Here is a 143,760-nt window from a genome sequence, read left to right on the forward strand (position 1 = left end):
GTATAATTGAATTAATTATTATGAGTCAGACTTACTACAGTAGATAAGGATTAAATTCGATGAAACTAAGGTAATGCCCTTTCCTCTCTCGTGATAGATTTACCTGTTAACAATTGGAGTGACAAATTCTATCTTTTTGTTATAGTCATGGAGGTCAATCAAAAAAAAAAATATAGATATTTTATAATTTATAATTCGATATTAAAAATTAATTTGTTCTTTTTTTTTCTTGGTTCATTTTATTTTGGTACGTAATTCACTCCTTTTCCATGCAATGCCTACCCTACCTCTAATTCCTTGATCCATCACGAGAGAGGAGAAGAAAAAGAAAAAAAATGCATGAGATCATGGACGACTATGAGAGCGCATGTTATTAATAGATTAATATGGAAAAGGAAAAATTGATTATGTTTAAAAAAAATAAAACATATAATTAAAAATCAATAATAAATAAAATTAAAATAATCTAAAATCAAAAATAGATATATTTTTTAAATAATCTAAAATTAAAAATGAATATATATTTTTTAAAAATTAAATATATATAATATTAAAATACAAAAATTTGAGAACTCAAAAAATTAGAACTTTAGGCATAGCCATAATGACTTATGTCTTGAGTCCACATTGAAATTAAGACTACATATAATAGATATTTTTTCAAGATTCATATTCATGGAAGGGTTATGAATCATTTTTTATGAGCCATATCGATTACAATACACACCAAGTCAGATTCAATCAGAATTTGTCATGATCTTACATATAGTTGTAGAATTTATGTTTTAATAATCTCCATCTTTTAAAGATTAATATGTTTTAATTTTTCTCAGATAAATCGTGTTTAAATGGCAAAAATCAAAATAGCATTCTTTATTTTCATTATCAATAAATAAAAAGTTAACTTGAGGATCTCTTTCCTTACTCAACTCTCAAATTTATTTAGGTTTTTAAAATCATTTTTCATATTAAATGGTAACATAAGAATAATATCTGAAATTATTAAATTAAATATAGAATTACAAACATTGGTGTTTGAAATTTAATTAAATAGTAAATAAGAAAAACATTTTAAAAATACTAAAATTAGAGATTTGCTTGGTGGGTCCCTACGCTGCCGTTGATAAAAGAACTGTACCAGCCCTCTAGCCGTTGAATGCGATACGACTCCTGTGGCCCCAGTAATATAGCACCACATGCTCACGTTTGAGAAGCACAATCATTGCTCTTGGAACATAGCTGAGTTGATTATGACTTACGACATAACAGAGTTGTAGAAAAGGACAATCATTGTACCTTGACCTGTTCAATGGGCGCAGAATATGATGCGGTTGAACCAGTGCGCTTGGCTCGCTCCGCCGAACCATGCCTTTTTAAATAACGTGGCTCCTTCATGAATAAAGGATAAAAGTCAATAGAAGATCACTGGCTGATCTAACTAGAAGAAAAGAAAAAGTAAATATAATTTTATTGTAGAAGAAGATAATACAATGCCTAAACATTGGTACTTGATAAATATAGATTAGAAGAAAAAAATATAAAATAAATGGTATAAGTTAGAGTAGAGTAAAAGGGGCCTCAGCATATAAGTGAGTTGTCTATGATGAAATAAAATTATAAAAGAGAATAAAAGTTTAAATTTTGATGAAATTGAAATAATATCTTTTTTTTTAATTTACCTTTTCACATGATTATAGGACAGATCTTGTAAAATTACTGAGGTAATAGATTTTTTTTGTTTTAAATAGAGTAAAGTAAAAGGATACAAATCTCACTGTTATTATTGGGAGATAGAATTTGTGAGAAATACTACTGTGTGGTGGACAAGCAACTGACACATATCTTTTATACATTAATGAAATTAAACAGTTTATTTAAAAAATTAAATCGACTCATTTAAACTCTATATTATTATATTTTTCTACAACTTTTCACGTTGTTGTATTTTTTAAATATATTTATCTCTAAATATTTATATTATAGTAATTTTAATCAAAATTCTCCGCAATCAAATAAGAAAAAACAAATGGTGACCGTCCATTTCGAGCCCAGATGTCAGATCAAGCGGTTCAAACAGCGGCCCTAACAGAACAGAGTCCCGCTGACTGTGAATGACATGGCGCAACTCTATTGGCTAGACCGACGTGGTCTCTCGTGTCATTGGCGGAGACAACTCAGATCGTGCTCTTTTTAATCGTCCGCAACGAATCACGATCGCAAAGGGCAAGCAAGGCGAAGCGAGGGCGACTCGGTCTGTCCTCCCATCTCAGTCTTTGGAGATCACGGCCATCGCTCGCTCGTTCCCCTGTCGATCTGCGCTCTCTCTCCCCTCACAATGGGCGAGAGGAAGCTGACAGCGCCGCTCGTCTTGACGCTGATTGCGTCCCTTTTCTTCCAGATTTGGGCGTCGGATCCGGTAGGTTTTTTCCCCCACGCATTTTCCCTCTAGCTATTGGTGATTTCGGCATCTAGAGACTGATTTGGCCTTTTTGATCCAGCTGTTCTATGAGTCCTTTGACGAATCGTTCGAGGGTCGATGGACCGTCTCCGAGCAGGTGGATTACCAAGGTAAATTACTTTTGGATCTGTTCTTGGTTCTCCCGTGTGGTAAAATTTTCTGTTACCAGTGGTAAGATTTTACCTTTCAATTTCTGTTTCCTACTGTCATGATAGGTAGCCGATTCTATGATCACTTTCCATAGATCTAAAGAAGATAAAAACGAGATTTGTGGAAATTAATTATGATAATAAAAACCAGTGGAATTCAAACGCTTCTGCATTAGCTTTCTGTCACTTGAGGAAGCTAAATTGTTGTTTAGTTGCTCCACGAAAAGGAAACTAGATAGTTGAATATGTTGATTGAGTTGGACCGGCTGGAGGGGTTGAATAGACAGTTAAGTTGAATAGACAGTTAACGCTCAATCAGAACTCTTTTAGGTGGAGTGGTAGGTGCCGATTCGATTCACTTTTTGCGTACGTAAGACCGTTAGAAGGTGGAACACGGCCTTACCGTTGGCAACGGACACAGATTGCTCTTCATTCCATAGGCTTTCTTCTTTTTCATCCCCATTCGTATCTTTTGGAACACCAAAATCATATTTAATAGACAATAAAATATTGAAATCAATACGAAAAAATATTTTTATTTTCTTTTTTTAAGATGGTGAAATCTCCTTTGAATTTGGGTGGATGGATATGCACTTCGGTCATCATCCTGTTGCTTTATCGGGCGGTTAGTCTTTCAAAAGCGAACCTGCTCTGATACCACTTGTTGAATCGGATTGGACCGGCTAAAGAGGGGTGAATAGACGGTTAAGAAGAATAACACTCGTCTTTTAAAAGTGACAGTGGATCTGTTCTTGGTTCTCCCGTGTGGTAAAATTTTCTGTTACCAGTGGTAAGATTTTACCTTTCAATTTCTGTTTCCTACTATCATGATAGGTAGCCGATTCTATGATCACTTTCCATAGATCTAAAGAAGATAAAAACGAAATTTGTGGAAATTAATTATGATGATAAAAAACAGTGGAATTCAAACGCTTCTGCATTAGCTTTCTGTCACTTGAGGAAGCTAAATTGTTGTTTAGTTGCTCCACGAAAAGGAAAATAGATAGTTGAATATGTTGATCGAGTTGGACCGGCTGGAGGGGTTGAATAGGTTAAGAAAAATAACATTCGTCTTTTTAAAAAACTTAGTTGCAACTGGATCGTTGCTTCCAAGACGGTTAACGCTCAATCAGAACTCTTTTAGGTGGAGTGGTAGGTGCCGATTCGATTCACTTTTTGCGTACGTAAGACCGTTAGAAGGTGGAACACGGCCTTACCGTTGGCAACGGACACAGATTGCTCTTCATTCCATAGGCTTTCTTCTTTTTCATCCCCATTCGTATCTTTTGGAACACCAAAATCATATTTAATAGACAATAAAATATCGAAATCAATACGAAAAAATATTTTTATTTTCTTTTTTTAAGATGGTGAAATCTCCTTTGAATTTGGGTGGATGGATATGCACTTCGGTCATCATCCTGTTGCTTTATCGGGCGGTTAGTCTTTCAAAAGCGAACCTGCTCTGATACCACTTGTTGAATCGGATTGGACCGGCTAAAGAGGGGTGAATAGACGGTTAAGAAGAATAACACTCGTCTTTTAAAAGTGACCCGATAAGCGAGGTATGTTTTTTCCCTCACGATCAATTATACGTTGGAATAAAACTAATGTTTAAGGCTAACTGTAAATTAGAAAAAGAAAATTCACAATTAAGAAAGGAACTAGCCTTTGCATCTTCTTCTGATAACTCTAATGTTTTGAAGAATGAAAATGATAACTTGAAAAACTTAGTTCAAAAATTAGAACTTAATATTTCATGCTTACGTCAAAAGAAAAATAACTATCCTGATAATTTGAACTGGTATATTAAAAATCACAGGGACCGACTTAAAAAAGTGCTCAAAAATTATATTCCTCTAAGATTTTTAATAAATTTAGTAGATAGAAACTTATTTTGGGATCTTTACATCAAATGTTGACTTTGACAAAACTTTTTCAAAATTTTTTAAATCAATTTTGAATTTTAAAAAAAAGTGAATTTTGAATTCCTTAATCTGTAAGTTCTTGATTTTTTTTCAAAGACAGAAAAATCAATTAACTTTGAATTTTTTTTTGTTAATGAAATTATTTTTTAAAAAAATTTTTTAAGTAAAAATGCTATTTCTAAATTTGAAAAATCCTTGGCAAGATTTTTTCTAACTTTTTGAAAACTAAATTTTTTAGGATCTTTTATGCTTTAGTTAAATACTTAGAAAGATTTTTTTTCTAACTTTTTTGCACGATTTTTTCCTTTCTTCTCTACTTCTATTTACTCCATTTTTGTTGTGATCAAAGGGGGAGAGTATGCGAGGTTCAGGGGAGGTTATAGTTTTGAAATGTAAAATTATTTTCATACTTAACTGTTTAACTTAGTTTTATTATTTTTACTGTTTTTTGGTTTAACTCTAATTGAACTTGGGTTGATGCACATTAAAAAGGGGGAGATTGTTGGTGCCCCGATTAATTTTGATGTGAGCAACCAGATTAAGTTAGCTCCTGTGTTGTTCTGATCCCTCTGTTAGGTGTGCAGAAATTTAGGTACGGAGGAAGTCGAGCGTAAGAAGTAGCGGACGAGAAGGATTGCACGGGGAAGTGAGCCAACGGACTCGGTGCAATCCGAGGAACGCGGAAGTTGCAGAAGAATATGTCGGTGGAGCAAGAAGGACGTGCGCGATGTCCGAGGGACGAGAAGCCGGGATGAAGCACGTTCGAGAGGCAAAAGGCCGGAGTCGGGTTCGGGTGAGCCTAACTCCGGTTGGCTAGAAATCACCCAACTGACAATTCTACAAAAAGTCAACAAAAGTTAAATATATTGACTTTTGACCATTGACTTTTGGCCGTTGACTTTGACCAGAGTAGAAGACTTAGACTTGGACCTTTTGGATGTGGTTTTTTAAAAAAAAAGTCACGTCCAAAAGGTATAAGTCTAAGTCTTCTACTTTGGCCAAAGTCAATGGTCAAAAGTCAACGGTCAAAAATCAACATGTTTGACTTATGTTGACTTTTTGTAGAATCGTCGGTTGGGTGATTTCTGACTAATCAGAGTTAGGCTCACCCGAATTCGACTCCGACCTTTTGCCCTTCGAGCGTGCTTCCTCTCGGCTTCTCGTTCCTCGGATGTCGCGCACGTTCTTCTCGTTCCATCGGCGTACTCTTCTACAGCGCCCGCGTTCTTCGGATTGCACCGAGCTCGTTGGTTCACTTCCCCGCGCAATTCTTCTCGTTCGCTACGTCTTATACTCGACTTCCTCCGTATTTAAGTTTTTGCACACTTAACAGAGAGATCAGAACAACACAGGATTTAACTTAACCTGGTTGATCACATCAAAACTAATCGGGACACCAACAGAACAAGGGTTCACCTTGTTTTGTTATGGACATAATCTACTAATTTTGAATGATTACATTGAGACATTCTACATTTGTTCTCTCCTATCAGTGTTCATAGCTAAGGGACAACTAATCATTTGGCCTTGATAAATTTACTTGGATCTGATTCTGCGTTAGCACTTTTTTTACCTGCTCTAAATAGAGTATATTGTTTTATTGGCTCGGATCTATTGGTTCATATTAATGGTTTAAATTTCTTTGATTTGTTTACTTAGTAAAGCTTTTGGTATTAGATATTATGAAACTCAACTACAATTGTAACAGTATCTAATTTAGTTGTCTTGGGGAACCATCGTGTCTCTCTGGAAAATCTAATGATATATTGCGCTGATCAAGTGTCAGGAGCCTGATTATATTCTCATTATCCGGACTTGTATGGTTGTTAAATATTTATTTCCTATTTTGTTTTTTTGATAATAAGTTGTAGGCAAGCTAGACTGCAGAAAGAAATGCTTTCCTTTTGTTGATACGCAAACTTGATCACAGTACGTAATTTTGTCAATGCTTCATGAAAGAATGACTTTGAAACTACTAAAATATCTGTTTATCAGTGTACTTCCACTAAAGCTGACAACCAATATCTGTTTATCAGTGTGCTTCCACTAAAGCTGACAATCTTACTAATAGACTTTTTACAATTCTGGTACGATAGAAAATCTCTAAAATGAAAATAAATAACAAACTTAATTGCTTAAAAGTATGACATAGTAAAAATGGTTGTTATCCAATTATTCTCTTGTTTGTATATTATAAGGCATTATTTAATGATTCAAAAGTACTTCTTTTGAGATATAATACTTTGTCTCTTTTCTTTGTTTTAATGCTTCACGGTTGGTACCATAGAATGTCATTACTAGCAAGGAGGGCTTGGTGTTTTGTTAGTTGTATACAATGCCATTAGCATGCGTGGTGTGGTGTTTTGATTGTTGAAATTGTGTAAGATACGAGAAATTTTCAGAATGTAAATTGAAGTTGGGGTTAATTATAAATAATTTAGTTCTAATTGGTTAATAAGGATTAAGGGAGAATTAATCCATGTTTAATTTAACTATTATCTCTAATTAAGTATGATTAGGATTAAACAATTAAAGCCTAGGTTGTTATTGGGTTTGGGCTCAAACTTGGATTTACTGTTGAAGTCCAACTAACTCAGTCCAATAAGCCCAATTATTCAACCCATTTAGGTTAATGGATCAGATATGTTTAAATCCGATACTTGAAACTCGTTAAGAAGGTTATAACCACGATCGTCGTTTTCTTCACCCGAGCACGCGAGATCGTGATTCTCCTCTTCTTCTCTCGATCGCGCGATTACGCTCATCCAAGGACGTTGTGGTGGTCGCTGGTGATCAGGAGCTCCAGCCGACGATCCGAGTTCTCGTCGGGGTTAGTTGGAACTTGTCGAGTGGCAACGATAGGCACGACGCGAACAGGGGAGGAGCTCAGATCTAAAGGATCTCGATCGGTAAGCTTGCAATCCTTGTATGTGTGGTATTCGTTGGGTGGCTTTCGTTCGGATTTTTGAATTTGTTTGAGCTCACAGATCGGTGGCGGGTCTTGATCGAGAGGAATCGAAGCTGAGTTTCGGTAGCGAAAGAGGAGTCGGAGATTAGTTGATTTCTAGGGCATTAGATCAGGTGAGTTTGCTTTGATCTGATTAGGTTTTGTACCATGATCGGATTTTATGGATTGTGTTGAGATTTCAAATTTTGTTAGGGATTTGTTAGCTGTTGAGATTGATTCTATTGGGTTTATTTGTTTGTTGTTGTTGTTTCAATGGAATTAGGATTGTTGCTTGCTGTTGGGATCGGTGGAATCAGGGTTTCATAGGATTAATCGGTTCGGTTCTTGTGGATGGATTTTATGTAGGGATTGATTTGAGTGGATTATGGTTTTGTTAGGATTTGGTTTCAAGTTGTTGATAGATCTGTTTCTTCTGGATGAAGTGTTGTTGTTTTGTTTCTTCGTTTTGAATCTGGTTGGGGCTAGATGTGGTTAAGTATGAAATGAGTTTAATGAGATTTAGGTGATTAGTGTAGATGTTGAAATTAGATGGTGTTAATTGGATTTGGGTGAGACTAAGGGTGGAATGAAATTAACTTGAGTTTAATTGGCATGAATTTAATTGGATTTGATTAGGTTAGCTTTAGATTCGGTTGGGAGTTATTTTATTGCAAAATTAAATATATTATTACATTTAGTGGGTGCGTATATTGTAAATTGCAGGACCTTGATTTATGGATTCTGTCATATACGGGGATTTTATTGGGTTCTTATTTTGACATTCGTCATACTAGATGGGTACTCCTGTACTTGGTCGGTACAGTTCTTAATTGTAGTGCACGATTTATTATAAATCATTTGTTCGATATCTTAACCTTTTTCTTATTATTACACTCGATGTTTGATACCTTGTTAACCTGTGATATGATCTAGTTGTCATCATTACAGTCTCATTTATTTATTGTATTATATAGTCATAGATTTACTACTATATATGTATGATTGACGATTTGTTCTGATTGATGTTGATTATGCTTGAATAGGTGTAATGATTACTTGTTGAGCTGAGCATCATGATATAAATATGATAATAGTAGGTGTAGTTGATAGTTGTTGTTGTTGTTGGCATCTGACACTGTGTGATAGTGGTACAGGGGTGAGAGCATTTGTTGTATTATGTTGGGTGCAACCAGGACTAGCTAAATAGCTCTCCTGAGATATTCTGTCCGCTCCTTACATGATTAGTAGTGGTTTGTTATTGAAGCGTGTGCAGTTGTCTTATCGTGCGTCTCAGTTCATTGTGTAGGTGTTTGGGGATGACGAGTGCAGACAGTGACCATGTATATTGTCTGTAATGTGTGTTGCATGTGTGCTGTACATGTATTTGTTGGTAGTGTGTTTTGTTGGATCTGTGTGTGTGTATGTTGCACTTGTTTGATATATGGTTGTTGCATTGTCTAGCATTACATGCATTGGTTGAATTTGCATGAGTACCTATTACCTGTTATGTAGTATTATTAACTTTGTTCACTAAGTATCATTTTTGGAGACTGTATATCTTTTTGATTTTCATGTTAATATTTAGTTGTGCTCTATCTGTCTAGTATCCACTGAATATTTTATACTCACTAGTCAGATCCTGAGATTTCTTTTCTTCCTCTCTAGGTAGCAGATAGGGATATTTTCTTTAGAAGTTTGGAGTTCTGTCAGACTGCTCCCATCTCACATCAGGAGTATTCTTTGATTTATCTTGTGTAATTTTGGATTTATGTTCGTATCTGCGAACTTGTTGTTATAATTCTAATTATGGAGTTTTTGTGTCTATCTGTGGTTTGGATTTGTGTCTGTATATGTGGATTTTGTTGTTATTATAATTTCGCTTGCGCAGTTTATGTCGTGGACTTGTGGAGTTGATGTCTTGTTTTTTTATTGTAATTCATATCAGTATGTATTTGTGATTTTCGTTGATATATTGTTGGTATGTCATTTATGACTATATATGTGTGGTAGTTGTTTTATGGTTGGTATTTATATATATATATATATATATATATATGTTGAATTAGTGAACGGTCGTGTGGACCTATGTTAAAAGAGTAATGATAGGTAGTATGAAAAGCTAGCATGAAAGACACAAGCATGGAAGTGGGACCCCTGCATGCAGGTGGGACCCAGCCCCTTGTGTCTTTCATGCTTCCATGCTTGTGTCTTTCATGCTAGTTTTTCATGCTATCTATCATTACTTATGTTAAAAATAGGTTCACACGGCCGCTCACTAATCTAACACATGTATATAAAAATATCAACCACACAACAACTACCATACATATATAGTCACAAACGACATACTAACAATGTATAAATGAAAATCACAAATGTATACTGATATGAATCACAATAAGAAATAGACATCAATTCCACAAGCCTACGATAATAGAAACTGCACAAGCGGAATTATAACAACAATAAAATCCATATATACGGACACAAATCCAAACTACAGATACGCAAAAAAATTTTATAATCAGAATTATAACAAGTTCACAGATACGAATATAAATTCAAAACCACAAGAGGTAAATCAAAGAATACTCCTCCTGCTGTGAGATGTGGCAGTCTGACAGAACTTCAAGCTTCCAAAAGAACTATCACTATCTGCTATCTGGGGAGGAAGAATAGAAACTCCAGAGTCTGGGTGATGAGTATAAAATACTCAGTGGATACTAGGGTTTAGGATACAATTAAATATTAACATGAATGTCAAAAAGATATATAGTCCAAAAATGATACTTAGTGAATAAGACCAATAATACTTCATGCAAATTTAATCAATGTATGTAATATCACACAATGCAACAATCATATATCAAACAAGTACAACATACACACGCACAGATGCAGCAAAATAAACTACTAACAAACAACACACATGGAACATACATTGTAGGCAATATGCATGGTCACTATCTACACTCGTCATTCCCAGGCACTCACACAATGAACTGGGGCGCACGACAGGACAACTGCACATGCTTCAACTACTAATCAAGTGGGGAGCGGATAGAATATCTCAGGAGGACTATCTATTTAGTCCTGGTTGCACCCAATATAGTGAAACAAATACTCTCACTCCTGTACCACTATCATACAGTGTCAGGTGAGTGTCAGCAACAATAATAACTGTCAACTATATCTACTACTATCATGTATATGTCATGATGCTCAGCTCAACAAGTAATAATTACATCTACTCAGGCATAATCAACATCAATTAAAATAAGTTGTCAATCATACATATATAATAATAAATCCATGATTAGATAATACAACAAATAAATGAGACTGTAATGATTGCGACTAAATCATATCACAACAACAATGTATCAAGTATCGAGTTTAATAATAAGAATAAGTTATAATAAGTCGTGTACTATAATTAAGAATTGTACTGACTAAATACAAGAGTACCCATCTGGTATGACGAACGTCGAAATAAGAACCTCTAATAAAATTCTCGTGTATAATAGAATCCACAAATCAATGTCCTACAATTTACAATATACAACACCCACTAAATACAATAATATATTTAATTTTACAGTAAAATAACTCTCAGCCGAATCTAAAGCTAACCTAACTACATCCAATTAAATTCATATCAATTAAACTCAAGCTAATTTCATTACACACTTAGTCTCACCCAAATCCAATTAACACTATCTAATTTTAGCATCTACACTAATCACCTAAATCTCATTAAACTCATTTCATATTTAACCATATTCAAAACTACCGGTAGAAACAAAACAACAACACTTCATCCGGAAAAAACAAATCTATAATTTGCACAGATCAATCCCTACATAAAATCCATCCACAAGAACCGAACCGATCAATCCTATGAAACCCTAGTTCCACCGAATTTCAACAACAAGCAACAATCCCAATTCTATCGAAACCACAACAACAAACAAATGAACCCAAGAAAATCAATCTCAACAGCTAACAAATCCTTAACATAATTTGAAATCGCAACACAATCCATGAAATCCGATCATGGTACAAAACCTAATCAGATCAAAGCAAACTCACCTGATTTGATGCCTTAGAAATCAACTAATCTCCGATTCCTCCTTTGCTGCCGAAACCTAGCTCCGATTCCTCTCGGTCAAGACCCGCCACCGATCTGTGAGCTCAAACAAATTCAGAAATCCGAACGAAAGCCACCTAACGAATACCACACATATAAGGATTGCAAATTTACCGATTGAGATCCGAGATCTTTCAGAGGAATAGATACTTTCTTCAGAATATGAGTAGGATGAGGTACTTCCTTTAGATATTTCCGCAGCATGGAGATATGAAATACATTATGAACACCAGCAAGTGTCGGCGATGCGCCACGTCGCTAATCCGCTGCAATATCTCAAATGGTCCAATGTAGCGTAGAGCTAACTTCCCCCTTAATCCGAACCTCTTCATCTCTTTCGTGGGTGATATGTGTAAAAACACATGGTCCCCCATAGAAAATTCCAAAGGCCTACGTTTTTGATCCGTATAACTCTTCTGTCAGTCCTGAGCCTCTAACATACATCGTCTGATAATGCATACAAGCTCAGCATCCTGCTGAATACCCTGCGGACCCAACAGTTGTCTCTCGCCAATCTCCTCCCATAACACCGGAGATTGATAAGGTCTACCATACAAAGCCTCAAACGGAGCCATCTGAATAGTAGAATGATAGCTGTTATTATATGAAACTCAATCAGATGCAAGTGATCCTCCTAACTGCCATCGAAATCCATAACACAAGCCTTCAGTAAATCCTCAAGCGTTTGAATAGTATGCTCCGACTGATCGTCTGTCTATAGATGGAACACCAAACTAAAGCCACCCAACGAATACCACACATACAAGGATTGCAAGCTTATTGATCGAGATCCTTCAGATCCAAGCTCCTCCCTTGTTCGCGTCACGCCTATCGCTGCCACCCGACAGGTTCCAGCCAACCCCGGCGAGAACTCGGACTGTCAGCTGGAGCTCCTGATCACCCGCGATCACCGCGACGTCCTCGGATGAGCGCAATCGCGCGATCGGGAGAAGAAGAAGAGAATCACGATCTCGCATGCTCGGGTGAAGAAGACAATGATTGTGGCTTATAACCTTCTTAATGAGTTTCGAGTATCGGATTTAAACATATTTGATCCACTAACCTAAATGGGATGAGTAATTGAGCTTATTGGCCTGAGTTAATTGAGTTTCAACAGTAAACTTAAGTTTGAGCTCAAATCCAATAACAACCTAGATTTTAATTGGTTAATCTTAACAATACTTAATTAGATACAATAGTTAAATTAAACATGGATTAATTCCCCTTTAATCTTTGTTAACCAATTAAAACTAAATTATTTATAATTAATCTCAACTTCAATTTACATCCTGAAAAATTTCTCGAGGCATGACAAATTGAGTAGGCATAAATAATATAAACAAAGAACAACCGAACATGCTCTCTTATTTGATTTTAAAGAGCAATAAATCAGAATAAATTATGAATATGATATCCATTTGACTGGGAGGGTAGTTGTAGCATGCAAAGTGTGCTTTATGAATGATTTGAAAAATGTAAGTTCCTAAAGTTTCTTCACAAAATGAATCGAGCTAGTTCGCGAGCTTTTTTAGCCCGTTCGAATAATATTTGATTCGTATTCGAAATTATCGAATTTGAGCCGAACTTGAACATGTTCGATAATTTTTCGAGCCAAATTCGAATCTATAATATTATTCACGAGCCGCTCGAATTAAGGCATTTCGAACTAAAGTTTGATTTTATTTGAATTAAGGTTCGAATAATTCGAATCGAACTCGAATAATTTAAGGCATTTCGAATTAAAGTTTGATTCTGCTCGAATTAAGGTTCGAATAATTCGAATCGAAGTCGAGCTTGAATCATATTTCGAATCAAACTCGAGCCAAAATTATTAATATTTTCGAGCTTCGAATCGAATTCGAATATCATATATATGTTTCAAGCTCGAATTCGAATATCAATATTTTTATATTATTCGATTCGATTCGTTTGCACCCCTACAAGCACTCTGGGTTATTTACAACCTCAATTTGATCTAGTAGATTCATTTAATAACGGAAAACGTAAAAATATCTTAAATAAAAAATACTGATAACACAAATCAATATGATGAAATAAATTATAAAAGGATAAGTCAAATTACAGTAAACATATTTTTACGTAAAATAATACTAACTGTCATGCTTATTACGAGCACGAGGTAAGGATGTTTAGTTGAATAGATCGTATATTGACGTCATATATTGTCAAGCTCATTTTGATTGGCTTGTGTAGGAATCATTTTTACCTCAAGCGTGGGAATCATTATTCTATTTGCCTAAGTCAAAAATGGGTTTGACATCAGCTTTTCCAAGTGCTGCTATATTTTCTAGCAATCATAACGACTAACCACAGAAAATTTAAAGAAATTGACAGTTAATAATAAACATTGTGTGATAACTTAACATTGATATACTTTTTTTTCTTCCAATTCTTTAGACATTTTTAATTCTATGACCTTGCGTATATTTTATCTAGTTGGTTAACGTGAATTTCTTTAATTAAATAGTGTAACGTCATAGACAACTGTGGGAAAGACATTACTCTATTCCTTAATATTATTCCTTGTTAGATTTGAGGTTTTAATAATTATTCAGGAACAGATGATACTCATTGAAACTTTAAGATAATAGCTCTGATATTTTTTTTCAACTTAACATTGGGAATGTCTGCTCTTCCAAGATAGATTTGGAAAGCGTGGCCTACAACTTAGAAATTTTAAGCAATAAGTACACTGGGTTTTCAGGCCTGGGTCATGGTTCTCTCGTAGCAATTTAGTTGCTAACAGATTGCAGTGTATTGATGAGTTTGCTGTAATCAGTATCAGAAGTAAACATTTGCGCATAACATCTAGACAAAAATGGATAAGTGTTGCCCAACTCGGCACGACAAGAGTACTTGCATGGGGCAAAATACTCCTGACTGCTAGTTTCATGTAGACAGGAATATATCCTGGAATTGTGTGCTATTTGCTGAATTTTTGTTTTTTTAGTTATTTCCTTCCATAAATCTTTTGGTAGCCGATGCATCCTTTTTACAAAATTTTACTTTGTCGACTAGGTACATGGAAACACTCGAAGAGCGATGGTCATGAAGACTATGGGCTTCTCGTCAGTGAACAAGCACAAAAATATGCCATTGTCAAGGAACTTGAGGAGCCAATTGCCCTCAAGGATGGAACAATTGTTCTTCAGTTTGAAGTTCGGCTGCAAAATGGACTCGAATGTGGTGGTGCATATCTGAAGTACCTCCGTCCCCAGGAAGCTGGATGGACTCCCAAGGGATTTAACAATGAGTCTCCATATACCATCATGTTTGGACCTGATAAGTGTGGGTCGACAAATAAGGTGCACTTCATTCTTCAGCACCAGAATCCTAAAACTGGGAAGTTTGTGGAGCACCATCTAAAGTATCCTCCATCAGTACCAGCTGACAAAAACTCGCATGTGTATACTGCTATCTTGAAACCCGACAATGAGCTGAAAATTTTGATTGACGGCGAAGAGAAGAAAAAAGCAAATTTCTTGTCCTCTGATGATTTTGAGCCAGCTCTTATTCCACCCAAGACAATACCTGACCCTGATGACAAGAAACCTGAGGATTGGGATGAGAGAGCTAAAATTCCAGACCCTGATGCAGTAAAGCCTGATGACTGGGATGAAGATGCGCCAATGGAGATTGAAGATGAGGAAGCTGTCAAGCCAGAAGGATGGCTGGACTATGAACCTGAGGATGTTGATGACCCTGAAGCCACAAAGCCGGAGGACTGGGATGACGAAGAGGATGGAGAATGGGAAGCACCCAAGGTTGACAACCCAAAGTGTGAAGAAGCACCTGGATGTGGCGAGTGGAAAAGACCCATGAAGAGGAATCCAGCATACAAGGGGAAATGGTCTGCTCCTCGAATTGACAATCCAAATTACAAGGGTATCTGGAAGCCACAAGAGATAGACAATCCTGAGTACTATGAACTAGACAAGCCCAATTTCGAGCCCATAGCTGCCATTGGTATTGAAATATGGACTATGCAGGATGGTATTCTGTTTGACAACATTTTGATAGCTAGCGATGAGAAGGTTGCTGAACAATACCGGCTGGAGACATGGAAGCCTAAGTATGAGGTGGAGAAAGAGAAGCAGAAGGCTGAAGAAGCAGCTGCTGGGTTTAAAGATGGGCTTTCAGGTTTCCAGGTAACGTTTCCACCAACCAGTTTACTAAATCATGTTGCTCCTATGTTCCTATCAACCACGGTAGTCTCACTCTGTCTTTTTTATTGCAGAAGAAAATATTTGATGTCCTCTACAAGATTGCGGACGTTCCTTTCTTGGAACCATACAAGATCAAAATCATTGTATGTTACTATTATCTTTAGATTTCTTGAATTTGCATTCCTTGCATTGAACAAATTATTCCTTTTCGCATTTGATGGTTGTTTTTTTTTGGGGGCAGGATGCTATTGAGAAGGCAGAGAAACAACCTACCATCACCATTGGAGTCCTGGTGTCCACGGTAGTGGTATTTGCCACTGTTATAGTCAGGCTTCTCTTTGGTGGCAAAAAGCAACCTCAGGTGAGGGATTCAATCTGACTTAAATTTAGCTGCTGTGTTGTCTTTAGATAATTCCGACTTCATAAACCTTGGGGTTTACAGGCACCGGTGGCGCCAACTGCTTCCGCTGCTGAGAATGATGCTGCAGCAACCACTGCGGAGAAAGAAGAGAACGGGAAATCTGATGATGCATCTGCTCCTAGAGCTCGGAAGTCGAGAAGGGAGACATGAGGTAGCAAGTTTTGCCTGAGATGTTGGAGTTTAGATCCAGCCAGTGCCTTCGTTCCAATGGTAGTTAGCTTTACAAGCTTGATTGCACTCGAATTTATTGGCTAGAAATCTATGACTGCGTACGTTCTTGTAATTTCCTTCGTTGAACAATATTTTTGGAGCTTTTATTCTTAAAAAAAATTAGAGGACTGATTATCTTTTCAGAAACAATCGCCTAAAATTAGGAATGAGAAAGGTTGAATTTTTTTTTAAAAAAGAGAAATGCTGGGAATCGAATTCTTAATTATTGGGTTACTGATATTTCATAACTCTTGAATTAACACAACTAAGTGGTTACGCATCTAAATTCAATTGCCTGGTGATATCCCCACATGTGATGTTATTTTGACCTTCAACTAGCATGAATGATGAGTATTACAGGCAGGTCCGGCTTTAGGCATAGGCGGGTAAGGCCTATGCCTAGGGCCCAGGATTAAAAGGGGCCCAAAAAAATTTAAATTATTTAGGGATAATAAATAATAAATGGTTAAAATCCGATCAAATCTTGCCGCGTCCCGATACCGATATCCCCTTTATCTCCCCTCTCGATTCGACGCGTTCTCCTTCTCCTCGTTCGACGAGTTCTCCCGTTCTCTCAATGCCGATCTTGCGACAGCCGTTCGACTCTTCATCTCCTGCCGTCTGTCGACGCGATCTCCCCGTTTTCCTCGCCGACGCCGGCGAAACCTCTTCTTCGACGCGAGGGCCCCTAAGGCGCAAGACAGCACGGAGCACCTCCGTCCGGTCCGTTCGACGAGCCCTCTTCTAGTCTTCTTCGACGGTTTTCCTCGCCGACGCCGGCGAAACCTCGAGGCTCGCCGCTCGCCCCTCTGGCCGTCTTCCTCGCCGGCGAAACAGCGAGGCTCGCTGCCTCGCCCCTCTGGCCGTCTTCCTCCGTTCCTCGCCGGTGAAACCGCGACTCCGCGAGGCTTCAAGCTCGCCCCTCTGGCCGTCTTCCTCGCCGGCGAAACTGCGAGGCTCACCGGCCGCCGCTCGCCCTTCAGCCCTCTGTCCAGTGGCCCTCTTCTTCAATCTTCGACCGTCTTCCTCGCCGGCGAAACCGAGAGGGCCTCGCCCCTCTGGTCGAGTGGTCTGTGGTCGTCTTCTTCGGATTGCTGTTTACAGTTCGTCTGATTGCTGTTTACTCAAACAGTCAAGCCGATCCGGTAGTTTCTTTTACTTTTTTTAATATTATTGTTGTTGAGATTTAGCTTTAAGATAGTAATTTTTTGTGTTTGATCCAGCTGTTCTACGAATCTTTTGACGAATCGTTCGAGGGCAGTGGATCGTTTGACGGATTACCAAGGTAAATTATTTCTGTTTATTTTTAATTGTTAGTAGATAGTTCATTATTAAAGTAAATATTTATTTCTGTTCTATTATTAATTGTTAGTAGATTGTTAGTAGATAGTTCATTATTAGAGTAAATAAATATTTATTTCTGTTCTATTATTAATTGTTAGTAGATAGTTCATTATTAGAGTAAATAAATATTTATTTCTGTTCTATTAATAATTTTGCATCTAAAAAAGCAAGAAAATTTAATTTTATATAAAAAATTTATTTTTAAAATTAAAATTTTAATTTATTTTAAAAATTTTTTAAACTCACCATTGTCGGTCTCAAGTCCGAATAAAAAAGGGTGAGAGAAAATTTTTTAAAATAATAACAATCATTTTAAAAAAAATTTCGCCTAGAGCCCTCCGTGAGCTTGAGCCGCCCCTGATTACAGGCACCGGTGGCGCCGACTGCTTCCGTTGCTGAGAATGATGCTGCAGCAACCACTGCGGAGAAAGAAGAGAACGGGAAATCCGATGATGCATCTGCTCCTCGAGCTCGGAAGTCGAGAAGGGAGACATGAGGTAGCAAGTTTTGCCTGAGATGTTGGAGTTTAGATCCAGCCAATGCCTCTATAAAAATAATATGAAAAACTTGTCTTATTACAAGGGATAATCCCTTATTTATACATGAATATAACGACTTATTCTAGGAGAATTATTATAAAAGAATAAACAGATTATTATCCCTAAATATTATAACACTCCCCCTCAAGCTGGAGAATATAAATTATATTACTCAGCTTGTTACATATGTAGTCAATTCGAGGACCTCTTAGTGACTTGACGAATATATCTGCTAGTTGATCCTGTGAATTAACAAAACTAGTAGATATTTCACCAGATATGACTTTCTCTCTGACAAAGTGATAATCGACTTCAATATGTTTTGTCCTCTCATGAAAAATTGGATTCGAAGCAATATGCATAGCGGCTTGATTGTCACATATAAGTGACATTTGTGTAACCTCTTCAAATCTTAGCTCTTGAAGTAACTGTTTGAGCTATATAAGCTCTTGATTGGCTATGACCATAGCTCGATATTCTGCCTCTGCACTGGATCTTGCCATAACATTTTGCTTTTTGCTTTTCCAAGAAACAAGGTTATCTCCGACAAATATACAATAACCAGAAATAGATTTCCTATCAATGGGAGATTCTGTCCAATCTGCATCAGAATACCCTACGACTCGAGTATGTCCTTTGTCTTCGTACAGAAGACCCTTTCCTGGAGTGCTTTTGATATATCGAATAATGCGAGTCACAACATCCCAATGTTCATTGCATGGAGAGTTGAGAAACTGACTTACTACACTTGCTGCAAATGAGATATCCGGACGAGTAACAATAAGATAGCTTAGTCTCCCAACTAATCGCCTGTATCGTTCAAGGTTTGGAAGAGGCTCCCCTGATTTGGCATGAGCTTGATATTAGGATCCATTAGAGTGTCAACTGCCTTTGAGTTTAACATGTTTGTTTCTTCTAGAATATCAATTGCATACTTCTTTGGGATATGATAATCCCATCTTTAGACTGTGCTACTTCTATCCCCAAAAAATATTTGAGTTTGTCGAGATCTTTTGTCTGAAAATGTTTGAAAAGATGTTTTTTCATCTGTGAAATCCTGAGATGATCACTACCTGTGATAACAATATCATCAACATAAACTACCACTTCAAGAGCTAAGATAGGACACAAATTTTAAAATCCCTCCTCTTTTTTTTCGTCGACTCTTCTTCTCGCACCCAATAATCGCCCCTATTTCCTACCCGTCCTAATAAATAGTTCTACTCCTCTAGAATTGATCGAGAAAGACGAGTAGACGGACGGGTAATCGGTAGGTTGGTGGAGAAACTTATTTCGGGAAAGAGAGCTGCTTTTCGCACCCCCCTCGACACCGCACCCCTCCCACTTTCTCTCTCCTATTTTAATGATATTTCTATCCTCTTCTTTTTATTTATTTATTTTTTATTTTTTAAATTTTTATTTAGTTTTATTTTTTAATTAATTTTATTTAAAAATAGCTCTCATATATTTTCAATTTTATTTAGTTTTATTTTTTAATTAATTTAATTTATTATTTTTTTCATCAATACGATATTTTTTCAATTTTATTTAATTTTTATTTAGTTTTATTTTTTAATCAATTTTATTTATTATTTTTTATCAATACTTTATTTTTAGAATTTTATATAAAATTTATTTTTAATCAATTTTGTTTATTATATTTTTTTAATTTTATATTAATTTTATATTAATTTTATATATTATTTTTTTCATAATACTTGTAATTTTTTTCAATTAATTATTTTTTAAATTTTGTGTTTTTATTGATTTTATTTTTTTGTTAATCAGTTTTTTTTTCAATTTTTTTTTATTAATTTTATTTTTTTGAATAATTTTTTTTATATGTTTATAATCTTTTATTTATTTTTAGTTATAAATTTTAGAAGTTATTATTTATAAAAATTTTTAAAAGTATAAAAATATGGATCAAAATAAAAATTATATATAAGTATTAATGAAAAAATAATAAATAAAATTAATTTAAAAATAAAATTAAATAAAAATTAATTACAATTAAAAAATATATATAAGTATTAATGAAAAAATAAAAAAAAAATTAATTTAAAAAATAAAACTAAATAAAAATTAATTACAATATATATATATATAAAAGTAAAATAAAATAAAAATAAAGAAAAAAAAAGGGTTAAAAGTGTCATTTGAATGGGAGAGAGAGAGAGGAGGGAAGGGGGGGGGGGGGGGGGGGGGGGGGGGGGTGAAGAGGGGTGCGAAAAGCAATTTGCTTCGGTAAACGAAAGGAAGCCCGATAATCCAACCCTCCTCACCCACTCCTCGTGGATTCGCTGCAAATGTACTTTCAACCAAATCCGGTCTAGGCATAGGCCACTAAGGCCTATGTCTAGGGTTCAATTTTAATTGGGGTCCAATTTTTAATATATCAATGTATATATTTTAAAAAAATAAAAATTATTAAAATATTTTTAATAACCGATTTAGCTGATTAGGGCCCCAAATAAAAAAGAAAAACCCTTAAAATGCTACCAAACTCTTCCATCTATATGATTAGAATAACCGGTTTAGCTGATTAAGGTCCCAATTGAAACTGTAATGTCGTTTATATGATTATATCAACTAGAAGTAAACTCTTGTTTCTTCAATAAAACTTATCAAATCAAATTCTTTGACTTAAAACCATACATACTGGTTCAACTCTTTTTGATTTTTTGCCTTTGCGAGTTCGCCGTCGGTCGTTCGTTGTTTGCCCTTCGCCACCAAACCCTTCCCTTCACATTCGCAGTTCGCCAGACCTCGTCGGCTTATCGCGGTTGAAGAAGAGTAGGACCAAAGAAAAGTAGTAAGCACCGAGCACCTCCTCTGTGAATCTGTTCCTTTTTGCTACGCATAAATTATGTTTTATTATTATTTAATTTTAAAATAATTTTATTCTACACAATAATAGGGAATTATATTTTTATTATTATTATTTGAATATAAATATGTCTGAATAAAAAATTATATTTTTATTTTCATAAAATTAATATTTTAATTTATTTTAAAAAAATTTTACATCCAGATCTCAAGTTCGAATAAAAAAATGAATTTTTTTAAAAAATAATAATAATTATTTAAAAAATTTTTTGCCTAGGACATCTAGTAACTTGAGCCGCCCTTGAATCCGGTATATAAATTATCTATACTGTTTATTTTTAGGTTGGGAGGTTTAGATTAATTCTGTAACATCCGTTTAGCGAAAATATCTGGAGGAGATCATTCCGTTCTAATTAATCGCGCGCGAGGCACAATGTCATGGGCGCATAATAATAATCCCTTTAAATTTCCATTTATGGTCGCAAATTGCAATAAATGAAAAAAATAGCCCCCGTGTTAGTTCCCCTCTTAAAAGAGAATCAGTTTTAAGATAAAAATTTATTATTAAAATTAAAACTTTTTATTATAATATATCAATTAATAATTTATTTATTAATTTATTAATTAATCAAGTACTTTAATATTCTTATAAATTGTATCCCTCGTATGAAAATTATCTTGAGCAAATTTTATTTCTTTCCACTTCTCTTGTTCTCCGCTTCGGTTTTCCTTCTCTTAACACCTCTCTCTCGTTCTCTTTGTCTCGCCTTCTTCCTCTCAGTTCGATTCGATCTGATGGAGGCGGAGCAGCAGCGGCAGCGGAGGAAGGGGCAGAAGCGGAAGGAGGAGGAGGGCAGCAACGGCGCCGTCGCGGCCGACGCGTCTCCGTCCTCGATGGAGGTGGAGCCGGAGGAGATGGGCGAGGAGATCTGCTGCCATCGCTCGCATCAATCGCTCGCCTGCGAGGTCCAGACCCAGATTGAGGTCCTGGAGCGCTCCTTTTCATGGCGCGTTGTAGATCGAGCCGATGCCAACCGCGCTACCCACGTCCTCGCCGAGCTCGCTAAAAACGAGGATGATGTGAACACGATCGTTGAAGGAGGGGCCGTGTCGGCGCTGGTGAAGCATCTGCAAGAGCCTCCGGATGTCGGTTCGGGCGGAGGAGATGGCGTTTTTGAGCACGAGGTCGAGGAGGGGAGCGCGTTTGCTCTCGGCCTGCTCGCCGTCAAGCCTGAACATCAGCAACTTATAGTTGATGCTGGTGCCTTGCCTCTGCTTGTAAATCTCTTAAAAAGGCATAAGAAAGGTTCCAACTGCCAAGCAGTTAATGATCTTGTTAGGAGAGCAGCTGACGCAATTACTAATCTTGCTCATGAAAATAGCAATATCAAAACATATGTCAGGTATGAAGGTGGGATTCCACCCCTTGTGCAACTGTTGGAATCTACAGATCTGAAGGTACTGAGAGCTGCTGCAGGTGCTTTGAGGACTTTGGCATTTAAGAATGACAGTAACAAAAATCAGATTGTGGAATGTAAGGCTCTTCCCACATTGATTCTCATGCTTCGCTCAGATGATCCTGCCATCCATTATGAAGCGGTTGGCGTTATTGGAATTCTTGTTCATTCATCCCCTAACATAAAGAAAGAAGTTCTCACTGAAGGAGCATTGCAACCAGTGATTGACTTATTAAGTTCATGCTGCACCGAGAGCCAAAGGGAAGCAGCAATGTTGTTGGGGCAGTTTGCTTCAGCTGATTCAGATTGCAAGGTGCACATTGTGCAAAGGGGTGCACTACGACCTCTAATTGAGATGCTTCAGTCATTAGATTTTCAGCTAAAGGAGATGTCTGCATTTGCTCTTGTAAGATTGGCACAGGACTCGCACAACCAAGCTGGTATTGTTTTCAATGGTGGTTTGGTGCCTTTGCTAAAACTTCTTGACTCAAAAAATGGGTCTCTGCAGCAGAAGGCTGCATCTGCTCTTTATGGAATTGCAGAGAATGAGGATAATGTTGTTGATTTTGTCAAAGTAGGAGGCGTTCAGAGACTACAAGATGGTGAATTCATTGTCCAGGCAACAAAAGATTGCATTGCAAAAACATTGAAAAGATTGGAGGAGAAAATCAATGGCCGAGTATTGAGACATTTGCTATATTTGATGCGAGTTGGAGAGAAGGCTGTCCAAAGACGTGTAGCACTGGCTCTTGCTCACCTATGCCCGCCTGAAGAACAAAGAAGAATTTTCATTGATAACAATGGGATGGATATTCTTCTTGAGTTAGTAGTAGGGTCTTCTATTATTTTAAAACAGCAGCAGGATGGTTCACTTGCACTTTACAAAATGGCCAACAAAGCTAAGATGCTTTCTTCTGTGGATGCTGCTCCTCCTTCCCCTACCCCTACCCCTACCCCACAGGTATATCTCGGCGAGCAATATGTGAACAATTCCACACTGTCAGATGTTACTTTTCTTGTCCAAGGCAAATGCTTCTTTGCACACCGGATGGCTTTGCTTGCTTCATCAGATGTATTTCGAGCAATGCTTGATGGCGGATATACGGAGAAGGATGCAAGAGACATTGAGATTCCCAACATAAGATGGGAGATTTTTGAACTAATGATGAGGTTCATATACACCGGAGCAGTCGAGGTCACAAACATGGTGCTGGCACAAGACCTCCTAAGAGCTGCGGATCAGTATCTCCTGGAGGGCCTCAAACGCTCGTGCGAATATAGCATTGCACAGGATATCAACATCGACAACATCTCCAGCATGTACGAATTGTCGGAGGCATTCAATGCGATGTCGTTGAGGCAAACTTGCATCTTGTTTATTTTGGAGCAATTCGATAAGCTAAGCATCATACCTGGGTATTGTCATCTCATCCAGCGAATCATCCCGGACATACGCAGCTACTTCGACAAAGCTTTGCTTTGAAGCCTAATCCGAGCATCACTGAATCCTAACTAACTATTCTTTCTGGACGCTGTCAGTGTAGTAGGGTAACTTGTGCTGATAGGGACTGTACAGTTTGAGCCTATTTGCACCATTGTTTTTGTTCTTAGAGTGAGTGGGTTCGAGGGAAGAACATGCTCTCTGCTTCCTCTGTGTTTTTTGTTTAGTAGAAACGATTAAGATCGGGACCCCAGCTAATCATCTAATCTAATCTAATCTAAAGATGTGTTAAAAAAAAATAAAAAAATAAAAAAATAAAAGGTTTGTTTCTTTTTCTCATATATTTATTATTCACGAAATAAACGCAATATATTTTTTCTAATATATTAAATAAAAATAATAATTTAAAAAACGGAGAACTCCGCCGGCGCTTCTGCGGAGGAGGTAGGTCGCCGCCTCGGCCGCTTCTTCCCTTCCTTGGAAGCGGAAATTTCCTCCACCGTCCGCTCGACGTTCAGCCCCTCGACGCCATCGACACCTTCACCCAATTCCTCCCCCGTTTCCGCCAGCGAAGGGATGAACGGAGCGGAGGCCGCACCACCCGGAGGACCTCATCCCAGTTGGTTTGGTCCTTTCGAAGAATTCGTGCGCCTTGATGCCTTCGCACGAGATCCGCCGCACGGGGTCCTTCTCGAGGAGCCGACGGATGAGGCGTCGCAACGACGTGGGCTCGCCGGTGAGCTCGGGCTGCTTGGTCAGGATCCGGTAGAAGGTCTCCTTCCGATCCTGCCCCCTGAAGGGCGTCCGCCCGTAGAGCATCTCGTAGAGCACCACACCCAGCCCCCACCAGTCGACGGCGAGGTCGTGGCCTCGCCCCTCGATGATCTCCGGCGCCACGTAATCCTCTGTCCCCACGAACGAGTTCGACTTCCCGCTCGATGATGACTCGTTCGATGGCGGCGGAGGGTTCCTCGCGGAGGCAGGGGATTCGGTGGCTTCCGGCGAGACGCCGGAGTTGAAGGAGAAACAGCCCAGTAAGCGCCGCTCCTTCTTTTTCGTGTTTTTCTTTTTCGCTTCTTGCTTGTTGCCATTGCGCTCCGGCGCCAGTTCACGGCGGCGGAAAGAGGTAGAACCGAGCGGATTCGGCGGTGATCTGGGTGGGAGTTTGGTGGAGAGATCGAAATCGACTAGCATTAGGTGGCCGTTGTCTTGGATGAGGATGTTCTCCGGCTTCAGATCTCGATAAACGATTCCCAATCCGTGGAGGTATTCCAGCGCCAGCACCAACTCGGCGGCGTAGAATCTGATCGCGTCGTCGGAGAACATCTTCTCACTCTGGCGGCGGCGGAGGGAGGCGAGATCGCCGCCAGAGACATTTGTGTAAGCCCATGTAATCTCTCAGCCTTGTTATGAATATCTTGTAGTTTACAGTATAGTGCTCGATATTTTGTGGTCCTCATTAAGTCAAATAAATAAATAAAAATTATGCCACTTCTCTAATAGATAGCCGTCTGATTAAATGTAATATACTGATCGAACGGCTCATCTACATCAGGAAGCCCTAATCCGGCCACGACACGACAAATACAGGCGGCCCGCCCATCGCCGCCCTGCCCCGCTCTCGGTGTCTTCTTCCGTTCCGGCGGCGAGACTCCACGAATCGGGCCCAAGGAAGGCGTTTCCATGGCGAGCAACCCGTCGCAACTGCTCTCTTCAGAGCTCATCGATAGGTGCATCGGGTCGGAGATTTGGGTGATCATGAAAGGAGACAAGGACAAGGACATAATATAAGGATGAATTAAAGCATTAGAGTCCAGGTCACAAGCAGAGTTATCAAAATTCTCTCGGACCAAACAGGAGACCAAGCCACCAAGGCCCTCCTCCTAGAATCAAGAGACCGAGCCACCAAGGTCCTCCTCTTGAGGAATCCGGTTCAGAGCCACCAAGGTTCCCGGAGAAATCAGGTTTTGAGCCACCAAGGCTCCCTGAGATCGAGCTACCAAAGTTCACGGTGCTGAGCCGAGCTACCAAAGCTCTCCCGAACCAATCAGGTTCTGAGCCACCAAGGCTCCCTGAACACTCAGCTGAGCCACCAAGGCTCCCTGAGGAATCTGGTTCCCGGACAACTCGGTCCCGAGCCACCAAGGTTCCTCCTGGACCAATCCGGAGATAAATTACCAAAGCTTTCTCCATTCGCCCATGAGCACCAAGCTCTCGGCCATCTCGGTCCTGAGCCACCAAGGCTCCTCCTGGACCAATCCGAAGACAAGCTATCAAAGCTTTCTCCATTCGCCCATGAGCACCAAGCTCTCAGCCATCTCAGTCCTGAGCCACCAAAAGGCTCCTCCTGGACCAATCCTTAGACAAACTACCAAAGATTTCTCCACTCGCTCTTGAGCACCAAGTCATCATCAAAAACTAAGCCAAAACTAAGCCAGCCAGGAGTGGTCGACCAAATGGTCGACTACACTCGCCATGGTCGACCAAGAGAGCTTGGTCGACCACATGGTCGACCAAGAGGCCATGGTCGACCAAGAGAGCTTGGTCGACCACATGGTCGACCAAGAGGCCTTGGTCGACCATGTGGTCGACCAGGACTCCAGGTCCCTCTCTGCTCTCCCTTGACTCTCCCTCTCGGTTCTCCCTCTCGGCACTCTCGGCAGGATATCCTCTCGGCACTCGACACTCGGCAAATCCTCCATTCGGCTGTATTCCATCCGGCTACACTCCTTTCGACCATTTCTCCATTCGGCACGGCTCCACCAACTCCATTCGGCCATTACTTCATTCGGTCATTACTCCATTCGACCATGTCCCCATTTGGCTAAGTACCCATTTGGCCGTACTCCATTCGGCCGTACTCTCCATTCCATTCGGCCGGGTTTTGACCGGATTTCTATTAGGCCGAACTCCATTCGGTCAGGTCTCCATTCGGCCTTAGTCCATTCGGTCGGGTTTCCATTCGGTCAAGTTTTCATTCGGCTGAACTCCGTTTAATCTCGACAACTCCCATGGACCTGGTCGACCACGTGGTCGACCACTAAAGCTATGGTCGACCACGTGGTCGACCAAGGGGATTCATGGTCGACCATGTGGTCGACCACGTTTCATGCATGAAGCAAGATGTTTAGTCTTATGAATTGCATGAAACACGTCTTATGAATTTGCATGAAACACTTCATGCAACAAATTGTTTAATCTAATTGTTTAGTCACTTAATAGATTTGCATGAACCATTAATAAACAATTCATTAACATGTATTGTTTAGTCTAATGAATTGTTTCATGCAAATCTAATCGATTAACTTGGCGGATTGGGTAAACTTAAACTTACTTACCTAGCCCAACTAGTCCGGATAAGGCTAAACTTAAATCCTTTGTATTTGATCTGACTTTACTTGTCAAACAACAAAACAGACTCAAGTCTGGCCGGGTCAGACTGCATCAACAATCTCCCCCTTTTTGTTGTTTGACAACCCGATTTAAGTTTAGCCTACTAGGTCTTTTTCTAAACTTAGCCTACTCTCTCCCTTTGTCAAACATCAAAAAGAGTCTGTGGGGATCAGAAATTGGATTGCATTATGCTCCCCTTTATCTTAATAACAGAGAATGAGTAAGAGGATTCGGAAGTAACAATACTCCCCCTTAATTCATGATCATTCTCTTATCCCCTTAAAGATTCAATTTTAGCCCGGGTAGCAAGTTTAACCAACTATCCCCCTTACAGATTCAAGCTTTTCCCGGGTAGAACGTTTGAACAACTCTCCCCTTATCTAAACTTAAACAATTCTCTCTCTTAAAAATTCAAGTTTAGCCCGGGTAAAGCATTTTCTAAACTTAACCAACTAATAAACTTAGCCAGCTCTCCCCCTTAGTCGGACTCAATCTCTCTCCCTTGATTGCTCCCCCTAGATCTCTCTCCCAAGATTCCTGGGTCAGATAAATCGTTATCAGATGACACAATAAGTCGATATTGTATCTAGGTGCCATGTCTGAGTTACTACAGGCTACCATCACCAAGTAAGTCGGGAAAGAATTGCCGAGAAAAGAAACAACTCGGCTGATTGGAGAGTGATGGCTATGTGACTCGGCTGAGGAAGGGTTCTGGTCAACACTAAGCAAGCCGAGAAGGAATGGAGGTCGGATGAGAAGAGCAACAAAAGGTTTGGCTGGGAGGAGTGTGAAGAATTCAACCATACTCCCCCTTAAGTTGAGGTTCTCTCCCAGTTAACTCTCCCACATAAATGTTTGATTCCCTATATCTATTCCTCCCCCTAATTGAAATAAGAATTGGGGTCGAGGCAGTGATGTAGGCTGAGACAAAGAAAACTCCTTGTCAGACTGATCCATTTTCGTTATCAGAATAGGTCAATATGATATACAGATCAAGTCGGGCAGGAATTCTCAAATGACACATTAAGTAGATCAGTATAATTTCTAGGTGCCATAAGCTACAACCAATAAGCCGAGCAGAAGTTGCCGAGTAGAAAAATAACTCGGCTGAGAGGAGAATGACTCGGCTGTAGTAAGGGGTTGGCTGAGCCGAAAGATATGTCGGTAGAAATGTGGGTCAGGATTTTTAGAAGATGAGTCGGTGATAGATCACCAACCATACTTGTAGAATAAACCCAGTTATGAAAGTCCTTAATGATCAGGGAAATATATTCTAAGATCTTATTATGCAATACCTTTCCCTGATAATATACTCAGAGCATCCACACTCAACCATTCAAGTTGATAGGAGCTCCCCCTTGACCGATGCCGACTAGACACGGAAGATAGATGCCTTAGGTACCCACACTTTGGGTCATACTGCATCAACAATGCATGACTTCGGTACCCATGCCTTAGCCACACCCTTTTTAATTATCCGAGTCCTAGCAGTATGTGATTTATCATTAGTTCGTGCTAATACTGATTGGAAACTAGCTCCCTTGAGTTGAGATTGATATCCCAACCCAACCTTATTGTATACTCCCTTTTGGGAGTTCAAAATCATGTCAAAGGTCTTGGAGTTTGTTGAAAATTTTTCAAGCAACTGCTTGAGATCTCCTACTTGGTTCTTTAATGATTTGTTTTCATTCTCAAGAACCTCTACCCGAAAGTTATCAGTCTCATTCATCCTAACAGATCTTAAATTTTCTACTTCATGCTTTAAAGATTTAATATTATTTTTTGACTTCTTAAGCATGGTAGAAAGATATGAAATTGCTCTATAACATTTTTCTAATTTAAACAATGTTACCTCTTCATCATCCGAAGATGATGAAGTCGAGCTTGATTCCTCGCTGGAGCTTTCGGAGTCTGAATGTACTTGCGCCACGAAAGCGAAGTCGTGTGTGCTTTCCTCCGATGAGCTTGACGAGGACTCATCCCTCGCGGCTTTCAAAGCCATCTTCTTCTTCTTCTCCTTCTTTTTCCTTCCTCCTTTGCTCTTTTCACCTGCACACAGAGCTATACCTTTCTCTTTTTGATCTTTAGTAGCAAGCTCGTGCAGTTCCATCTCACAGAAAAATTCATCTATCTTTACTAGAGAAAGATCCTTGGACACCTTATACACATCCACCATGGATGACCATAAGGTGGTCCTCGGAAATGCTTTTAGTGCATACCTGACGAGATCACGGTTCTCAATGTGCTCGCCAACGGAGTGGAGACCGTTGATGATTTCCTTGAATCTTCTGTGGAGCTCGCTCACGGTCTCCCCTTCCTTCATCGTGAGATTTTGAAGCTGATTCTGGAATAAGTACCTCTTTGCTACACGAGAGTCCCGGTTACCCTCGTGCAGCTCGATGAGCTTGTTCCACAGATCCTTCGCGCTTGAGAATGGACTAACCTTGGTGAGTTGGTCTCTGTTAAGCCCGCACTGAAGGGTGACCACAGCTTGAGCATCAGCTTGACTCTTTCTTATTTGCTCAGTTGTTCATCTTGAAGAGCCGAGCTCCTTGCCTTCTTTATCCTTTGGAGGAGTGAATCCCTCCATTACTGAGAACCACATAGAGATATCGGTCTTCAAATAATACTTCATGCGGCTTCTCCAATTCTGAAAATCTGATCCATCGAAAAACGGGGGTCTGGTGGTGCTGAATCCCTCCTTCATATCCATTTGATGTTGCTCGTTGGGTGTTAATCCGGATGACAGAGCAGCCTTGATCTGATACCACTTGATGGATCTCTTGGATACCGACTAGAGAGGGGGGTGTGAATAGCCGCTCACACTTTTCACTTTTCTTCCTTGTCTTCGTTTGCGCGGCGGAAATGATAACTTGATCAGATACAAACGAAGATCAGCATGCTAACTCAAGGATTTACGAGGTTTGGAGATAACTTGCTCCTACTCCTCGGTGTGTCCGTAAGGTGGACGAATCCTTGATCCTTTGGCAGATCAGACCCCAGTAACATCGGCTATATCTTTTCTCCTTCTCGGTGGAGGAAACTCTCCACAGAATGTCTCAAAGATACAAAGATAAGCTCAAGACAGGAGAATACAATGAATCAAAGACTAGACAACAGAGACAACAAGAACCCCTTGCCGCTCAAGCATGTTCCTCCAAACATAGGACGTTGCTCTAGACAGAGACAACAAGAACAGCTTGCGACTCAAGCTGGTTCCTCCAAACACAAGACGTTGCTCTTGCTTCCTCTTCTTTGATTCACGATGAAGCTCTCGTAGGATTCGCAATATCGCTTGTGAGCTCCAAGGAACACAAGTTCAACCCCTCCTCAGCACTGCTTCCAGCTCTTGCTTCTTGTGCCCAACGGATCTCTGCGGCTTCCCTTCCCTGCCAGCTGCCAGTACTGCCACCAGCTGTCGTCCGTTGTCACTGAACTCCCCCTGCAGAAGAGACAACTCAAAAGCCTGCCTTGGAACTTTCATCATCCATTTGAATTTCCCTCCTTAACTTGTCCTGTATATCTGTACACTCAAAAGCTACATTAAAAATATTCAAGAACAAGGACATAATATGAGGATGGATTAAAACATTAGAGTCCAGGTCACGAGCAGAGCTACCAAAGCTCTCTCGGACCAAACAGAAGATCGAGCCACCAAGGCCCTCCTCCTAGAATCAAGAGACCGATCCACCAAGGCCCTCCTCTTGAGGAATACGGTTCAGAGCCACCAAGGCTCCAGGAAGAATCAGGTTCTGAGCCACCAAGGCTCCCTGAGATCGAGCTACCAAAGCTCACGGTCCTGAGCCGAGCTACCAAAGTCTCCCGAACCAATCAGGTTCTGAGCCACCAAGGCTCCTGAACACTCAGCTGAGCCACCAAGGCTCCCTGAGGAATCTGGTTCTGAGCCACCAAGGCTCACAGAGAAATTTTCGGCCATCCGCACCAAGCTCCCAGCCAACTCGGTCCTGAGCCACCAAGGCTCCTCCTGGACCAATCCGGAGACAAGCTACCAAAGCTTTCTCCATTCGCCCATGAGCACCAAGCTCTCGACCATCTTGGTCCTGAGCCACCAAGGCTCCTCCTGGACCAATCCGAAGACAAGCTATCAAAGCTTTCTCCATTCGCCCATGAGCACCAAGCTCTCGGTCATCTCGGTCCTGAGCCACCAAGGCTCCTCCTGGACCAATCCTGAGATAAGCTACCAAAGCTTTCTCCACTCGCTCATGAGCACCAAGCCATCATCAAAAACCAAGCCAGCCAGGAGTGGTCGACCATATGGTCGACTACACTCGCCATGGTTGACCATATGGTCGACCAAAGGGCCTTGGTATGGTCGACCAAGAGAGCTTGGTCGATCACATGGTCGACCAAGAGGCCTTGGTCGACCACGTGGTCGACCAAGGGAGCCTTGGTCGACCATGTGGTCCTTGGTCGACCATGTGGTCGACCAGGACTCCAGGTCCCTCTCTGCTCTCCCTTGACTCTCCCTCTCGATTCTCCCTCTCGGCAGGATATCCTCTCGGCACTCGGCAAATCCTCCATTCGATCGTATTCCATTCGACTACACTCCTTTCGGCCATTTCTTCATTCGGCACGGCTCCACCAACTCCATTCGGCCATTACTTCATTCGGTCATTACTCCATTCGGCCATGTCCCCATTTGGCTAAGTACCCATTTGGCCGTACTCCATTCGGTCGTACTCTCCATTCCATTCGGCCGGGTTTCGGCCGGATTTCTATTCGGTCGAACTCCATTCGGTCAGGTCTCCATTCGGCCTTAGTCCATTCGGTCGGATTTCTATTCGGCCGGGTTTTCATTCGGCTGAACTCCGTTTAATCTCGGCAACTCCCATGGACGTGGTCGACCACTAAAGCTATGGTCGACCACGTGGTCAACCAAGGGGATTCATGGTCGACCATGTGGTTGACCACGTTTCATGCATGAAGCGAGTTGGGAGAGTTTGAACCATGAAAAAAGGTAATTGCTAATAAATGTCGCTAATCCGAGACTAGGGGATATATAAGACTCGATCCACGACTATGTCCTGATGGACGCTGCTAGTCCGAGACCAAGGGGATATAAGGTTCAATCCACAACTATATCCGAGTGGGAAGAGTTTGATGCACATCAAGGCGATAAGGGGGTCAGACGCATTCAAGGATATTGACACTCTCGCCCTCAGTCACCTACTCAACCACTCAATGCTGAAGGTATGTCCCTTACTTTAATCCATATATAGTATGTAAGTAGGTCAGACATTGAAATATTTTCTTCCTTTGGCAGCTATGGTTAGAGCACCTGGAAATACACAATAGGTTGTCGCACCTACTCAAGCATTTTCAAGCAATGTAGGAGTGCCTAAATAAGCAAAAGGCTCAGGTGTCTCGGCCTCAGTTGGAGCTAGAGGTCTGGACCGAGCTGAATTGGAGTCGACAGGAGGCAGATCTATATAGGGCACCTTCGAGAGCTTCCAAGGAGAGCTAACAGCTACAAAGGAGAGAGTGACGACCTTGAAGCGAGGACTAGAGGAGGCCAAGGTCAAAGAACAAGACATTCTATGAACTCAGGTCGCACCTCTAGAGTAAGAGCAGGAGACACTGGTGTCCCAAGTCACCATGCAAGGGACTAAGTCAGAAGAACTTCGGAAACAGCTGGCCGAGAAGACCACCCAACTGCAGGAAGTTATGCTTGAGATTGACACCTTGAGGGGGCAGGTAGTCAAGGCCATTGAAAGCTAAGGAAGACTGTAGGCCAAGCTGGAGCTCACTAGAGCTGAGGGAGAGGCCTACAAAAATGGTGAGGAAGGACGTTGGGTGGCTTGAAAGGAGCTATGGTTGAAGTCAACAGACTTCACCGATATGCTGGGAGCCAAAACTGCCAGGATGCTGCAACATGAGTTCGAAAGAGATCTGAAGCAGATCTACTAGGCTGGTCTATTTCTGCTCGGCACCTCCTTGGATGTTCTAGACATAGATAGGGTCTGGATCGTTGCCTGAATCAGAGAGGAGGGGAGGGTGAGTGTACCTTATCTTCAAGTAATTTTGTACTGCTCTTCTATGACCTTTTTATCAATGAAAGCTGATTTTGTCCTTTTAATATTGTTGTTCCTGAACTTAGTAAAAATGATGAGATTTGATCTATAATTATACTTGAGTTGAGGGAGAAGGAACCTTGAGGGGGTGATTGGGCGTTGCTAGTCTGAGACCCGAGTGACTACTATACAGAACTCAATTCATGACTATGTCCGAGTTGGGAGAGTTTGAGCCCTGAAAAGTATAATTATTGATGGGCATCGTTGGTCCGAGACTAGGGGATATAAGGCTCGATCGGCGACTATATCCGAGTCAAGAGAGTTTGGATCCTAAAAAGAGCAATTGTTGATGGACGTTGCTGGGCCGAGACCAGGGGATATATAGGATTCGATCCACAATTATGTCCTAATGGACGCTGCTGGTCCTGAGACCAAGGGGATATAAGGCTTGATCCACGACTGTATATAAAGTTAGGAGAGCTTGAACCCTAAGAAAGGTAATTGCTGATGGATACCACTGGTCCAAAACCAGGAGATATAAGGCTCGATTCATGACTACGTCCAAGTCGAAAGAGTTTGGGCTCTGAAAAGGACAATTACTAATGGATGTCGCTGGTCCAAGACTAGGGGGATATATAAAAAGGTTTGAGGAAATGAACAACCTGCAAAAAGGATAAATTTATTGAAGTAAAAGAATACAAAAGAGTATATAGAGAGGGTCGATCTGGTGCACTGATAGAACTTGTTGCTTGCTGGTACCAATACATTAAACTCGGTAGGGCCTTAAGTAAGTAGCTTTCCATAGTCGAGTTAGTTCCTTGCCTTTAGGATCTGTTAAGTAGTAAGCGCTCGAGCTCGTCTTCCAACCGATTCTATAAGGACCTCTCTAGTGCGGCTCCAGCTTGCCCACGTCTCTGACGGGCATGACTTTTTTCCAAATGAGGTCCCCAGCCTAGAAATCTTGGGGGATAACTCTGTTATTGTAAGTATGACACATCCTCTATTGGTATGTCGCCAAGTGAGCAACCACTTTATCTTGGGTCTCGCTAACCAGGTCAAACTCCATGAGTTGCCTTCTACCATTATCTTGATCATACAGACTTCTCTGGTCGAACTCAATTCCTACTCCACGGGGACTACAACTTTCCCTCCGTAAACTTGGTGAAATGAAGTTATACTAGTGCTTTTACAGGGTGTGATGCGATAGACCCAAAGGATGCATGACAGTTTCTCGACCCAGTTGCCTCCCTCATGGTCGAGCCTAATCTTGAGCCCTCGGACTATCTCTTGGTTGACCACTTCAGCCTGCCCCATTACTCTGCAAGTAAGCCACGAGGTGAAGGCTTGTTGAATGTCGAAACCTTTATACTACTCTTTGAGCTTCTTCTCTTGAAATTGTTGATCATTATTTGAGACTAATCGATGAGGTATATTATACCGATATAAAATGTTCTTCTAGAGAAATTTAAGCATGACGTCCTCAGTGATCCAAACTAAAGCTTCGACTTCGATCCATTTGGAGAAGTAGTCCATGGCGACTAGGAGATATTTCTTTTGTTGGGGTCCAATTGGGAAGGGCCTCGACTATGTCCATCCCTCATTGATCGAAGGGGCAGGCAATAGTAGCTATCTTTAAGAATTTGAATAGATGCTTGGTGCTTTTGACAATGAATACAAGTGGCTACTAGCTAAGCCATGTCGGCTTGTAAGGCGGGCCAAAAGTACTCAACTAGGAGAACTTTTCGAGCTAGGGTTCGACCTCCGATATAGTTTTCACAACAGCCTTAGTGAATTTCTTGCATCATATACTCGACATCATCTGGGCTCAAACATTTGAGCAAGGGACGTGAGAAGGTGTGTTTATACAAGCTATCTTTAATCATTGTAAAATGTGTCACCCTCCTTCTGAGGAGGCGGATTTGCATCGAGTCGGGGGGCGTCTCCCCTCTCCGTAGGAAAGCTATGAAGGGAGCTCTCTAGTCTTCTTGCTCTTGCTATTCCAATGGCTGATTGATCTGAGCTATCAATGAGACCTGCACAATGGGCTCCGCTGTTGTCCAGCTGGCTAAAGAATTGGTCATCCTGGCTAACTCATCGACCTTGTGATTCTCAGTGTGGGAGATCTTTTACAGGTAGACCTCCTGGAACTCAACTTTTAACTTATTGAAGGCCTCGGTATACTTTCTTAATCGATCATTTCTGACTTCAAAATTTCTCTCAATTTGCTGGGTGACCAACTAAGAGTCGAAATGAATCAGGACTCGGGACATGCCTACCCATTTAGCAGCTTGCAGACTGACCAACAAGGCTTTGTATTCAGCTTTATTATTTGAGGCTCTGAAGCTTAGCCGAATGGAGAGTTGTATTATATCTTCTCGGGGCGAGATCAACAGGACTCCTACCTTGCTACCTTGCTTGGATGCTGATCCATCCACAAAGATTTTCCAGATGCCTTCAGAGTCAGGCCTTAAGATTTTCATCAAGAAATCAGCTAAGTCTTATGCTTTGATGGTCGTGCATGGCTGGTATTGAATGTCATACTCACTCAGCTCCACGGTTCACTTGATAAGCCTTCCTGAGGCCTCGAGGTTGGTCAGCACGTGCCCCAAGTTGTTGCTAGTTAATATGGTGACTAGATGAGAGAGGAAGTAGGATCGAAGTCAACGAGTCATCAAGAGCAAGCCCTAGGCTAGCTTCTCCAGCCCAGTGTATCTGCTTTCATCGTCTTTCAGTAAATGACTTGAGAAGTATATTGGGTGTTGAACTTGACCTTTCTGTCTAACTAGGGACTGAGCCGACAGTCCACTTGGTAGCCGACAGGTATACACACAATGGCTCGCTTGACAGTGATTTGAAGAACCGAGGCAAATGCAACAAGTATTCTTTGAGTTCCTCCAAGTCTAACTTGTTAACTCTAGTTTATTGCAACAAAGAGTTAGTCCAAAAATATATATTACAGTCATATGTCTAGTATCCAATCTACCTAATCTACTGAGCCTGCCTGATGTTTAGTTTACTTAATTTATCAAGACTTCTCACTTGCTCAGAGTTCACTCATTTATGACTTCCCTTTATCTAGAGTTTACTCTTTTAGGATTTTTTTCTTTGTTTAGAGTTTATTCCTTCAAAACTTCTTTTTATTTAGAATTTACTTTTTAGGATTTTTTCCTTGTGAAACATGTGATCCCTTTAAACTTTTTCTTTTTGTTAGACATTCGATCGCTCTTTACTTATTTGGACTTTACACCTATCTAGAGTTCACTATTCTAGGATTTCCAATCTTATCTGACATTCAGTTCTCTTCAACCTTTTAGAACTTCCCACTTGTCATACTTCAACTCCCCTTTTGCCTACCTAGACTTTCATCAATTATCAAGTGGTATTCGATCATCGTTAATTAATTAGAACTAAATTATTTATAATTAATCTCAACTTCAATTTACATCCTGAAAAATTTCTCGAGGTGTGACAAATTGAGTAGGCATAAATAATATAAACAAAGAACAACCGAACATGCTCTCTTATTTGATTTTAAAGAGCAATAAATCAGAATAAATTATGAATATGATATCCATTTGACTGGGAGGGTAGTTGTAGCATGCAAAGTGTGCTTTATGAATGATTTGAAAAATGTAAGTTCCTAAATTTTCTTCACAAAATGGCAAGCACTCGGTTATTTACAACCTCAATTTGATCTAGTAGATTCATTTAATAACGAAAAACGTAAAAATATCTTAAATAAAAAATACTGACCACACAAATCAATATGATGAAATAAATTATAAAAGGATAAGTCAAATTACAGTAAACATATTTTTACGTAAAATAATACTAACTGTCATGCTCATTACGAGCACGAGGTAAGGATGTTTAGTTGAATAGATCGTATATTGACGTCATATATTGTCAAGCTCATTTTGATTGGCTTGTGTAGGAATCATTTTTACCTCAAGCGTGGGAATCATTATTCTATTTAGCCTAAGTCAAGAATAGGTTTGACATCAGCTTTTCCAAGTGCTGCTATATTTTCTAGCAATCATAACGACTAACCACAGAAAATTTAAAGAAATTGACAGTTAATAATAAACATTGTGTGATAACTTAACATTGATATACTTTTTTTTCTTCCAATTCTTTAGACATTTTTAATTCTATGACCTTGCGTATATTTTATCTAGTTGGTTAACGTGAATTTCTTTAATTAAATAGTGTAACGTCATAGACAACTGTGGGAAAGACATTACTCTATTCCTTAATATTATTCCTTGTTAGATTTGAGGTTTTAATAATTTTTCAGGAACAGATGATACTCATTGAATTGTGTGCTATTTGCTGATTTTTTTTAAAAGTTTTTTCCTTCCATAAATCTTTTGGTAGCCGATGCATCCTTTTTACAAAATTTTACTTTGTCGACTAGGTACATGGAAACACTCGAAGAGCGATGGTCATGAAGACTATGGGCTTCTCGTCAGTGAACAAGCACAAAAATATGCCATTGTCAAGGAACTTGAGGAGCCAATTGCCCTCAAGGATGGAACAATTGTTCTTCAGTTTGAAGTTCGGTTACAAAATGGACTTGAATGTGGAGGTGCATATCTGAAGTACCTCCGTCCCCAGGAAGCTGGATGGACTCCCAAGGGATTCAACAATGAGTCTCCATATACCATCATGTTTGGACCTGATAAGTGTGGGTCGACAAATAAGGTGCACTTCATTCTTCAGCACCAGAATCCTAAAACTGGGAAGTTTGTGGAGCACCATCTAAAGTATCCTCCATCAGTACCAGCTGACAAAAACTCGCATGTTTATACTGCTATCTTGAAACCTGACAATGAGCTGAAAATTTTGATTGACGGCGAAGAGAAGAAGAAGGCAAATTTCTTGTCTTCTGACGATTTTGAGCCAGCTCTTATTCCACCCAAGACAATACCTGACCCTGATGACAAGAAACCTGAGGATTGGGATGAGAGAGCTAAAATTCCAGACCCTGATGCAGTAAAGCCTGATGACTGGGATGAAGATGCGCCAATGGAGATTGAAGATGAGGAAGCTGTCAAGCCAGAAGGATGGCTGGACGATGAACCTGAGGATGTCGATGACCCTGAAGCCACAAAGCCGGAGGACTGGGATGATGAAGAGGATGGAGAATGGGAAGCACCCAAGGTTGACAACCCAAAGTGTGAAGAAGCACCTGGATGCGGCGAGTGGAAAAGACCCATGAAGAGGAATCCAGCATACAAGGGGAAATGGTCTGCTCCTCGAATTGACAATCCAAATTACAAGGGTATCTGGAAGCCACAAGAGATAGACAATCCTGAGTACTATGAACTAGACAAGCCCAATTTCGAGCCCATAGCTGCCATTGGTATTGAAATATGGACTATGCAGGATGGTATTCTGTTTGACAACATTTTGATAGCTAGCGATGAGAAGGTTGCTGAACAATACCGGCTGGAGACATGGAAGCCTAAGTATGAGGTGGAGAAAGAGAAGCAGAAGGCTGAAGAAGCAGCTGCTGGGTTTAAAGATGGGCTTTCAGGTTTCCAGGTAACGTTTCCATTACTAAATCATGTTGCTCCTATTTTCCTATCAACCACGGTAGTCTCACTCTGTCTTTTTTATTGCAGAAGAAAATATTTGATGTCCTCTACAAGATTGCGGACGTTCCTTTCTTGGAACCATACAAGATCAAAATCATTGTATGTTACTATTTATCTTTAGATTTCTTGAATTTGCATTCCTCGCATTGAACAAATTATTCCTTTTCACATTTGATGGTTGTTTTTTTTTTCGGGCAGGATGTTATTGAGAAGGCAGAGAAACAACCTACCATCACCATTGGAGTCCTGGTGTCCACAGTAGTGGTATTTGTCACTGTTATAGTCAGGCTTCTCTTTGGTGGCAAAAAGCAACCTCAGGTGAGGGATTCAATCTGACTTAAATTTAGCTGCTGTGTTGTCTTTACATAATTCCGACTTCATAAACCTTGGGGTTTACAGGCACCGGTGGCGCCGACTGCTTCCGCTGCTGAGAATGATGCTGCAGCAACCACTGCGGAGAAAGAAGAGAACGGGAAATCCGATGATGCATCTGCTCCTCGAGCTCGGAAGTCGAGAAGGGAGACATGAGGTAGCAAGTTTTGCCTGAGATGTTGAAGTTTAGATTTGGCGTTACATTGTTAGGCTTTGCAATGTGACATATCGAAGATTACTGGGCTGTATTCAGATCCAGCCAACGCCTCCGTTCCAATGGTAGTTAGCTTTACAAGCTTGATTGCACTCGAATTTATCGGCTAGAAATCTATGACTGCGTACGTTCTTGTAATTTCCTTGGTTGAACAATATTTTTGGAGCTTTTATTCTTAAAAAAAATTAGAGGACTGATTTATCTTTTCAGAAACAATCGCCTAAAATTAGGAATGAGAACTGGGAATCGAATTCTTAGTTATTTGGTTACTGATATTTTAACTCTTGAATTTAACACAACTAGGTGGTTACGCATCTAAATTAAATTGTCTGGTGATATCCCTACATGTGATGTTATTTTGACCTTCAACTCGTATGAATGATGAGTATTACTCTGAAAGAAAAACAATTTCTGTTCTACAAAACGATACAAAGTCGCGGCAACCGAACCATGAGAGATGCGAGTTTCTGATAGGAAGAAAGTAACAATACCAAAAACAAACAAGCTTAAGCACCGAGTGTGTGTGTATAGTAGTCAGGTATGTAAACGAGCCAAGCTGCTCGCGAGTTATTTGAGTCTCAATTCAAAAAAAAAATTAATTTGAAATTGTTCAATTAAGTTAACGAGCCGAGTTCGAGTCTGATTTCGAATTCGAAAATATTATCGAGTCGAGCTTGAACTTAACAGTATTTAGTTTGTGAACTCGCGAACATATTCGTTTAAAGGTTCACAAACGTGTTCGTTAAGAGGCTCGTGAACACGCATGTATATATATATATATATATATATATATTTATATTACATGAATTATAAATATTATATATTAATCAGTCAATCGAGCTAAGTTCATTTAACTTTTAAACGAGCTATTTTCGAACCGAGCTTGAATTAAACTCGTTTAACTTTAAAATGAGCTATTTTTGAATCGAACTCGAGTCATTCGCGAACTATTTAATTTCATTACGAGTCGAACTTGAGCTTAAGAATTAAAATTCGAATCAAACTCGAGCTAACTCGAGTTTAGAGAAAACAAACCGAGCTCGAGTTCGAGCTTCTTATTGTTCGGCTAAGTTCGATTTGATTACACCCCTACAAGTAGCAAACTGAAGAAGCAGCTAGTGGGACATAGAATTCTCCCTAGTCTTCTCACGAGATGAGATGAAAGTCAAAACACACACAAAGAAGGCAAGCAGAACCTGCAAAATGTGAGTTTCTAACAGGAAGAAAGTGATGATTTAGATAGCTAAGAAACCTAAACACCTACTCATTAGTAAAGTGAAAATGGCAAACCGAAGAACATGCCAGTTTAGGACCCAGAACAATTCCTCTGCCTACTCTTTCGATGCTACGAACAGCAGGGAAATTATGCCAGGAAATAATGGGAAAACCCAGTGAAATAGGAAAATGATAAGATGACACTGAATATGAAATTAATGAGAGCACAGTTCATTTAGCTTACCAGCTCAGTGGATAGAGCCAAATGGTGTGCAATAGTGCTCTGCTACATTTCATCCAAGGCAATATTTTTACTGCTCTAAACTCTCAGGATCTGAAGCTTAGTGGAGAAGGCAATGGCTACCCAGTCTGGCTGGGAGGAAGACCACTGCAGCTGCTCGATCTCTGCTCCGGCAGTGTAGGCAAGTATGGGGTCGAGGCCACCCTCAGCAGCAGCAGCTGCTGCCATAGACTTCTGGACGTTGCCCTGGTCGCCTCCCATGGACGAGAGGTCCCAGATCAGGGCCTGTGAGTCATCGCCCGCTGTGCAGATATGGCAGGAGGAGTGCGGCGCCCAGGCGATGGCATTGACGCTGGCCTGGTGGCGGTGGAGCTCGACGACGGGGAAGGTAGGGAAGCGAATGTCGAGGACGACGACCTTGGCGCTGTCCATTATGATGGTGGCCATGTAACGAGGGTCCTGCTTGTTCCACCCGAGGCGGACGAGCGGCGTGCCGGGGGGGTCGGCGGACTCGTATATGATGGTGGAGTGCTCCTTGTCGCGAAGGTCGAAGACGCGGACGGATCCGTCGGCGGAGACGGAGGCGAAGACGCCGACGCCTCCCCACGCGATGTCGTACACCTCCTTGTCGTGGGCGATGAGCTGGGTGTCCACTGCCTCCCGGTCGATGTCCCAGACAGTGCACGTCGTGTCGATGGAGGAGGTTCCGATGCGGCGGGGCTCCGCGTCGTTCCAGTCGAAGGACGTGATGGGGCCGCAAAACTCGGAGTTGCGGTTGCCGTTGAGGAGCGAGCCGAGCTCGATGCGGGAGGAGTCCTCGGCGATGCGCCAGATGCGGAGGAAGTCGGCGGAGGTAGCGAGGAGGTCCGGGCGGAGGCATTCGCGATCGGGGACGAACATGGTTTTGGTGGGAGGGAAAGGATGGTCGAAGGAAAGCACGGGGTCGGAGCGGATCTCTCCGGAGGCCTCGTCCAGCTGCACGATTTCCATCCGGTTGCCGTAGCCCTCGAGCAGGCTGCCGACGGCGAGGCGGTACCGCTTGTCGGAGCGGACGCTCCAATTCATCGAGTAGATATGCCAAGGCGCATCGTAGGTGTAGATCTCCGAGCGCTGCTGCTTCTGCAGGTCCTCTTCTCCGTCGCCCTCCGAGGATCCGAGGTCAGGCGTAGGCCGCCGATCCGGGAGCTTCGTATCTCCGCTTGCACCCATCAAAATATCGTATCTCCTCCTCTCTCTCGTCTCGGTTACTGGCGAGATCGCCGGATGCTGGAGAGAAATCGCCGGAGAAGTGGAGAAGGACAGTGGATCGATGCGTTCGGATGGGGATTTTGGTCGTGCTGTTTGTTTACCCTAAAGTACGGATCAGGGAAATATTTTTGTTTCTTCACGAAATTAGAAAATACGGACGGATTCAAAATCCGATTAATTTTTAGTCCATTCGAAAAATCAAACTTGTTAAATTTAGAAAATGGAAGAATTTAAAATCCGATTATTTGAATTAATTTTGAAAGAAAATAAAAAAAAGCGCCCTTCTTTTTTATTATCAATCGAAAGGTCCTCATTTAATATATATATATATATATAAATTTGATATCCTGCGTGATTTATCCTGCGTGATCCGTGCGCCACACTTCCGATCCATCGCCGCTGTCGCCGCCCCGTCCGGCCACCGTTGTTCGCCGCCTCAGACGCGATCGACTCGTCACTCGTCGATGCTCCATCCGACGGCGGATTTCGACCACGATTTGGTTAGAATCCGACGAATTTGGCCGGAAATGCGATCGACGCCGGTCCTTCCTTGGTTGATCTTCGATCGCGATTTGGCCGGAATCCGACCGCGATTTGATCGAAATTCGATCGCGATTTAGCTAGAATCCGATGTCCGACACTATCGGGCGCGTTTCTGGATTCCGACCACTATCCGGTCGGAATCTGCCGTCGGATCGAGCGCCGACGAGCGGTGCGTCGATCAGGCTCGAGGCGGCGACCGACGGTGGCCGGTGAGGGCGGCGGTGAGGGTGGCGGTGGTGGTGGATCGGAGGTGTCGCACACAGGTCGCGCGGGATAAGTCGCGCAGGATATCAATTCTTTTATATATATATATATATATATATAGAAATGATCTGCTGGGCGCTTATTTCGTGACCGTCGACGGCCAGCGGTCCTTCCTCAGGTGGTCTCCGATCATCGAAATCCAACGTGATTCGATCGGAACACTGGGAACTACATCGATCAGCTGATGATTAAGCCTCCATATAATGCATGGTTGTAGGATCCACGAGTCGCCCACGAAGCTGTCACCCAACAGATCAATCTTATATATATATATATATAAAGAGAAATGATATGCAACATGAAAAAATGCAACATGAAACCAACATGACACACTTGCATGGGTATGGGTTACATGGTGTGGGGCTCATATATTAAAAATTCCATATATACAAATATGAAAGTTTAAATTATTTTATATTATATTAGTTTTAGTCCAAACTGTTTCAATTATAATAATTTATTTTTAATTAAATCAAAATAATTTTGATAATAAATTGAACCTGTTTGATAAATATTAAAATAATTTTAATTATAAATAATCTGTATGTACAAGTATTAACCCAAGAAAACAGTAATGTTGTCCGAAATCATTTAACAACTCGTCATTAGTGCTCATGACAGTGTACTTAGACACAAAACATGACTTAGCTGGTGGTAGAGGATACCAACCAACTCTTTGAAAGTTATTATTAAGGTCTTGATTTCTAAAATGAGAGTTCTTAAAAAATCTCAAGTATCTTTTGGAAGAACAAAAGTAGTTAAGAATCATAATTGTCTTGGCATCCTAACTAAAATAGAGATGCATAGTAATTAAGAATCATAATTGTCATGATATCCTAACAAAACCTGCAAGATTCTTTATTAGATCAAAATCACTAGAAGTCTCTAATTGAATTAAATTATTCTTAGAATAATATTCGCCCGTCATACATAATCTTTCTTTATTCAATGAATCTACAGATTATTAGGAGTTGAATCAGTTCAATATATAGAAATATAGTGTCAATTTAATAATCAAGGCCGCCACTAGTATATTTCTTTAGTTATACTTACAAAAAAGTAAGTTTTCCAATTATCTAGTAGAGGCCCAAAAGTTATTGGATTTTGGGGTGGCGGTGCAATTTGAAGCGCAGACAAAATGATAGTATAATACTGTTTAGGCAAAGTCGAGGTTAGAATTAGACTTTATCTTTTTAAGATGAATTTGCCCTAGACACGATGCTCAGGGAATCTGATGATTGTCTCGCAAGATACAATGACTTTATCTTACGATAGCAATATTGCAAATCGCAAGACCTGCAAACTGAAGAAGCTTCTCGAATTCTCCAAATGCAAGTATAGAATGAAATACTTGCTTTATTTTGAATTGAATGAATAAAATGAGAATGTGAGAGGTCTTATTTATACTTTGTGAAGGGGTAAAAGAACTTCTTGGTTTAATTAAATCTCATCTATCCAACTTGAATTGGATGATCTAGATCACATCCCTTCCTAAGGAACACAATGTCCTATTCATGAAAGAACTCCAACGTCCCTTCACTTGGATTCCATTTGAAAGAGTACTTTATCTCTTCATTTGGATACATCTAAATCTTTCATTTTACAATTCAATGACTGAGATTGAGTCATTCGAAAAGCCACTTATGCCATCTCATTTGAGGGAAAGGGAGAGAAGGATGAATCTGATTTTTCCATCTTAATACGATAATCCAGATTAACTCATCATGTCACCAATCCATGTGATTTCTCATTCACACACTAATTGATTTATCCTTTGTTCTAAAAAATTTCTTAACAATCCACATGAATAAAAATTAATGCATGCATGCATGTTAACACTAAAGGAAAGTTCAATCGAAAAATTATTGCATTAGGAAGAGATAGCTTGTGACATTGAACCTTTTGTAGTAGAGTACCATTGAATTTACTAAGCTGCTTAGTGAATACAATGTCTTGAACTACTTAGTTGTTTGTATTAACCAAAACAATAGTCCTTACACAATAATTTTTTTCACATCTTTTATAGTTCTTATTGTTATGCCCATTTTGGCTATGGACAACATCTTGGATTCATAAGTGTTTCATTAAAGCGGTCCGTCTTTACACTTATATAGGTGATCTTCTAGCAAAAATATCTTACTATACTCTACTTTTTTAAGTAGAGGAGTCGTTAAAAGTTTATAACTTCACCTCACCACAAGTGGTAGACAATATGCTTTCCATCCTAGGAATGAGAGGGGAACTAGTCCAAGTGCTCATACGAACTTTTATAATTTTGTTATCCTATTGAACCAATATCTTAGGATCTCTAATCAACAAGATTGAGTTACCACTATGAATATTCTTGCTTGTAGATTTTTAATCTCATTCTTCTTGATGTGCATAATATTTTATCTTTACTCAAACTTTTTGTAAGTGAATCTGCTAAGTTATCTTTCAATTTAACATAATCGACAGAAATAACTCCATTTGAGATCAACTATCTAATGGTATTGTGTCTTTGACAAATATGTCATGATTTACCATTGTTGATTGATTATCACAATGTATTATTACGGTAGACACTAATATTTCCCAACATGGGATATCCTCTAAGAAGTTACAAAGTCATTCGGCTTCGTCTATGACTTTATCTAAGGCTATAAACTTGGATTCCATAGTTAAACGAGTTATAGAAGTTTGTTTCATGGATTTCTATGACACTGCTCTACCACCAACAATATATATATATATCTATTAGTGGACTTGAAGTCTTTTGTGTCAGATATCCAATTTACATCACAATAGGCTTCTAGTACCGCTGGACATCTCATATAATGTAATCCATACTTTAAGGTGTATCTTAAATATTTAAGAACCCTTATTAATGCCTTCCAATCGTCATCATTTGAATTACTTGTAAATCTACTTAATTTGTTGACCACATATACAATATCTAAACATGTGCAATTAGTGATATACATCAAACTACCAATTATTCTTGAATATTTCAATTGGGATATAGGTTCACCATGGTTCTTAACTAAATGCAAGCTTAAGTCCATTGGTGTTTTTACAAGGGAAAGATTATGTGCATTAAATTTTTTTAGCACTATCTCAATATAATGAGACTTGAAAGGACAATTCCTTTTAATATCTCAGTGATCTTAATCCCAACTATAATGTCCGCTATATCCATATGTTTCATATCAAAGTTCTTAGTTAACGTATTTTTAGTAGTCATAATTATCATAATTACTACCCATGATGAGTAAATCGTCTACATATAAACAAACGATGACAAATGAGTCAGGTGCGCCTTTGATATATATGCATTTGGCGTACTCGTTGATTTTAAATCCATTTGACATCATAGTTTTGTCAAATTTCTCGTGCTGCTATTTTGGTACTTGTTTTAGCCCATACAGTGACTTCACGAGTCTACACTCCTTATTTTTTTATCCTAGAGCCACAAACCTTTTAGGTTCCTCCCTCTAATTCCCCATATGAAAAGGTTGTTTTCACATTCATTTGATGTATCTCAAGATTATGTATTATAGCAATAGCAATGAGAACTTGAATACATGTGATCTTTATCATTGGTAAATATATATCAAAGACGTCAAGACCTTCCTTTTGTTTGAATTTCTTTGTCACAAGTCTTGTCTTGTACTTGTCAATAGTTCCATCAGCCTTATATATCTTCGTTATGATCCATTTACATCCTAAAAGCTTGATTCTAGGTGGAATTGTAGAGAATCCTATGGGACAAACAACAAAATTCGCAGCCCAATGAGCAATCCATGCGAAAGAAAACTCATACAAAGTTCGATTTATTTATCTAATAGGTCTATACCTTTGAAACGTGCTCTTCTCTTATCTTGCTCGTCCCCGGTTCATCGGATTTCTTGTACGTTCATTAAGCGTCCATGCCTCTATGCGTATCCACACAAACACGATCTCAAACTTTGAAGAAGAATCGCCTTTATGGTGCTAGTCACACAAGGAGATTTGGCGAAAATAAGGAGGAGGAAGAAAAGGGGTGCTCGGCCAAGAGGGAGAAGATAACTCAAAATACCTTGTGCACCTTTGAAAAATGCAAGAAAATTTTTTTATATTCATCTCATGAATATGAAGGCTTTTTGCTTCTTTAGCTTCCTCATATTAAAGTCAATTAAAATCCAAATAGACCACATGTTTCTCATGTTGATTCTTCATCTTTTATTTATCCAATGAAGAAAAAAACCCTTGATCTTGCTCTATTATTAATTTATTAAATATTTTAATGAATTAATATCTCATTCAAATTTGGTTGAGTCTAATCTAAATGAGTCTAACTCAAATTAGACTCAATCGCATAATCTAATTGGATTCACTTAAGTCTAACTCAATTAATCCAATTCGGATCATATTTTAGTCAAACTAAAATCAATCAATCTTTGAAGCATCATGTCCTTTGTGTATGACCCAATAGGTTCTCGTAACGTTGGTACTTGGTAATGTCTAAACTGCTTTAGACACATAAGCAATGAGCGGCATCTAGCAATGCATCACTACTACCCAAGTGACGAGAAAGTCGAGATCCGACCTAACCTTTCCATGACTACTATAATGTATGATAATGTCTTTCTATCCTTAATATCTAGATTGATAAATGAGGCATAGATCGTGTCATCCTCGATATCAATCTTTGTGTTTCTTGATCCCGAATAGACTCACTCAAGCAAATGAGCTCAATATCTCATATTGACTCATTTGAACATGATCATGCATTTAGTAGTCCTACTTGATTAAGGGGCCCACAGATATCACTCCCGTCATATGGGAGGGATATATCTAATCTACATCACTCACATTCCTCCGCATAATTCGTTGCATACCCAGTGATCACATTTATAGTCCACCTTGTTACAGGTGATGTTTGACGATACCAAAGTACATAATTCCTTATGTAGGGAACCATAGTGACTTTAGGTATAAAAATTATTCATACCAATAATCATATGAGAAAGTTTATGACATTCATATAATGATCCATGAAACTTTCTCATGGCGGATCAATTTAGTATATATTTTCTAATATATACCCATGTGTCAACGTAATATCACATATCCATGACTTGTGAGATCAAGTAATCAATTGACCTACATGCTAGTCTCAATGCATTAATATTGTCTTTGAATATTAATACTTGACTAGGAATAGTTAAGAATAGTATTCTCTATATCATCTTACTATCAATTTAACTATTGATATAATATAGATTAGAACCTATTACTTAAGAACATTATTATATTTAATCATTTAGCACAAAAACTAAACATAATAATTAAATTTTATCTTTATTAATAATAAAATATAATATAAAAGTCTAATTAATCATGATTACATAATTGTTCTAGGGCTATTACTAATAAGAATATTCATCAATTTTTAAGTATGATTTTATATGATAAAATCTATTTTATTATTGATGACTTCTTTTCAAAAGGAGCCTAACTACCTGGATAAGGTTTCACTTTATGAGCCATGCTATACAATTGTGTAAAATTTTCTATTCATGTAGCCATTAATGCGTCACCAGAATGAAATTATATGTGCAACAGTTAATACAAGTAAAATCATGTCTAAGAAAAAATTTTATCGATAGAATAAATTTGAGAAATTCGAGAAAATCCAATTGTGTAAAATTTTCTATTCGTGTAACTGTTTAACTTAAGCAAAAAAAAAAAAAAAATTATCATCCAACAGTCCCATTCTATTCGTATAGCTGTTTAACTTCAGCAAAAAAATAACATTCGACTCTATAATTATTTATAAAAAGATAAATCAAAAAATTATAATTTAACCACTACAAAAAAGATATTACTTTAACTTCATCGAAATTCGATTTTTATCTATTTTAACAAATCAATTTTGTAATAATCAACTCAATCATATAGTTATGTAGCAGTTTAATGAGTCCAAGTAAAAGAAAAATAGATAGATTTGATCCCATACTTCTAATGTCACAAATGACTCAAATAATATGGACGTATGAAATATGAAAATTGAAGCTTCTCATAGAAATCCATCCTATCATTTATCATGGCACCAAGCCCAGGGCACATAAAATAAAGAAAACTCTGAACTGTCAAAAGGAGCCCAAGTAACTAGAGCGTTCCCGAACGATCAAAGGGAAATCAAGCACGTAAAATAAATAAAACAAAACATACTCATCCGTGAAAAGAGAATTCTGCAATAAGATTCTCAAATATTATCAGCCTTAAATCATCAGAATGGTGCATTGGCATGCTCATGATCGAGGCTGAAACAAATGTCACTAACCTTGAAGAATGTATTGCCAAACGACATGTACTGAACAAAATCTGGTTGATGAAACTAATCCCAAAACACATCTCTCTAAATTCAAACAGCCATTTATACCGATCAAATTGCATGAACTCAAGTGAAACCGAGTTAAGTTTCATAGTAACACTCACAAACAAAATATATCTGTTTTACTCATCCTCCTGGCTGCGCAACCTAGCAAGCCTGTTAGTGACAACAATGTCAAGTTGTGCAGCTCGTTCAACGATGAGCTTGCGCTTCTTCGTAGAAACACAATGGGCGATCTCAGCACAATAAGTCCTGGCATTTCAATTTCAGGAATTACATGTTAAACCACAAAAGGCAATAAAGATGAGATTCAGATGTTGCCTTGAGAGTCAGTATGTTCATCATATAGCGTACCGGTTGTGCATCATCAGCAACTCCAAATCTGAAACGTTGTTAACCACAAACTTCTTAAATCGATTTGGCAGGTAGTGTCGTGTCTTCTTGTCGGAACCATAGCCAATATTTGGCATCAAGGTGCATCCCTTGAACTTCCTTCTCACCCGAGAATCAATACCTTTTGGTCTGCGCCAGTTTGGCTGTAGAAACAACAGATTAACCATGAGTCTCAACTATTTGACATCAAAAATACATTTTATCAAACTAATTGCATAGGCATGCATCCTCTTCATCACATTAATATAATTAATAGATATATCATTCTTCTCTGAAATTCTCCATAATGCAGGTTTCCACGAGAGGGGGGGCCACATTTTAAATATTTAACAATAAATTATTAATTTTAAAATAAATATATTAAAATATTAGTAATTTATTTCAAAAAAATATTTTGAACAAATAATAATAATAAACAAAAATATTCATACTAAACATGATTACATTTAACGCAATCGAAACTCTGCTCTTCGTTTTTCATCTCCTGAAATTCATCTATGAGAGAATCAACATCAAAACTACGAGCAATATTTCTCTCAATATACATCATCAAAGAACTAGATAAAAAATCATCTTTTATTTTATTCCGAAGCCTATTTTTCACGATCTTCATGGTTGAAAATGCATGTTCAGATGTTGCGGTTGAAACTGGAAGAGTCAAAATAAGTCGAATCAACCTATCAAGAAGATAATAAGTTACTGACTTTCCGATCTTTGACAGAATCTGACACACTTCAGAGATAGTTGAAATATCCTTGAAATCCACATTTTTCTTAACCTCACTTTCAAAAAGCTCCAAATGATATTTGAAATGTAGCTTCTGTTGACTTGTAAAATCTGCTGGATAGAATTTGTCAACTAATCGACAAATTTCTAGAATATCAAATGATTTTGGATGTAGAGCTGAACTGAGCTTGAGCAATTCCATCATCTGTTCATTAAATCTAGACTTCATCTCATCCAATATGCAATCTATTGTATATGTAAATATCTCAAACCGATAATAATATTCTGAGGTAACTGGATTAGATTTACGGGGACGTCCTTTACTTGATTGTCGAAGGGCATTCATATCAGGAATATGTATTTCACGATTCTCACAAAACTGCTTCATCTTTTCTAGCAACTCATCCCAATCATTTTCCTGAAATTTTTCAATGATCTCTTTGGTGTTTGCTACTAAATCAATAGCATGTAAGATATCTTGAGATCTGTACTGTAGCAATTTGCAGAGATCATCTGCTCTTCCCAATAAGTCTATCATCAAATGCAAGATAAACACAAACTCAAAAGACAACATTATCTCACAGGCTCCTTTAGCTGATGCTCTTGAAGAAACTGAACCTTTATCATCCACAATATCTTCCAATACTTATAGAACTGGATCAAACATTTCAAGTAGACTGAGAAGAGATTTTAGATGGGAATCCCAACGTGTGTCACCCAGACATTGAATACAGCCAATCTGATTCTGCCCCCTTCCTGTTTCAAGCTCACCCGTGGCAGCCAATTCTTCAATCTGAAGTGCTCTGGCATTTTGCAATTGATCATGACGTTTAGAAGAAGCAACTAAGTTAATAATCAAAGCCACGTAGGAGAAGAAATTTTCAATAGGGATGAGACTCTGAACCGTTGCCACCAAAACCAATTGTAGCCTATGAGCAAAACAATGGATGTAATATGCATATGGGCATTCATCTAAGAACAAAGCTTGTAAACCATTCCACTCTCTACGCATATTACTAGCACCATCATATCTTTGTCCTCGAATATCTTGTATGCTGAGATCATGACGAGATAGAACACTGGATATTTCTTTCTTCAATGTCAAAGCTTTAGTGTTCTCTACATGTACGATGTCAAAGAACATTTCTTGAACAAAACCTTCCTTATCAACAAATCTCAAAACGATAGTCATTTGCTCTCTAGCAGATTCATCCACAATAATACAAAATTTTCCATCACCAATTTCAGAACGAATGAATCTCTGAATTTTACTTGCATAGAGCGATAATATCTCTTTCTGGATTTAAGGAGAAACATATGATGCATTCCGAGGAGCTTTTTCTAGAGTTAGAGAAGCAACTTCGTCATTAAATACACCTGAGTGCTTTACAATCTCTAAGAAGTTGTCTCTATTATGCGAATCAGATGTCTCATCATGACCTCTAAAAGCAATACCTTGAAATGCACAGAATTTGGCAGCTTCAATTGAAACTTTTAGCCTCAATCTGTTCTTCACAACTAACTCTTTAGATTGTTTATCCACAATGATGTCAATATGCTGTAGTGAATTCATCATATCAAAACATTTTTCCATAGCTATCCTGTGCGAAGAACTAAGACTCTTCCCTTCATGTGTCAAAAAAGCACAATTTACTCCATCATTCACCTTTTTCCAAGACTGAAATCCATCAATAACAAATGCATTTGCTCCAAACACTGAAGATGGCTTAGCAAATAAGAAGCATGGAAGACAAAATGCTGCATTCTTAAAAGGAGAATACTCCAACCAATCTGGAAATAATTTATACCAAGAAGTCAGAAATTTTCTACCACGACCCTGAGATATAGGCAGATCAACTTGATAAGGTCCAGCTTTCCAATAAAGTCGTCGAATTTCATCTCTTTTTTCCACTGGATATTCCCATATCATCTTGTGCTTACCAGGATCCCTTTCAATTTGATTATCACCCAAAGACGCTTTGTCCACTTTATGAATCTTGTTTGGAGGAGAATTAGAATGATTGTCTTGATTATCTTGACAGGGCATTCTTTCACTACTATCTTCAATAGCCACGAAATTATCACCAACATGTTTCGAAGACTCGAGATTTCTCTCTTCATCAGAGCCCTTTTTTTTGAAGTAAGAATTAATTCTTCTCTTACTCATAATGAATAAAAATCCTATAAATTCAAAAATAATTAAATTAGATCTAAAATAAAATGAAACAAATAAAATAATTAATTAAAAAACTAACAATACAATAAATATTTAATCAAAAATACATAAATAATAAAATTATACAATCACGCAGCTAAACACGCTATATTTCTTGAAGCATCCTTTTTTTCCAGAGAACTGATTTCCTGCAAAATATATCTGCATGATTAGAAGACCCTAATTTTAATTCTAGTTACTACAAAAATTAAATTTCCAAAAAACTTAAAAGTTAAACTTGGAATTGAGAATATCAAATGTCCATATTATGTATCAGTTCATACCTAAAGGCACAAAATCACGCATAAACTGGATCTCTTGCTACAAACTGTGAATGTGACACCAGAAATTCACCCAAAAAACCCCTAAATCTGAGAAAAGCAAAGGAGAAATTTTTTAAAGAAAATTACCAGATCACAGCTATCAATTGGGTACAAACGAACAGGGTATCAGACAAAAAGACAGAAACCCACCTCTTGTAGTGGTTTTGCGATCAAACTGCCAATCTCATGCCCTCCTACTCTTTTTAATATATTGTATTATTTAGCTGCTGAGCTGAGGCCCAAAGGAAAAAAAAGCCCACAAACACAATATATTGGGCTGGAGTCTGGACAAAGGGGGGTGGGTGTTCGATGGGGGGGGCCAGTTCCAATTAAAAAATTTTTTTTGTAACGCCCGCCCTTACCAGAGCCTTGACGGACGCTACAGTTTATCTTTACATTCATTCATACTAATATCACATACGCAAATCCCAAAATTTCGCAGCGGAAAAAAAACATAAAGTATCGAACATGGTAGGGATCTCATATATGATAAACAAAGTATCTTAAGCATGCATTGTCTAGATTGTTGAGTTCTAACACAAAAACAACCATAATAGAATATCAAGTCTTTAACCACACAGTTAATAATCTAAACTTCTAACATGCAATACTAAAGTTTCATATTCAGTCCGTTATGGCACCACCACACACATCTTGATCTCAGCCTTGTCCTGCTGCCTCCCATTGCCTAATGACCTCGGTTTGGCTCTGCAACATAAGAAAGAAGAAAACTATAAGCACAAGGCTTAGTAAGCTCCTTTCCTACTCACCAAAAACCAATCGTCAATCCGAGCATAACATTTATATCATGTTAAAAACAAACATAATCATAGAAGCATATTAATACATTGGCATTAAGCACATGAATATTCCTTAAGTTTAACATTGAAATCATATGCATAACAATGATGAACATGCCTTTGAAAACTTATTATCATAATAGATAAAAATAACCATTCTTATCATTCTTTGGGATCCCCGGCTTGTACCCATTTATTTCTTGCGCGCCATTCCAAGTAAGTACGAGGTAGCAATTCTCGACTACTCAGTTACTAGGTCTTCTGCCTTTCGACCTAGGGCCGTTCTCTAGGTGGCCATCCCTTGGACCCCTTTCGGGTTCCGGTACAAGCCATTCATTAAAATAAATTAATGCACATGCTTTCATTTTCTTTTATCATTATAGGAGAACCTCCAATGACATTTAAACCTATCAACTAGATTTACAATATCACTTGAGCACCCTACATGGTTTAGCCGAGACCTTGTAGGTTTGAAAACCCTAGGTTAGGCTTAACCACTTAATACTCTATGTCCTATTAATGTTTCTCCACTCTTTGAAACCATTTACTAGGGTCAGGACATTACTCAAGCCTCTTGTTTAACAAGGTTGGCCGAACCCCTAGTGTTAGCATGAGTCCATTTATTTGTTTTAGATCTAACCATATGAGACCCTAAACCCTAATGAGAGTTTATTACATAACATTTTCAAACCTTAGCTAGGTTGGAACACAACCTAATCCCTTTGTATCCAATCTGGCCGAAACTTTAAAAAGGCCAAAATCATGAAATAAATTCAACCAAATGAACCCTAAAGCATGCTACAACATCACCTATCCTTTCAAGCCTTGGTAGGTTAAAAAACATAACTTAAAGCCTTAGATCTCCATGTTGGCCGAACCCCCTATAGCATGAAATCCTAGGGTTTTTTTTCCCACATAAAACTTTGAATCTTCATAAGAAATCATACATATCCTTTGCAAGTATAGCTAGGTTAAAAACACCATCTTAGCCCTAACTACAAGCTTTGACCGAAACTTTAAAATATGTAAGCATAAGTTTGATTTAATCCACATGCAACCCTACATCATCATAGGAAATCATCTAATAATACTTGCCAACATAGTTAGATTAAAAGCATAAGGAACCCTAGATCATGATAGAAGAACATCAAGTATCCTATGAAACCTTTAGTTAAGTTTGAAACCATCTCCTAAGACCTTAATCAAACCTTGGCCGAAACCTTAACATGTTACAACATAAAGCCCTAAACTTTAATCACATGAAAAACAAACAAATTTTATTTAAACATCTTCATAAAACATATGGCACAAAACTTATTCAAGCATACTTTTGGAACCCTACCTTAAACTTCATGGCCGAAACATCTAAACAAGATTTCTTCATGTATTTGCCACATAAACTTTAAAACATAAAGAAACCATGGAAAACCATCAAGAAGCCATTATGTTGTAGGGTGAGGGAACTTACTTAGCCTTTAGAAAAGTTTACCCTAAAGAAGAAGAAGAGAACTCCTTGTCTTGTTGTCTTCTTGAGATTCTTCCTTCTTCCTTCAAAACCTCCCTAGCCCTTGGTTTAACCTCCTTGTTTTGACAAAAATGGTGATGAGAACCCCCATCAAACCTCTCGGCCAGAGAAGTAGAATAGAAAAGAAAACAAGAAAAGAAGAGAAGAACCAAAACCGAGGTCATTAGGCAATGGGAGGCAGCAGGACAAGGCTGAGATCAAGATGTGTGTGGTGGTGCCATAACGGACTGAATATGAAACTTTAGTATTGCATGTTAGAAGTTTAGATTATTAACTGTGTGGTTAAAGACTTGATATTCTATTATGGTTGTTTTTGTGTTAGAACTCAACAATCTAGACAATGCATGCTTAAGATACTTTGTTTATCATATATGAGATCCCTATCATGTTCGATACTTTATGTTTTTTTTTCCGCTGCGAAATTTTGGGATTTGCGTATGTGATATTAGTATGAATGAATGTAAAGATAAACTGTAGCGTCCGTCAAGGCTCTGGTAAGGGCGGGCGTTACAGAATGGTATCAGAGCAAAGTTATGTCACTACACACACACATCAAGCCTGAATCCTGCCGCTTCCAAGTAAGATATTTATGTATACCTTACTTACCTTACTTACTTTTATGTGATTGATGTGATTGGAATATAATGATATGAGTATGTTTATGATAACTCATTTGACTTGATATACTGTCTCACAGCATGGCTCATTATAATGAACGATTGGAGGAGTTGTTCGATGAGCTAGATGCAATTGAGTACAGTCCGGTCCTAGGAATCCAAGGAGTTATTGGAAGAGTGGATCGAACCTTCTGGAAGCTAGAACAAGAGAGGTTCCCTATGCTGAACGACCACCGGATCGGGGCACTGATGCGTGCTTTACCCAGGCGCGCGAGGACGGTAGCTCAGGAGATTTGGGGTCAGCATGGTTGTCGCCTGGCTTACCCAGCGTTGTGCAGGCTATTGCTACAGCATGAGTTTCCGGAAGATCTAGGAGAGTCAGGATCAGAGTCCGAAGACGAAGAGGAAGATCCAGAAATTCTGGAGTATTATGAGTCTGAGGAGGACCCTGAGCCTGAAGAGGGTTTTGAGGACGCTCCTGAGGAGAATGAAGAAATAGAGATGGTGATCCTGGAGGAGGATGAAGCAGAAGGGGATCTTGAGATAGAGGATCCAGACGAGGACATGGAGGAGACTGTAGAGGACCCTGACGAGATACCGGAGAACCCTGCTCCGATAGCTCCTGTTCCACCACAGGACGATCTTGTCATGACTATCATGACAAGATCTTCCTGTGGTGGAACAGGAGCTATCGGAGCAGGGTTCTCCGGTATCTCGTCAGGGTCCTCTACAGTCTCCTCCATGTCCTCATCTGGATCCTCTATCTCAAGATCCCCATCTGCTTCATCCTCCTCCAGGATCACCATCTCTATTTCTTCATTCTCCTCAGGAGCGTCCTCAAAACCCTCCTCAGGCTCAGGGTCCTCCTCAGACTCATAATACTCCAGAATTTCTGGATCTTCCTCTTCGTCTTCGGACTCTGATCCTGACTCCCCTAGATCTTCTGGAAACTCATGCTGTAGCAATAGCCTGCACAACGCTGGGTAAGCCAGGCGACAACCATGCTGACCCCAAATCTCCTGAGCTACCGTCCTCGCGCGCCTGGGTAAAGCACGCATCAGTGCCCCGATCCGGTGGTCGTTCAGCATAGGGAACCTCTCTTGTTCTAGCTTCCAGAAGGTTCGATCCACTCTTCCAATAACTCCTTGGATTCCTAGGACCGGACTGTACTCAATTGCATCTAGCTCATCGAACAACTCCTCAAATCGTTCATTATAATGAGCCATGCTGTGAGACAGTATATCAAGTCAAGTGAGTTATCATAAACATACTCATATCATTATATTCCTTATCATATCATCACATCAATCATAAACAAAAACAGGTAAGTAAGGTATACATAAATATCTTACTTGGAAGCGGCAGGATGAAGGCTTGATGTGTGTGTGTAGTGACATAACTTTGCTCTGATACCATTCTGTAACGCCCGCCCTTACCAGAGCCTTGACGGACGCTACAGTTTATCTTTACATTCATTCATACTAATATCACATACGAAAATCCCAAAATTTCGCAGCGGAAAAAAAACATATAACATGAACATGATAGGGATTTCATATATGATAAATAAAACATCTTAAGCATGCATTGTCTAGATTGTTGAGTTCTAAAAAAAACAAACATAATAGTATATCAAGTCTTTAACCACACAGTTAATAATCTAAACTTCCAACATGCAATACTAAAGTTTCATATTCAGTCTGTTATGGCACCACCACACACATCTTTATCTCAGCCTTGTCCTGCTGCCTCCCATTGCCTAATGACCTCGGTTTAGAGGTTTGATGGGGGTTCTCATCACCATTTTTGTCAAAACAAGGAGGTTAAACTAAGGGCTAGGGAGGTTTTGAAGGAAGAAGGAAGAATCTCAAGAAGACAACAAGACAAGGAGTTCTCTTCTTCTTCTTTAGGGTAAACTTTTCTAAAGGCTAAGTAAGTTCCCTCACCCTACAACATAATGGCTTCTTGATGGTTTTCCATGGTTTCTTTATGTTTTAAAGTTTATGTGGCAAATACATGAAGAAATCTTGTTTAGATGTTTCGGCCATGAAGTTTAAGGTAGGGTTCCAAAAGTATGCTTGAATAAGTTTTGTGCCATATGTTTTATGAAGATGTTTAAATAAAATTTGTTTGTTTTTCATGTGATTAAAGTTTAGGGCTTTATGTTGTAACATGTTAAGGTTTCGGCCAAGGTTTGATTAAGGTCTTAGGAGATGGTTTCAAACTTAACTAAAGGTTTCATAGGATACTTGATGTTCTTCTATCATGATCTAGGGTTCCTTATGCTTTTAATCTAACTATGTTGGCAAGTATTATTAGATGATTTCCTATGATGATGTAGGGTTGCATGTGGATTAAATCAAACTTATGCTTACATATTTTAAAGTTTCGGTCAAAGCTTGTAGTTAGGGCTAAGATGGTGTTTTAACCTAGCTATACTTGCAAAGGATATGTATGATTTCTTATGAAGATTCAAAGTTTTATGTGGGCTAGGATTTCATGCTATAGGGGGTTCGGCCAACATGGAGATCTAAGGCTTTAAGTTATGTTTTTTTAACCTACCAAGGCTTGAAAGGATAGGTGATGTTGTAGCATGCTTTAGGGTTCATTTGGTTGAATTTATTTCATGATTTTGGCTTTTTTAAAGTTTCGGCCAGATTGGATACAAAGGGATTAGGTTGTGTTCCAACCTAGCTAAGGTTTGAAAATGTTATGTAATAAACTCTCATTAGGGTTTAGGGTCTCATAGGGTTAGATCTAAAACAAATAAATGGACTCATGCTAACACTAGGGGTTCGGCCAACCTTGTTAAACAAGAGGCTTGAGTAATGTCCTGACCCTAGTAAATGGTTTCAAAGAGTGGAGAAACATTAATAGGACATAGAGTATTAAGTGGTTAAGCCTAACCTAGGGTTTTCAAACCTACAAGGTCTCGGCTAAACCATGTAGGGTGCTCAAGTGATATGGTAAATCTAGTTGATAGGTTTAAATGTCATTGGAGGTTCTCCTATAATGATAAAAGAAAATGAAAGCATGTGCATTAATTTATTTTAATGAATGGCTTGTACCGGAACCCGAAAGGGGTCCAAGGGATGGCCACCTAGAGAACGGCCCTAGGTCGAAAGGCAGAAGACCTAGTAACTGAGTAGTCGAGAATTGCTACCTCGTACTTACTTGGAATGGCGCGCAAGAAATAAATGGGTACAAGCCGGGGATCCCAAAGAATGATAGGAATGGTTATTTTTATCTATTATGATAATAAGTTTTCAAAGGCATGTTCATCATTGTTATGCATATGATTTCAATGTTAAACTTAAGGAATATTCATGTGCTTAATGCCAATGTATTAATATGCTTCTATGATTATGTTTGTTTTTAACATGATATAAATGTTATGCTCGGATTGACGATTGGTTTTTGGTGAGTAGGAAAGGAGCTTACTAAGCCTTGTGCTTATAGTTTTCTTCTTTCTTATGTTGCAGAGCCAAACCGAGGTCATTAGGCAATGGGAGGCAGCAGGACAAGGCTGAGATCAAGATGTGTGTGGTGGTGCCATAACGGACTGAATATGAAACTTTAGTATTGCATGTTAGAAGTTTAGATTATTAACTGTGTGGTTAAAGACTTGATATTCTATTATGGTTGTTTTTGTGTTAGAACTCAACAATCTAGACAATGCATGCTTAAGATACTTTGTTTATCATATATGAGATCCCTACCATGTTCGATACTTTATGTTTTTTTTCCGCTGTGAAATTTTGGGATTTGCGTATGTGATATTAGTATGAATGAATGATAAACTGATAAACTGTAGCGTCCGTCAAGGCTCTGGTATTTAGGGCGGTGTCACATTCACGTTACAGTTTATGCGTGATTTTGTGTCTTTAGGTATGAACTGATACATAATATGGACATTTGATATTCTCAATTCCAAGTTTAACTTTTAAGTTTTTTGGAAATTTAATTTTTGTAGTAACTAGAATTAAAATTAGGGTCTTCTAATCATGCAGATATATTTTGCAGGAAATCAGTTCTCTGGAAAAAAAGGATGCTTCAAGAAATATAGCGTGTTTAGCTGCGTGATTGTATAATTTTATTATTTATGTATTTTTGATTAAATATTTATTGTATTGTTAGTTTTTTAATTAATTATTTTATTTGTTTCATTTTATTTTTGATCTAATTTAATTATTTTTGAATTTATAGGATTTTTATTCATTATGAGTAAGAGAAGAATTAATTCTTACTTCAAAAAAAAGGGCTCTGATGAAGAGAGAAATCTCGAGTCTTCGAAACATGTTGGTGATAATTTCGTGGCTATTGAAGATAGTAGTGAAAGAATGCCCTGTCAAGATAATCAAGACAATCATTCTAATTCTCCTTCAAACAAGATTCATAAAGTGGACAAAGCGTCTTTGGGTGATAATCAAATTGAAAGGGATCCTGGTAAGCACAAGATGATATGGGAATATCCAGTGGAAAAAAGAGATGAAATTCGATGACTTTATTGGAAAGCTGGACCTTATCAAGTTGATCCGCCTATATCTCAGGGTCGTGGTAGAAAATTTCTGACTTCTTGGTATAAATTATTTCCAGATTGGTTGGAGTATTCTCCTTTTAAGAATGCAGCATTTTGTCTTCCATGCTTCTTATTTGCTAAGCCATCTTCAGTGTTTGGAGCAAATGCATTTGTTATTGATGGATTTCAGTCTTGGAAAAAGGTGAATGATGGAGTAAATTGTGCTTTTTTGACACATGAAGGGAAGAGTCCTAGTTCTTCGCACAGGATAGCTATGGAAAAATGTCTTGATATGATGAATTCACTACAGCATATTGACATCATTGTGGATAAACAATCTAAAGAGTTAGTTGTGAAGAACAGATTGAGGCTGAAAGTTTCAATTGAAGCTGCCAAATTCTGTGCATTTCAAGGTATTGCTTTTAGAGGTCATGATGAGACATCTGATTCGCATAATAGAGGCAACTTCTTAGAGATTGTAAAGCACTCAGGTGTATTTAATGACGAAGTTGCTTCTCTAACTCTAGAAAAAGCTCCTCGGAATGCATCATATGTTTCTCCTCAAATCCAGAAAGAGATATTATCGCTCTATGCAAGTAAAATTCAGAGATTCATTCGTTCTGAAATTGGTGATGGAAAATTTTGTATTATTGTGGATGAATCTCGAGATGAATCTGCTAGAGAGCAAATGACTATCGTTTTGAGATTTGTTGATAAGGAAGGTTTTGTTCAAGAAATGTTCTTTGACATCGTACATGTAGAGAACACTAAAGCTTTGACATTGAAGAAAGAAATATCCAGTGTTCTATCTCGTCATGATCTTAGCATACAAGATATTCGAGGACAAAGATATGATGGTGCTAGTAATATGCGTAGAGAGTGGAATGGTTTACAAGCTTTGTTCTTAAATGAATGCCCATATGCATATTACATCCATTGTTTTGCTCATAGGCTACAATTGGTTTTGGTGGCAACGGTTCAGAGTCTCATCCCTATTGAAAATTTCTTCTCCTACGTGGCTTTGATTATTAACTTAGTTGTTTCTTCTAAACGTCATGATCAATTGCAAAATGCCAGAGCACTTCAGATTGAAGAATTGGCTGCCACTGGTGAGCTTGAAACAGGAAGGGGGCAGAATCAAATTGGCTGTATTCAACGTCTGGGTGACACACGTTGGGGTTCCCATCTAAAATCTCTTCTCAGTCTACTTGAAATGTTTGATCCAGTTCTACAAGTATTGGAAGATATTGTAGATGATAAAGGTTCAGTTTCTTCAAGAGCATCAGCTAAAGGAGCCTGTGAGGTAATGTTGTCTTTTGAGTTTGTGTTTATCTTGCATTTGATGATAGACTTATTGGGAAGAGCAGATGATCTCTGCAAATTGCTACAGTACAGATCTCAAGATATCTTACATGCTATTGATTTAGTAGCAAACACCAAAGAGATCATTGAAAAATTTCAGGAAAATGGTTGGGATGAGTTGCTAGAAAAGGTGAAGCAGTTTTGTGAGAATCGTGAAATACATATTCCTGATATGAATGCCCTTCGACAATCAAGTAAAGGACGTCCCCGTAAATCTAATCCAGTTACCTCAGAATATTATTATCGGTTTGAGATATTTACATATACAATAGATTGCATATTGGATGAGATGAAGTCCAGATTTAATGAACAGATGATGGAATTGCTCAAGCTCAGTTCAGCTCTACATCCAAAATCATTTGATATTCCAGAAATCTGTCGATTAGTTGACAAATTCTATCCAGCAGATTTTACAAGTCAAGAGAAGCTACATTTCAGATATCATTTGGAGCTTTTTGAAAGTGAGGTTAAGAAAAATGTGGATTTCAAGGATATTTCAACTATCTCTGAAGTGTGTCAGATTCTGTCAAAGATCGGAAAGTCAGTAACTTATTATCTTCTTGATAGGTTGATTCGACTTATTTTGACTCTTCCAGTTTCAACCGCAACATCTGAACGTGCATTTTCAGCCATGAAGATCGTGAAAAATAGACTTCGGAATAAAATAAAAGATGATTTTTTATCTAGTTCTTTGATGATGTATATTGAGAGAGATATTGCTCGTAGTTTTGATGTTGATTCTCTCATAGATGAATTTCAGGAGATGAAAAAACGAAGAGCAGAGTTTCGATTGCGTTAAATGTAATCATGTTTAGTATGAATATTTTTGTTTATTATTATTATTATTTGTTCAAAATATTTTTTTGAAATAAATTACTAATATTTTAATATATTTATTTTAAAATTAATAATTTATTGTTAAATATTTAAAATGTGGCCCCCCCCCTCTCGTGGAAACCTGCCTCCGCCCCTGTGCCCCCCTCATGGCTCCACCCCTGATGCGAACTCTTCTTTTACCCAATAAATTAAATAGACTCCACAGTTAACCTTCCAGCATAAAATCAAATTGATCTTTTGACTTTCAGGCACAAAACCAACTTGATTATAATCAAAACATTGCAATATAATATAGGCAATCAACTCAAATCTTGAAATTAGCAACAAGCAAAAGCAACAATGCATGAGATATAAGAGAATAGGGTTCTTATATGAGAATACATCTACATAAACTACACGGAGCAAAAAAAGTAGAAAAACAAATACTGCATATCGTTAAATATGTTTACCAAACTCCATAGAAGATTAATTCAGAAATAGTGCATGATTTTCTTCATCAACAAAATGGCAATATGATATTTTTTCAGACATTAAAGTATGCAATCCATGACATTCTAGCAATTTAAATGCCTTAGTGTATAGATTGAGATCTAGAGTATGTTAGATCCATTGAATTTTATTAGCTGGTTATTTAGAAAAGATGTTCTCATGTTATAATCTTAGTCTCCGAATTTCTTATGAGATCCATACAAGTAAATGAGAAAAGAACACCTTCCACAAAAAAAAAATACAAAAGAGAAGAGACTTGATGACAGACAAGTCTATGAAATAATCTAATGGAGAAAAAACATATTAGCCTTTAGTACAGAGCAAAAGCAGAGCAGAGCAGAGAATGAAAAGTCAATCTATAATAGGTTCATTTGCAGTAATTAACTGTAAAGTTCTGCCAAACATAGGTGACGATAATTGTACCCTAATGAAATTGTCTAATTTATTACAAGGATATGATTTGTTTGGACAATTTACCAACCTTACATTCTGATTCAACATAACAGGCCTTACTAGAATTTGGCATGTAACAAGGATTTCACATCTACATCCTACGATTATCACCCACCAAAAGTTCATCAAGCTTAAATTCCCCAATGCTTTTTAAATAATAGTATATACATTTAACGAAAAAATTATGTGCATAGTTTGGGAGAAACAGAAGAAAAAAGATTGGTCTCACCTTCACGCAGATCTTGCGGTCGCTCTGGGGCCTCTTGAACTTCTTGACACGCTTCTTGACAATCTTCTTCGTCAGCAACGGAACCGCCATTTCTACTCCGAAGCATCAAATATACAAAAACAAAAGAGGGGGAAAAGCATTTACCACACAGAATAGGAGCAATTTAACAAACCGCCCGAATGATCAAAACGAGGACAAAAAAACATCGAATTCAGAAATGTGAGAAAGATACCCCAGAAGGATCGCAGACGCCGGCGTAGGTCTCCAAGCTGCGCGCAGAAAGTTGGATGAGGTCAAATTACATAGCATGGAGATCAAAAAGAAAACTTGGGACGTGATTAGCGGCTGCTTACTTGTGGAGCAGCTCTCGCGTGCTCTGAAACCCTAATCCTCCCATGTTCGCGGCTCTTTTATAGCGTAGAGAATCTGTATTCCATCGTGGCCGCCGGTTTTTCGGTTATATCAAACCGTTGGTGGATCAAGCGGCGTGTAAACGGGGCGGAGAAGACCACACAATTGAAAACCAATATTAATTCAACGACGGTTTTTTTTTTAACTCAGGTATTGACTTTTGCATTGACTTTGTTATTAATTCTTGGGAATCAAATATCAAGGAATCGCACGTCGGTCCTTTCTCGATCGATCTTCGGACACGATTTGATCGAAAACCAATGTGTGCCACTATCGATCACGTTTCCGGTCAAATTGCGTCGGATTTCGACCACAATCCGACGGAATCCGACGTCGGCCAACACGTCGACGAGCGGTGCATCGATCACGCTCCGGGGCGACGGCCAGTGGTTGTCGGACGGTGCGACAAGGGCGACGGCAGCAGCAGAGGGTCAGGGCAAAATACTGTGTATTCCCATATTTGAACGATCAGATCTGGCTCGTGATCGCGTGATAGACGATGGATCCTTGTATCGCTCACGGACGTGCAGGAAATCATGTACAGTATATCAAATCTATATCTACCCAATAGAACAAAAATTTTAAAAAAAAAATGAGTTGATTTTGATTAATTGAACTAGGCAATAAATTATATGGTCTATTAAGCTTTTCAGGGATATAATATTCATCTTTTTATTTATAATTGATAATTGGAAGAAAAAAAATTATATCACGTTTGATGTATTTATCTTGTATATTAATAAATATATTTATAAATTTTATAATATGCGAGTATATCAAATTAGACAGTGTATAAAACTATGTCGTATAATTTAAATGGAACGGAACGATAGTGTTATGTAATCCAGCCGTTTCCCGTTTCCCGTTTCCCGTTACCGATTCCCGTTTCCCACGGCTTCGCCATCCTTTATATCCCGTCGACGATCGGACTGCCCGTGGCCTCCCCGACGCCAGATCAACACAATCGCCAGGCTCGTTCGCGACGAGGGGCTTTGTTCAGATCTAGGTTGACGGTCGGACTTCGATCACGGAACACCTCGGCCTGGCCCCTGCCGGCGATGCTCTCATGGAAGGAAAAGGTGACAGCAAAGCTGTCCCGGATCCTCGCCGATCTCCCCTCTTCCCTTCCTACTCGGCCCGGAGATTACTCCCCCGTCGCTACGGAGGACAAGGTAGTGTTTATCGGTCCTTTTCTCCCCCTCTCTTTATGAGTTTTTCAGATCCGTTCGTATTAGGGGCCTATGGTACATTGCGTTGGTTTTATTGTAGTTGAAGAGACGAACACTTATAACCCTAGCTTTTATCTGTTACTAGGCTTCAAATTCTATGATGAATTGGCAACTGCGACTTGGCTTTGATTGGCTCGAGTATATTTTGTTTCTTGAAATGTTGGGGGGAAATGGATTGTGATCGAGATATGAATCCTTCGCGGTGCATCCTTATCTGAACTAACACGGATTTTGATATTCTTCTTTAGAAGGTTTACATGTGTAGAAAACCGCATTTGCTTTTTAGGTGTTCCTTAGGTCATTTGATGAATAGATTTGTACTAGTACTTGAGAACTAAGAGAAATTTCCATCGATAACTGACCTCCATGATTGCCACAAGTCCAAGGAACCATAGAAGCCATGAGAAGTACTTTTGCTTGGAACACATAGAGTCATGATTGCCATACACGAGGATAAATATTGAATGTTTTTAGAGAGACACAGAACATCAATTCTCATAGGAGAGGGAATAAAAGGGGTGGTGATAGAAGAGAGGAAAATTCTTTTGAGACAAAACTTGCTTGATTGACATTTATGTAAACATTATATATTGTCAACTCTTTAGATCTGTTTGCCCGTTATACAAAGACTTTTTAATTTGATGAATCTACTTAAATAGATCCATTACAGAATACACTGTTTCTAATGTCAGAATTTATAATTGGATGAATCTAATTATATAGTTCCATTGTAAAATAAATTTATCCTAATATCTTGGTCCATGGTGGATGAACTCTGTTTTACATTAATACAATTATTGTTGATTAAAACTCAAAATATGATTAAGGCATGCTATTTGCTAACTTAGGATAAAGATTGATAAGTGGCATGGTAGAGAACCACATGCCATTACTTCCCTATCGGAAAAATATGTTTGCAATTTATGCTCAAATTCAAAATAATTTTTTTACTTCCCTCTTAGAAAATATGTTTGCAATTCATGCACAAATTCAAAATATTATATTTTGGGTCAAGACTCTTTTTGTTTACTTGTTAACCAAGTGTGTGAGGGAACATAACTTATTTTGATGAGGGGATAAACCTACCTTTGTTAGAGCAAATCTTATCATTCCCATTGTTGAGGTCAATCTACTTAAGGATAGATATCATGGCGTAGTCAAGAATAATTTTCTTAAAAGTTGTTTATGTCATTAATTTTTATAATTTATTAGAATTTTTAAAAAATAGCCAGTCAAGTTTTATTAAGATAACTAGGGTTTTATTAAAAGTTATCTAAGTTAATTTTTAAATTTTGTTGGAATTTTTTAAAAGAGTTAGTCAAGTTATATTAGGATGATTAGGATTTTATTAAAAGTTATCCAAGTCATTAATTTTTATAATTTATTGGAACTTTTAAAAAGTTATTTTATTTCTTTTTGAAAGTGTCAGTCAAGTTTTATTAGAAAAATTAGGATTTTGTTAAAAAGGCTGTTATTTTATAAAGAATAAGTCGTGTTGTTAAATTATAAAAAGGGATTAGGATCCTATGTAATAGATAAGTTTTGGAGTTAATATAATTTGCAATTTCCTTTTTTATGGGTGAGAATCGACAACTTTCCTCTAGGTGAGAGTGTTGTGTCATATAAACTCTACCATCTATAGTATCGTGTTGCCAATGAAAAGTTGGAGGGAGAAGGAAAGAGATGAAAAAGAGAAAACAACTACATATCTAAGTTCAGAATTTGTGTCCTACTTAGAATGATATAATTTTGACATTGAATTGTGAGGACACAAGTTAAGACAATAACATATACTATTTCAATTCATCTTGACGTAAATTTGTAGCATGTCAATAGATGTTGAATGTCAATATCACATGATAAATTATCTACATCAATAGTATTGAATTTTAGTAATTTACCATAACAATATGTTTTGACTGTCTCACTCGCATTGTACGAGATTTCAAATCATAATTAATTCATGTCACTGAAAAATACTTAGTACAAATACATTAATGCAAACACTATTAGCATGATATATCACTTTCTTCAACATCAATTTTGTTTGGGTGTTGAAGCAACACAAGCGGTAAACATAACATGCAACATGATGAATGTCAAATGCTTCCAACCATTCTTTTACCACCAAAACATATATTCTATGCATCAATGTAATTTTATGTCATCTTAGCAAGTAAATTGGAACATAGGACCCTTTTAGTTTGCCCTTGCACATTGACACTATAGAAAGGTAGATCATGCCCACTCAAGCATCAGTACCATTGTCAATGGACAATAGCTCAAATGTATTGCATTCAATGCTATACATTCATCAGCAATCAATCAAGAGTGCTATTGGTATTATGTCCAAATCGCATTGAGGAACTAAGCTCTAGGGTTTATATAAGCACAACATTCAGAGACTCAACAATATATAGCCTCTCAACCTAATTACGTGGCTAGAAACCAGTAAAGCATGACAATAGAGGTTACAACTTGAGATGTAGGACACAGCATGCTGATATTAAGCCCACTACATACAATTAAGAATTATGACATAATGTAATAGCACATAAGTGTTATGTGTATGACATGATATTCTAACTAATAACTAACTCAAGATATACAACTAACATGCTTGAATAATTATAACTCATCATCATCTCTACCCTAGCATGTATCATATTATATAACAATTATAGTAAACAAAATGAGCACGCACTATTTCTATATAAGTATCCAAAGGAATTGTATAATATCTATAACATAATTTTTAGCTTGAAAAACAACAGAGTATATCAGCATCTTTCGGTACAACAGATGAATATTTGAGCATCAATAGTCACAACATTATTATGATATAAATGAGCACAAGTAAAGAATAACCAAACACAAAATGATATGATAAACAACATGTACTTGTATAACATATCATGCTTCAACTAGCAATCAACAAAGAGTAGCTTAACTAGATAGCAAAAACTATGAACATAGCATGTCATGCATCAACTGATACACAAATATATCAAACCAGTTAGGACCCGTGACATCTATTTTTGCAAGCATGTGTAATCTCTACAGGAATAATCTCTTGATCTCATATGTACATCTTTATCCCTATCACTTAAACATGCATACATCAAAGTATACAACCATAGAAGCTAATAATCAACACACGTAAAAAGACACAGAACTTAATGATACCAAATGAAACAAATTTCTCAAACACCATTGTGCCAAAGGAGTAAGGACTTTTGCATTTCAAAGGAGATCATGGTAGGTAGAAGCTTGTATCAGAAAAGGGTACCATCCCTCCAACCCTATCATAATCCACTCAGAAAACATTCCATCAATCATTATTCAACAAAGGAGTGGTTTAGGTTTACCAGAATGGAGGAGCCAGGTTGAAGGGAGGTATACTAATTGTTGATCCATAAGCTAACCACAAGAATCATCTCTTATAAAGATCATCAAGTCCCATCACCTACCACAATACAAAAACTGAACTCAAATGACGCGTCAAACCATACAGCAAAGAGAGAGAAAGGGTTTACAGATTGCCTCCGCTCGAATGAACACAATTAATGTCAGATCCACCTTGTGGCCCAACTTGCTACATATCACCAACAATCTATAATCTATATAATATCAATCGAGCTGATGAGATCTACCCCAATCAAAAACAACTACATTCCTACCAAGCACTAATTGAAAGGAAAATTAGGTGCCTAGGTGTGTACCTACTTGCTGGATCAAACACTAAAGAAACAATTATTGCACACATCCTCCAAAGAAGGTTGCTTCCATTGTCACTGCAACCGCTCAAGAAGAGACTGAAAGTGTTGCGACTCCCCACAGAAGCTTACATAATGCTACCGCTTCATCGTAGAAGAATCCCCAAAGGAGATCAACCATCACTACTACATTATTGCTCAGATTTAACAAAGTAAAACTAAAAAATATTATTGAAATAATCATCGAAGTGGGACTCATCATTCAAATTTGTAGTGGTGGAGCACAATTGCTCCTTTATATGGCATCCTAGAAAAGAACCATCCTTTTCTATTGCTTCAGAATGTAGGTGGCCAGCCCACATCTGTGCTGAGGGGAAGATGTTGTCCAAGCACAAGGGAGCAGAGGAAATTATTTTTTTGGTGTTGCTTCACAAGAGGAGCACATGATTTAAGAGAATGGGGAGGGGTGCAAATGGGATGAGGACACTGGGATTATTTGGGAATAAGGGAAGAGGGAATGGTGGAAGTCAATTGAGTAGAAGTCTGTTGTAAGAGTTGCTTTGGATGGTAGAGCATGTCGGCGTCAATATGAGCGGAGAGTATGTTGTTGGAGTCTATTGGATTCAAGAAGAATGAGCAAAGAGAAATTTAGACGAGGTAAGGAAGAAGGGATTCTATGAGAGAGAGCCTTCATCATGAGGATTATGTTGGATTGACAAAAAGGGGAGAAGGGTCTAGGTGGGATGAAGACTACATTGACAATGAGAGGATAGTAAAGTAGTTAGTCCGACTCAACATGCTGAGAGAGGGAATTTCTGATGAAGGTGGAAGAGGAGGAGGAGGCGTTGCACAAGGAGTATTGTTATATATCTACAATGGGAGGGGGAAGGTGGAGGAGCCAAGATCTACGGTTGTGTGTATTTCTCAAAACAATGGCATTGGGTGAGATATGGTTTGTTTCATATCTCTTTCGTTATGACCTCATCCTAAGGTGGATGCTGGAGAGAAGAGATAAGGTCAGGATTTTTCTTGTTTTGTTTCTCTTTTATGGTTATGAGAATAGTAGAATAGGTGCAATTTTAGAGAAGGAACTAATATATTTTTAGGTACTAGGAGATGGAGGAAATAAATTATACCTTTTTTTGTAATTGACTGAATGGTGGCAATGGGTGACTGGAGATAGTGTTTTGTTGGATAGGATGATTGGGGGACAGCAACAATATGTGAATCTTAAAGGGGTGACAACAGTTAGGCACTTATAGCAAGGAAGGAGTAGACACCTAAGGAGATGGGGGATATCAATAATAGTAGTTTCCTCTTCTTGATATCTTGTGTTTTGCATTCTAATGTGTTACATGGTTTCTATATAGCTCTTTGAAGAATTTCCACAAGTCACTGCAAGGATCTTAAGAGCATTAAGATGAGTTACCAATCAATGACTTCGATACCAATGTTGTTCGGAACACATAAATTTGGACCCATGAATGACAATAGGCAAGTGTTCTTTGAGAGAAGAAACAAACATGGATCTCCTTAAAAGCAGAGATAAATAAGAGGAAAATGTAAATCTTACCTGGTTAATATTGATTTAAATATTATTATATATAATGAACTTTCTAGTTGGTTTCTTATAAACTTGGTATACCACTCTTTAATTGAACCAATCTGATCAAATTAGGCTATATGAAATAAACTGTATCCAATACTTTGGTCTATGTTGGATCCATCTTTTATCAAGGTTAATTATTTAATTACATAACAATAAATTATGAATTATTGGCTTGCATGAAGTCCCAATTGATCACTGACATCACGAAGAAGCACAAATAATTTGCAGGTTGATCTTTTCACTAGTGAGTTCTCAAGATGATTGGTTTCAATACTTGGAGGCTTGGAGCAAACCTAGAATTTCAAGAAAGAGTTTATATGGATAGTAGCTCATGAATTCTTTTCTATTGAAGTGTGCTTCACAAGTCAAGCCTCCAGCTACAAGGACTACCATGTGAATTCATTGTTGCAGGGCAATCCAACCTTAGTTTCTGAATTGAATAGTATGTGGGGTTATGCTAGGTTTTTCATTTGGATTGTGAATTTTAAAGGAAAATGATGGCTGAGTTTTGGGAAGTTCACTATAAAAGAGAGAATGAAATGGAGGGGTAATGCTTCCCTCCCTCCCTCCCTCATTATATTCAATTTCCCCAATTTAGGTTCCTCTACTGCATCTCCAATTCCTAAGAAGCTCCAAGCAGATCCAAATTTTGCTAGTGGTTTCCTTGTTGTTAATCATTCTGTCCAAGTTTGGTTAATTTCTTGTTAATTTTGGCAGATTGCAGATATGCAGTTGATCACTTATACATTGTAGCTTCCAATTAAATTATTACCAATCCATGTAGTCATTGACAATTTTGGATGTTCTCCAGTGACTTCCCTTGCTAAGGTTGTCTCTATGAATCTTCTGGAATTTACTTGGATTTACATATATCAAAAAATTTCTGAACATAATGGTCATTTCTTAACTTTCACAGTGGGCAACAAGATTTTTTTTTTTGTACTTTAATTGTTTATATGAAACTACTTCCATTGGGTTTTTATTTGATTATTCTTGTTGTGATCATTCCATATGGTTAGTTATATTGTTATATATTGGCCGATCATAGGTCAATGTACAGGTGATTTTAAACATGTTAGGATTTATTCCTATGTTTTCCATCGTTTAGAAATTTTACATGGAAGTTCATTCCATTGTTTTTAATTTTCACTTGAAAAATAACGTGAAGCGCTGAAAAACACAAGACAATAGAAATGCATTCTATTATTTACAATAGTTGTTATATGACAATAGTTTCCTCTTATACGTCATTTAGAAAGTTCAGGTATGGTTTCTCTTATTAGTGGGCCTTGACCTCCCTTATGAAATTCCATCTAAGGTGTAAGTAATGGGGCAAAAGTAATGGGTGGGATCTATATTCTGTAATGAAATTCTTTATTTACTATATTCTGTTATTATGTGCTCAATAGATGAGCTTATGGAGTTTAGTAGCCAGAAATGCTTGTTGAAGTTGCATATCATTAATTGCTCTCTCTTTCTTGCAGGCAATGTCTTCCCGAGAGTATTCATCTCAAGTTAATCTGTCTTTCTCTTCAAATTTTTTGTCTTCTTTGAACTCAACGAGTGGTGATGCAGATGCAAATGAGCCAAAATCACCTGCTCATTCTTATAGTGAAGGTTCATTACCGCAGAAATCACTATCTAGAAAATGGAGTGCAAAATCATTGCCATGGAAAAAAAGACCCTCTAATTTTGGTGAGGAAAATGGAACAACTGAGTGCAGAGAAATTCCTGAAAGTTCAAAGGAGGGCATGAACCAGTTCCCCAATAGACCTATTGATCATTGTTCCATTGTTGAAGCCTCAGCTCGACCAGACCCTAATGAATATCTTTCTTATCTTACCGAAAAGTCTACATTTATGTCTGCTGACCTTTTTGATTTTTTTGGGTCATGTTTGCCCAATATTGTGAAAGGGTGTCAATGGATACTTTTGTATAGGTAAGATTTTAGATCTATGCTTGACTGGATGGCTTGTGCTAGTTTCATTGGTGGTGACATATTATTGTTCTCTCCAACTGAAGGGCAGCACATGGAAACATGGGATATCACTTCAAACTCTTCTTCGTAAGAGTGCTGACCCTCCGGGTCCATGCCTATTAGTGAGTTTATCACTTAGCTATTGGCCTCTTCTGCTTTTATCCCCTTTATTGTTATCCAATTTGTTAACATAACTATTATTTGTGTCCCTTTGTGTTTATGCTTGTCTTTTACATGCTAGATTGTTGGCGATATGCAAGGTGCTATTTTTGGTGGTCTTCTGAATAGTCCTTTGAAGCCTACATCTAAAAGGAAGTATCAAGTAATATTCTTATTCACTTAGCATTTTACTTTGCAGAATGCTGGCACTTAATTTTCTTTTTGACTTAGCATTTCACTATGCACTATACTGGCACTTGTGTTCTTATGTTGCTTTAGTTTGATTATCATGATGTTGGTGAGCAGGGCACAAGCGAAACCTTTGTGTTCACTACAATTTATGGGGAGCCAAGACTCTTCAGAGCAACTGGTAATTGTTTTACAATTAAGCATACTTTTTGGCATTTGTATAGTGCATGAAGGTACATATTAAAGCAACTATCATTTTAGGATTCACTCATAGTGAAATATTAGTTTATCTAGAAGGATCTTAAGACTGCCTTTGCAATTCTCTTAGGATATTGCAGTCTATAATCATTTGTATGTTATCACCCAGTACCATTGGAAAACTATAAGTGTAGGGAATCCGGAATATATTTTCGCCGATAAACATCCTCCCTTGCCTTAGCTTTAATCGGGCAGTTTGTTGTGAGTTAATACCGCTAAATTGGATCACAAAGGTATTGTCTTCAAGAGCTTCTTTAGGAACTGACTTCTAATCCACACAAGTGGTTGCTCCCGTGTCAAAAATGGCTCGGAGCGCAAATTTTGGAATTCCTAAAACCATAATCCATACCAACAAGAATCTTATGTAGGTCAATTGCAAGCTTCATCTTGTCTATCAATTGACAATTATTACCTGAACGTTTGAGGTTGAGTACTATCAATGTCAGAGTTTTCGATTTTTATGGGGCCTAATTATATATTTAAATTGGGCATCAAGGTTTTAGATTTAGTTCCTATATTGGGCAAGACAAATTATTTGGCTTGTGTTGGCATTGAAACCTCATCAAAGCATGGGGATTTAATCCAAACCACTTTAGAGGGCGGAAGCCTTTGCCTAGTTTGTAAAGAATTTTGTATGACCAAATAAGTCTTCTTCATCTTCATCTTCTGTCTTGTATGGCCCTTGTCCCATTTGTCCCCAAATTTTCTTACAATCCTTCTGGCACTTCACAGTAGGTTGCTTGATGTCAATTATATTGCTAGCAAAATACCAAAAATTATGGACAGAGGGGCCTTGCTCAAAAAGAAAATGATTCGCAAAGACAGGGAGGGGAAAGCAAATCCTGACCTTGAGCATATGCTCATAGCTATGTAGTTTTGGAAAAATATAGGTCAACTCTTCAGAGGCACACAATAAATATTCTTCAGAATGCAATATCTTTGCTGAAAAAAGGAAAAATCTTTCCTGAGTCATCACCAAAGATATGGGAAGACTTCATGCACTCTAACCTAGAGCACTAGTTCAATATTGTTTCCTTGAACTTCTAATCTGATATGCTCAGGAGAATAAGGTCTTAGTATGGAATGACTGGATGCGCACCAAATAAGAAAGATAATCCAATTTTGATTCTAAAACCTCTAATCTGATAGACTTAACGAAAATCAAAGGTGGCCCCAACAAGAGAACTTCAAGGGGAATATCATGCAAAAGAAGATGATGAACTGAACATTATACCTAATGAAAGTTGAGATAAAATTGGGGCTCAAAGAAGACCACGATGTTCAACAGAGAAGGCATGGATGCTAGGGATGGTGTCCTGTTCTCCCCTTAAACCTTGCATTGAGTGAGTGACAAAGGAACTGGTGGATTAGACAACCTAGACTTTACTACCTCATCAATGCCTTAGTTCTCTAGGGCAAGGAATACGTCAATGAATTTTCCCTGGAAACTCTAATGTGATCCAAGTCGGGCCTGTTGTGCCTCTTCTTTAAAGACTTTTAAATTGCTTAGCCATTATCATGTAGATTCATGACTATTTGACAAGTCACCTAAACCTAGGTGATAGCTTTTCATGTCCCTTATGCAAGTATAAACATCTCTCCAAATCAAATCTGCTTGATGAAGTTTTCGGGAGTTTCTATGATGATAACAATCATGACAGGTCAGCAGCTTAGATCAGTTATACTTGAAGATTTGTGGCTCTAATCATTTGTAACAGATGGAGGTTACCTTCGAGCAAGCTCGTCTGGAAGGATATACAAATTAATAAATATAAATACAACACTATTAGTTTAGAATGCAAACAAACAAATTCAACTCATAAATCAAGGTGGAGGAGAGGGAGAAAGGAATGCTTATTTGTTGTAAAAAGAATTGTGAGGGTGGCGAGGGAGGGTAACAATGAAAGGTTGGAGGAAGAAGGGTATGATCATTGCTTTTGCTCCTAGGATGAAGACAAAGGTGTTATGCAGTATAAGAAGAGCGGGGTAGGGAGGGAAAAACTTCATGTAGTGCAGGGTGAGGGACAAATGCAAGTTGCTAGTGCAAGGGGAAGAACATAGGGTGGGGAAGGGGAAGCTTCAACTGGGGAATGTCAGCTTAAAGATAGGGAAGGGAAAACTTCAGCTATTACAAGAGACATACACGAGTTGCTAGTGAAGATAGGGCAGGGAGGGGGAAGCTTCAGATGGGAATTCGAGTTTCATTTCTATGTGGAACATTGGAGTGGAATTTATGAAGTGGCAGATCAGTGGCTCCTCAAAGAATGGGACTGAGCAAATATGCGCTAGAGGGATTATTAGTATGTGACAGGCAGGTTAGGGTGGCAGTGGGCAGGAGATGAGAGAGGATACATAGGCTTTGATACCAAGGTAGAACTTGGGTATCTCGATGTTATTTCGCATAGGTTTACAATTCATGTAATATAGCCTTTAGACATAAGTAATACTATAAAAGATAAAATCTTGAGACAAATATTATATCTAGCATTTTTTTTCTAACATCATTCTCATCAATTTTGGTCTGAGGAATTTCTTTATACCTGTTATTATTTAGATGGACTACTATCATGGGCCTTGATAAAGGTTTGGGTCATGTATAGGATTTAGTGAAAATGAAGTGAAGCAATTATCTCAGGCATTGTTTAATATTTCATTATCGTCACTCTGAAACACTGTCTATAGGTGCAAATAGGTTTTACTACTTGTGCTTGAATGATCAACTGGCATTTGGTGGGGGTCAAAACTTTGCTTTATCCATTGAGGAGGATCTGTAAGTAATTTGTTTTTAGTTTCTTTCTTGTAAATGATTATTCTGGCTTTATGCCATCTTATTACTGAAAGCTGAACATTGTTTTGGAAACAATGCGTTGTTTGTTATTGAGAAGGTTACGAGGAAGCAGTGGCCCTTGTGAAACATTTGGAAACTCCTGCTTAGCTCATAATTCAGAATTTGAGCTGAAGAATGTTGAGGTAATATTAAATCCCATGATTCAATTTCAAATTCCAACATTCTTGTGCATAAATTTGTTTGCTTTGATTTCATCTTCTGGCTTTGAAAGCATCTAGCCATGTACTTAATATGTAAATTTGATGCTAATAGTCTACTTGCACACAAATGATTAGAACATATACTTAAATTCCTTATTCCAACAAACAGTCGTACTCTAAAGAATAAAATGACTGCTGAACCAAATAATAAACTGATAGAGTGGGAAATATGAAAAATGATAGAAAAGAAATGGTAAATCCCAGAGCAATATTACTTGACAGTCTTAATCTAATATTATTCGACCATGGATATTCGGTTTTGTATTTCTAGCTACACTTGATATTCAAATTCGAAGGTGTTTTAAAAAGTTTTGATTATGATTGTATGCTTCTTTACTAGTTACCATGTCAAATTCCTTAATGCTTTGAGCTATGATAATTGAGGCGATGATATCGACCTTATTCCCATCTTTAAAAATCATTGTTGCTATGTTTGTTTTGCTCCATCGTATGGGCAAACAAGATGGTATAAACAGTTTGGAGGTCGAAAATGTTTTGCCACGTGAACTAGCGAGAGTTTTCTAGCTCAAGTAGTGATCAAATTTACTGCCTTAGCTTTGATGGATGTCCAAGTTAATTTCAGCATGTACTAAGTTTTATAGTTTGATATTTAAGTTCTTCATTTGATGGGGTTTTTGCATTTTGAGATTTCTATCTTTTCATAAAATCTTGCGCCTCTAACGTTAGAACATTGCTGTTGCAGTTGTGGGGATTTGCTCATTCATCTCGTTACCTCACGTAACATTCTTCCGAAGATCGAGCCATTTGGGAGGGTTTTGATGCATTTTTTATTCTTTTTAGAAAACCTTGTTATAATTTCTTCACTGTCGTGTTTCTTCTCTCAAGCTCTGTTATTGATTATTATTGTATTAATCGTCAGAGGCATAACTGAAATAGCATTAGCCCATCAGATTATCGCATCCGCTTCCTGCACTTTTATTTTTGGTTTGACATTGAGCTGCGCATGACTTGGATTAGAAACAAACACTGTCCTTTCAACGCTCGTTGCTGGAAGCTAAATTCTACCATTAGCATTTCATAAACCAAAGCACGATCATAATGTGCTTGCTTAAGCATTACTCATCAATAAATTATGGCTCACCATAACATTATCATTAAAACAAATCATACAAGTTTGAACCGTCCAAACCCATCCGTATTCCAAATTTCACTTGCTTACAATGTCACATTGGGAATAAACAAAAAATAATGATAAGAGGATGATGAGAGGCCCAAGTGATTTTGAAACTGCTCCATTAAATTAGTTGTAGCTAAAGCTGGGCTTCAGAGTAAGATATATGAAGCAAATCTAAGCTGGGCTTGATCAACGAGCTGGAGATTTTGACTCCTCTGGTTCATTCCCCGGGATTCCAAATATCCGAAGATTACGGTCCATGGAACCGACTGCCATGTATCTTGCATCAGCTCCAAACTTCACGGACGTGATTTTACCTGCATCCAAAGTAGAATAATCCATTAAGAACAAAAACATCACACATAATTTCCTAATGGAATGGGTATTATCAAGTCACTTGCCCATTACAGAGGTATTAAGTATGAGTACTGTTATTCGTACAGCTATGATTTAAACACTAAGGATATTCAAAAAAAAACTAATGTGACTTGTAATAACAACATACACATTTAAATTTTATGGCCTTTTTGTTCTCCATTGTATAGTGAGATAACTGATCAAATTTTAACAGGCATTATAGCAGATACCCGACATGTTAGTTGAGCATGAATACCAATCTTGATATTCTATAAGATGGGTTTGAATAGCGTATATATCTAAAATAGGCATAGCATCATTGCATGTTAGGTGTATCTATACATGTACATATAATGGTAGCTAAAAATTCATTAACTCTCATGTTATTCTGGGGAGAAATGATACCGGTTCCAGATAAATCAGGGAATGTCTTGATAAGATTCCATTCCTGCTTCACATTGGCGACTTGGTACACTCTGCAAATTTTGCATAAAGGGAATGATACTATAATCTCTAATAATTGGCTCCTGATGAATTTTTAGTCTTTTTTATAATGCATAATGAATAATATCAAATCCAAAGTGGCATACAAACCTTGTATCAGAACCAGCAATAGCAAGATAGGACCCACTGAAATCAAAATCAACTGCAACAAGGATAATATTCCTCAGTTAGTACATTGATAAGTCAAAACATATAAAATAAAATTCCTATTTCTCCATCTTAAACAACTAAGTCTCGCGCTAAGTCTCGCGCTGAAAGATACTTATTCGATACAGAAGTTTGTTTCAAACATTTATATGTATGGTGGAATTTTGAGTTTAAAAAAGCATTTGCATATGAGCACAAAATTGCTGATCATGTGCATTAAATCATGCCAGACCATGTGCACTGTATGTAGCTACTAAACTAGAAATGTTTCAGGCAACACTAACGGCATACCAGAGTTTGTTGGAGTATTCGAATCATATGGAGTGAAGGATCTGAAGTTCTTTAGCTTCCTAAGGTCCCAAAGCTTAACACCATCCATAGCAGCAGTCTGACCAATGTCAAGTGCATACACATTGTCAGGCAATATGAACATCTGACTGTTTAAAGCATCTCCAAAAAGAGACATACCGCTAGGAAATAGCCATTCTCAGAAAATGACATAGCAGTCACTGAACCAACATGTCCATCGAACTTTGCAACATTTGACTGCACAAAAATCATTAGGCAAATGGTAATTATAAGAAGTCAAGCTATCTTCATGTCTAATAAGTTATCACCCTTAAAACTGTCTGTACCTGAGATTTTATATCCCAAATATTGACAAGGGCTCCAGTAGTGCCAGTTCCTAGAATAAGACCATCAGGATGAAAGGAAGCTGAAGTATAGCCCTCCTCTGAACTAGCTTCACCAACCTGCATATGTATATTTCTGTTATCTATAATCAAGTGGTATAAATATCTGCAAGCATTTAGGACATGCATATAAGTGAATTGACCGAAGATAGAGGAAGAAAATTAGTGGAAACTACAAGGATAATGTGAGGAAAAATAACACAAATAAGTCTATGGGAAAGAAATACCTGAGCGAGGCAAGATCCTGTGGAGAGGTCATAGAAACACCAAGTGTTATCCATAGAAGCAGTAACAAAGTACTTATTTGTAGCATGTAGTGTGACAGCTTGTACCTATGGCAGCATGAACATATTAACTACAAAGTTGAGATGAAGTATGAAAATGGCAACAAAGTTCCAAAAGATAAAGAGGTCTAGGACAGATTAGCTTCATGTTATGGAAGTTTCCAACTCATAGATTCATTCATAAAATTTAACTAAGGAAGCTTCCAAAAAATGACTGTCATATGACAAGTCTGATATCCATATTAGAGTCACTAACTCCGAGTCCTCATTATTGTTAAAGAAACTTACTAGTCACTAGTGATATTAGAGATGTGTATGGTTTATATCCTTTGCAAATCATATTGTGTTTGTTGAAGAAAATTTAGCTAAAATAAATTTAGAATATCTACAATGGCGACAACAAAGAAAAACTTTAGAAACTAAATCATGAGGCAAGTAAACTTGAATGAAATGCACTGTAACTTTTTCAATACTAAAATAAAATTTGAAGGAATAGTTATCCCAGATCAACAATAAAAAAAGAGAAATTGAATATATATCATTCAACAGAAAATTTGATGAAAATATTATGCAACAATGAGAAATGATAGGTGCTTAAGATAATAAGCCAGCAAAATTGTGTGATCCTCATGCACCATTAGTAATACAAAAAGAGAATATGAAGGAATAGTTGAAACTAGATTGACAAACAAAATCTACAAGGATTCTGAAATATTAAATCCAATTACTCAACAAGAAGATGATGAAGTTTTGTGTGATTGTTCTGTAGCAGTCAGGTCAAAAGAGATTTGTTATATGCTAGATGTATGACCAACAAAGCTGCGTTAAAAGTATTGGGTGATTAAGAAACAAAAAGAACTATCAAATGATAGACAGAAGTACTTCTCATTTTAACTGCCTAGCTGGAAGGCAATACAAGAATATTTCTCCACGATGGACCCCTCACCTCACTGTTAGCAACAACCAATCTAGGAGCTACAAAGATGGATGAACAGACAGATCGTTGAGCTATTCTCAAACCAAAAGCATATGAGCATGGCACATTGCATGCCATTGGAAAATTTTAATAAATTTTTTTTTAAATCCACAAGCTATTTTCTGATATTATACTCATGACCCAAACATTTTGTACTTAAAAGTATCAGGGGGCAGGGACAAGAAAGTTGTTAGATTTCTGGTAGTAGACACATGACCTGTACATTCTCTACTAAAGTGTAAGATGCCAGAAAACAAGGGACATTCTTGAGCTAATCAAAGTATGGAGAACATGGAAGATACAAACTAATTAAGTAAACTAATTATGGTTTTTATTTGTAGAACTAATGTCAACACAAGAATGTTGTAGCTAATCCTATATAGTAGCAACATAAGTTAGATGGAAACAACTTTCAGCCATTTTATGTAAAGCAAACAACATGTCACACAACATCAGAAAGCAAACCACCATGTAGAATATCATAAATTATAATTCCTTAGTAAAAGAACTAGCTCAATACTGAGCAAATGAGGAATGTGCAAAAAGAACTTTAAATTTCCACAAGTATCAAACTAACACAACTAGATCTCAACAATAACGTGATTGATATCTCCATGAGCCTTGAAACATAGCATAGAACTGCTCTAAAGAATTAGAAATATCTCAAACTAGATATCCAAGATTCTAGACACGGAAATTGAACTTAGTAATTATGTGACTTTAACTGGAAAGATCAAATAATCTAAACAAACAAATCAGACACAGTACAACTGACCAACATATTCTTTAATCCGCCTGAATAATACCAAGGAAATCAAATTGTGAACAAAAAAGTAGTAAATAAAAGTTAATTGCCAAACCACAGAAAATTGACAAAACTAACATTTACCAATTAAACCACTACATGCAGAAGGATACAGAATAGACAATCTTAAATACCTAAATAGTGATGAGTTATTGGATTAGTGGAAAAAATGTCACACTGATATCTAAAATCATCAAAGATAGATGGAATTTAATCATAAGCTACCTCAGCAGTGTGGTCCCTTAACACATGACGACAATCATAATTTTCATCATCAGTCACTTGCCAAATGCGTACTGTCTGCAGAATCATAATCAATGCAATAAGAATGACAGCAAAGTATCGCTGTGAACCAATGAAAAAATCACAATAGGGCTGCTATGTTTTTTTTCAATGTTTCATTTGAATCCCAAAACAATGTATTGAAACAAAATGATACACTCTACAAACACATCTAAAAAATATAATAGATTCATGGTTTTCCATCTAATCTCATGATATAATATATTTGTTTGTATTAGCAAAAATAATAATGAATAGAATTTGTGGTTGCAACCTTGTAGCAGCCTAGGCCACAGTCATCAAGGCATTTTAGACAAGGGAACAAATCGCATGTATGAGATGCAATACTTTTGGGCATTATGGATGTCTAGGAAGGAGCCTATGCAAATAGGAAGCCAAATATATAAATAAATAAAACTTATTTAGTTTATTTGATGATATTAAAACATAAAAACTTGTTGGTGATTTTACTGCACTAAAGAATATTTATTGTGATTGGTGTCGTCCATTCTAAAAAAGTCAGCTGCTACGCAGTCTAAGCAACCCAAGTGATCCAGGTGGATCTAATGAAATATTTACTTTATAAGTTGCACTTGACATTATGTTATCTATATTTTGATATTGTCCTATGACACTAATTATAAAGTAACTGTGTTTTTCTGTAATTTGAATTAATGACTATCAATCATTGAATTTTATATTTTTGTTTTTCTAGGTCCAAATGTGAAATATGAAATATTTCATCATTGTTATGTGTTTAGTGTTTACTCCTATTTATTTATGATTTTATATTTTTCACATGGCAGCACGTAACTTGTGCCAAGTCAAAAATTTATTTGTAAGTGCTAAACACTTTACAATATGCATGTTACTAATAAATATGGCCTATTCAACATTGTTATACAGTATGACGTTTACATTGTATGACTGACATGCTTTTTTTTCATGTGGAATTTTGAATTGGATATATGGATTAATATACTTTATTGGATAAATAGCAATCATTTTTACCAATATTACTATTTAAGAAAATAATAATAATATGAATGCATATTGCCCCTTCATATCACATTTGTGCTATGCAGTATGCATGGAAACACCTTTTAAAACCTTGGTTGTAATACCACTGGTATACATTTTGAATACAAGTATCAAACTTCAATCATAAAAAGTTTGTGTTTATTTTTTTTCTAAATCAAGGAATAAGATTATCCGAATATCTAATATAAATCAAATAGAATAATCTAAAAATTTAATGTTCATTAAGTTTCATGCAAGATCCAATCATAAATAGGTTTTGCTTTACTAAACTTGTTATAAATTCTCCATTGACCACAAAAGCACAAGTTAAAAATGATTATGGTGGTCAAGGTAAATAGAGCAATTATAAAGCGAAGAAAACACACATGGATTTACAGAGTACAGAAGGTATAGTATTTAATGCTAATTTTGCAGAAAAAAGAATTGATATATACAAAACAAGGATCACAATAATGAATGGACACTTCAAACTAAACCTAAGAATGAAAACGAAACATTGATCCCACTAACCTTGTCACCTGACCCAGTTATAACGAGTTCTTCACCAGGAACAAATTTGACACTGGTGACCTAAATTAAGGAATGAAGTACCCAACAAAAAGGAAAAAAAATAAGATAACATATGCAACAGAATGATAGAAAGTTATCAAGGGCATAGGCAAGTACCTTCTTTGAGTGACCAGTGAGTGTCGATAAGATTTGACCTGATGTCCTGTTGAAAAGAACTCCAGTTGAATCGACACCACCAGTAGCAATTACGTCCTGTTAGTTAGTACTACCATTGGATTAACAGTATATAATTAAGAAGCTTATCTTGAACATGCATCAGTTTCGCAGAAGGTTTAGTTAGAATTATTTAGTATTGATAGATCTAAGTGACTAACACGAGAACACCAGCAAATGATGCACAGATATGTTCTCAAATGCTTCTTAAGGTTAGATCAGGAAAATGAAACAGATATAAATAGCGATTGAAAAAAAAATTAATTGCAGAGGTGGTCAACCATTAAGGCATCAAACTTTTAATAATTAAAAAGAGTTTAATGAGAATTATTCTAAAGTATTGCACAAATTACAGCTAAATGGACATTTTAGATTAATGTAAAAACCATTATATAAACATCCTTGAATAAACAATCATTAAAATATCCTACCTTGGAAGCATCAATATCAATACAAAGAATCCCTGGCTTGTTCGACTTGTGAAGTGGATGACTAGCAACCTGAGTGTATCCATCCAGTGCATCAACAGGAGCCAGCGTAGCTGGGATCTAACACAAGAAAAACATAAGATGCAGCTTCAAGATGCCATAAATGTAATGTGTTGTTGTTACATTTTCATAAACAAACCAAATTGAAAACCCCAAGATTCTGCATATACACTCCTCTTAATAAGTTTCTCTTTCCAAATATTTGATCCATATAAATCAATGTTGTAAATGATGATAGGCAGCGGCAAAGCAGTCAATGACCGCCTACCGCCTCATCAACCTAAACGGTTGAATTTTTTTTACTATATATATATATATATATATATATAAATAAATAAAAATAAAAATAGTATATATATATATATAATTAATAGGATACTTTTATTAGACTTTAATTAAGTCTATTTAAATTATTCCAATCATAGCTAGGAGTTAATTAAAATTATTAATTTAAAATTTTGATTAAATCCTAAGTTCAAAATAAAAAACAACGTTTTGGCTTTGGACGCGTTGCTTGGGCCTGGCGAAGAGTTTGGACCCGTCATGGGCCCGGACGCGTCACTTGAGCCCGACGATGCATCAGGAAGTGTCGCCCAAGCCCAACAGCGAGCCCGAAAGGGTCGCTCAGGTCCGGTGTCGCATCTTGATGCGTCGCACAATGCGTCCGACGCCAAAACGCTGAAAATGTTAGATTTTTTTTCTTGGCGACAGCAGCAACGGCAAGCGGCAACGTGCGAGGTGAAATGATGCACTGCAAAGGTAACCTATATTGACTTTGACTGTCATCTAAACCAATGTCTTTCACAAATGCGGTGCGGTTGAGGTTCGCCTCCCACCTAGGCGACTGCCTAGCCTCAACCACCATTTAAAACATTGATATAAATGTTTGCCTTTCAACACAAAATCTGACCAAAAAATATTTGGGAGGTTTATAGTTTGTTGGTGATGGTACTGTTGCTTCTTTTCACCAACAAATACTACATGGAGGGCCATAACCTAAAGCATTGAGAAATTACCTGCCGCTTTTTCCTCTGTCCAGAAAGCAAAGCATTGCATTCAGTAAGTTCTGCAATAATAGAAGGATTTATACCAGGACGAGCTTTCTTCGCAACAGGACCCAACTCGTTTTCTGTGGCTGCAAATATAATCAAAGGCAATGAAATAAATTTCTGTTATAAATACATAATCAGATCTTGTGTTTAGGGTTTTCAGAACCTCTTTTCCCATTGCTGACAACAGCTGCATTAGCAGATTCAGCTTGTATTTGTCTCTCACTCAGAGACAAAAGCATTCTTGCATCATCTCTTTCCTTCTTCAGTCTAGCTATAACCCGGCATGCAGCATCATGCTGGAGCATAATGCAGTTAGTATAGAACAAGTTATCTGCCCTACAGCGATAAAACAATATAAACTGGAGAAAGGCATAGGTAAGGTGGAAAAGAACAATTAACTAGTTACAAAAGTGAAAATGATATATATATATATATATATATATATATATATATATATATATATATATATTGATGCAGGGAAAAGACAGGGAGGTTTCTGAAGAAAACATGGACTATTAAGCTATTTAGATAATTTGGAATTTAAACAAATGGATTTCCCCAACAAAACAGATAAATCAGTTGGGAAATTTTAAAAAAAAAAAAATAGATGGACGAAATATACGATAATAAGATGGAGAATTTGATGTATGTAGTTATTCTCCTGAGAATACAACATAACTATATGATGGAACATTCAAGCATGTACATCCAACAAATAATGGTCAAACATCACATAAGAACCAATTAAGCAGGAAAAAATGTAAAGTAACATCTTTGATATGTTAAATAGAAAATGACTCCTCCGATCATCTCCAGATAACATACAAAACCATTAGTTTAGAAAAAAAACAAAAGTAGATAATCAAAGGGCCAATAACAGTATCAACAATGACAATAGGAATTACAGCAAGGAGTTTAAAGTGACCCCACAGCACCATCTACCACATGAATTAGACATTCACACGTAAATGAACAATTTCACTTTAAAAAACTACATCGTGGACCTAAACCTAGAAAGTCCACTGTATCAAACATGAAAAGCTAAATGACTGGTGCAATCAATCCAAAATTCAGCAATTTAGACTAAGTTTCATGTGAAAAATAACTGTTAATTCATCGACAATGGAGAGGCATTGAAAGATTGAAGAGGAATTTCATTACTTGATGTCTGGCAAAATGACAAGACAATTGAAAATAGACTAATTTGAATAATTCAATCAAAAAACAACATACACACAGGTTTAACTGTATCGAGTAATTGAGTCTGATCATAGAAAAATTATAAACAGTTGAGAGATACTATTAATAGGGTTATTGGTGTAGCAGATTTAGTTTCGTATTAGTATCTTTATATTAGTACTTTAGGTTTAAGGTTATCTCCAAACTCCTATATATATTGTGTGATTACTCATAAACATATACAATATACCTTATTCTATTTGCCCTAATTTCTACATGGTATTTGAGCATCCTTACTAGAGTTTTCTAAAGAGCTATTCCCTTGAGAGGGAGGCTGCCAACCTCCTTGATCCTCTCTCCTCCTCTCTCTATCTCCTCATTCCTAGTCCGATGAGCCATCTCTTCACTCATTTTTAGCAGCAAGAACTCCTGCTCAACCGGTTGCACACAATTACGGGATCTCTTGACAGCAACTCTGTTTGCTGACCGAGAACAGTGTCTTCCCAAGCGGGATCAGTCACGCATCTGCGATCTTATGCACAATGTCTTTTGTTTTCAAAGAAGGCAGGTGACATGACGAGTGATCTCCTCCACTGCTGGGAGCCCTTCCACATGCAGTGCACAATCTCTCCAATAGTCAGTGACTCCATCCACTGCCTCCGGCAATGTAAAGATATCCCATGAGCACCCACTATATCAACATCTTCTCTTGCATGCAATCCTTCCACCTCAAGCCACCGTCTTCCTTAGGCAACACCAGAACTCCCATGACCAGACAATCACACCTCTCTCCTCTTGCGAGAGCATGGCAGCAGCATCCTTTGCTGTTGCTTCTTCTTAATACATTACCCAATCTATCCCTCCCATGATTTGCAGCTAACTGTGATGCTCGTGAGAACAGTTGTCTGTTACAACAACTGAGTTATTGCCTGTTAGCCAAAGCAGTTCCCTTCTGCTACAAGGAAAATCTCCAATCCATATAACTAGGCTTCACGATCAATGGCATTTTTTCTCTCCACCTCGAATACTGTTTCCTCAAGCAGCAATTCTGCTTCTTATGTAATAGATTTTTGGAACGTTGAAATATCTTCTATTGAGAGCTTATTCACTCTGCAAATAGTGGGGAGTACAATTTCGGTGAACCAACCAATGGACAACTGGCTGAAGATACACTAGAACCAAGCAGCAGAAGCACACCTCTTTCTCATAAGCCAACTGATGTAATTACTACAACATAATGCCAGAACCAGACAGAGAGGACACCTCTTCTCATAGCCCAACTGCAATTCTGACATGACACCAAAACCAAGCGGAAGGCAGCAAGACTTTCATCCGACCATCAAAACTACTGTGATATAATGTCAGAATTAGGCAAAGGGGACCACCCCTCTGCTCAACCCAGCCACTGAGAGGCAATGCAAGAACCAAGCAAATGAGACTACAACTTTGCTCACAACCCAACTGTCAAAAGTATTATGAGAATTGCCAGCTGATAATTGTGTCTCACACGAACACAAGCACCACATTTGTAGCCTCTACTTGTGATCCTACTACCTGAGTACTCCACCATCTCGATGGTGGTTTTACTGATCAAGGTCAAAAGCATCATTGATTATAAGCAACTTTAACTACAGAAGTTTGGTTTTGCTTACATGCAAATATCATGTTCTTATTTCATTATTGTTGTGTTTAATTTATAATCTACCTATGAGAGTTTCTTTAGCTCATATAAGCAGCTAGACATGGATATTCTATGCTTGAGCTTGACGAGAAGCGTTGGAGGTATTAGTGTTATCAGAGCAGAAGGTTTAGTTCTGAATAGTACTTTAGGTTTAGTGTTTTGTCCAAAATCCTATATATACTCATGTAATGGTTATCCTTAGAACATAAGCAATGTGATTATTCTATTTGCCATATTTCCTACAAAACTAATCAAAACTAGCAACGATAGCATGATTATCCTTGTTAACAAAATCAAATAAGATTCAAATCCTTTCTCAAACATCTGGCTACAAATCCATGGTATATATACCCAGGTCTTTTAGCCAAATATTAAAAGTTGTTTGATACAAAGTAAACTTGCAAGGTGATCCAAACCAACATGATTATTTTTAGGGAACTGGACATGTTATATAATCAATACGTGATCAAGGAATACTGCTGCTTACTGAAGCTAGAATGATTGGACAATGAGGTCTACTTACATATTGATACATGTAAACTAATCAAGAATGGAAATTCTTCCAAGTAAAGCTTACAGGCAAAACGCTACATGAGGATAGAAAATTTTGAACTTCATCCAACTTTGGAGTGTACTTAATTGCAGACATCTTTCACAACTTATTGCCTATAATTATGGGGTAAAACAATATATTCATTTCCAAGCGAACTAAGCATATTTTCTTCAGTTTAATCTGAAATTTAGGAAACTGCATAGACAATTAAAACTTCTATATCCTCAAGCTTTAATCCAAACAACAGACTTTAATGAGAAAAGTAAATGACCAAATTAAAGATAAAAAATCTGATAGCTACATGTGCAAAAGGAAAAAAACAAAACATTCTGATGCATAAGCAACTGGTCAACAACCAAAACATGCACTTGTCTAAGAGTTTTCATACCTGATACAAAGCATGACTCAACTCTTGCCTAGCTGTGTGTAACTGATTCTCAAGTGCAAAATTAGATAGCATCAGAGCATCCCATTCCTGCTTCAGCAGAAGAAAAATAACATTAAATTCTTTAAGGATCGGTACATTGGCTGTAAAGTATAAAGAAGGATTATTCTAGAAAATTAGGTAAGGACAAGCCATGGCAACTAACTGACACAAGCACAAGATCAGGCCACACATTCAAATCTATACTAATTGAAGCATAATATGCAGGATTAAGTTCCAAACTGACACTAATGATGAGGTGAGATTACTCGAAAGATCTTTTTTATATTATCCACCATTGACATCTATCTTACAATTAGTGCAAAGATTGCATCATAGAAAGAAGAAACTCATCCCCCACCCATTTACTAGAAAGAACATAAAAGCAGCTCAGATTATTTAAAAATTCATGCAATACAAAGAATTCAAAGAAAAAATCATTTATTGCATTCAGATGATAAAACAACTAGACGGTTAAAGTAACTAAAAGAATATCCTGCAACCCATATTCAAAATAAAGAGTTCAGAATACACACATTCTGGAACATTCCAAGCAGCCCAGGAATGCTAGCAGCTTGCAACGGTCTTGGCTTCGCCACCTACCAGAAGAATAATTTTTAAAAAAAAATAGAACATGGAAGATAATAAAATGTAAAAAAAATGGTATTATTCAGTACCATGTGTTAATTTGTTAGCCTGCAATGATTGTAACATTTTGTATATCTTATTTGTATAATGCCTGGCTTTTTCATGCACAGTACCTCATTAATTTCTTTAAGGATTAGACATACAGTAGGATGTTCAATTGCTAGCATATTTATCAAGAATTTTTAACTGAAAAGACAATGGTACATCATATTTATCATGATAAACACTTTTAGCTTCAAAAATGAATACAATAAATAATAGGAAGAACATTGTAGAGCAAGATACAAGATGGTTCACCTGTCTATTTGTGTCAATAAAGGCTTAAAGAAAACAAAGTGGTTTAAGGAAGAAAACATCATGCAAATCTTAGCAAGTTAAACAGTCTATACTGTACTCATGCTGTTAATGCAATGGCCAGTTAGAAAACTTGTGTTATATGCATAATTATGTTGTCCAATAAGGACAACGATTATGTCATGAAAGGCAGGAAAAACAACAAAAGTAGAAAGAAGGGGAAGTGTGGTAAGACAACATAGTACATCAGATATCCTCTCAGCATAGTTAAGGAATCAACATCGCATGGGGTTGTGAAAAGTCTCAACCAAAGAAAATGGAATTAATTGTAGTTTATGCACATGGTATTTTGAAACTAGAGTTGATCATACAATGAACAATCAAACAAGACAAATTACTGAGTAGAACAGGGATGGACACTATTAATGCCGTGATATTAATATTGTATCTTTCCTAAGCTAACTGAATCAGTGCAAGGATCATCAGACTACATGAAAAGTTATTGTCACTACAAATTCAAAATTTTGTTTCAGATACGTGGCATCTATTCGTTGACAATCTATTGGAATTGAAAAATACTCAGGATATTAACATTGGAACAATCTCATGCCTGTCAAACTAATTTTGGCAGACGTAATCCCGTACCTACCACAATTATTATGGACCTTCTTGTAGTAGCAGGTACACTGGTGTAAATTTAGTCATTCGACAAATCAAACTGAGTGAGCATCTGAAGTGTGTTCAGACTGGCATTTGATTATACAGAGGAAAGATTCAAGTATGGTACCATAACATTCTAACATTCTAAGGACAATGAAGCATTCATGTACGATAGACAGTGCAAATTGAATTGCTAAATGAGCTTCAAAATAGAAAGTAGAGGGAAATGGAACAGTAAGATCCCCTTCTTATAATTAGCTCTTCTCCCTGAAAATTGTCTAGTACACTGCCTTCCAACCCTAAACTAGACGAGCAAATGGTATGTCTAATTCTTTGTCAACAATGTTGTTTCTAGTGTCCGACACACTAATTCTAAAATGAAACCCACAAATTAGCAAACAAGTTCTCAATGTTTTTTTCACTTATGTTTCTTAAAATTATATAGTCTTTGCCACTAAGTATTCAACTCTATGACACTTTCTACCATAAAAAGTTAAAAACCACAGTACCCAACGGCAATATTGAACTGGGATAATGCACCTTATTTGTCTTCACGGGAACGAGATCGTCCATGCTGAGCTCCTCGTTGGTAACGGGGCATTTTCCATGATTCTTAAGAAAGAAACAGCAGGAGAAAAAAAAAAGTCAAATGTAAGATGACTAACTGAAGTATACCAGCGAGCTAATAGCCATTCGACCTTCATAAACGAAAGATAAGAACTAGGAAATCAAGGGAGGAAGAGGCGGAGGAAAGCATACTGCAACATGGTGCTCGATCAACCGCCGCTCGAAGAGAAGCCCGGATCTCTTAGCAACAACCGGCTCCTCCGGCACTTCGCCGGAGACTAGAAGGAAAAGAGGGAAAAAGCGCGGTCATAACCCTAAATTGCACCGGAGGAGCAAGAACAGAAACCATACAGACTGCAGATGGACAGAGGAAAGAGGATCTTACTCGCGCAGATCATTTCTGATTCAAGCGAGGGTTTCGCCGGTGAATTCGGCGGCAAAGCGGGAGCTCGGCGGTAGGGTTCCGCGAGGCTTCAGAGCGATGGCAGACAAGAGGAAGAGCGCGAGAAATTGGGCGTAGGGTTTTATAAAATGCCTCTCGAGTCTCCAGCGATGATCAACTCGAGTCCGGGCGAGCGCATCGAGTTGCGCTTGGGTTCAGGCTCGAGCTCGTCAGGCTAATTTTTTTAATAAAATATTTCTAAAAAAAAAAAATACTAAATTAAAAAAGAAATATAAAAAAAAGTATGCAATCATTGCAATGGTGACTTAGCTATTTCTTCGATTAAAAATAATATAATTTATCACCTTAATTTTGAAAAACCCTTAAATACAACATTTGTTGTTGAATTTTTTTTGTTTGTTGTTATCACATATCAAAATTTTTAGATCCGTAATCCATACAGTTGACCACTAAAAATGTAATTTTTTAAAATAACCATCTATGAAAAAATAAATCAAAAAATTATAATTGTGTAAATTTATTTTTATATAGATAAATATATCTATTTATAGAAATGGTATTTAGGTGAAAAACTAGATAGATAACTTTTAATAATTAAATTAAATATAATGATTAAGAGAATTAATTAAATAAATCAACACTAATTAATTAAACCTATATGTAATTGCCATTTGCAAGAGCATTGCATAGTGATCTAACCAACCGTGTAGTATTTGAAATTCTTGTTGTGCTAAGTTTTTCAACAATTAAAAATCAAACAAAATTTGAGGTTGTTGATCGTCGGAACTGGGGAAATTTATTCGGCGCGCGCCTGATACAAGAGGAAGAAATTTACTGCTTCTTCCGGCGCCTGAGGTTGTCGATCGCCTGATTAGTCATGGAGAGGAAGGAGAAGATCTGCAGAGATACGGGAAAGAGGAAGAAATCTAAGAAACTTCAGCAAAAAGATATATCAAGGTAGTAGCTTGCACAGAAATTAATTCATGAAGATGAGGCTTGCCATGTTAAAAATTTAAATCCATTTAAACATACTTAGTATCATTAATAACGGTTGGATTTCTACAGGTAATTTAAATTTTTAAATTTATAAATTAGGATAATGAAAGCATAATAAATAATTTTATTACTAATTACATTAAAAACTCATTCAAGAAAATAGATGTATGCAAATATAATCATAAATAAGACAAACAATTTTATACCTTTTGAATAACACGGAATGGAAATGTCATCAACTAGTAACCTTGAGCAAGATTACTTCTACTCTATCCACTTCGAGATCTCCTCGAGACGACAAATATCAAAATATTAGGACAATATGATAATGGGAAGATAAAACATAGTGAAGGTCACCTCCTCCTAAATCATGGCACATAATAGACAAGATGAAGAAATGCCCACATAGAACATACATGTAAAACAAGACACCGAAGATGGAACTCTCACCCATAGGCTATATAGACGTTTATATGATAAATAAGCACACAAGACAACACAAACAAATATCAGAGAAAAGAGTTGAGATATACATCATAAATCAAAAATATCACATTCATGTCAAAAGAGTAGCATAAAAAATGTGAGCACTCAGAAGGTGTTAAGTCAAACCATAAGGTGTGAATGTGCATATAACACAGAATAAAAAAGTCTAATCTAGATCCATATCTGGAGGAGCGTTGTTGTCAGTCGCCCCACCGAGGATAGAAGGCGGTGGAGGATGATGACCTTACATCCATGACTGGGTCAGAAAGGCCACAAACCCGTCAATGGAGTCAAAATGACCACTGAGCTCAAGGCGTAGCTCCTTGACCTGAGTATCAAGCGACTCAATGGCGGCCTCCAAATAATCGTCTCGATCCGTCGAGGATTTGTCATCGTCAGGGGCCTCTTATGCCGGCAACGCTGGTGCTCCCTCAACCTCCTCACCACCAAGTTCGTTGGCATGATCATCATGGTGTTCGTCCCACTCCATGATGTGGAGGCCCTCTCTCATCCCGGCTAGGGAGAAGTTGCATAGCCTAATCTGATCATAGTCAGTTAAAGGTTTAATGTTGACTCTGTCCCTAATCACATCAATGTCTAATGATGTAAATCATGCAGTAATAATATGAGGGAAAGACATGTGGATCTTTTTCTGAATAAGTTTTGTATAATGCACAATGCAATGAAACATATTAAAACTAACATCTACATCTAATCTATAACGAAATGTGTATAATAAAAATAGATGACTTAACCTCACCGAAGCTAGAATCTAGCACGAGTAACAATAGGTAAGATGCATCTGATAGTGACCTTATAGAAGACATTATTGGGAGTCGAGAGACCCTGAGTAGAGAAAATTCTTTTATTCAGTGGCCTAGCCCAGTAAAACAAAATGCTCAAACATGTGATATACGGTCTACAAAAGGCTCTAGAAGGGACTCTCTAATATTTGGATAAAATACAAAATCATTATCAGTCGGACGACAACCCGAAAAGGAATGCAAGATGGTCAAAGTGAAATCAGAATCACGTTTGCCACACGAGTCTATACACGGGAGGACCATCACAAACACAATGAAGATTGTTATAGAACTCGGCTACTAAGTCTAAATGTATGGAGTTGTTACAAAATATTGTGGTTTTTAAATAATAATGTGTAACAATGTCTAAAACATCTGGACTCTACTCATGAAAAAATTTATCATGCAAGTACCGAGCAGGAATGATTTTGAATGAGCTAGGTTGCTCACTAGGGTCCTTGTCCTTAGATGAGTTCTTAGAAGGGACCTTGACTTACTTCAACATACCTATTTTTATTCCTATATGTATGCATGAATGCATCAACAATAACAAATTAGAGATAATTAATATGACATTTTTGAATTTTAGACAAGGATTTGGATTTTACTTAGGGGCCATTTTCATGTATAATTGGAGCTGGAAGCTACGATTTACCAATGGGGAGAATGCTGCCACGAGGAGAATGTAAATGCAACCCTAAAAGAAGACAAATTAGGGTTAAATCTTATGACAACTGAATCCATTTGAGAAGAAATCAAGCAACTGATGGGTTTAGGGTTTAACAAGATTAATGTGTTTAAGCAACTTACGAGATTGTCGGTGTGCAGATGGTGGGAGGACTAGTCAGAGGAGAAAAAAATGGAAAATCGGTATTGAAGAGGCCGGAAGGAGCACAGTGGCGAGGTGAGAATAGCCGACTCGACTTCGTGGGGAGAGTCGCGAGGTTAGAGTTTGGGATGAATCGTGTGTTGGAATCGGTCTGGTGCGTTACACTGAGATCTTCATTAATATATGTATCAAACTATATGAAGTCTCATGGCAGGTCACTCCTATAAACTAGTTGCCTTAAACCATGTTGTTAATCATGATGGTAACAATAAAAAAATCATCGCACAAGCTAAGGAACCACAATCTAATCAACAATCTAAGCCTGCATTCTGGTGATTCCAACTTGATGTGAGGCCATGAGAGTTTATCAAGTATAAAGACAATCGAATTATAAAAAGAAAATATTATAGAATGTAATTGCATACTATATGAATGAAATTATGCTTTTATTAACAATGCTATTGAATTTGTGTGATTGGCATGTTGTAACTTCTAACTACTTATGATGATTAGAATTTAATTAGAATCAATTAAAAAACTTACCTGCTAATGGATAATTTATCTGGTCCATTCAATTCTATTCGAACTCAAATTCAGTTTAATTGTTTAAATCTCAATTCGAACATAATAAAATTATAATTTAAAATAACTTAAATTTGAATTTGATCCGAGCCAATGCCCTATTTAGGATCACAAACTTAGTAACTCCACTTCCATATCTTAATTCTCATAAATATGATTCTGAGAGCCTTCTCCATCAATATCTTTCCTCCCTAATGAGATATGTGATGGGCCATGTTAAAAAAATATTGATACATTTAGTTAAATAAATAATTATAAAAACTAAATAGATGTCTACCTAAATTATCCGCGTCGCGTGAGAGACAGGCGAAGATAAGTAAAAGGTAAAGGAAAAAAACAGCCTTTGCTCTCTCTCTGTCAATCTCTGCTGCTGTCACTGCTCGAAATCATTTCTTCGGCTTTGTTCAATGCATTTCTTTCCCTAATCTTTGACTCTTTTGATTTTGGTTCAGCGCCGCTTCGATTCTTGCGCTTCAAGGTGAGATCTTTGGTTCTTCGTCTTCTTTTCCGCATTATCCCCAATTCCAATATTTGAAGTCTTTTTGCTTCACTTGTTTTGTGGATAAGCTTTGTCGCTAGATTAGGAGTTAAAGCGGCTTCTTTCGAAGATTTGACTATCTGAAAAATAAGTGGCCGAGCGAATGAACAGAGCACCGGATGCGATTGACCAATATTCAAGGTTTGATGCCCTCTCCTTTTTTCCATTCCATTTATTTGATGTCATCGATGCTTGCCGTATGCTTTGATAGAAGAAGCTGAACTTGGGAAGCCTTTGGTCAAAGGAAGATTCACTGTTTTCTTGTTCTGATGACTCTATTTTAAGTTCTAGAGGAAGTTTAAGAAGATTTCATTGTCTTCTTGAAAGCCTTAATTGGTCAAAGGAACTCAATCCTTCTTTTACTGCCTAAGATAATAAAGTTTCATTATCCAACATCCCTAAGATAGCCTAGGAGGAGGATCTATATAACTGACCTCACTTAATAGTACAAAAGCTCGGTTGTTGTAGCTGTTGTATCCAACATCTCTAAGATTCCACCAATATGTAGCATGATAACTTTTATTGCTCCTATAACAATAGATAAATTGCTTGTTGGGGATGGGATGTTGAGGGTTAAGACTTGACCTCTGCCTTTGGAGGTGGTGGGATTTGGATCATAAAGTTGGTGTGGTAGGTGGTTTGGTTGAGTCTCTTTTGGTTTGACACTTGACGCAAAAGATCAATGAGACCAAGAATTCTTATGGCAAGGTTCGTGTTTGTATCGAAGTCAGGGGTATTAATAAAATTAAAAGAACTCAAATGCATATGCATATGCCCTATCAATATGGTATTTATAGAATCGAGAAGATGGAAGCTTATTGTTTCACTAAAGATAGGATTAGACACACGTTTTAGTCAGTGTGAATCTTACATATTAGTTAGTTAACTTGTTGTACTTCTTAAAACCATGCATTGAATGTCGACGAGAATTTCCAACAATGATTGGACAAGCCAACTAATGATTGACACCAAAACAGAGCTAAAATGATTAACCTTTTCGGCATTCTGATTGTTCAAACATGTCAATGGAAATTGGTTGGACCCGTCTCCTTGCCACTAGCTCTCATCCTTCAAGGCGGGACAAGAATTATGGAGGATCTAATTATATAAAGTCGTGATCAATTGGTGCTTGCTGTGACCACACTTTTGAAGCATCACATTTATTATGTCTTTTAGAACAACACCTATTATACCTTTTTTTTCTCACTTACTCTGATTGTACGTAGCCAATACCTTATGTTTTAGACCTTCCTGCAATACTAAATCACGGTGGCAATCCATCCAATATTTAGATCTTGACAAACTAAGAAAGCTGGATCAAACCTGGTGACATTTTCGGACATATAAATAGTGACCACTCAGACTTGGACACAATATTCCTTTACCATTTACCTATCAATTCTTTATTTTCACTTGTATACCTTTGAAAATTCAAACTATGTTACAATTTTTAACTCATATAAAAAAATATCAGGGATTGCTTTTTAAAAGATGACTATCACATATAAATTCACTTTTGTCATGCAGTGAAATCAAGTTGTTCTGAAATGCTTGAGCAGAATCACATAGCTTAAAGAAGATGGAAGATATTTTCTTAGTTGGGCAAGAATCATCAGATGAGAAGCTTACTTCATCTCATAGTCAAAAGAATAGTTTAACAAATGAAGATGACAACTGCTTCACTCTTTCCGATGGTCAAGTGGAGTGTGATAGCGAGAACCTTTCCAGCAAGGTACCATTGATTTTGGATATCAAGGATCTGAAAAGTGGAAGATGTTTGATACATAAATCTTGTCCTTGTACCAGCCAACCCATTTTTGCAAATTCTTCATATCTGACGAGTACCAGTAATGGCAATGCACCACTTTGCATTCATTCAGCAAAACTAAGTTTCGACTCTTTTCACATCCTCTGCAGAAAGAGTTCATTGTCAAGTATCCCTTCCAGACACACACTTTATGGTTACAGCCCAAACTTTAAGCAGCGAGTGAAATCTCGAAGTGTATGCAGCCTGACTGATCTCATTGTTGAATGTTCACCTACAGTGCAAACAGGGAATTTACTTCTGCACCCCTCAACCGGATTGCTTGTTGGTTCACTAAATGAAACTTTGAAAAGAAAAGTCCTAATGAAGAGCGCAGTGGATTTTCAGTCAGTTCTTCGAGATGGCATGAAACAGATTATGACAAAGACAATCAGCGTAAGTGACGATAAAACAGCGGAGGAGTTAATTTCCCACGAGAAGCATTTTTGTTGTTCAAGTTCAAACTCCAAGTCATTGTGCCAGTCTAATTCATCCAACTCTGCTCTTCTTCAGTGTGTTTGGGAGAGCAGGTATCCCTTCTTCCTGTTCTCTGTGGGCAAGGATCATGGGAAGCGCATATACATGGCCAGTCCACATGATGCCAATTCTTCAATTGACAAGGCCCTTGACTTGATCTATCTGTTTCATGCACACACAGAAAAAATAAAGGAATCAAATCATAGTGTTTCTAGCTTGGTTGCAAAGATGAAGGTAAGAAGTTTTCTGCTTCTTGGTTCTGGCAGACCCAATTCAACTGAAACTGAATTTATTATGTCAGCTGCCAATGAGGACCTTTCCAGTGGGCTGCAAACATTCACATCTAGTCTTGTTAAAAACAAGGAACTACCCTGTAGATTGTCTGAAATATTTAGGTTAAATCGTCACTCAAGATCTCATTCAATACAAAAGGTTAATGGTTTGAGCTCTCAGCTTGAGGAACTGCAAGAACTTCATACAAGTAAGCTAGGGATGATTGATGAAGCAGGTTGCCGGAAGGTTCCTTTTGCCGATTTCCCTCGTCACCTTGAGTTGGCTGCAATAGTTGTAAAAACTTTTAGGTTTGCTAGGAACGATGGGGCATCATCTGGTGGTTGGGGTCTCAAATTTCTCGAGAATGGTGAAGATAATGATGCCAGTGCTTCTCAAGCGTCTCTATGTTCTTCTGGATCCAAGCTAAATTGTATAGAGCATTGGAGATCAGATATAAATGTGAATGTTCTTATCCCTGCTGGAATTCATGGTGGCCCGATTTCTGGAATTGCTGGCCCTTCTAGTCTCATTGACAGATGGATGTCCAATGGGCAATGTGATTGTGGCGGCTGGGATGTCGGGTGTCCACTAACGGTACTTAACAACAATTCCGAGGAGGATTCAAAATCTCTCAACCTGACTATCGAGGTTTGTAGTATGAATTCATTACTAGTTAAAATAATTCCCAGTAGAGCTTCCTCTCTAGTGTTTATTGTTTTTGTAGAGAACTGTTTGCTTGTGTTTTGTGAATAAATAACAAAATATTTTGAAAACCACAAAATTGTTAGGTAATTATTTACATGCCCGGGCTGTCTGTTAGTGCTTCAACCTTAAACCTTTAGTTAGGTTGAAACATGATAGACATGATTTATGTTTGGTTTGCTCATCAATATGAACCAACCAAACCTAAACCATTGTTGTCTTTTTGTGTGTTATTACGGCGAGTTTAAGAATAGTAATTAAATAATAAGATCTATATTTGATCTTGAAGCAAATAAAAGCAAAAAAAAAAAGTTCTTATTTGTGGTTTAGTTCGGTGAAAAATTTGGAATGTGACCACCGTTTGGAATCACATTCAAAGTGCCAGGCTTTTGGCCCCTTGCAAAAATGAGAGATATCAGTTGTACCAAATGTTAGTGTTAGTGCCTATGCCAAGCACAAACCCTAGGTGTTAGTACCTCATGGAAGCCTCCGAGTCATTGCACAAGCCTATCTCTATCGCCTCGTGTGAAGCTCTCAACCATTGTGGAAGCCTATTGTTGTCACCTAGCATGAAGCCTTCGAGGAGTCATTTGCAGACTTCCATGTCTCAATTGGTTGGACTTATGAAATGTTTTGCCCGTGCTGACCAATTCAGAATGATTTTTTTTTTCATCCATGAATGAAACAATTCAATCCATCTTGATCATCCCTATGAGTTTGTAACTATTCCCTATTCGTTGTAGCAACTATTCCCTATTCGTGAAACACCTAGAGCTTGTTGTGTTCTACATTAGTCATGCTCAGGTACTGATATATGATCTATGCTATTTCCAGGGCGCCAAGGGCGAGCCGGTTTTCAAGATGTGCTGCTTAAACAAAGACCTATACAACATCTACTTCCAACCAAGTCTTTCAGCTCTTCAGTCATTCTCCATAGCTGTGGCAATCATCCATTCACAAATCCCCAGCCTTTATCCAAAATGGTAAGCCACTATCTTAATACTCTGTAATTGCTTTTCCATTTTTCCTTCCTGTTTTTTGAGGGATTACAAACTTTAAATGTTATAGTTTTTAAACTAGTTTTCGCCATTCTTTACTCTACTGTAATGTAATGTAATGTAGTTTACCTTGACATTGTAAAAATACAAAGAGCTGATTTTTCTCAATCTAGTTTTCCTTCATCTCAAAGCCACTGCAAGTTTCATAGTTTTGAAATGGACGTTAGCTTATTGTATATATTGCAAAGTTTAAGGACTTACTTACACTGTGATAAGTATATTCTGTTATACAATCACAGAATAGAGCAATAGTATAATTACTTAAAAGGAATCACAAATCCTATTTTTAGACTTGGCACTTAGCTTCTTCCAGTGAGGACGGGTGACAAAAAGGATAGACTGATATATGAAATTTCCATCAATTTAGGATCCTAAAGAAAAGTCATATCATATTGAATCTGTTGTATGTAGTCTTATCCTGCATTGTATGATGCGACATCAAAATCAAATTAAAACTCAAATGAAAAATGAGGAAGAAATTAACATAGTGCAGATGATTATAGATAGCGATCGATTGAAAGATCGAGTTGCACCTCTTTTATAGATCTTAACAAATAAACTAGGGGAAAACCTAAATGTCTTAGCAAAACTTATCAAAAGTATTTGAGATGTCAAAACTAAACAATTATCATCGTAAAACAATTTCTTAAAAACTTAAAAGGAGATCTTACAAAAGATGATTATTTAAAAATCTAAACCTTTTAGTTTGGCTATTTTAAAATTTGTGATAAATACGTGACATCATTTATTTGGAATTGGAATCTTATACACCATTATTCAGTGAAGTGAGATAATGGTTGAAGGTGAAATGATATGAATATATATATATAAAACGCAAAGTATTTTGACTATTTTAAAATTTGGAAAGGGTATTTTGAAGAGAGAAAATTTTAAACATTTGATTTTTTTTCCTTTTTTAAATATACAATTTCTAGCAGTCACTGAATAAGAAATATGTCTTAAAAGTACATGTGATCATTCTTAGAAGATAATAGAGGCTCCTGGAGACGCGAGCACCAGTGGTCTAGTGGTAGAATAGTACCCTGCCACGGTACAGACCCGGGTTCGATTCCCGGCTGGTGCACATTTTTTTTTAAATAATATCTCATAAAATTTTCATTTAATTCTGAAATAATTATTAAATTAAAGTTTACAAACTCTGAAAAATCTTATACCGCGTCAAATAATGTATTTTTAAAATAATTAAATATATAAAGCACGAACTCTTTTCCAACTTTTGTCCTTTTCTTTAATAAAATGACAAACTCAGAAAACTATATATTAGCGGAATAGATTACATGAATCTTGACGCTATTTCTATATAAATTCTGATTGAAACTTCGCAATGGATCCAGTGGAAAGTGCAGTGACCACGATTTTGAATTCATTACCTCCATTTTTTTCATGCTTGGAAAGAAGATAGACATCAAGCTGCCGCTGCACGAGATCCTGGGTCTCTTCTTCGGCCTCCGAGGCCGATCGAGAGGAGGCTTCGTGGCTTTGAAGAGCAGGAAATCAATCCTATTCCAGCACCTCCGCCCGAGACAGCAAGATCCAACCGTTCCGCCGCTCGTCCACACCCGCTCCATCTGATCCCCCTTTCACAGCCTCCGCGGAGGGGAAGAAGATCTTCATCGGCCAAACAAAGGGGAGGGAGAGACCATTGGGCAACGGTCATTGGCCGGAACATTAAACGCGCGGCCCTCCGAGTCCGAAGGGAATGACTGGTGGCTCCTCGTCACTGATCCGATCCGATCGAAGGGATGTGGGGAAGACCGATCCGGAGGCATCTTGGATTCCAGCTCAGGTTAAGTTGAAGCAGGGGAGGATCCGCCGGGAGTCCCAGCTTCTGGTCGACGGCGCCAGAGCGGAAGCGGAGGAGTGCGGTGGCGGTGGAGAAGCGACGACGAAGGATGAGGGAAGGAGGAAAAAGGGGATTTTCCAACGTTCCGCCCTCTCTCTCCCTCTGTCACTCTCTTGGCTTTTATGATTTTAAACTTCAGTTTTACCACATAAAGTTTATCAAAATATTTTCATGTTTAAAAATATCATTATACCCCCTCATTACTTTTGGATTTCATATGAAACTTTGGAAGGATGTACATCGACATAGTTCTTTACCGTATGGTTACTTTTATTTAGAGCTATAAATGATTCCAGCTTTAAACCTGTAGTTTATTTATTTATTTTTTACCGATAATCATGAAATCGATGTGAGACCGTTAGAAGGATAGATTACACTTTTTATTAAAAATGATAAATTAAGTCATATTTAAAATAAATCAAGCGGTTGAAAGAGTTATTCCAGCTTGGCTTAGTTTTTTTAGGGTCGTTAATGAACCAACTTCGCTTCAAAGAGTTATTCCAGCTGGGCTCATTTAAAATTTTATATTTTTAAACTTATTTAATTGGTGTATTCACTATATTTATAAAAACTTTATTGATGGATATAATCCATCTCTGTTCATAAATATTAATGAATTGAACACATATATATTTAAGATCTTCAATCTATCCCTGAGGCAATGGTGTAACGGTAGGACATCCGAATTGTAATTCAGGGACCTGCGGTTCAATCCCTAGCTACATCCCTAGCTACGATGTATTTGTAGGAATTTTCCTCCAAAATGGGAAACACAATCAAAGGATGCTGGGCATCTGGATTGACCATCGTATGCGCTTCCTGATTTACTATGGTGGTCGGTGGGAAACTTCCGTGGGACCGTACCGACCACCCCAGAGATGTGGCTACTGAGATTATTATTATTTTTTTAAGATTGTTAATTTAATTTAATAAATTATTTAATATTATTTATTTAATTGATCTCATATATATTAAACGAATATAAATAAATTATTACTAAGTCGAATATCAAATTTATTGATGAATGTTTGATTCAATTAAAATTTTAATTTATTTTATATGATCTTAACTAAATTTAAACTTCTCTAGTGTTTTATTCATATTTGACTTGCACTTGATTTGTTTAGATATTATTAATTTTTTAATTTAAATTCATTTAATTATTTAAAATTTTTATATTTCTAAATTTATTTAATTGAATAGTGAGTTTGATTTTGAAAGTTTATTTATTCATTTATTATATTAATAAAATTTTTATTGATAATTCATAAATTTTATTCGGTAACATTGTTTATAAATAATTCCTAATTTTTATTTATGAATATTAATAAATTTATTTATTTAATTTAATAAATTATCTAAGTTTATTTTTTAATTAATTTTATGTAAATTGAATGAATATAAATAAATTCTTATTAAATAAAATATTAAATTTAGTCATTAATATTTTATTCATTTACAGCTCTATTTTTACTTATCACGTGTTAAAATTCCGGCTTTTATAAATGTTTATCTAAGATCACTCGGATACTACTAGACATAGGAATAATTGATATATTAAAACAATACATTATAATTCATAACATTGCTTGGAATTTGACTTTTACAAGAGGATTGTTTAATTCTAATTTAAAATTATAGCATCATAAATATTATAAAAATATTCATTGTACTCCTCATAGCTTTCATGGTTAAAATAAATTATCATACCTGTAAGTTCCTTAGAAGGATGAACATCAACATATTTCTTAATAATATAATAATAAACTAACCTTTTGGGGAAAATGAAGCAGCCCATCGCCTTTTGGACGTCGTAGTTTATATTGTTTAACTTTACGCGTCGGCGGTGATCTGATGTTTCGGGGGCATAGCCATGAGATTGGTTACGATGGAGCAAGATTTTATCATGTTGAAGAAAAGTGGAGAAATTGTTGTTCGATTGAGAAGAGGCAAAAATTCGTGGAAAATTATGCGGAAAGGCTTTTTTGGGGGACACGAGGGCGAACAAAATCATCGGAACGGTGGAAATGGAGAACGGAGAGCGGCGAAGAAGCTTACCTCCAGCTGCTTTTGGACGACCCTCGGCCGTTTTCTTGGCCGGCGGCGAGCCCTGCATCCAGTCACAGCGTAGATGTGCTTCTCGATTTACCTCCTTAGCGAGATCGAGAATCTGGCCCGCTCCTTCCTCTTAGGGTTCTCCGACCTCAGCCAGATCGTATTCTTCTCCTTCGTCGTAGGAGGCGACGGTGACCCCTTCCGGTGCCGCTCGATCTCCATGGAGGTTCGGCTCCTCGTTCTCTTTTCCACGGGAAACCTCGGGATGCAGCGTATTCTCGTTCACCGGCGTCGGCACGGCGTCGCCGCATCCCTTTGGTAGCACCAGTTTCATCCGGTCGGCCGCCTCGCTCGCGGAGGTGCACCAGAAGCCTTTCCCTGATTTCCTCTGACCCCCAGGTCACCGACTCCTCCCGAAGGAAGACGGATCCGCCGGCCGGAAGTCTCAGAAGGGACCCACAATCGTGGTCCCCTGCCGGCGACGATCTCCTCCTAGCTCATGCGGCGGATGGGTACGCGCCCACCCCACGTCTTCAATATCGGGAAGGATAGGTCGAGAAGGCGATCTCTTTCGCGTTCCTCCGAGTGAGAGCGGCACTTCGGCAGCTACGGTCGCCGCCGCCGCCGCCGCCGCCGCCGCATCGGGATCCGGACTAATGGCAGGGCGTCTCATGGCATGCCGGTGGTGAGGACCATGGAAGATGATAAATTTTACCTTTTGTTCAGAAAAAGTTTAAATATATTTGATAAAGTAACTCTTAGTTAAATTTTATTTAAAAAAATAAAATTAATTTGCACTCCTATTTTAAAATAAATTAATGCACGTTGAGTTGCCTTAGGTCAAAATTAGTCTTGGAGTTACTTTGAAAGCTATTCTAAGATGACGAAACTGAGGAATTTGTAAATCATTAGATCTAGCATTATGAAATATTTAATAAAAATGTAGATAAAGTAATTGAGTTGAACTATATATATATTTAAAATGAGATACTCTTTTGTTATAATGATAGTTGAATAAAAGCTAATATTGGCTAATTAGGCATAGGCAAAAGATTTATGCTTAGGGCCCAAATTAATTAGGATCCTAATTTATGATATTTTAATATTAATTATATTATTTTTAATATAAAGTTCACTTTTAAATGTGTTGGATATTGGGGCCTTAATGGACCAATACAATTTTATGGAAAAAATTAGAATGCCATCAATTGATGGAAGTCGTAATTGACTTCAAAATCAAAATCTATATTTCGTGTAGATAGATTTAGACTATTAATTTGCTTAAAATCGATTAAGGGTGAATGAGAAATTAATTGTTTAAAGTCGGCCTAGAATAACATTAATTGTTAATTAATGTTATATAAGGAAATGCATGGGGAATAATCCCATATCGAAAATTTTTGATGGGCTTCCTTTTCTTATTAATGATGTTGTGTTAATGGAGTTAACACAAAAAGCTCACGTGCTTTATTCTCACGAGCGGGCAGGTGCTTGCACCTGTGAGCCCGTGGCCCGCAACACACGTACACACGTAATGGGTGCTTTGTCGGCGCACTTTTGTACTTCGCACGAACGGGCTAGATCGATCCTGCCCAAAGGTCACATCCACTCACCAACGGTATTCAACCTCTTCACCTAGGGGGCCGGGGACCATGGTTAAGCGAGAAATCTAACAAGTCTTGGCAAAACTTCTCCCAACAAGCAAGAGGGAGTTTTGTTTAGGTTGTTTTGTTTGCTTGTATGCTTGTCTTATAGGAACCAGGAGCTGGAAGCAAGTGAGAGAAAGCAGAGGTAAAGCAAAGAAAGACAACTGAACCAAGCCCGGGATCAATTCAGATCAAAACTGAGTAAACTGGTTCCAGCCGACCTGAGTTTTGCTCCAGTTGACCTGAGTGGTTGAAGCCAAATCCAGACCCGCAGAGAAAGAGGATCGTGGCCTACGTAAAGTCGATCTGAGATGGAGTCAAGTCGACCTGAGCACACTATAAAAAAAGGGCGGACGTGCACAACCAAAATATCAAGCTTGAAGCCATCCTTCCTTGCTAGTGGTGATTTGGAACCAAGATTTTGCAACCGGGGAAGATCCAGAAGGACTGTGAGGCGCTCAGGACTTCCAGAACGATGTCAAGGATTTTGGTTTAGTTTTTTTACTTGTCCTTTATTCTTATTTATTGTATTTTTTTATACGGACTGTAAGACGAGTTTCTTCGCCTCCGAACAAAGTTCGGAAAGGAGATCACTAGTGGACGGACGCCACCTGTACATAGACCTTGGATGTACTAACCCTGGGGGTTAGAAACTAAGTAAATCTGCGAGTCCCCTGTATTATTTTCTAATCCGCTTCTTAATTTTCTCTGATAAAATTAACAAATGAAAAGCAATAACACGTTATTCACCCTCATCTAGCGTGTTACAACGATTCTACACTAAACACCGAGCGCGAGCAGCCCGAAAAGGCAAACAATGAAGGTGGCTTCATGGAATATTAGGGGCTTCCACAAGCCTCTAAAGCATGGGGGAGTGCAGCATCTTTTCCGACAAAAAGACATTCAGGTTTTGGCGTTATTGGAGACAAAGTTAAAGGTTAACTCTTTAAGCCCAATTTTACAATGAAGGTTTTCAAGTATGACACATGCACATAACTTTGATTTTTCTAGTCATGGGCGAATATTACTTCTATGGGATTTTCAGAGGGTGGATTTGGACATTGTAGTAACTACGGAGCAATATATGCATTGCCATGTTCATTGTTGTATTTCTGGCAGGAGCTTTCTGGTCACTTTTATATATGACCTTCATTTTATTGTCACACGGCGACCATTATGGGAGGCGCTTACGGATTTGGGGGACTCTATTTCTGCTCCGTAGATGGTTATAAGGGATTTCAACACTTTTCTATCCATCGATGAAAAGCAAGGGAGGCACCGGTCACCAATCATGAAATGAGGGATGTGTAGATTTTTTCCAAAGCATGCGGATTTGTGGACCTTCGATCAATTGGAACTCGCTTCACATGGTCAAATGGTACAGTATCTTGTAAGCTTAATCGAGTTTTGGTTAATCCATTTTGGTTGATGGTAGATTTTGATGCATACGCGGAGTTTATGGCACCGATTGTCTCTCCGATCATTCTTGTGCCATAGTGCATACATTGGGAAAGAGCTGGCTGCCAAATCGGTCTTTCAAATTTCTCAATATGTGAACATTACACAAGGATTTTGAGGCGGTTGTAAGCAACTCATGGACAGCTCCGGCAACGGTGAATGCTCAATTTGTACTCAAGACAAAGTTGCTTCGCTTGAAAGGTTGTTTGAGGACGCTCAATAAGGATAATTTTTGTCACATTTCGGAGCGTGCATGGAGAGCAAAGGAGGAGTTGGTGGCAGTTCAGAGGGGTATTCTTGATGGCGGTCCAACACCTTTGGAGTATAGTAGTATTCGGAAACAAGCCAATCTCTTAGCCAAGGCGGAAAGACAATTTTATCAACAATGGGCCAAGAATATGTATCTAAGGAGTGCGGACAAGTGTACCAAGTTCTTTCATGATGTGGTGAAGCGAAACAATAAGCGTAATGCTATTATTACACTCCTAAAGCGAAACGGTGATCAAACAAGAGAGTATAGAGGAGGTTGCGGAGGAGTTCGTGGATTATTTTCATGGTTTGCTTGGACATGTTAGAGAGGGCAGCAGCTTGGGTGGCATGGACAGCATGGGTCGGACACTGTTGAGGAGTCAAATTGAGGATCTTTGCAAGCCGGTGGAGGTGGAAGAAATACGGGCTACCTTGCACGACATTGGGAGTGGAAAAGCCTCGAGTCCGGATGGATATGGTTCAAAATTCTTTCTCTCTGCTTGGGATATTGTTGGTAACGATTTAGTTGCAGCTGTGCAGGAATTTTTTCAGGGTGGCAAACTGCTCAAGTAATGGAATCACTCCTTGATTTTGCTTGTGCCGAAGGATGATCATGCGGTAAGTGTTACGGATTTTAGACCAATCTCATGCTGTAATGTGGTTTATAAAATCATCTCAAAGATACTTGCTGGGCGATTAGCGGTTGTCTTGGAATTCTTATTAGACCCGGCACAAGTGACTTTCATTAAGGGAAGGTCTATTGGTGACAACATCTACTTGACTCAAGAGTTACTTCGTAAGTATGCAAGGAAGCGGGTTTCTCCTCGGTGCATGATTAAATTGGATTTAAAGAAAGCATTTGATATGGTTAATTGGGAATTCCTTCTTTCGGCACTTGTTGGTTTTGGTTTTCCCCAATAATTTTGTAATTGGATTAAGGAATGCATTACTATAGTTTCCTACTCTATATCTTTGAATGGTGGGGTGTATGGTTTCTTTAGTGGAAGGCGTGGCCTTCGGCAAGGGGATCCACTTTCTCCTTTATTATTTGGCCTATGCATTGAGGTATTGTCCAAAAAACTTCGTGGCATTTCCACTTTGACTACTTTCCATTTTCATCCGATGTGCAAGGAGGTTGGTCTTACACACCTTGTATATACGGATGATCTCATGCTATTTTATCGTGCGGATGGGTCTTCTATGCAACATTTGAAGGATTGCTTGGATTTCTTTGGGGAGGTATCGGGTTTACGAGCTAATCCGCAAAAATCATAGATTTTCATGGCCGATGTAGAGGCTACTATCAAGAATCAATTACTTCAAATCATGGGCTTTCATGAAGGCTCCTTTCCCTTTAGGTACTTGGGCATTCCCTTAGCGGCGGAGAAGCTTCGTATTGCCAATTATGGGCCACTTTTGGATGCTATCACTCGAAGGATTAATGCGTGGCCCAAGCACACGTTATCTTATGCCGGTAGATTGGAATTGGTGGGCACGGTTCTTCAAGGTATGGTATGTTTTTGGCTATCTATGCTACCAATTCCAAGTGGGGTAATTGAAAAGATCAAGGCTATTTGTCGAAGTTTTGTGTGGTCTTCTAAGTGGTCTCCTATCTCTTGGTCTAAAATTTATCTATCAAAGAAGGATGGAAGTTATGGTCTTCGGGATCTCCACGCATGGAATGAAGCTTTGCTAAGTAAGATACTTTGGGACATACAATCTCGGAAGAATTCTCTATGGGTGAATTGGGTGCATCATCATTATGTTAAGAATGCAGATTTTTGGGCATGGAATGCAAAGCTTTCGGATTCTCCTCTAATTAAAAGACTTATTGAAATCCGAGACAAGATTGTCCACAGCTCGAATGGTGTGGAGAGGGCTAATATGACTATGATAGATTGGTTTGTTGGTGGAAAAAAGGGGTTTCTAATGCTTATCATTTTTTCATGCCACGGGGTTTGGAGGTAGCTTGGAGTCCGGTGGTGTGGAGGCCAGAAGTTATGCCTAAACATCGGTTTATCTTGTGGATGTTAGCAAATGGGCACTTGAGGACCAAGGATCGCGTGGAGTATGAGCCTAACAAGTTGTGTGAGTTATGCCAACTTCATGAAGAAACCAACCACCACTTGTTTTTTGAATGTCCCAAGGTTTGTGAGGTATGAGGCAAGGTCAAACATTGGCTCGGTATTGGGCAAAATTTTACTTCTTTTGAGGAGATGCAGCAGGTTCTTGGGTGACATTACAAGAATGGAGCGACGGAAAATCAAGGCGTGCTACCTCAGCATCTCTAGCTTGATATACTATATATGGGAGGCACGAAATCGAAGGCGTTATCAAGGTATTATCCCGAATTTTGATTGAATTTTTCGCAAGGTGCAGGTCCATGTGTATCAGTTTGTAGATCTCAAGCTACGATAGCATCCAAGCTGTCGGTGGCTCTATTCCTGAGATGAGATTGATTTTGTGGTCTGTGGTGCTTTGTATGACCCGTAGATGAGCATGCAAGTATTGTGATGTGTGGACATGTGGGGCTATGGTGTCTTGGTGTTGGTGGTGTCATGAGTTTGATGTAGTTTCTTGTGTGATGGGTCATATGTGTGTGCTCAACAGCTAGTGCTGTCTGGGCTATAATGCTGGTCTTTTGATTGTACATTTGAGGGGTCTAACCTCTCTTATTTTATCTATATATGAATCATTTTAAAAAAAGTCATTTTTTCAATAATATATATTTGTTATATTTGACAATCTATTTATAATAAGCATAAATGATTTCAACGACGCTATCAAAAAATAATAATAAAAACTTCCTTCCAATTAAATTGAGTGATATTTAAGGTCATATTCGTCAGGATCGATTATAATTTTTCGATTTATCTCTTTATAAATGATCATGAAATTGACCGTGTAAGACCATTGGGGTGATGGATTCCATCGCTGAAGAGTTATATTTAAAATGACTTTTGTTTTTTATTTTATTTTATTTTTAATTTTTAATTTAAGGAAATTTATTAACTTAAATTTATAAATTTTATTTATTCTCTTGTCATAAATTAAAATAATAGCAATTATATAATAATAAAAAAATACAGGGCTATTTTAGCAATTCTCCTATTTTTATTCCTCGCATGGTTCGCTAGAACCGCAGCCGCAGTCCTCACTCTCCTCCGCTGACTCTTCCCTCTTCCGATCTCTGAACCGCAGCCGCGCAGCTGCCGGCGGCGGTCGCCGACTCCGTCTGCCTTCCAGGCACCTCTCCCACACTCAGTCCTCCCCTTTACCCCCCAGTCCAGTCCCTTTCGACGGCCGCCCTCCGTGGGCCATCGTATTCTCTCCCGCAGATCAGTCTTCCTCTCCGATATCGCAGGCCGTTCCTCCTCCTTGATCTCGCAGAAGGATCGGTCTCACTTGCGGGGCAGTCTCTGTCACACAACATCCAGTTTCCTCCAGCCGCTACAGCCTCAGTCCTATTCTCTCCGACGACGTAGTTCTCCTTCTTCGACTCCGTCGAAGCAGGATCAGGTGAAAACAAATATTTTTTGTTTTATATTTAATTTCTGTTTTAGGAGTATGTATATTCTTTAAAACTTTTTAATCAAACATTTTATGATTTTTTAGAAGAAGGATCTTTTTTGGCTCAGATGCTTGGATTTCTAGATAAAAAATTCTTATGTTGATTAGATTTTTTACAGTGAAAAATGAATCGTTAGATTAGTTAGGTTTCTTATATTTGCGAGTCATTATGATTCTTGAGCTAAGTTTACCCTCTGTGTTTTGGTCTGTTCCACTTTTTTTTTTTTTTTTGCTCCATTTAATTAGGTACCAGTTTGTTCCGGTATCTGGAACTATCCAACTTGACATTTGATAGGATTGAATACCTGGCAGGTGCCCTATTTAAATAAACAGGAGGGTTCGGGTAATCTTTTACCAAATTTAGCTAGGTATTTTGCGTGGATACCCTTTTAATTAAAAGGGGTTGAGTTCTGGTATTTTGGGAAGTTGTGTATACCCAACCCATTGTCTTTAGTGGCAACCCTCATCATGTGTCGGACGCTTTTGTAGTTCTTTTCCCTTCTTGTAGCTCTCTCCTTTCCATGCTCAATGTCTCCAATTTTCAATCTTGCTCTTGTAACTCTTTACATGTTCGTCAAATTCATGCAATCCTTGATCCCAAGCGAGATTGAGATCCACATCTTTCTAGAGTTCTTGGCAACAAGTCTTTTGATTCCATCCACTATTGCATCATTTCGCCATTAGATTATCTCCTCTTCACACTATTCTACGGCATGGGGCTGTCAATGTTGGAGAGTCACAAATTTAAACTCCCTCTTCCAGTAGATCAATTCTTGTTGCCACTTGGTTGAAGCTAGAGCTTATCCATTGTCTCTTGGTCCTCCCATCCTCCGTTCTTATCTTGATGTCCTACAACCCATGGAAGGTCTTAATTCTTACTCCATTTTAATTAGTGTCTTATTGATTAGACCTTTTTTTGACTCAGTCATTGAAGACAAGTGTGTGGATATGAGCTTATTCTTATTCAAGTGCCAACTTCTAAGGAGTGCATCCATTAATCCCAAATATAAATTTACATTAGATTTTTTATTGGTTTCTTCTTGCTACAAACAAGCTTATTTGTTATCCTCTTTCATTTGTTGCTAGCGCCTCCATTTCTATCCATACCCCCCTTTGAGCCGACTGTGAAAATGAACTATAGTTGTTAGGATACTTAATGAATTCAAGTATAGGCTGTATTGAACTAGTGGGATAATGAAATATTTGTGAAAAATAAAAAATTGAAGCAGGTATAATAATATTATTTCACATGAAATTATAATTGGTGTTTTAAAATCTTAAACATAGTGTTTATATGTCATTTCACATTTAATTTTTAATAATTCAACATACAAATAATGTCATATTCTTTAATATAAATTATAAATAATAAAAATATATTATAAATATTATTAAAATTATTAGTATAGATAGCTCAATAATGTTAGACTGTTATTCTTTTTAAATAAGTGTTATTATTTCATATATGATTGCATAGGATTTAATTGGGTTACATACTTTATTCAAAACAAATTTTAGTTGAAGAATCGACAAATTTAGGATTATTGTTGATCAAGTGAATTTATTGCATTCACTCTTGATCCACAATATCCCATCTGCTATTTAAAAACATTTTGGGATACCAAAGACATTATGGGACAAATTTTAGTTAAAAACATTACAATGCAAATATTCTTTCTAGAATGCCCTATTTTGGGATATCAAGGTCATTTTTGAGGTTTTAACTCAAAATTACTTGCTTGGATTACCTAACATTCTTACGAAGTCGTTGGTACGATATTCTGTTTATAATAATCATGTTTTCACCCTCAATATGTTTTTGAAAATCACCTTGATAGCTTAAAGCATGTTGGTTTTGGAAGAAAAAATATGGCAAAAATGCTTTTGAGTGCATTAAATAGAGTTTTGGTAATTTGATTTGAACCTTTGTCCTTTCAAGTATTACATGGGGTTAATCCCGTTTTCTTTCACCTACCTTTGCTCTTGCTCATAGTGTTCAAACTTGTTTATTTATTTGCCAAGTTAAAAATATGTTTCACTTTGTTATTTTTTTAATACTGAATCAAAGTAAATGAACTCTTGTTGAGTAATATTTAGCTCGTTTACAAACTTCAGTTCATTTATAACCTTGATTGCATGATTAATTTAATTTGTTTACCTCAAGCTGGCTTTCTTTCTTCATAAGGGGCCTAAAAATATAGATCATCAATAAAAATCTTGTTCAAAGCCATAAATAAATAGATCACATTTTGTCGTTTGCTTTTGGAAGACTAAGTGATGGATGGGTTAATCATTATAGCTTGCAGATATGCAACGATTCAAAGCCCTTGCCCAAGTCCGGAGGTCCATCTCCACCATCTACCGTCCTCTCTTTACTACAACACGACCCATTTCTACCCATGACAATCAACCCCATAAGGAGGTCAGTCTCCATCATTAAGTTTGTTTTTACTCTCATTTTGACATCTTCTCTAGGTTCTTATTGCTGGATTTCAGGTGCTTGTGGAGGGTAAGGCAAGTGCTCGTGCTGCCATCCTCAACCGGCCTTCTAATCTGAATGCCCTCACGACCAATATGGTAATTTTCTAGTGTGATTATGTTCATTCTATTGCTGGAGTGAGGTTAATTTAGTTGTTCTATTCTATTCCGCAGGCAAATCGGTTGAAGAAACTATATGAATCTTGGGAGGATAACCCAGATATTGGGTTTGTTATCATGAAAGTGAGTTCTTGCTTACATAGGACCATCTTTCTGGAAAACTTTTTGTTATTATTATTGAGGACTTTCTTGCCTAAGAAATTTAAGTATTTATTGTCAGAACTGAAACTTACGTGTCCTTTTGATTTCTGAAGGGCAGTGGCAGAGCATTTTGTGCTGGTGGTGATGTTGTTGCTCTTTATCACTTAATTAATGAAGGTATGCTCTTGGTTTGGATCATCCTCAAATGATTTATAGTAGGCACTGAACTTTGAAAGCATCTACACTGGTGAGGTGTTGGTATGATTTGACAATAAAATAACAGGGAAGAGAGAATTTGTCATAATGCAAAATCTAGTGTTTTGATTTCTTTAATTGTTATGCCCTATATATTCATGGCTGCAAATATATGACAAATGGTAGAAATAGATGATTAGTGGTAGTTTTTTAAAGTGTCCTTTTTATGATTTTTTGTGAGAGAATCAGAGTGAATAGTCAGTCTTCCAGGTTGGGAGCCTGTATATCAGTAGCTAAATAAGATAAACACCTTACATTAAAAGCTTCATATTTGTTTTTTCTCCTTCTGCCAAGCATGTAGGGACGGCAAGAGAAAAACAAAATAATGGAAAAAATTAGTGGTTATGACTGGGAAGTAAAAGTAGGATACTGATACTGCAAGACATTCAAAGAGAGCAGAAAGAAGGAAACAAGACAATAACATGTCATAGTTTTGCTTCCCTTTTGAAACTTCAGTAGCACCTCAGCAAGATATCAACAACTGTTCCATTTGCATAGGTATAATATTAAAATTCAGTAATATTAATAGTTGTTCAGAAATTTTTAACATTGGTTGTCAATGCCTAATGTGACTTTCAACATGGTTTCTAGTGCCAAGCTGTGCCGGTTAGCACAGGTGGACTTTATCGTTCCGATTGCTGAACGACATCGAGATGACTCCGATACAATGACACTACGGAAATAGAGGGAGGGAAGAGAAGAGAAATCAATGGAATGAAAGTAGGAGAGGAGAGAAAGGGAGGAGTGTGATGGAAATTAGAGAGGGAGAGGGAGAGGGAGAGGGAAAGAAGAGAGGAGTACCAGGCGGTAGGCTGGCGTTGGTGGTACCAAGCGCTGACATTGGTGTTGGAGGGAAGAGTGGAGGAGAAGCTTAAAACTTGTTTGGTTTTAAGTTGACCAAAACCAAAATAAATTCAAATATCGTTTGAACCCACTTATCTCTACTCGATACAATTCACCAAATCTTAAATTGACTTTTCACTCGATCTCTAATACTTAAAATATTAATTTGATTTAGTTGAATAAGTCACTATTTTTTTTAAAAAATAATTTAAAATGCAAAATCTTTAAATAGGATAACGTTTAGTGTCTATGTTCAACAAAGATTTGTTTATGTTCTATTATTGATGTTTAAAGATTGTGTGAGTGAGCGATGAAAAAATAAGGATTTGATGATGCTTTGATTAAATAAAAAATTATTAATTAAAAATAATATATTTATTTACTTTCACTATTTTTAATTTGTTTTACATGATAAGTACAATGGATAAAATTGATAAAATTATTTTTTAAAAATTCCATCCAATTCAAATTGAAGTATAAAAAATTTTCAAATTTAAAATTGATTTTACACTAAAATTTGCAAATTTGATTGAGTCAAATTCAAGTTATTTTTTTTAGAAATTCTATATTTATAAAATTAAATAAATTTAGTTATAAAATTTTAAATTTAATTTAAGTCTAAAGTATAATATTTTAAAATTTGAAAAATCTTGTATCTCTTTATTTTCATCCACTCTAATAATTATAATTAATAGAAAAAATAAAACCAAATTAAAATCTATTTATAGGCCAATTTTAAATTATTTCATTTCATCCCAAAATAATGAATCAAATTGATAAGTAGTGCATAATTTATTTTATTAAATGCTAATAAAATAAATTTTATACACAATTTCATAAAGTGTATACATTCATTTAAACAAAATTACATACTGAATAATCAAAGTTTCTTGGGCTTTAAATTTAAAATTGCTCCAATGCTATAAAATTTAAAGGCAAAATATGCCCTAGTTTATAGAGTACTAAGTTCTCATTTTTTTGTTGCTTATTCTACTGATTTGCCTGCAAAAGTTGGATAAATTATAAGTGTAAATTATTATGAAACAAATGAAGAATATAATTTACAATTGACTAAAGTTAAAAATTAAAGCTTAATTGATCGTAAGCATATTTAATATAAAGAGTGAGGTGATTAAATTAATCAACAAATATAAATGTAAGGACATGAATATATTATATAATTTGCAAATGACTAACGTTAAAAATTAAAACTTAATTGGTTGTAAGCATATTTAATATAAAGAGTGAGGTGATTAAATTAATCAACAAATATAAATATAAGGACATGAATATAATAATTTAATTAATTATTAAGCAACCTATTAATTATAAAAAGTTGATTATTATTATTATTAATGATTCAATCAGTAAGTACCAAAAAAATACCGACATAGCATGAGATGGTACCGAAACTATAACTTTTTCATTGATGGTTTTAGTTTAAGAGTAATAATAATTAACCTATATTTAAGTTATAAGTGAGAGTTTAAAACTATCAAGCTATGAAACTAGAACTATTCATCTACTCTTTCTGTGCACGTATTGGATATTGACACCGAATATTTCCACTAGTCATATGAAAAGTTTTAAATGAGACAGTTTTGGACACTTGGATCCACACTCATGATTCCAACACAAGAAACATAACTATTAAGATAAATAAGTTACTTACGTATTATATTAATATGTTTAAATAAATATAATATCATTTAATTTATTAATTATAAATATGTATTGCTATTATAATGAATGAATTATATTGTGTAGTGAATTTGAATTCTATAGTATTATAGATAATTTCATAGTTAGTACTTATTGTTTAAAATAATATCTGCTATACATAAATATTAATGGCCAACTTAAATTTACTTATTTAATTAATTCACAATTGATTTATTATAATTGTTAAGCCATGTTTTACTCAGCTATTTTTGAATCAGCAAATTTATAAAATATGCATATCATTTCCCATTTTCCTCTTGGTCTGTCCATTCCCTAGCACTTTTAAGGAGCAAAATACCTTAGCACTTTAAGGTGCATGTGGCTTTCAACACTTGTAATATACAAACTAAAATATAACCTGTTTAGTGGTTCTATCCACTCTACCCATTCCTTCTATTGGTGGAAACATTGGCTGTTGGATTTGCTTTAATTCTGTGTCTGACCAAATCCATCAATTTTTAAGTTGTTATCTTGACAATTTATTTTGCTAGTTACTGTGGTTTTCCTGTGACATTTTAGTTTTCTCATGCAGGCAAGGTGGAAGACTGCAAGGACTTCTTCAGGAATCTATACATGTTTATTTACATTTTAGGGACTTATTTAAAGCCTCATGTGAGTGTGACCTGAAACTCTTCAAAGTTTTATTGTCATTTTGCATATAGACATTTTTAAGTTTTCTCTTTGCTTCTCATAAATGTTTAGTTTTGGAAATGGGAGGATTGGTGTTCTTATTGCAAACATTATAAACCAATTTATTTATTTTTATCAGATGCTTGGTTTAAATGTTGTTAAGGTAGAAGATTAGATTTATCTCTCTAGTATTTGGATATATAAACTCTCTGAAGTTTGCTAATCTGACCTGTGAAGAAAAGTTCAAAAAAATGGTCTTCATCTACTTCTGCTATATTAGTTATTTTCTGAGGTGTTGTTTCACTCTAGAGAATTAGGTAATTTAATCCTGAAGATCTTTTAATCTTTTTGACTTGCTTAACCTCAACTACTGCACTATTTGATAATTTGTCTGCCAAGACATTGTCATGATGATGGTACACTTGTTTCCTGACAATATTTTGTGTATGTAATGTTTCACTTATAAAATTTGTTCTTTCCCCATTCCTTTATTCCTTGATGGCTATCCTAGATGGTATGTAAGAGTTTTGGTGTTTAACATTTCATGCAGGTGGCTATCCTAGATGGTATTACCATGGGGGGTGGAGCAGGAGTCTCCTTTCCTGGGACATTTCGTGTTGCAACAGATAAGACTGTATGAGTTCTATGTTCTTGATATAATGATACTTATTGGGTTGTGAGCCATTTTAAATTTCTTTTTTTAGTTTTTAAGATAAGCTGGTTGTTTGATTTTCCTTGCACAATAAAAGACAATTAAAGATCCATTTGCTGAGACAAATATTGGGGGCCTAACATTTGATAGTCATGATCAACTGTTAGTGGCTTGGGATGCAATGAGTAACAACTTGCCTGAACAATTTCAGATATTTTCTACACCAGAAATTCACATAGGCTTCCATCCTGATGCTGGAGCTTCCTTCTACCTGTCACATCTAACTGGTTATATAGGTATGCCCGTTTTACTATGTTACACTCATGATGCATAACAATTCTTTTATCCTGTGTACGTTCATTCTGCCAATATCTGATGCTTTACACTGCCTGTTTTGCTGCTCATACCTGGTGTTCCCACAAATACCTTATTTGTGATTGTCATACTATATAGCTTGTTTGATTTTATGGCAATATAGTTTATAAATATTTAGGCCTCCATGGGTTTCTTCTAACACAAAAGAATCTGGATAAAGTGGAGGTTACTAGAGTTTATGTGATCATAGATATCCTGTGCGTTTAGATAGCTGGCAAGGTTGGTAGCCCTATAGGCATTGTTTAAGTTGGTCTTGCATTTTTATTACATTCTTTTGGATCTTTCTTGACTAATTATTTCATTTGTCTTTTTTCCCCCTAAGAGTGAACACATTCTGGTTATTATCTGTCTGTAGGGGAATATTTGGCCTTGACAGGTGAAAGACTTAATGGAATTGATATGCTTGCAGTTGGCCTTGCTACACACTATACAATGAGTGCTGTGTGTTTCTTTGATCCATTTTGAAAACTTGTCCATGCAACTTTTTGGTTTTGTTACTATGTAACTTCTTTCTTGGTGATAGAGGCTTAATTGGGTTGATGAACGGCTTGCTAAGTTGGTCACTGATGATCCTTCAACGATAGATGCTTCCCTCGCAACTTTTGGTGACATTGTCTATCCAGATAAAAACAGCATTGTTAACAGGTATTTTGTCCTCAAGTGGTTACTTAATCTTTTAAAAAACCAATCTAATTGATTATTTGCATGGTTTTCTTACAATATACCTGTGTGGCATCACCATGTTCAATTCTCATGTTTCTGCCAAAGAAAGTCTCATGTGTTGCAATGTATTAGTTTCTGTGCATTGTACTTTTCCATTGCTTAGGGGGTTTAGGTGTTGGGCCAGATCCTTTTACATTTGGGCCATTTTGGATTAGAGATGATCCAAGCAGAGTTAATATTTACCGTGTGGCCATCTTGCAGCACAACTGAAAATAACTAGCAGCTTTGCTCTGTCTATCAACTAGCATTGCATGACAAAGTTATCCAGTACAGATCAAAATGCATGGTGGATAGGTATAACTTCAAAGCAAATAGGAACTGTTCTTGTCAGTTCAAAATTGTTTTTGAATAATGGCAGTGGCAAATATATAGTGATGAGCTCTCTCTCTCCCTTTTTTCTTTTTTGCTTTGTTAGCATGTTATTCCTAGGAAATATAAAGTCCTGCCTTGACACGAAATAAATTTACTGTAACATATTAAATTGGTATAATCAATAAAGTGCTAAAGCCGTGACTATATGGACAAACTGTCTTCTGTTTCAGCCTCTTGGATTCCTCAGAGGCTGAGGATTGGAGGCATATTGGGTTAAAATATCACCATGATCTTGGGGCTAAAGCTTTTACGTGTTGGAGTCTTGGAACATTCGTAACTGCCCATAATGTGTTCAAGAGTTTACTTATCTGCTCATCTTTGAGTTGTTTAAGGTTTAGATGCCATGTTGGCTCCTGCATCTGTTGTTGAAAATTGCTCCATTCAAGCTAAAAAAGGCCATGTACAAAGCCCATTCTATTGGTCCTAGCAACAAAATTGGTCTAAAATGAGCATAAAAGTAATCAAACTGTTAAAAGCAAGGAAACGAAGTTGAGGTTAGTTTAGAAATTCAATAACATTAAAGTAGTTATAGAACTCTACATTACTTTGCTTTGTTAATTATTCATGAAATCTTTACCACAGCCACTCTAAAAGTTGACTTCAACAGAAAAACTAGCTGCAAATATGCGAGTTTGTAGAACCATAACTTATATCAACAGCTTGTCAATTGTTTCATGAATTGGCTTTGCTTTTAGGCCTTTTACGTGCTAGGTAATAGCAGAGGTCTGTACTTTATGCTGTCTGTTTTGTTACTCATGAGATCCTACCTTGGCATGTAAAATCTGGCTGCAAAGACCAGAGTGATAGAACTATAATTATACGTTGTGAAGCCGTTTTAGCCTGGTTACCTGTAGTCTGCAATGCTGGAACACTGTAAATACATATTGCATGGGCCCTTTCTTCTACCTCATGAGAATGCCGTTTGATCATTACTTAGTCATATGGATGAAGTTTGTGCGTGATGATCTATCTCCTAAGAATGCCTTTCCTTTTGTGGCAGTGAAAAAAGCTGCCAAATTGGTATACTGGTGAACACTCTGATTAGAAGTTGCATAGACAAAAATTGTTTAATGGTATTGCTTACTGTAGGATGTCTTTTGCTAAAATTGATAGTGTATCATGGTTGAATGGTAAAAGAAAAAAACCCTAAATATTGGGGATCAGATAGTCAAAAAACCTAAATATCAATCATATTGGATCAGTGGAAAATCAAAATTGTTAAGAAAAAGAAAAAAAATCATGTGTGAGCAAACTATGTTCAATCATATTAAAGGCTATACATTGTATTTTAAACGGTAAATATTAGAACTAGTAAGGCTAGATTAGTAATACAAGCTATTCATAATATTAGTAATGACATATTATTATCATACTAAAAAGTTATTAATATCATCTTATTTTTATTATTTGATACATCGAACTAGTCGGTAGTAGTAGATTACTCATAGAAAGTATAAATGTACATATCTTAAATTATTAATAAATAATAAATAATAAATCATATCAATTAATATGAAAGTAATAAATAACAAAAATATATCACAATAAATAATAAAGAATCAAAATTTACTACAATAATTGTAAAAAAAAAATCATCTTTTTTACTATGAAGTTATTTGATAGTTTATATTATTACATTATTTGATAAAATTAGATAATTCTTTAATAGTATAGAGTTTTGTTTAGACCTAACTCACCCTTGAATCAAGTTTATTAGATTTCTTCCAATTAACAATGATTTCTCTCAATTAACTTTGCAAGAAAGATAAATGAGACACTTGATCTAGCTAGTGTCTGTTTATGAGTATCGACAACATTAATGATCGATCTCGTGACAATCTTGATTACTGACGTGGTTGAGAAAATTATGTTCAAATTCAAGAGCATGAAGAAGACTCTTGCCCTCTCTATGCATTAGGGTTCAGAAAAAGTTCACTAAATCCTTCAGTTTTTTCAATAAACCTAATTCAGCCAAATTTCAGCAAATTTCATTGATCTCCGCTCTCGATTTGGCTAAACGACAATCGTTTCCACCTAGTCAAATCTAATTTATGTGTTGGTAATAATTTTGAATCTTTAGTTTTCTTATATTTCTTAGATGGTCTTTGTGAAATAATGAATTTCTCAGGAAAGACTGGATTGATCTTTGCTGATACTGATGAAACTTAGGTGTTCTATATCGGTATCAACCAATGTTAACAAACATGCAGATTCCTAGTTACTTGCATCATTTGCAAGCACATAATACTCATGAAAATTGCTTGCATATAATATTCAGTGAGGTACAACCTACATAAAACAATGAGGTGTGTAATGCATAAGCTTTTATTTTACCTTTTCGGTATATTTTTTTGTCATTCATTCTTATTTATGTTTATTATTGAGTCCTTTTTTTACAATATGTTCATACTAGTACTTTTGCCAGCTCTCTTCATCTATAGTATGCAAAATAATTTTAATCTACTGAATTTTGTTAAGTTGAATTCTTCCCCCTGTGCAGGTTGGAGTTGATAGATAAATGTTTTGGCCTTGAAACAGTTGAAGAGATTGTGGATGCTTTGGTGAGCCTTCCTGCAATCTGTTTGACCTCTGTAGTTTCTTTAGTGATAAATTTGTGCATGCTACTGCCATGTTACTTGGCATGACAGTTTAGTTATTAGTAAAATAAGTGTTAGGCTGTAGGAGCAATTTTGTCCCTAAAGTATGATATCTGAACCCCATGTTTTTTATGAGAATGCAAGCTCTGCATCTTCTCAGCCCCCTCATTATCTTCCTCTCCAAAATGAGTTTCTTAAAATATTATCTTTTAATTTTCAATAGATGCATTTTCAGTTACCTGTGTTTATCCCCAACCTTTGATCACCATTTGTTTTTTTAGTTCTTTGTTTCTACCATTGCTTTTATTTAAAGCATGCTATTCAAGAAAACTATTTGATAGTTTGTAACATTAGAGCTTTCTTTATATTGTACTGTAACGCGTTTAGCAAACACGTTAGATATTTTAGCAAACAGTGTTTCTCTTCCATAAACTTTATAGAGGTTAGTTTATAGAGCCATCAATTACCCTCGTACCTTTCAATCAGCTTGGCAGCAATTAACTGAGAAGCTGTTCTTTATAAGTTTTCTATTATCTATTACACTGTTCATCTGACCAAATCTCCAATCAATTTCAGACATGTATTAGTGATTTATATCTCTAGTTCATATTCTCACAAAGTTGAAACAATGTCAAGTGACAGTCTCAACCACTACTCGGCCTTATGAATTTAGACTGATGCAATATTATTTGTTACTCGTTTGTCATACATAGGAGATTGAGGCAGCCAGATCAAAGCAAGAATGGTGTATCGTTGCATTAAAGAAACTGAAAGAAGCTTCTCCGTTGAGTTTAAAAGTTGCCTTACGATCGGTAATCTCTAGAGTCTCATGCTAGAATTAATGCGGCGTGATTTGTTATTCTGCTCTGATATTTCCTTCTATTATTTATTAGATAAGAGAAGGTAGGTTTCAGACTCTTGATGAATGCCTTGTTCGAGAGTACAGAATGTCTCTTCATGGGATCTCGAAACCACTTTCGCACGACTTCCTTGAGGTACTTAATGAACTCATCTCCAGGGAATATATGCTAGTAAGTTCCTGAGTCATGTCATGTGTATATATATAGGGTGTCCGAGCACGGCTGGTCGAGAAAGACTTCACCCCCAAGGTATCCACAATGATGCTTGGCATAGGTGGATTTTTCATATGGTTTTTATTGCCATTTCCATGATTGTAACCATGTACATTGCAGTGGGATCCCCCAACATTGGACAAAGTATCAGAAGACATGGTTGATCATTACTTCTCGCCTCTTGGCGAATTGGACTCCGAACTAAAGCTACCGACACACTTGCGTGAAGCCTTCATTTGATTCTGTGACCGAAAATGGTTTCACGGTGCTGGACGCAGCTCGCAAAGCCAGTATGTGAACATGAAATGCTTTTACCTAACAGGCGGCGGGTGCTAACATGCTCCTTATTTTGCTTCCAAGTGAAATTGATGATTTTGGGCATGTAAAGAACCAAAATCTGCATTTTTATACTCCATCCAAATAATGGTACTTAACTCTGAATAGAAAACCTAGAAAAGATCAGCTTTTCATTACCTTCACTTTCTGAATCTAGTCTCATTTCCTTATGATCTTCAACAGGATGATTGGAGAACACTTTCTGCTTCAGAATGTGGACACTGGTAAAACCCTGAATACCATTTCAAAGATAAAGAGAATATAGTGGTTATTGTGATATCATTTCAAAGGTTACAGGTACATAAACTAAAAATATGATCATAGACAAATTTTCTTTGAGTGGGTTAGTGAAAGAAAAAAGTAATAAGAATACCAATTTCAAAACTTTCTCATCAAAATTAACCCAAAGTCCACAAAGAAGACTATCTAAATTTGAAAAACACACACATGTCCTTTTTGAAACTAGCCAAAATTAGGCAACTTTTCTAGATTGAAAAAAATAATAATAATAAATAATTCTAAGTATTCTTTAGAAGTTCATGCTTTTAAAAACTGAATTTTAATTAAAGATTAAAAAAAAAAAATACTCAATTACTTTTTCAATTCCAACTCCATTGATTGTTACTTATGTTTTTATTATATACAAAAGATTCCTCATCTCGATAGTGATGGGCAATTTGGAATTGAATTAATTGTGATTTGTCTATATCAATGATGTTGAATATGTATTCCAAAAGAAACATTCACCAAAGTGATTTGTCAACGTTAGCTCATTTGGTTGGCAACTCAATTAGCATCACCATCACTCCTTGTGATGACATCTCTAAAAAAATTAATTTGATGTATCGAAGAAGATTCGAATCATATTGAATTTATTATACACAATTTTATTCTAAATTGTAAAAGATTATTTTCATAATTTAAATCTGTGACCATCAAATTATATGATAATAATTTTATTATTGTGTCAAAGTTCTCCTTCATAAATTTGTTCTCTAAAGCTTTAAAAATTTTTTAAAAAGACATTTATGATGATAAAAAAATGAAAGGTAAATGAAAATAGTCACTTGTATAATCTTCCCCTCTATTATTGTTATTGTTGTGGACTTGTTGTTAAGATATCATGTCATGGCACAGTGGTTTATTAGGTATGAAGAAAAAAGGAAATTAAAAGGTTTTGTTGATTAAATCTCCAAAGAAGTTGACATGTTCTAAAATCCACTTGGTAACTTTACATCCTTGACAGAAATAAAGATACCATCTTTTGGCCTCTTTCAACTTTTTTATTTTATTTAATTTTATTATTATTATTATTTTTGCTCTGGTAAACTTGGCATGAAAGGGCCACATTCAAACAGTGGTGTCCTTCTTCATCCGCTCAGACTTCTCTTTTTTTCCCTCTGAAATTATGATTGATATAGATCCTTTGATGTGCTCGTTGCTTGCATCTTATGAATTGAAACTCGTCAGTTGGGGATCGACATGACTCTTTGACGGTTAAGTCAATGAGATATGAGACTCACATGTGTGTGTGAGAGAGTGAAAGAGATCGAAGAAGATGAAGAGAATTGTCTTTGTGTGCGAAAAGAAAATATATCTTCACTTATCTTATATAGTCACGGAGGTGGAAGGTCTACGTAGGCCACCACACAAACCCTAGGTGGGTTATGTGGATGACCACACGAGCGAAGCGCTATCCATTGGCCAACCACATGATCGGGCAGATCATTGCGCTAGGGGTGATAACCGTTGGTCCATATTTCTGGTGTTATCTGATTAGGGGTGGCAATTTTCCCCGCGGGTTCGGGGCCCCGCGGGGAAAACCCGAAATGGGGATGGGTTTGGGGAGTTTTTTCGGGTATGGGTTCGGGTTCGGGGTTTTTTTCGAGTATGGATTCGGGTTCGGGGCGGGTATGGGAATACTATCCCCATCCCCGAACCCGCCCCGATCTCCGCCGTCCCAACCTCCGCTGCAGGATCTCCGCCCCGACTCGGGATTGCGGCGGGGGCTTTTCCGAGTTGGATGGATCGCTGGTAGTCCTTGGATTTGCAGTGAGCACATCATCTTCAGCGAAGAAGACGACGGAGGACGCCTCGGGAGAGGAGACCTGCCGGGAAGTTCCTCTAGTAAGCCCAGCAAGGTCGGTGGCAGACACGAAGGCGTTCTTGACGGCGCGAGAGACGAGGGCCGGGACATCCCCTGCCTTGGCGGCCTCGAGGGTGGGAGATCGCTGGGCGGCCTCGGCTGCGACGAGGAATACGCCGCGCAAGATGCGGCGGAGATCCTGCAGCGGAGGTTGGGACGGCGGGGATGGGGGCGGGGATGGGAATTTAATCCCCGCGGGTTCGGGGATGGGGATTCCCCGAACCCACAGGTTCGGGGATGGGGTTGGGGATGGGGGCGGGGATGTAATTCGGGGGCGGGGATGGGAATGACAAACCCGCCCCCGCCCCGCCCCATTGCCACCCTTATATCTGATTGTTAGTCCAACGAAGTCATTTTCCGAGTAGGCAACTTTGCTGAGATCAATTTTGATTAAAGCTCCAAAGAAGTTAAGACGTTCTAAATTCCACTCGGCAACTTTACATCCTTACAGAAATAAAGAAATAAAGATACCATCTTTTGGCCTCTTTCACTTGTTTTTTTTTTTGCACTTGTAAACTAGGCATGAAAGGGTCACATCCAAACAGTCAGATTGATGCAAAATCTTTTCTTTTCTTTTCTTTTTCTTTACTGAAAAATCAGATTTTAAAAATAAGTGTCCCTGAGAAAAATCTTTTTATTCCTTCCGGCTTTTTTTTTTTTAATTTTCTTTTCTGATAGTGAACACACCAACAAGGCACCACCTTGCACTTGTGTTGAAAAAAATTCCATTGATTTTACTGAGAAAGAACTACAAGGTGAAACTGCATGTTGTTTGATCCAACAGTTGGATCTGATCAATCAATTCGACAATGAATTAATGGTTCGAATCGATGGAGTTTGATATGAAGATATGGATTTTGTCTCATTTATATTCTCGACATATTTTTTTGATTATCGAGACATCCCATATTAAATGTATACTTTTTGGTATCATCATTACTGATTTAATCTCATCGATTGTTGATTTATCCCTTCGGATATCGATGTCCCTTTTAGATAAATTTATCCCTACAGATAAAAATATTAAGGTTGAGATAAAGATAATATTTTCTTTTCTTAAAATGATATTGTCCCACCCAGATGCTTATGATTTATCGATCACCTTCCAAGATACAACGGCGTGCGAGTAGCCGACGCTGCCTTCCTTATCTCTCTTTGTAGGCGTTTAATCATGGCTTGATGAGCACAACTGTGATCTCCGTTCCCCCTAATAACGTGCGATATCTATGCAACCATCGCCATAGCCGCTGCCCCTAGCCCTGTTGTCACTGCCTTCCACCCTGACCACCATCGTGTTATGTTCACTGCTTTCCCCGTTGAGAGTTTCGTCATTGATGCTCTCCCTGCTGCAAGCGATGCCGACTCCGCACTGTCACCGCGACTCAGAAGGGACCACCGTCGACGAAACACCAAGCCGCCACCGTAGCTGCGGCCCGACCCATGCCACCACCAACTACCAAGAACTATCACCGAATACATGATCGCAACGAGAGAAGTAGCTTGTGGCTTTGAACGTTCTATAGTTGAATATGATCAAATTTACTTGGTTGCCAAATGAACTATGTCTTAAATTATTTAGTCATTGGTCTAAACCAAGACAATCATATCCACACAATGACCCCTAGGTTTCTACTGGTTCTCTATTGTGTCCATTTTGACCATAAATAATGCTTGTGATTCCTAAGTGTTTTATTGATGTGACCCGTTTTCACACTTATATAAGTGATCTCCTGTTAAGAGTATCCTGGACTATCCCATTATACCCTTTGCAGTATAATATATGAATTATTAAGAATTTTTGCTCATCCTTTACTCATTTTACAGGTCACACATTCCCTAGGAATGAGTTAGAGAAATTACTTCTAAGTGTCTTAAATCTTATAGCTTAGTTGTCCATTTTGAACTATGATATTGGGATCTCCAGTTAACATGATTAGGTTAACACTATTTGATTCAAATATTAAGTTTTAGATCCATTCTCTTAGACATGCAATATATTTAATCTCTTAGTAGACCTTCTTTAACTAGCGGATCTGCATAATTCTTTATATTTAATGAAAATTTCACCACTAGAGATTTACTACTTTAATGGTATTAAGTTTTGATAATTATTTCAAGACTTACCATTTTACACCAATGCCCTTCTGATAACTTCTTAGATACCATAATGTATCATATATCTATTGACACATATCGATACATTTTATGCAACCAATTCTTTAGGTCTCAATTTGGGTATTTATACCTTACCCCAATACTAAAAATGATAATCCTAGGAGCCACATCTCTGGGGGTGACCTTTCAATGACTTATAAAATTTTTTATTTTTACTCACTAGGGCTTGTGGTTTGCGAGAGGATAACTTCCCTCCATAATTTTCAAAATAAATCCAAAATTTATCAATATAGCCTTTATCATCTCCTTAATATTCAATTCTCATGTTCCACAACATAGTTGGATTGAGGCGAGTGAGATATAACCGATTAATGAATATTGCTCTTCCTCGAAAAATATTCCTTGAGAAATATCCTGCATTCTCTCTCTCAATCACCATAGATGATATTGCTTAGTTCATTTTTTCAATCACATTTCTAGTGTTTTTAAACACTTCAAGGGCCTCAATCTTGCTTATAAGCAAGTCTCCATAACTCCAATAATCAATGAAGAGGCATCCTTTGCGAGGAAAGACAAAAGTTGTAACACCTTTGATAAAGTTCCCTTTACACGCGATAAGGCTACAATCTCATTATTGAAAACATGTCTTGATTTGGCCTCTCGATCGTGTTAAACCAAAAGTTACAACTGTCTGATCAAAGTTTGACCAAAGTTGTGTCTGTTCTTGAGAATCACTTGATCTAGAGAACATGTATCCCTTGATTTTTTGATTTCACCGATACAAAACTGAGATTGCCTAATCAGAATGATGACTAAGATTGTACTTGTTTTTGAAAAATGCTTAATCTATAAAACATGTGTCCTTTGATCTACCTCACTGAGTTAAAGCTATGGTTGCTTAATCAAAGTAATGACCAAGATTGCACTTGTTCTAAAAAAAAGTTCAATTTAGAAAATATGCATCCCTTGGTCTTCTAATTTCACTGAGCCAAAATTAAAGTCGGCTGATCAGAGTGCTGACCAGGATAACATTTACTCTTTAAGAGACACTCAACTCAAGAAGTATACATGTTTTGGTCTTCCAATCTTGTCGAGCCAAAGTTGTGGTTATTTAATCGGAGTGTTGACTAGGATTGCGCGCATTTACTCTTTAAGAGACACTCAATTCAAGAAGTATACATCCCTTGATCTTCCAATTTCGCTGAGCCTAAGCTATGGTTGACTAATTGGAGTGCTGACCAGTTGAGCACTAGAGCTAAGATTACACACTTGCATGTTCTACCTAACATCAAGGACGTGTCCTTTGGTTATGATTGAAACGTCGCTAGTAAAAAATCTTTTTGCCTTTAGCATAATAGGAGTTAGACTCGATCAATTGCAACTTATGTGATGCAATCCTTCTATCTCATCTATTTTGACCTCCATTTAGATCTCGTTGAGTTAGACTCAAGTCTAGTTTTCAACTAAGTGGGCTTGAGCTTCTATCTTAAGTCTTTCATTAGCCCTCTTTTTGGATAGTTTAAATTTATCATCCTCAACTTTGTGATTCTAGTCCAATGACACCCCCGGTGCAATCCATGATATAGTTTTGTCGTCCAACCCTTTAAGGCATGGTTCTCCAGTCGAGTTTGGTATAAGTTAGTTCAATGACGAGTTGATCGCTCGAATTGGTGGAGCTCGATATGGCAATGTAAACCTTGTCTCATTTATACTTTCGACACACCCTTTCATTTATCAAGGTATCCCTTCGGATATTTGACGTACCCTTCTTGGTATTGTAGTTATTGACTTAATCTCAATGATGGTCGAGTTTCTTTTCAAATATCGACACACTCCTTCGGGTAAGCTTATCATTATGAATAAGAGTATCAAGGTTGAGGTGAAGGCAAAGCCTTCTTTCCATAAGACGATATTGCTCCACCCGGGTGTTATGGTTTATTGACAATCACCCCCAGAATATAACAACCTACGTCTTGAAATAAAAGCACTCCAAATTTTGAGCCTTCATGAACTTTCGAAGTCTTATAACTCTTAAGAGAGGAGAGAGAAAAAAAAGAACTCAAGAGGAGTTTCACAACTTGAGTTGATTTGAGTTAAAGAAATGAGATTTCTTTTATAGGGATGAAGGATTACTCCCTAAAGGGTGAAGGATTTCTTTCAAAAGATGAAAAAACATAGGATAGGATGTGTATTTTCACTCAACACATGATAAATTGTCATTAATCGATTCAATTAACCAATAATTGTAATATATTAATTAATTAAATTAATATTATAACTATGATTAATCTGATTAAATGTAAATATTAATTAATCAATCAATTAATTAATATTACAATCATCATCCATCAATTAATCTTTATCAATTAATTAATTAATAATCAATTGATTAATTTTGTAATTCAATTTTTAAAATTAATTTTGATTTCACACTTCTAAATAGTAAAGTCGTCCATTTGGATTAGACCAGTTGATTGACCCAATCCGCTAAACAATTTAAGTGAGTTGGATTAATATTTTATCAACTCATTTTAAAATGGATCTAAGTGGGTTGGCTCGCCTGGGCCCTTGATTGTGCGGATCGACCAGTGACTGCGCGGGTTAGTCCACAATAGTTTGGGTTGACCAACCGATTGAGAAATTTTTTTTTCTAAAATTTAAAATAAAAATGAAAATTTTAATGGGTTCGTGGACTTAACCTATTTAATCCGCAATCAAACTTAGAATTTTTAAAATTATATATATTTTTTTATTTTTTGATGGACTCGTGGGCTTAACTTATCAAATCCGCAATCCAAACGTAAAAATTTCAACCTTATATATATATATATATATATATATATATATATATATATATATATAAAATTTTTTGGTAGGTCCATGAGTTAATCACCCGTCTAACCCGCAACCCGCCTTAGTTTGGTTGGGTTAGAGATTTTCTAGCCCATCAAGATGGCGGGTCGACCTGCCCCTCCCCCACCTCGCCCCGTCATATGATAAATTTTTGATGGATTGATAGATTGATCCGTTTAACTACACTACTCAATAGTTCTACACTAATTGATATTCACATATATTTGAGTTAACATTCATATAATACCATCTATGAAGTGAACTCATGTACGAGTTAAAACTTTCATTCAATTATATAAAAAAAAATGATAATCCCAGTAGCCACATCTCTGGGGGTGGTCGGCCCGGTCCCACGGAAGTTTCCCACCGATCACCAGGGTAAATCAGGAAGCGCATACGGCGGCCAATCCAGATGCCCAACATCCTTTGATTGCGTTCCCCATTTGGAGGAAAATTCCTGTAAATACGCCGTAGCTGGGGATCGAACCGCGAGTCCCTGAATTACAATCCGGATATCCTACTGTTGCACCATTGCCCCGGGGACTTTCGTTCAATTATACCATATCAATACTTCATTGGATATTAATTTTTTATTCATTTGAGAAGTTAATTTATAATCGCCTACTTGTAAAACAATCATCCCATCTATATTCAATTTATCGTTTAAGGAAATCAATTTTTCAATAGAAACCGAAACTCAAACTGAGGAAAAGACAAATACTTCAAGGAACAAATTGATATACATTCAGATGGAGGAATCTTTATCTGAACAGCACTTGAGATTCTGTCAGACACTAACGTGGCATGCTGGAGATACTCCTGGTGGCCCCACCAATGGAATTAGATTCTATATTGATGATTAATTTTTGTTAGACGGCAAGCTAGTCAAACTGTCCGGAAGAATCTTATTTTAAAAAAAAAAAAAAATCTAAGAATCAGGATTTCTCCCAATTAATCTTGAAAATAAAGTAAATTTAAAATATAATTTATACATATTCAATTTTTCTGATTGTGAATTTTAATTGCAGCAGCCTGTTTCACGGGAGAAATAAGCTAAAGATGCTTGATTAAACTCATTTATGATTTAGTTGACCTCAGATGAGATGTAGCTATCTATATTCCAGAGTTTGAGGGTAAACTTTTTCATAAGGCAATTTGGGAGTTTGTGTTCAGGTCTGCGTGAGAAGGTTGCAGATTGTTTATGCTGTGACAAATGAAGATGAACTAGTCTACACGGTATCATCGTCGTCATCGTCGTCACCTCCTGCAATAAAGAATGCACACAAGAGTCTTGTTTAGATATATAGTTATTCAATGCCCTTGATTTTGACTGCTGTTGATAAAGGAGGAGGATATTGCAAAATTACTAAGTAATCTCCATGCCTTGTTGTTTTTTTTGAGTTATTTTGTTCTTCTCATCCACTCTTGCTCAATTTTAGCTCGCAAATTCTTTTCTTTTCTTTTCTTCTACCCATGGAATGGATGTGTAAATGTATTTATGTATACTAAGTTGATGTACTTATTCAGTTATTTGTATTAAATTAATTCATTTCAACAAAAAAGTGGAATTCACCATCTCAGTGGTCTCATACGATCGACCTCACGATCATCTGTGAAAAGGTAAATCGGGAAACTGCAATTGGTCACAACGGAGAAGGATATTATTTCGAATTTATCGAGATTCGAACCTTGCCCATTATATATTAAATTAATTCACATGCATTAACTAAAGGGCAAAAATTATTTTGATCAGTTGTTATAATAGTTTTGAAGTGATTTAAATAAAGCTAAAGCTATTTTGATCAACACAAGTTTGAAAAGTAATTACTTAACAATTGAAACCACTTCAGTAAAGATGTAATCTGTCACCCTAGCGGTCTCACATAATCTTTCTCACGATCATCTGTAAAGAGGTAAATCGAGAATGATCACTACGGGGATGGTATTGCGACCCTTGCCACTTCAGCAAGTCTGTCCTATAGTAACCAACTCAACTATGTTCCGAAGGCAACAATTGATATCAAATCGTGGATGAAGAGGCCTTCATCCAAGTTTAATCCCATTAATGGCCATCAAACCCTTAAATTCATGTTGGTAAGAAGATCATGCAAATAAAAATATTGCTGTCCTGGTTGGGTGAGGAAGGAGTTGACCAGCAACCCATGAAAAAGAAATTAAACAAACCACCAACAACTCCACTTGATGTCTATTATATACCACAAGGAAGTTGATCTGAGATGCTTGATTGCTTATGGATGCATCAACCAAAAGATCCTTCAATTCTTCCACAGTTAATCTCATCTTATAATTTCCATGCCATGAAGGAGCACAAGGAATTTTTCCCTTGAAGCTAGCACCCTCCTCAATCTACTGTTTCATTCTTTTCTTCCTTCTCATCTCAATCTCATGTATACCTGATGATGCCTGGTTTGGCCATCAGTCTCCTCCTCCTGGCAACATGTGCCATGTCTCAGATCATGTTATTCTTTGTGAGCCCTGTTTGTTCATGGTTGCCAAGCCAATCAGCTGAAACACAATTTGTACAGAAAACCAACAAGTTTTGGGAGTTCGAGGAGCAAAGAAACACCTGGGTGGAGATCAGCCTGCCATATGATCTCATCTCCTGTGTCGATGATAACTGCAGCAAAGCTGCATCCATTGTGGACATGGACCAGAAACAAGCTGGGCTTGAATCTGAAGACGAGGAAGAGGAGCATGATGCTGCTCTGCCTCTGAGAAGAAGAATCTCCCTAACAAGGATGTCAGAGGCATCTGTTTGGGTGACAGGGCAAAGTGGATCGATCTTCGAGAGGTTCTGGAATGGTGTGAAGTGGCTGATTGCTCCACATGAACTCCCAGGTCCAACTGCTAGAGCTATTTCAGTTTTCATAGTCAATCAGACTATTCTTGCACTATCAGAAGCAGGACAGCTATATCAGGTGCTTTGCCTTGCACCACCTGAAATTTTGTTCTCAGTATTCTGTTCTACCAACTAGTTAATTTCCATTCATGACATGGTTTCAGCTGCAATTGAATGAGAATTCTCAGCCGATTTGGATCCAGTTTATGTTTGAGTCTAAAGAAAGTGGAAGAACTGAAGAGGAGTCGAGTTCAAATGTTCAGATCAAGTCTGGTGTTGTATCCCATGATGGAGAGTAAGATTTCTGCCATAGATTTTAAGAATATTTATGCTTTTTCAACCATAAAAATTGCCCTTTTATAGCTCCAACTACATTTTTTTCTGATAGGTAAAGTAAATTGGATTAACCAAAATGATGTCTAAGATTTTACATTTTCTTGTTTATACTTCAGGAGGCTTTACTTGTCAACAGTAACTGGGGCCTTGTTAGAGATCAGTCAGTTTCATCCTTTGAGGTATGGAAGAATCTCAAAGTAAATTAAGAACCAATAAGTTTTAAATGAAATTTTGAACTCGAATAGGTGGGAGAATCATAGTCGACCGCAAGGCGGAGATAATTCAGCTATAGCAGACACAGGGGCTATCAAACCAGGCATTGTTTTCACAATAAGGTAGGAGAATGTTTCTTTGTGTCATGATGTAGCACCTGTAAAAGGTTGGTTAAACCTTTCTCTTTAGAAAGAATTTGTATCATTTCTACCTTTCTTTCAAAGTTATTCAAAGCTGAATTTTGGCTTGCAGCTCTAGTGGAAACTTGTATGAGTTTGACAAGAGATCAAAGCCATCATGGAAGAAACACATTTGGAGTGACTCTTCTGTCAATCAAACTTCTTTGGAGCCAACAGGAGGGTGTGCTTTACATGGCCTAGCAGGAGCACACTCATCTTCTCTATTTCTGTTAACTAAGGTCGAGTATCGATCGTAGCACAGTAGTTTAAGTGTTCATCCATTTAAAACTCAGAAAGTTTGATGATCAAAGTAGTAATAGGACTGCAGGATGGCCTTTTGGTAGAGAGACGACTGCACAAGAGGAAGTGGAAGTGGGAAGTCCATGGAGCTCCCAAGGGACATCACCTGAGTGCTTTCACAAATGTTCAACAAAATGGACTGAATGAGAAGTCATCATCTTCATTGTTCGTTACCACAACAACTGGCTTTGTGTTTGAGTATCAGCTTAGTAGACATCCAGGTAGAGTATGATCTTTTGTTCTTTCCCTGAAAAGAACAAATCGATTAACAGTTTCTTTCTTTTTAATGGTAGAAGGTGGCAGTAACTGGCACAGAAGGGAAGGGACTTGGGAAAATCATATGCACCCAAAGGATGCAAAGATTGCGAGAGGAGTTTCAGGCATAGAGATACAAAGTGGGAGAATCATGTTCGCACTAGACGATGGTCGACTAGGGGAGCTCCATTTGCCTGGACATGGAGGTGAAGCATCTGGTCCGACTCAATCGAGTAGTTTAAGAAGGAGAACTTCTTCACACAAGTATGAATGGTCTCTCTTAGATAGCCCTGAAACTGAAGGATGGAACGCCGAGTATTGCACCGATGAGCGTGGACCATCAAATTGTATGTTAGGGACAAAAGATAATGATTTGAGCATAGCTGCACCAGCAAGAAGGCGAAAAGTGGAAGAACACCAGCAGTATATACCTCTACCTCTGAGCAAACACAAAGCTAGCCCGACTGAGTCCTCCAATTTTCTAACAAGAAGCATTGATAAGAACTTCCGAATGCGAGTGATGTACCCTGATAGATCCTTTTTTCTGATAACAGAGACAGGATTGGCTTTCGAGTATCTATATACAGATAGTGTTTGGATATGGCTGAGGCATGAACATTCAGCAGCTATAAGAGGGGCAGTAGGAAGCTACAATGGTAGTTTGTTTTTAGTTGATGAGAATGGAAACTTGCTAATCAGAGAAAGAAGTGCAAATGAACTGTCATGGATCAACTGCACTGCCATGAGAAAGGGAAGACAGGTAGTGACAGGACCTCCATGGGATGGAACAATTGGTAGAGCTTACAGAGCGACGATCGAAGATAGTCTCTTCTTTGTTAGCAAGAAAGGGAGGTTGCTGCAGTTCATGGTCTCCCTGCGAAAATTCCAGTGGAAAGATTGCTATAGTCCTCCTGATACCACAATTGCATTCATTGTGGATCAAGAAATTTTCAGGAAGAACATCATATTTGTTGTTGGGCACAATGGTGGCCTATATCAATACAACAGGATCACAGAGCTATGGCACAAACACTACCAGTCCCCTCATTTAGTCCTCTCAGGAGCCCCTGGCACGGCAATCAGACCGTCCGAATTGGCATTAGCCGGCTCGATATTTATGATTTCGGAGGCTGGAGGATTGGTGGAGTACCATTGGGACTCACTGGATGGATGGGTGTGGGTGGAGCATGGAATTCCATATCGAGATGTGTTGCTTGTTGGTGCACCAGGACCATGTTTTGATGGCACTCAGTTGTTCCTCATTGGATCAGATGGTCAGGTTTACAGAAGACATAGTGATCAAAAGACTTGGAAATGGACATGCCATGGCTACCCGTATCACGAACATTCAGTATCGGAAGATCGAAGGTCGAAAGTCGATGCTAATTGTGCCATACATGAAGAGAAGAACAACCTCCATTACTCACACATACACAACAGAAATTGCAATGAGAAGGTTAGGCAAAATGGTTGCTAAATGAGTTCAAGATGTTACCTGACTGACAATGTATGTCCCTATTTTTCAGGTGGCACCAATAAGACCAATGCCATTCTCTGAAGATTCAGTCATCTTTGAATTACAAGATGGCAGGGTAAGCAATTCTAGACCATTGCATTCAGCATAATGAACACATAGCTGCTCATATCGATAAACGGCATTCGAAACAACACAATTGATACTAGCTCCTGACTGAGCAGCTAGCAGAACTGAGGAGGTCACTGAGGAGGACAGAAGTAGCAACAGAAGAAGAAGAAGGTTGGGAATGGGTGCGTATCATCGGCACGCCATCAAGCTCCTGCCTCACAGATTACTGGACTACCATGGCCTCATAAAGACCACCAACATGAAGGCAAACAGATGCATGTAAATTGAAGAAGAAGGTAGAATTTGCATAAGATGTGAAACAAAGAGGAGCAATACTGATAGCAGATTCAGAAGGTTGTTACAGGCTATGATACTTAGAAATACAATATCAGAAAAGTGATACATGCAAAATCTTTAGTTCTATAGCATAAAGGAAGCACATTTGTTACTTGAAGCAAGATCCCTACAGTTTGGCAACTATTTCCTAAGAGTTGTTTACATGCTTGTTTGAAATATTTACACACAACTACTTTCATAATAGAATACCCAAAGGAAGAAAAAAAAACAAATGAGACCTCTGAACAATAATCCACACAAGAAATTCCATGAAAACTACATCTAAACTCCCGATTTGAAACTCAATAGTACTCGACTTTCGAAAATATAGAGGCAAGACAAATAGGCTATTAGATAGGAAAATAACCACTAGGATATTCTCTAAAGCTAAAATTATGCCAAAACATAATGAATCTTAGTTAAACTATTTACTGACAATTGCTTAACTAGTTGTTTTAACTTAAATTAGTGGTGAAACACATTTAGATTTTACCAATAGGCATCAATTAAAGACATGGTAATTAGTCAATAACCATTACATCATTTTGTTTATATTTAAAGTAAAACTATCCTTATCTCAAGGAAAGGGAACTATAATTGATAATAACTTCTTTATATAAATTCTAAAGTGAATTTACAAATCTTAAAGCACTATTCTATATTCACTGGATATTACGTTGCTATATATTGCTATTAAATTCTATTGTAGATGTTATTAAATTATATGTTAGGTGTTACCAAATTATATTGTAAGTGTTATCCAATTATAATATAAGTGTCACTAAATTATATTAGAATTGTTATTAAATTATATTATAGGTGCTAACAAATTGTACTATAAATGTTACCAAATTATACTTTGGATATTTAATGTGGTAGAAAATAAAAAGTATTTCTTCTTTAAAATTTATCAAAACAATCACTACAAGAATATTCAGCTTTAGCGATGAAATATTCCATCGCTAATCGGTTGCTAATAATGGTTAGCGACCAATAAGTAACCGATTTTTTTCATCTCTAAAAAATCGATCGTTGACGTTTTGTATATCCGTCGCTAATTAATGACGGAAGTTTAAATCCGTCGCTAAGACCGTAAACAAAATACACTATTCCATCTCTGATCTAGCGACTGATGTTTAATTTCATCGCTAACGTTAGTGACGGATTTAAATTTTTGTCGCTAATTAGCGACAGAATATTTAATATTCCGTCGCTAATATCTGACAAAATTTTTCAATATTTGTCCATTTTCTTAAGTTCCATATTTACATTTATATAATCAACCATAAACCATCACAAATAATGATTTTGACAATACATTTACAATTTAATATACAACAATACAATTATACTTCAATAAACAACAATACAATCACAAACCAATCCAACAAATAACTACGATACAAGTTCAAAATCAAATTCAATATCTTAATCCAATCATGATACAAGTTAAAAATCCCAATCCAATCATGATACAACAACTTAACCAATCGATACAATAAGTTAACCAATCTAAAGTTTAAAATTCAACATCTTTCATCACATACAATAAGTTAACCAATCTAACAATTTAAAAAATTCAACATCTTAAACCAATCCAATCACGATACAAGTTAAACCAATTCAATCACGATGCAACAACTTAACCAATCACAATACAACAAGTTAATCAATCCAACAAGTTAAACTAATCACAATCATAATACAATCACAACATATCAAATATAACAAATGAATCCACTCAATATCTCAAATATCTCAAGTTAAACTAATCAAATCATGATACAATCACAAATATCAAATATCTCAATACAATCATAACATATCAAATATCTCTATACAATCATAACATATTAAATATCTCAATACAATCACAACCTATCAAATATCTAAAATATCCAATTAGTAGTATCGAATCCTGCAAAAAATATAATAAGATAGATTATCAATAAAAAAGTTAAAAATATTAATAAATAAATCTCATGCAATTAGTTAAAAATATTAACATACCTTTCATGGTCTTGAGGGTCTTGAGTCTAGCTCTTGAGAGTCAAAATCATGCGGTGTTTGACTCATTGCGAGCCATGAACTCCTGCATTTCCAACCCAATTTGCTCGTATCTCAATTAGGCTTGATCGAGATTCTTGAAATTCTTGCTCTAATGTGGAGAGTCGATTCTTCAATATTTAATTTTCTTGCTCTAGGGCTTCTACCCTAGTAGATGATCCGCTGGGACAACCCCTGACTCTAAGGGCATCACACGATCATAAACGACTCTCGCTTGAGACCCAAGACCATAGAGGGTGGAGCTTTTTTTTCTTCCACTAACCACATCATAATAGATCTCATTTACTTGGTCGGTGGAGAGAGTCTGCATCTCACCTCCCTTTCTATCAGGCTGAGATGCCTGTGCAACATTGACAGTCATTTCATCCTATTTAAAAATAAATTCATATAAGATATAAAATTAGAAAAGTTAATCATTGTTAACAGTTAAATAAGTTTAAATTTTAAATTTTTACATCTAATGCCTGCGATCGAGGATCGACAAATGTGTCATCCTTTGACTTATGTGTCTTGGTAAAAATCTCCCAACAAGTAGGAGGTCGTTGTAGTTCATGTTCCTGAATATTAAATAATACAATTAAATCAAAATAAAATCATTGATAATTAAATAATTCTGATATAAATATATTAATTGTAAACTCACCAAGTCTATGACATGCTCGATGATGGAAATGGGATCCAACTGTATGCTTTGTGGATCCGATGCTAGGACTAGCCAGCTCGGTGTTTCTATTGGCTCGAGCTGTCACTGAATTTAACTATCATCTTTCTGCAGCCCAGATGGCTTGTCATGCATCCCAAACATCATTTGGGATAAAAGATAGTCTTACACCCTTTCTTCTGCATTTGTATAGCAGATCCTTGTACAGTTTGACACAAATATTATTTCATATTTCTTTAAATGCCTCCTCGTGCCCTGGCTCCCAGGTATATTTTTTCTGTAAAAAAAATTTACAAATTAGTATAAACAAATAAAACTTCTGATAATAAAAATGACTTATAAAAAACTTTTGTAGTAAAAATCTCACATGCCCTCGTCTACATGTCTCCATGTAGTACCAGAAAGACACTCTTTCTTTAAATTTACTAGATATGTATGTTGCTACTCGATGACCATCTGGAGTAAAATTGCATTACAAAATATATAAATATTATACATATGTTATAAAAAAATATATGAATTAAAAATTACTAATAACACCAATACTTACCAACCCCCAACAACCCGCAAGACAGTCTGGCCACCGGATGCTGCTGCCTGATCTGACATATCTATATCTGCACAATAACATTATAACACATACACATTTGAAATAATAATCAAATCATTAGTGAGATATACATGTAACAAAATAAATATTTTTAACTTGTTCTGAATTAATTTACAATAATGCTAATATTCAATCATCGTTACAATCTAAATCATCAACATTAACATTTTCAGGATCCTCCTCGCTAGACTTAGTTAGTTCAACAAGCTCCTCACTGTTGGACATCTCTCCATCATCTATCTCCTGGTAAGGTACATTAGCATCTACAAGTAAGACAGATGTTGATTGAATCTGAGAATCTACTAAATGTATCTCCACTTCTTCATTTTGAAATGCATCATGGTGTTGGGCCGTGATGGAGTTCAGTATTTCTATGGTCGAGCGAGCCTTCGTTTGACAAACTGCTAACCATTCACTAACTCTTCTTGCCTTCGTCGGGTATTCAAGATAGAAAATTTGACCCGCTTGGACCACAAAAATGAAAGGTTCAAACTTGTTGAACCTTTTATTTGCATTAACCTCAACTAAATTATAGTTTGAATGTATTCTGGTACCTATTTTGGGAGTCGGATCATACCAAGAATATTTGAATAACACACACCTTTTTATGGGTAAGGCAGGATATTCAACCTCGATGATTTCTTCAAGTCTCCCGTAATAATCAAACTCAGAATTATTATTGTTGATAGATCCTTTTACGTAAACACCAGAATTAAAGGTTAGTCTTTGTGAATCCCTATTGTGCCACGTGGAATTTGAAAGTCATTAACGTAGTAACCAGAATACACTTGTATCTTATGGAGGGGTCTCAGATGCAAGATTGATTATCCTTTCATCTTTCACATTTGATATTCTATGATCGTTCACCTACAATAGTAAGTATGATATAAATTAGGTCAAAATTTGATACTGATGTATGAAAAATTATTTATTCTCTAACTTACATAGATTTGAAACCACAATGCAAATTTTGTCTCTAACTTTTCCTCTACCTCACTTGCACTGATTGATGGATTTTGATACTGAAGTTGTTGTTCGTAGAAGCTGTGATGGATGAAAGGTAAATTTAAGACAATTGGGATACCAAACAAATAAAAAGGGATTAGTGTTTGATTATATCAATCAACTCACCTTATGTAGGGTTTGACCTCCTCACAATTCAGGAGTATGTATGTTCTTGTAGCATGGTATTCTTGTTGATTTAACCATCTTGAAATAGATGCACCAATTGGCTTACTAGGAAACTTGAAAATAGAAAGCATCATTGGGTCAATCGGCTGAGTATCATTAGAATTTCTAGGATACTTGCGATGTCTGATTTTGACATTATTAGCAAAATAATATAAGCAGAAAGAAGTTACTTCTTCAACCAAATAAGCATTACATATTGACCCCTCGACTCTTGCTTTGTTACGAATATTATTCTTTAATTTCCTCAAAAATCATTCAAATGGATACATCCATCTATACTGCACAAGACCAGCTAGTTGTGCCTTGTAAGGTAGGTGAACGGGTAGATGTTCCATTGAATCAAAAAAATTTGATGGGAATATGCGCTCAAGCTTACATAGTATGACAGCAATGTCAGTTTCTAGCTTAAGCATATCAGCCATCATAATACACCTAACAGACAAATCTCTGAAAAATAGACTCAGTTCTGTAAGTGCTTGCCAAACATTATTAGGTAGTAGGTCATGGAAAGCTATTGGAATAAGTCTTTGCATGAACACATGACAGTCATGACTCTTCATTTCAAATATTTTTAACTTATTCATATCCATGCATCGGGTCATATTGGAAGCATACCCATCAGGGAATTTGATTTGTTTCAACCAACTATATAAAGCTTGCTTACCTTCTCTGTCTAATGTATAACAAGCCTTTAAAAATTGATTTGTTGCTTCATTCTGATGTAACTCAGGTTTGTTAACCAATCCTTTTAATTCCTCACATGATTTTACGGTGTCTTTAGTTCTTCTAGGAACATTCATCACTGTATTGAAGATATTATCAAAAAAATTTTTTGACATACATCACATCTAAATTATGTCGAATCAATAAATACTTCTAATATGACAACTCTCAGAAAATACTTCTTTTCTTCCAATCATATTTGCACATCCTAACAATGTATTTATTTATCTCATCAGAATTAGGCTCATATACTGGTAGAAATCCATAACTGTCTATTTAGTCAATGATTTCTGCACCTGACTTAATTGTTGACGAAAGTTTTTTTACTACAACATTCTTTAAAAAATTTCTCTTATTTCTCCTAAAAGGGTGTTCAACTGGTAAAAATTTATGGTGATTATCAAATCAAGATACCTTTCCATTGTAAGTAATGAAAATATATCAGACTCTGTCACGCAATGTGGGCATGCTAACTTACCAGTCGTGCTCTATCCCGACAACATTGAGTATGTTGAAAAATCACTAATCGTCCATAATAAGGCAGCATGCAAGGTAAAATTTATTTTACTTGCAACATCATAAGTCTCTAATCCTACATTCTAAAATTTATTCAACTCGACAATCAAAGGTTACAAGAAAATATCTATCTTCTTTTTCGGATTCATTGGACCTGAAATAAGCATAGTCATAAATATAAATTTATTTTTTATGTACATCCATGACGGTAAATTATAGGGTGTTAATTTATAACTGGCCAAGATGAATATTGTTGTTTCGACTAACCAAATGGTTGAAATTCATTTGCAGAAAGTTCCAATATCACATTACATTGTTCCATCACAAATGAGAAAAATATTGTATCAAGATGTTTTCATGCAGGAGAGTCACAAGGATCACATTATACCTCCTCCGTGCACATGCTCATGATGCCACTTCATGTGACAAACTGTCGTGCATCTATATTTTTCTTTTTCTTCCTTGGTATGCGACTACGATGCTTATAACGAGGGTGAGTACAGATTGCATTCAATCAATTTACTGTCTTCATTCCAATATATCATATAGTTGTTTATACAACAATCATCTTCTCGGCAAACCTAAACCTCTCACTAATTTCTTTGTACTGTCGAAACTATTAGTCATTTGGTGATCAATAGGAGCAACTCTGACATTAATTAACATATGTCATCGTAACATCGTCATGAGAAATGATGATCTACTTTGATACTCAATAATCTTGCAGTAGTTGATAGTTGGGAATGACCAAATCGAATACCTTCCCATACTTCTCTTTTACTAGCCTTTAACATGTTATATAGTTGCTGAACTTTATGTATTGATATTTCATCTACATTGGAATGATCAACTACACTCATTAGATGTTGATTCCTCTAAAGCAGTTGTGTCAAATGAAGAAGCAACTAAAGTTCCAATGGGATCAAACAGATAAGGCTCCCTATGATAATACCAGTTGTAGTAATTTAGAACAAAATCATTTCTATATATATGTACTTTCACAGTATCCTCATCATGGAAAACTTTATTTTTACATTTGCAATGATTACACGGACAACGTAACTCTGTATCATTCATGTATTCTAAATGACTCTTAGCAAAGTTCACAAACTCTTCAACTCCAACATAATATTTAGCTCAAATAAATCTATTTTCTAATATATTGTACATATAAGCTTTATTCATATATACATTGTAACCTTTTGCAACAATACATTTTCATTGAATAGAAATAATATGTAAAACTAAACACGCAGATAGTTTAAACTAATTCTTAAGCACTTAGACTTAATACTATCAATAATATTTAAACTTAAATTAAACATTCAGTTTAAGTTTGAACCTTAATATTGTGGCTAGCCAAGCCATTGACTGCGAGGTCGTGATCGACCAAGCTACCAAGTGGCCAAACTAGTTTGAATCTTAATATTACGGCCAGCTAAGCCATCGATTGTGAGGTCGCGACCAACCAAGCTACTGAGTAGCCAAACTATATAAAGTTTAATTAAATCATTAAAACCTTAATATGTTGATATTTGATGTACAAAAAAAAACTATTCTATTCATAGGTAGATAATTATTTAATGT

The 143,760-nt window shown here is 37.2% G+C and overlaps 10 protein-coding genes, 1 non-coding gene and 2 pseudogenes across 17 annotated transcripts; 8 read left to right on the top strand and 5 right to left on the bottom strand.

Moving 5' to 3' along the window:
* The first annotated feature begins 2,235 nt into the window (after positions 1-2,235).
* LOC141836538 (calnexin homolog) lies at positions 2,236-16,649 on the top strand. The gene is made up of 6 exons (XM_074724053.1): positions 2,236-2,416; positions 2,499-2,568; positions 14,672-15,801; positions 15,891-15,962; positions 16,061-16,180; positions 16,262-16,649. Exons 1-6 carry the CDS (start codon positions 2,336-2,338, stop codon positions 16,388-16,390), a joined length of 1,602 nt encoding a protein of 533 aa, XP_074580154.1. The 5' UTR covers positions 2,236-2,335; the 3' UTR covers positions 16,391-16,649.
* A 5,308-nt stretch (positions 16,650-21,957) lies between these two features.
* On the top strand, positions 21,958-24,346 carry LOC141836149 (ARM REPEAT PROTEIN INTERACTING WITH ABF2-like). The gene has a single exon (XM_074723568.1). It carries the CDS (start codon positions 21,958-21,960, stop codon positions 24,100-24,102), a length of 2,145 nt encoding a protein of 714 aa, XP_074579669.1. The 3' UTR covers positions 24,103-24,346.
* Positions 24,347-24,464: 118 nt separating this feature from the next.
* LOC141835622 (uncharacterized) lies at positions 24,465-30,937 on the bottom strand (annotated as a pseudogene).
* A 7,114-nt stretch (positions 30,938-38,051) lies between these two features.
* On the top strand, positions 38,052-39,881 carry LOC141836540 (calnexin homolog). Its single transcript, XM_074724055.1, has 4 exons — positions 38,052-39,032; positions 39,113-39,184; positions 39,284-39,403; positions 39,485-39,881. The coding sequence occupies exons 1-4, from the start codon at positions 38,154-38,156 to the stop codon at positions 39,611-39,613; spliced, it is 1,200 nt and encodes a 399-aa protein (XP_074580156.1). The 5' UTR covers positions 38,052-38,153; the 3' UTR covers positions 39,614-39,881.
* Positions 39,882-41,063: 1,182 nt separating this feature from the next.
* On the bottom strand, positions 41,064-42,476 carry LOC141836150 (WD repeat-containing protein LWD1-like). The gene has a single exon (XM_074723569.1). It carries the CDS (start codon positions 42,334-42,336, stop codon positions 41,206-41,208), a length of 1,131 nt encoding a protein of 376 aa, XP_074579670.1. The 5' UTR covers positions 42,337-42,476; the 3' UTR covers positions 41,064-41,205.
* Positions 42,477-49,467: 6,991 nt separating this feature from the next.
* Positions 49,468-64,408, bottom strand: LOC141836123 (large ribosomal subunit protein eL32z). Its single transcript, XM_074723535.1, has 5 exons — positions 64,382-64,408; positions 64,261-64,297; positions 64,029-64,120; positions 49,895-50,076; positions 49,468-49,792 (listed from the first exon to the last, which is right to left on the bottom strand). The coding sequence occupies exons 3-5, from the start codon at positions 64,116-64,118 to the stop codon at positions 49,663-49,665; spliced, it is 402 nt and encodes a 133-aa protein (XP_074579636.1). The 5' UTR covers positions 64,119-64,120; positions 64,261-64,297; positions 64,382-64,408; the 3' UTR covers positions 49,468-49,662.
* Positions 64,409-65,395: 987 nt separating this feature from the next.
* On the top strand, positions 65,396-77,521 carry LOC141836468 (uncharacterized). 2 transcript variants are annotated; one of them, XM_074723968.1, is made up of 9 exons: positions 71,495-71,540; positions 71,711-71,821; positions 72,478-72,932; positions 73,021-73,093; positions 73,213-73,293; positions 73,437-73,500; positions 76,260-76,347; positions 76,463-76,547; positions 77,329-77,521. In XM_074723968.1, exons 3-9 carry the CDS (start codon positions 72,481-72,483, stop codon positions 77,365-77,367), a joined length of 882 nt encoding a protein of 293 aa, XP_074580069.1. In that variant the 5' UTR covers positions 71,495-71,540; positions 71,711-71,821; positions 72,478-72,480; the 3' UTR covers positions 77,368-77,521. The 2 variants fall into 2 exon arrangements, with proteins under 2 accessions (XP_074580070.1, XP_074580069.1); XM_074723969.1 differs by lacking the exons at positions 71,495-71,540; positions 71,711-71,821 and adding an exon at positions 65,396-65,611.
* Positions 77,522-77,708: 187 nt separating this feature from the next.
* LOC141836272 (pre-mRNA-processing factor 19-like) lies at positions 77,709-91,628 on the bottom strand. The gene is made up of 18 exons (XM_074723718.1): positions 91,503-91,628; positions 91,310-91,395; positions 91,091-91,162; positions 89,485-89,547; positions 88,913-88,999; positions 85,275-85,407; positions 85,076-85,194; positions 84,003-84,119; positions 83,515-83,610; positions 83,359-83,418; positions 81,751-81,825; positions 79,688-79,792; positions 79,404-79,520; positions 79,237-79,314; positions 79,060-79,156; positions 78,712-78,763; positions 78,523-78,593; positions 77,709-78,077 (listed from the first exon to the last, which is right to left on the bottom strand). The coding sequence occupies exons 1-18, from the start codon at positions 91,513-91,515 to the stop codon at positions 77,950-77,952; spliced, it is 1,569 nt and encodes a 522-aa protein (XP_074579819.1). The 5' UTR covers positions 91,516-91,628; the 3' UTR covers positions 77,709-77,949.
* Positions 91,629-95,501: 3,873 nt separating this feature from the next.
* LOC141836406 (uncharacterized) lies at positions 95,502-100,120 on the top strand. Of its 2 annotated transcripts, XM_074723893.1 has the most exons (5): positions 95,502-95,539; positions 95,669-95,694; positions 95,784-95,895; positions 97,282-98,956; positions 99,845-100,120. In XM_074723893.1, exons 4-5 carry the CDS (start codon positions 97,334-97,336, stop codon positions 99,995-99,997), a joined length of 1,776 nt encoding a protein of 591 aa, XP_074579994.1. In that variant the 5' UTR covers positions 95,502-95,539; positions 95,669-95,694; positions 95,784-95,895; positions 97,282-97,333; the 3' UTR covers positions 99,998-100,120. The 2 variants fall into 2 exon arrangements, with proteins under 2 accessions (XP_074579994.1, XP_074579995.1); XM_074723894.1 differs by lacking the exons at positions 95,502-95,539; positions 95,669-95,694; positions 95,784-95,895 and having other exon boundaries at positions 97,397-97,486; positions 97,561-98,956.
* Positions 100,121-101,081: 961 nt separating this feature from the next.
* TRNAG-GCC (transfer RNA glycine (anticodon GCC)) lies at positions 101,082-101,152 on the top strand. The gene has a single exon. It is a non-coding gene; the product is annotated as a tRNA-Gly (tRNA).
* A 2,790-nt stretch (positions 101,153-103,942) lies between these two features.
* On the bottom strand, positions 103,943-104,660 carry LOC141835623 (uncharacterized; annotated as a pseudogene).
* Positions 104,661-110,517: 5,857 nt separating this feature from the next.
* Positions 110,518-123,562, top strand: LOC141836064 (small ribosomal subunit protein mS47-like). Of its 4 annotated transcripts, XR_012602438.1 has the most exons (16): positions 110,518-110,859; positions 113,210-113,332; positions 113,386-113,487; positions 113,563-113,631; positions 113,763-113,826; positions 117,002-117,081; positions 117,650-117,733; positions 117,963-118,047; positions 118,482-118,567; positions 118,650-118,771; positions 121,722-121,782; positions 122,532-122,630; positions 122,712-122,813; positions 122,886-122,927; positions 123,012-123,317; positions 123,411-123,562. XR_012602438.1 is itself a non-coding variant. In XM_074723469.1 (15 exons), exons 2-15 carry the CDS (start codon positions 113,219-113,221, stop codon positions 123,129-123,131), a joined length of 1,230 nt encoding a protein of 409 aa, XP_074579570.1. In that variant the 5' UTR covers positions 110,518-110,859; positions 113,210-113,218; the 3' UTR covers positions 123,132-123,378. The 4 variants fall into 4 exon arrangements, 3 of the variants coding, with proteins under 3 accessions (XP_074579570.1, XP_074579571.1, XP_074579572.1); XM_074723469.1 differs by lacking the exon at positions 123,411-123,562 and having other exon boundaries at positions 123,012-123,378; XM_074723470.1 differs by lacking the exon at positions 123,411-123,562 and having other exon boundaries at positions 110,527-110,859; positions 113,217-113,332; positions 123,012-123,378.
* A 9,051-nt stretch (positions 123,563-132,613) lies between these two features.
* Positions 132,614-136,526, top strand: LOC141836182 (uncharacterized). Of its 2 annotated transcripts, none has more exons than XM_074723614.1 (9): positions 132,614-133,280; positions 133,366-133,496; positions 133,654-133,716; positions 133,783-133,872; positions 134,003-134,168; positions 134,258-134,450; positions 134,523-135,940; positions 136,011-136,076; positions 136,183-136,526. In XM_074723614.1, the coding sequence occupies exons 1-9, from the start codon at positions 132,759-132,761 to the stop codon at positions 136,315-136,317; spliced, it is 2,784 nt and encodes a 927-aa protein (XP_074579715.1). In that variant the 5' UTR covers positions 132,614-132,758; the 3' UTR covers positions 136,318-136,526. The 2 variants fall into 2 exon arrangements, with proteins under 2 accessions (XP_074579715.1, XP_074579716.1); XM_074723615.1 differs by having other exon boundaries at positions 134,526-135,940.
* The last annotated feature ends 7,234 nt before the right edge of the window (positions 136,527-143,760 follow it).

The sequence above is a fragment of the Curcuma longa genome, chromosome 10, assembly GCF_044706935.1.
Source record: "Curcuma longa cultivar G26 ecotype Majalengka, Jawa Barat chromosome 10, ITB_CL_G26_1.1, whole genome shotgun sequence".
Lineage (NCBI taxonomy): Eukaryota > Viridiplantae > Streptophyta > Magnoliopsida > Zingiberales > Zingiberaceae > Curcuma > Curcuma longa.

Excerpts from the sequence above, each read along its gene's own strand:
- LOC141836406 (XM_074723893.1), top strand. The coding sequence starts at position 97,334 with ATGGAAGATATTTTCTTAGTTGGGCAAGAATCATCAGATGAGAAGCTT. Across the intron at positions 98,957-99,844 it reads CTCTCAACCTGACTATCGAG|GGCGCCAAGGGCGAGCCGGT; the intron begins GTTTGTAGTATG and ends TGCTATTTCCAG.
- LOC141836123 (XM_074723535.1), bottom strand. The coding sequence starts at position 64,118 with ATGGCGGTTCCGTTGCTGACGAAGAAGATTGTCAAGAAGCGTGTCAAG. Across the intron at positions 50,077-64,028 it reads ACCGCAAGATCTGCGTGAAG|CCAAACTGGCGCAGACCAAA; the intron begins GTGAGACCAATC and ends TTGTTTCTACAG. Across the intron at positions 49,793-49,894 it reads TTGCTGATGATGCACAACCG|GACTTATTGTGCTGAGATCG; the intron begins GTACGCTATATG and ends TTGAAATGCCAG.
- LOC141836538 (XM_074724053.1), top strand. The coding sequence starts at position 2,336 with ATGGGCGAGAGGAAGCTGACAGCGCCGCTCGTCTTGACGCTGATTGCG. Across the intron at positions 15,963-16,060 it reads CATACAAGATCAAAATCATT|GATGCTATTGAGAAGGCAGA; the intron begins GTATGTTACTAT and ends TTTTGGGGGCAG. Across the intron at positions 16,181-16,261 it reads GTGGCAAAAAGCAACCTCAG|GCACCGGTGGCGCCAACTGC; the intron begins GTGAGGGATTCA and ends TGGGGTTTACAG.
- LOC141836064 (XM_074723469.1), top strand. The coding sequence starts at position 113,219 with ATGCAACGATTCAAAGCCCTTGCCCAAGTCCGGAGGTCCATCTCCACC. Across the intron at positions 113,488-113,562 it reads ATGCCCTCACGACCAATATG|GCAAATCGGTTGAAGAAACT; the intron begins GTAATTTTCTAG and ends TCTATTCCGCAG. Across the intron at positions 121,783-122,531 it reads AAGAGATTGTGGATGCTTTG|GAGATTGAGGCAGCCAGATC; the intron begins GTGAGCCTTCCT and ends TGTCATACATAG.
- LOC141836540 (XM_074724055.1), top strand. The coding sequence starts at position 38,154 with ATGTTTGGACCTGATAAGTGTGGGTCGACAAATAAGGTGCACTTCATT. Across the intron at positions 39,033-39,112 it reads ATGGGCTTTCAGGTTTCCAG|AAGAAAATATTTGATGTCCT; the intron begins GTAACGTTTCCA and ends TTTTTATTGCAG. Across the intron at positions 39,404-39,484 it reads GTGGCAAAAAGCAACCTCAG|GCACCGGTGGCGCCGACTGC; the intron begins GTGAGGGATTCA and ends TGGGGTTTACAG.
- LOC141836272 (XM_074723718.1), bottom strand. Across the intron at positions 85,408-88,912 it reads TGAGTCATGCTTTGTATCAG|CATGATGCTGCATGCCGGGT; the intron begins GTATGAAAACTC and ends ATTATGCTCCAG. Across the intron at positions 79,793-81,750 it reads TAAGGGACCACACTGCTGAG|GTACAAGCTGTCACACTACA; the intron begins GTAGCTTATGAT and ends ATGCTGCCATAG.
- LOC141836182 (XM_074723614.1), top strand. The coding sequence starts at position 132,759 with ATGATGCCTGGTTTGGCCATCAGTCTCCTCCTCCTGGCAACATGTGCC. Across the intron at positions 134,451-134,522 it reads TCAGCTTAGTAGACATCCAG|AAGGTGGCAGTAACTGGCAC; the intron begins GTAGAGTATGAT and ends TTTTAATGGTAG. Across the intron at positions 135,941-136,010 it reads ACAGAAATTGCAATGAGAAG|GTGGCACCAATAAGACCAAT; the intron begins GTTAGGCAAAAT and ends CCTATTTTTCAG.
- LOC141836149 (XM_074723568.1), top strand. The coding sequence starts at position 21,958 with ATGGAGGCGGAGCAGCAGCGGCAGCGGAGGAAGGGGCAGAAGCGGAAG.
- LOC141836150 (XM_074723569.1), bottom strand. The coding sequence starts at position 42,336 with ATGGGTGCAAGCGGAGATACGAAGCTCCCGGATCGGCGGCCTACGCCT.
- LOC141836468 (XM_074723969.1), top strand. The coding sequence starts at position 65,498 with ATGCTCTCATGGAAGGAAAAGGTGACAGCAAAGCTGTCCCGGATCCTC. Across the intron at positions 76,348-76,462 it reads TTATCCATTGAGGAGGATCT|GTTACGAGGAAGCAGTGGCC; the intron begins GTAAGTAATTTG and ends GTTATTGAGAAG. Across the intron at positions 76,548-77,328 it reads TTGAGCTGAAGAATGTTGAG|TTGTGGGGATTTGCTCATTC; the intron begins GTAATATTAAAT and ends TTGCTGTTGCAG.